General features: G+C 41.9%; 3 protein-coding genes across 10 annotated transcripts; 1 reads left to right on the plus strand and 2 right to left on the minus strand.

The window, feature by feature from the left end:
- Positions 1–13,259: 13,259 nt before the first annotated feature.
- Positions 13,260–30,299, minus strand: MAT1A (methionine adenosyltransferase 1A). 2 transcript variants are annotated; one of them, XM_020899049.2, is made up of 9 exons: positions 30,052–30,299; positions 26,296–26,373; positions 25,367–25,489; positions 22,442–22,554; positions 21,964–22,107; positions 17,724–17,942; positions 16,449–16,631; positions 15,978–16,111; positions 13,260–15,335 (listed from the first exon to the last, which is right to left on the minus strand). In XM_020899049.2, the coding sequence occupies exons 1-9, from the start codon at positions 30,143–30,145 to the stop codon at positions 15,233–15,235; spliced, it is 1,191 nt and encodes a 396-aa protein (XP_020754708.1). In that variant the 5' UTR covers positions 30,146–30,299; the 3' UTR covers positions 13,260–15,232. The 2 variants fall into 2 exon arrangements, with proteins under 2 accessions (XP_020754708.1, XP_070327033.1); XM_070470932.1 differs by lacking the exon at positions 30,052–30,299 and adding an exon at positions 26,955–27,458.
- Positions 30,299–87,953, minus strand: DYDC1 (DPY30 domain containing 1). 4 transcript variants are annotated; one of them, XM_020899053.2, is made up of 8 exons: positions 86,415–86,523; positions 84,382–84,519; positions 84,124–84,293; positions 82,040–82,141; positions 73,676–73,768; positions 70,488–70,544; positions 69,564–69,665; positions 30,299–30,389 (listed from the first exon to the last, which is right to left on the minus strand). In XM_020899053.2, the coding sequence occupies exons 3-8, from the start codon at positions 84,268–84,270 to the stop codon at positions 30,366–30,368; spliced, it is 525 nt and encodes a 174-aa protein (XP_020754712.1). In that variant the 5' UTR covers positions 84,271–84,293; positions 84,382–84,519; positions 86,415–86,523; the 3' UTR covers positions 30,299–30,365. The 4 variants fall into 4 exon arrangements, with proteins under 4 accessions (XP_020754712.1, XP_020754711.1, XP_020754710.1 ...); XM_020899052.2 differs by lacking the exon at positions 30,299–30,389 and adding an exon at positions 66,036–66,238 and having other exon boundaries at positions 86,415–86,522; XM_020899051.2 differs by lacking the exons at positions 30,299–30,389; positions 86,415–86,523 and adding exons at positions 67,116–67,240; positions 87,823–87,953.
- Positions 87,954–87,972: 19 nt separating this feature from the next.
- Positions 87,973–98,157, plus strand: DYDC2 (DPY30 domain containing 2). Of its 4 annotated transcripts, none has more exons than XM_070470937.1 (4): positions 87,973–88,128; positions 93,326–93,481; positions 93,833–94,003; positions 97,621–98,156. In XM_070470937.1, the coding sequence occupies exons 2-4, from the start codon at positions 93,335–93,337 to the stop codon at positions 97,837–97,839; spliced, it is 537 nt and encodes a 178-aa protein (XP_070327038.1). In that variant the 5' UTR covers positions 87,973–88,128; positions 93,326–93,334; the 3' UTR covers positions 97,840–98,156. The 4 variants fall into 4 exon arrangements, with proteins under 4 accessions (XP_070327038.1, XP_020754717.2, XP_020754714.2 ...); XM_020899058.2 differs by lacking the exon at positions 87,973–88,128 and adding an exon at positions 92,688–92,769; XM_020899055.2 differs by lacking the exon at positions 87,973–88,128 and adding an exon at positions 92,871–93,156 and having other exon boundaries at positions 93,288–93,481; positions 97,621–98,157.
- The last annotated feature ends 28,889 nt before the right edge of the window (positions 98,158–127,046 follow it).

Here is a 127,046-nt window from a genome sequence, read left to right on the forward strand (position 1 = left end):
CAGTAGTAGAACGAGTTGTGAGGACAATGGAAGAGATTCTCTCTTTAAGTCACTTAATTAGGAGGGAATCTCTAACGTAGGATGGTAACAATTGAGAACCAAGACCATACTTACCTGTGAGTGGTCTGAAAATCTTGAGATCCGCAGGGAGAGTGGAGCTTAGCTAATGGAACTCCTCTCCTGGGAGCAGGAGGCCTGTCAGAGCTGATCTGGAGCTCTGAGTGCTTCCAGCTGCCCTGCTGCCACCTGTCACATGCCTGTGACTCTGTCAGGCATGGGATGGGGAGCCAGGGCCAGCACTGGGCTGGGGCAAGCGGGGAGCAGTTCCAGCTTAAGGACCTCAACTTGGCTTGGAGGGAGTGTGGTTCTCGGAGTGAAGGAACAAGAACAGCATGGCTCTTCTTGGGCAGATTTTGAAGGGCCCTGGGGAAGGCAGCCTGGAGGTCAGAGCCATGTGGTTGGTGGGGGAGAGTGTGGACTTAGGAGTCAGAAATACTCAAGTTGTGATTTGGAACTGCCACTCATTATCCGTGTGGTTTTGATCAGGTTATATAACTTCTTGAGCCTTTTTAAATTTTGAATCAAAATTAAATTTCCTATCAAGCCTATAGGAAAAATGCAGGGGCAGTACAAATTTTTTTCTGAAACTATGATATTCCATCACCCTAGTACCTTAATTTATATTTTATACAAAGATATTTTTCTACATAGCCATCAAAATGAAGAAATTAGCACTGGTTCAGATATTATTTTCATTAAACAGTGACAGACTATCATGGGGTATTTTATTTAATCATTTAGGTCATCTGTTTAACAAGTTACTCATATATCTTAATGCCAATATATAAAAGTGTGTCATAAAAATTCTAATAAAATCACGAATTAATCATTTACCTGGCCTTACCTCTTTCTTCATCTCTTGTTCCATCAATTCTCCCTTCTGCAGCTTCTCAGAGGATAATGCTTCAAGTTCACAGAACTGAGTGCTGCTTTCCGTGTCTTTGATCATGATTCTTCTCTTGTCTGGAGTGTTCTGACTGCATTTTCTGCCACAAAAAAAGTAGATATCATACAAAATTTGTCTCTGACTTATCTCACTTGGCTTCCCTGGTGATTCAGATGGTAAAGAGTCTGCCTGCAGAACAGGAGATCTGGGTGCAATCCCTGGGTCAGGAAGATTCCCTGGAGAAGGAAATGGCAACCCACTCCAGTATTCTTGCCTGGAGAATCCCATGGACAGAGGAGCCTGGAAGGCTACAGTCCTTGGGGTCGCAAAGAGTTGGGCACAACTGAGCGACTAATACTTACCTCACTTAGCATAATGTCCTCAAGGTCTATCCATGTTGTTGCAAATGGCAGAATTCCCTTTTTCTCATGGCTGAATAATATTTCATGGTAAGTATACACCACATATTTATCCATTCATGTATCAATGGACATTTAGGTTATTTCATACTTGGCTATTGTGAGTAATGCTGCAATGAATACGAGAATACAGACATCTGTTGATAACTTGCTTTCATTTCCTTTGAATATATACTCAGATATATACTTTGAATATATACTGAGATGGTTGTAGTTCTATTTTAAAAATTTTGAGGAACTACCATACTGTTTCCCATAGTAACTAGACCTGTTTACCAGTTTACAATACCACCAACAGTGCACAAAGGAACAAATAATCTTTTTAGTGTAAGTATGCAATATTACTCATTGGTTATCTGAAGTTCAAATGTAGTTGGGCATCTTATATTTTATCTGGCAACCCTACCTGCAGGGACCTGGTCCTGCAGAGGTTGAACAGAGATCTCCTTTGGCTTTGGTGTCACCTCATGGGTCTATTTGGGACCCATGGTGGTCAAAGTGAATCATCTTGGGCTCTGACCTCTATGTGGCTGGTGAGCAGGAGAGTCTGTGGGTACAAATGAGGCTGCTATTTAAAACAAACTCCAGGACTTCCCCAGTGGACCAGTGGTTAAGACCCCATGCTTACAATGCAGGGAGCATGGGTTTGATCCCTGGTCAGGGAACTAAGATCCCACATGCTGTGCAGTGTGGCCAAAAAATAAAAGATAAAACAACCCCTAGTTCTCCTGAAGTGGCAGGGGATACCCAGAAGCCACGGGTGAGAATGCTCAGGGCTTGTTTCATGCCCTGCCGCCACCTGGACAAGAGTGACTCTCCTGAGGGAGTTCCCGTAGCGACATCGGGAGGGCGGGCAGGGAAGTAAGATACGGTAGGATAGAGAAAAGGAAAGGACCGAGTGTGGCCAGAGTGCCTGACCTATCTCGTGGGGGATGAGTGTCCATCAAAGCAGAGATATTGACCATGTGCAGAGGTTTCTCACCGAATCGAAGTGTCCCTTTCTCTGGGGCAGTGGACTTTAGACACCTTGCAAAGCACACATGCTCAGCCCAGAGAGGAGGCAGCAGTCAGGGCTCAGGCTCTGGTGCTTATTTACATGTGACTCCTGCTGGAGGCAAAGCTGAACACAGCCTACAGGGTAGGACAGGTGGACGGAGGGACTAGCAGCAAGCAGGCTGGGGTTCACCTCCCCGGGAAGGACGCAGGATGGGCTGCCCCTGGATCCCAGCCTCAGGGAGTTAGAGAGACTGTCTGCCACCTATTCTGTGACAGGGAGAGGACTTTCAACTGCCTGCAAGCTTCTTCACAGACAGCGCTTTAGTTTATCCCAGGATCAAGGAGGCCCTGGTCATCAGAATCAAACATGCACATTAGCCTGTGCTCTAAATGGTTACAGTGGTTCCGGGAGGAATCCCAAACTCAGGACAACATGGAGCTCTCTTTTCCCCCTGATTCGCGGAACCACCATCTTCTGATCTGGCTGATTCCAGCCTCATGTCTGTATTGGAGTCGAAGGGACTTTTCCCATCATGTATCTCCCCATGCCTCCCCCACATTCATTATGTTCATTTATCACATTCATCCAGGCACCCACTGTCCCTCAGAGAACCTCGGAGCCCACATCCTGATACACAAGTGAACCTCCTGTGTCAGCCTTGGCCTCCACCTGGGAGCCTGGCCCCAGAACACCATGGAGTCAGCAGTGTGAGTCTGTGAGTCTGCACAGAGCTCTCTAAAGAGGCTTGTTCTTTTGGGTCCTTCCACATGGTCTACTCTCCCACATGCAGTGCCCTTCTGTGAGCCCTCCTGTATTTAATTAACCTAAGATTATGGCAAGAATATCTCAGTACATTTCATCCCAGACTTTAGAAAACATTTCAGAAGAGCCCAAAGCCTCTGGGCACGAAGGTCCTGCAATGCTTGTCCCAGTGACCCAGGATGTGGGAACAATGTCTCCTCAGGCCAAGATGTGGGCCTAAGATTGGCTATGGTCTGGGTTTCATTTTCTAGAAGACTTGAATGTTCAAGAGGGGACATTCTCTGGGGCTTTCAACTTAAAGTAGCCCAAGAGTGGGGCTGAGAAGGAGGTCTCAGCACCTCCTACCCTGCTCTCTCACAACATCCGGGCAGGCAGTCAGACCACAGGCTACCCCACCTCACTGAGCTGAAGAGATGATGAGACAACCATTCAGGTAGTGGTCCTGGCAGGGGGACTGATGTGGGGAAAATCTGATCCTCAGTGGAGTGTCCCACATCTGTAGGGAGCAGGGACCAGCCCCTTACATACTAGCCCAGTGTCCACCCTCTGAGGGGCAAGCAGGGCTTCCCTGGCCTCTACATCACTCCTAAATCTACAATCTTCTGAAACTGCCCTCTGCTTTGTTGCTGCTGCCTCCGATCCCTCCATCCCACATACCGGAGGATCTGCTGGGTTGTTATTCACTGCCCCAGGAGAAGCTGACCAGGAACAAGTAAAGACTCCAGATTCCAATCAGTATATATCTGAAACAGCTTCAACCAAACACATTTTGGAGATGGTGTTAATAAGAAAATTATGACTACAAGCACAAATGTAAAAAACTGAATTTGTGCTTCATATATGACCTGAGCCAGAGGAACTCAGCCTGCTGCAAATCGAGCACAGCCCCATCCTCTGACAGAGCTGGGGCTCCCCTAAGCTACATGAAAGTGAAAGTGTTTCTATTAGTCACTCAGTTATGTCGGACTCTTTTGCGACCCCATGGACTGTAGCCCGTCTGTCTCCTCTGTCCATGGGATTCTCCAGGCAAGAATACTGGCATGGATAGAGTGGATAGCTACATGGCTATACCCCAACTCAAGACCAGAGGGCACACACTGGCCATGGCCCCCATACTGCCCAAGGCCAGGAGCCAGGTCTGCAGAGACATTCAGAGAGGCAGGGCCTTCAGGAATTCAACTACAGCAGGCCCCCGAAGGGCCACTGGCCACCAGCCACGTCTGCTTCCATAAAAGAGCCTTGTCTCGGCAGCCCAGCTGTCCTGTCCTGGGGCTGTGCCCTCTGCCATGGCTCTGTCTGCCCACAGCTCTACAGACATCCATAGGACACACAAAGATTCTGCATGAGATGCTAACTGGTCCAAAGACCAACAGGGAGGAGGAGAAAGAGCCTCCGCCCAAGAAGTGCGTAAGAGTAGGCTGAGGATAAGTGTCCAGGATAAACATGAACCAGGGAAGGGAACAGTGAACTAATTAGTGTCCCACAAGGATGCAAGCCACACCATGGATGTAGAAGAAACTGAATGACCAGCAGAGTGTTGTTCCACAGTCCCAGAGAATTGAGGAGAGTTGGCTGGATTGGGAGATACATATGAGAGGAATAGAGGGGCCCAAGGAGGGAAGGCAAAGAAGGCAATGGCAACCCACTCCAGAACTCTTGCCTGGAAAATCCCATGGACGGAGGAGCCTGGTAGGCTGCAGTCCATGGGGTCGCTAAGAGTCGGACACGACTGAGTGACTTCACTTTCACTTTTCACTTTCATGCATTGGAGAAGGAAATGGCAACCCACTCCAGTGTTCTTGCCTGGAGAATCCCAGGGGCGGCAGAGTCTGGTGGGCTGCTGTCTATGGGGTCACACAGAGTCGGGCATGACTGAAGCGATTTAGCAGCAGCAGCAAGGAGGAAAGGAGACCGAGGTTGGTGCATGAAATGAAAGGTCAGGGGGTGGCAGGACACAGTGCCACAAACTCTCCTGCGTGTGCCCGAGTCTTACAACCCTGGGGAGCTCCTGACTCAGGCAGCCCCCTGGTTCCCAGCTGTGCCCCTGAGGCCTGGCTTGCTGCAGGGTGGGGGATGACGGCGCCTGGGGCAGGGCCTTCAATGTCCTTGATCAGGCATTCCCTTTGCCTTCTAAGGTCCACTGAAGAGCAGACACGAAAGTTGGATGGCTTGTGTGTGCCATATGGTTTTCTGAGGAACCTAAGCGTCAGTCTCTCATGTGCATAATCCCTCCCCCTGGGGAAAAGGGTTTGCTCTAGAGATGGAATGTTAAGAAAAGGGTTCTGACTTCTCAGGACCTGTGAATGGTTTCTGTACCTACAGAGACCGGAGGTGATCCCTGAGCCTTAAGGCTCATCATCTTGTGAGTAGAACTCACAAGAGGGAGCCCACGGCTCAGTCGATGCTCAGTCATGTCTGACTGTCTGCGACCCCATGGACTGCAGCATGCCAGGCTTCCCTGTCCATCATCAACTCCCAGAGCTTACTACAACTCATGTCCATTGAGTCAGTGATGCCATCCAACCATCTCATCCTCTGTGGTCCCCTTCTCCTCCCACCTTCAATCTTTTCCAGCATCAGGGTCTTTTCTAATGAGTCAGTTCTTCCCACCAGGTGGCCAAGGTATTGGAGTTTCAGCTTCAGCATCAGTCCTTCCAATGAATATTCAGGACTGATCTCCTTTAGGATGGACTGGTTGGACCTCCTTGCTGTTCAAGGTACTCTCAAGAGTCTTCTCTAACACCATAGTTCAAAAGCATCAATTCTTCAGTGCTCGCCTTTCTCTATGATCCAACTCTCACATCCATACATGACCACTGGAAAAACCATAGCCTTGACTAGACAGACCTTTGTTGGCAAAGTAATGTCTCTGCTTTTTAATATTCTGTCTAGGTTGGTCATAACTTTTCTTCCAAGGAGTAAGCATCTTTTAATTTCATGGCTGCAATCACCATCTGCTGTGATTTTGGAGCCCCCAAAAATAGTCTCTCACTGTTTCCACTGTTTCCCCATCTATTTGCCATGAAGTGATGGGAACAGATGCCATAATCTTAGTTTTCTGAATGTTGAGTTTTAAGCCAACTTTTTCACTCTTCTCTTTCACTTTCATCAAGAAACTATTTCTTCTCTTTCTGCTGTACGTGTGTACCTGCATATCTGAGATTATTGATATTTCTCCTGCAGTCTTGATTCCAGCTTGTGCTTCATCCAGTCGTGCATTTCTCATGATGTACGCTGCATATAAGTTAAATAAGCAGGGTGACAGCATACAACCCACGGCTATCCCACAGGAAATGTATGGGTCAGCTCTGCCCTCTGGTGGTTGCAGGAAAAATTGCAGTCAAATGAGACGGTCTGAAAACAAACGTCACACATCACACTTTCCCTCTTCACTTGTTCCAACTTCATGGAGGGCTGTTTTATATCAGGGGCCTTGATAGGTCCTGACTTAATCCTCTCACTCTCCTGGCTCTACCATAAGGATCCTCCCTTCTTTCCCTCTGACCTAACCTGATAGTCTTCACCCTTGGACGTTCCATCGCTATTTCCACAGAGGCTGGCTCAATGCTGTGCCCTGGAGAAGGCAGATATGAACCAGTGTCCACTCCTGAGCACCTGTTAGGTTTCTTTACTTCCACCATATCCTTCCCAGGGCCCCTCTTTACTCCCTTGTATAATAGAGGAACCAAGGCTCAGTGAGGCTCTATAACTTACCAGAAGTAGCATGGTTTGCAGGTTCTAAAGTCAGGTTTGAACTTCTTCCCATTTGATCTGACAGAAAGTTGGGCAAAGCTTCCCTGAAGATCCAGTGCATCTTTTGCCTTGGCTTAGGCTCTGGATGGACTCCTCTTGGACAGTCACTCTGGTAGTGACTTGATCAGTTCAGTTTAACTTATATGCAGAGTACATCATGAGAAACGCTGGGCTGGAAAAAGCATAAGCTGGTATCAAGATTGCCGGGAGAAACATCAATAACCTCAGATATGCAGATGACACCACCCTTATGGCAGAGAGTGAAGAGGAACTAAAAAGCCTCTTGATGAAAGTGAAAGAGGAGAGTGAAAAAGTTGGCTTAAAGCTTAACATTCAGAAAACGAAGATCATGGCATCTGGTCCCATCACCTCATGGGAAATAGATTGAGAGACAGTGGAAACAGTGTAAGACTTTATTTGGGGGGGCTCCAAAATCACTGCGGATGGTGATTGCAGCCATGAAATTAAAAGACTCTTACTCCTTGGAAGGAAAGTTATGACCAACCTAGACAACATATTAAAAAGCAGAGACATTACTTTACCAACAAAGGTCCGTCTGGTCAAGGCTATGGTTTTTCCAGTGGTCATGTATGGATGTGAGAGTTGGACTGTGAAAAAAGCTGAGCGCCGAAAAATTGATGCTTTTGAACTTGTGGTGTTGGATAAGACTCTTGAGAGTCCCTTGGACTGCAAGGAGGTCCAACCAGTCCATCCTAAAGGAGATCAGTCCTGGGTGTTCATTGGAAGGACTGATGCTGAAGCTGAAACTCCAATACTTTGGCCACCTCATGTGAAGAGTTGACTCATTGGAAAAGACCCTGATGCTGGGAGGGATTGGGGGCAGGCGGAGAAGGTGACGACAGAGGATGAGATGGCTGGATGGCATCACTGACTCAATGGGCATGAGTTTGAGTAAACTCCAGGAGTTGGTGATGGACAGGGAGGCCTGGCATGCTGCGATTCATGGGGTCGCAAAGAGTTGGACACGACTGAACGACTGAACTGAACTTAACTGATCAAGTCACTACCAGAGTGACTTGGTAGATAGACCTTATCCAAGCCTCAGGTCCCAGGACTGCTTACTGTATCAGCCAGAAGCTCCGGCCTTGCTCTTTGCCTAGAATCCACATCCACCCCTGGGCATGTTTGATCCTGGATCAGCCAGACTACTGGGCACAGCAACTTATGCCCCAGCCTCCAGTCCCAGGGCTGCTGCTCCAGATCTTGACTCAGGCTGCCCCTAGACCTTCAGCAGGTACACAGCCAGTGGTGCCATCAAGGGAGGCTCTTCACTCTAGATGAAAAGCCTGAAGGCCTCCCTGGCCCAGAAGCCCTGGAGAGGTGAGAATCCCAACCTGTATGCACCTTGTGCAGCCCTAAATAACTGAACTCGGTCCAGCCCTGGTGACAACCGGAGGGCAGCAGCCCTGCCAGACCCAGACAGACCACCAGAAACCCCTGATGCCATGACATAACCTCCGCTGTTCTCTCACCACCCAGCAACACAGAAGCTTCACAGAGAAAAGTGTTCCGATATGTCTAATGTCTTTGGTGGTTGAACTTCTCCCAGATAATAGTTAAGAAATAGCAAATTACATCATCAACTTAAATTTAACTCGTCACATTTTCTAGATTTAAAATATAATGGGAATCATTTTAAAAACCACTACCTACTAAATACTATCCATAACTTTGTTTATAATACTACGGAGATGCAATATGAGGGAAAAAAATACCTTATGTAAAAAGAGTTCTTAAACTAAAAACAAATAGAGCCAATTCAAGAATACATTTGGACAAGGTGAGTTTTTACACTGGGATTTGGGGTAATTTGGGGATTTGGATTAGCAAGGCCAAGTGCAGGGTCACAAAGCCAAGAGGTAATCCATTTCTACTTTCTGCTTGAGGGTATGCAGGGAAGACCCAGCCCCCAAGGGAGGGCCCAGAGAACAATGACCCCTTGATGAGAAGCTAGCTCAAGGGCCCACCCTGGCTTCCTGGAGGAAAAGAAAAGAACATCCTGCTGCCTTGAACTCCACATGTGCATTCACGGGATGGCGTGGGGGAAGAGGAGGAGCAGAGAATGCCTGGCAGGCAAGGAGGGGAGAAATGAAGGGAGAAGAAACGGGTCCAGGGCTCAGTGAACATGTCCTCCCTGACAAACGCTCCATCTGGAGCATTAGATGCATGACCCAAATCTAGAATCTCTGTGGTTTTTTAAATTAAACTAGAGTTGATTTATAATATTATATCAGCTTCAGGTATTTAACAGTGATTCAATATTTTATAGATTATACTCCATTTAAAATTAATATAAATATTGGCTATATTCCCTGTGCTGTACTATATTCCCTTGTCACCTATTGAAACATAGTTTCTACCTCTTAATCTCTTGCCCCTCCCCACTTCCCTACTATGATAACCAACCACTAGTTTGTTCTCTATAAGTCTGTTTCCTTCTTGTTATACATTTTATTTGATATCAAATGTGAGTGACGACATACAGTATTTGTCTTTGTTTCATTAAGCTTAATACTCTTCAGGTCCATCCATGTTGTTGCAAATGGCAGAATTCCATTCTTTTTATGATTGAATAATCTCAGTCAGTAAAGAATCTGCCTGAAGTGCAGGAGACCCGGGTTCGATCCTTAGGTTGGAAAGATCCCCTGGAGAAGGAAATAGCTACCCACTCCAGTATTCTTACCTGGAAAATCCCATGGACAGAGGAGTCTGGTGGGCTGCAGTCCATGGGGTCACAAAGCGTCGGGCACAACTAACACTTCACATTTCATAAAATATATACATCTTCTTTGTCCATTCATCTGTTGATGGACACTTAGCTTGCCCCATATCTTCGCTATTGTAAATAATGCAGCTGTGAATGTGCATGCTAGCATGCTAAGTTGCTTAAGTCGTGTCTGACTTTTTTGTGACCCTATGGACTGTAGCCCACCAGGCTCCTCTGTCCATGGGATTCTCCCGGCAGGCATACTGGAGTGGGTTGCCATTTCCTCCTCCAAGGGGTCTTCCAGTCCCAGGGGTTGAACCCTCATCTTTTATGTCTCCTGCATTGGCAGGCGGGTTCTTTACCACTAGCACCACCTGGGAAGCCCCAGCTCTGAACCTTAAGGTGCATGTATCTTTTTGAATTAGTGTTTTTATTTTCTTCACGTAAATACCCAGGAGTGGAATTGCTGGATCATATGGTAGTTCTTTGGCACTGCCTTGCTTTGGGATTGGAATGAAAAGTGACCTTTTCTGGTTCTGTGGCCACTGCTGAGTTTTCCAAATTTGCTGACATATTGAGTGCTGCACTTTAACAACATCATCTTTTAGGATTTGAAATAGCTCAGCTGGAATTCTGTCACCTCCACTAGCTTTTTTCATAGTAATGCTTCCTAAGACCCACTTGTGTTCACATTCAAGGATGTCTGGCTCTAAGTGAGTGACCACACCATCATGGTTATCTGGGTCATTAAGACCTTTTTTGTATAGTCAGTTTTCATTCCGATGTCAAAGAATGTTGAAACTACCGTGCAATTGTGCTCATTTCACATGCCAGCAAGGTTATGCTCAAATCCTTCAAGCTAGGCTTCAGCAGCATGAACTGAGAACTCTAGACATACAAGCTGGTTTCCAAGAGGCAGAAGAACCAGAGATTAAATTGCCAACATGGATCATGGAGAAAACAAGGGAATTCCAGAAAAACATCTACTTCTGCTTCACTGACAATGCTAAAGACTTCGACTCTGTGGATCACAATAAATTATGGAAATTCTTAAGAGATGGGAATAATAGTCCTAACCACTAGACCACCAGGTAACTCCCTATTTATTCTCTTTTTGACAACAGCCATTATGACAGGTTTGAGGTAATATCTCATTGTGGTTATGATTTGCATCTCCTGATGTTCAGTGATGTTGAGCATCTTTTCATGTGACTGTTGGCCATCTGAATGTTTTCTTTAGAAAAAATATATATTCAGGTCTTCTGCCCATTTCTTAATTAGTTGTTGTATATATATAAAGTTACAAGAGCTCCCGTCTGGCCTGCAAACTTTCTGCAGAAAAATCGGCTGACAGTCTTATGAGGGTTTCCTTATATGTGAATTGGTTCTTCTCTCGCTGCCTTTAAAATTCTCTTTAACTTTTTAAATTTAAATATCTTGTTATATCTTGGTGTGAGTCTGTTTGGTTTCATCTTGTTTGAGATCCTCTGTGGATAGGAGGGAAGGAAGGGAAAAAAGATAGAAAAAAGGAGGGATGGTTAGGAGAGGGAGAGAGGGAGTGAGGCAGGAGGGAAGGAAGAGGAGAAGGGAAGGGAGGGAGGAAACTGTTTGCCATGCCTGAGGATTCAACACATTACTGTTCTCTCTTGTCTATAGTTTTCCCTAAGGAAAGCTTAAAATTATTGTCCATCGGAGTATCTGATTTACATAATTTAAAATATAAATGCATGTTGTATAATTTTAAACAACAAATTGAAATAGATGCAAATCTACATGCTAATGACATCAGGTGACCACATAAGATTAAAATTCACCATTTTGGACTACAACAAAAACCTCAAAATTTTTTGAAAAATACAAGTAACAGAGATTATTTTCTGCAATTGCCTGTCAGGGAAATTAGAAACAAGTGGAAAAGTTGAATCAGAAAACCATGTGGAAATTGTAGAACTGCCTCTGGGGTACATTTTGGATCTAGAAGCCACTGGAATCTATCTGTAGCTCAGAAAGTTAGAAATGGAAAATGAAACACAAGAAAAGCAGAGAAACAGAAATAAGAGAGAAACAAGTGAGATACCACAGAACTCATGACTTTGGAATAATTGGTGCCAAAATCAGAGCTAATTAAAGGTGATCATCCTCCTTTCCTTCTCGCCCCCCTGCACCACATTTGAGCTCCCATATTGTAAGGGGAGGTCCAAGGACACCTTTGATGCAGATTTCTGGGGTTGTAAACTCTCCTGGTTCCCTCTGGTTAGTTTCCTCTTACACGGAGTTATTTTCCTATCCACATTTTTCTGCATCTAAGGCTGATAGGAGGTGAACTCAGAGCACAGCCCCTCTTTCTTATTTCCCCAAAACCTCTTTCATGATGATGCCACGGTTAGAAGGTGGTAGACTTCAGAGCCCAGGAACCAGGCATCTGTCCCACTGCTCTTTTCCCCACAGACTTACTGAGATATAATTGACCTATTACATAGATATGTTTAAGGTGTACAAAGAGCTGACTTAATACAATTAATATACTGCAAAATGATTACCACCAGAGCATGAGTTAACACTTCCCTCATGTCATGTAATTATCATTTCTTTTCTGTGGAGTATTTAAGACCTACATGCTTAGCAATTTTTAAGTATATAGTACAGGGCTATTAGCTATAATCACTATTATACATCAGCTCCCCAGAACTTTTAACTGGAAGTGTGTACCCTTTAGCCAACATCTCCCCATTCCCCCATCTACCCACCATCCCACCCTCTCATAACCACCATTCTACTCAGTTGGATTTTGTAGATTTAACACATAAGTGACATCATACAGTTTGTCTTTCTTCGACTTATCTCACATAGCCTAATGCCCAAAGTTTCATCTATGTTGCTGCAAATGGCAGGATTTCCTTCTTGTTCACCAATGACACTCCACTGTACATATACAACACATCATCTTTATTCATCCATTGGCAGACTTAGGTTGTTTCCATATCTTGGCTGTTGTGTCATTGTTTCTGATACTGTGCCCCAGTCATATCAGCTCTGGGGAGCTTGTTCCAGGTGAAAATTTCTCTTAAAGTCCCCCATTCCAAGTCTTCCACCCCAGACATCCACTACTGGGTTGCTATTTCTTCCAGTCCCCTCTCATTCCCCAATTCTTCCACCCGCCACCACCTCCCAGACCAAACTCCCAACTCTGCTGACCACCCCCATGGCTCACTCACCTCACTTGACTTCAGTCACTGAACCGATCAACAAATACTGCCTGAACACTTGCTTCATGCCAAGCACATCGTAGACAACACGTAGGAAGGGGAAGCAGAAGAAACCAGGCGAGGATGAGGGACACACTCTGAAGGCTGGGGAAGCCACCTGTCAGCCACCCTGGGTGCTAACCCATTTCGGCTTGTCTCAAGGTCTCCACGACTCATGAGGGTTTCTTGGGTCTGCCTACCTCCATGCAGTGTGGTGCAGAATGAATATGGTGAGGCAGTGACAATACACAAGCTGGCGTGAAGCACCGTAACCCATGTGGACAGGATAGGAGGGACTTCAGCTGGGTAACCTGAGGGCAGGACACCCGCTTCGCCGGGGGATGGATGAGGTAATGCTACTTGGAGGTGAGGTCTCTAGGGAGGTTACAGACAAAAACTAAGCATAGAATAGTTGCTTCTTGAGTTTTTATTCACTGGCTTAGCAGGCACTATTAACAAATATAGACTCTAATTTCATACAAACAGTGTTGACCCAAGAAAACATTGTTTCTCCCAGGGGGTATAGAAAGTATAAAATTCTGAATTTTCACTTCAAATATGGCCCAAGTTAGAGGAACTCAACCACCTGAAAACCTAATCCTCCCTCTCTGAAAAGGAACTTGAGACTTCCCAGGTGACCAGAGCCCTGTGAGACTCCTGAACTTCCATATCACACACCAGCTCTAGGTTTTTACGGTCATTTGGGCTTCTTTTTCTGCCCTGAACAGCTGCCTTTCTCCTGATGGAAAGAGAAAGCCAAAGGTTTTTGTGCTTTAGGCCTACAGCTCACTGCAGGCTATCTGCCGCCCATATGAGGCTTCCTGAGCTGTGCATCTCAGCCATAGCTGGCACCAAGCGCCACAGAAAGAAGTCAGCCCCCAGTATTCTCCAGGGGCCTGTGGAGGCTCCTACCTGAACCTGTGGTCTGCAGAGCTGGGGATAAGGTAGAGGTGCAGCAGTCAGAGGCCCAGGTTAGGGAAGGAGTCCAGGGAGGTGCTGGCCACAGAAGAAAAGCAAGGGAATGTGTAGCTTCTAAGACCCTAATGTGCCAAGAATCACCCAAGATCTCAGGGGTAGCCCTGGCCCCACAGGCCACCTGGCAAAGGCAGAAATCTCCTCATGACATCTCAGCCAACTTAGCTCCCTCTAGGAGTCAAGACTTGCCACTTCAGTCACCATTTAACATTTAGCCTTTGGGCTGTCCTCTCTGGAAAGGGGATCTGAGAGGCTCACCCACTTATTCCAACAGCACTCAGACTGCAGGGGTTACAAAGGGGTCAGAGAAAGAGAGAGAAACATGCAGAGGACACAGGGTTCCATCCCTTGTTTAAGGGACAAGCTGCTGCTCCTGCTCTAGGAAGCCCTATATGGGACAGGACTGGCCTTGGACCCACATTGCAGGAGTCTATGGGCCCAATGCTGCATGTTCCTGAGTAGTCAGGGGCTGGGATAACATAGGTGCCTCTTAATTTCAAACTCCAGCCCAGCCCCATGGGCCAGGATATCCAGCACACCCTGATCTATCTTCTGAAATTACAGAGGCAAAGGAAACATCCCTTTGGTTCTGTCTTGGCTCTATAGATGACTGCTCAGGGGTCACCAAGGGGGTCGATCCCCTAACTCCCAGCAACCTCAGGTCTTCAGGACAGAGGTCACAGCCTCATCTCTTCACTCAGACCTGTTTCTACCATGAGATTGGGGTGGGAGGCGGTGCTGAGGGTGAGGGGTCAAGGTGTATGGGCTCACAATTCAAAGATCCCAGATGCACGTCTAGGCCCTGACCGATGCAGCTGTGGGCCCTGTGAAAGTTAACTCGGCCACCTCACCTTAAATGCAGGTAAAACAAGGTGTCACCTCATCATATTGCAGTGAAGAAGAAATGAGATCAGTGATGAGCTCAGTCTCTTTCACTCTAGCTGCTGTCATCCCTGCCACAAGTATGGCCTGGGAGGGCCTGCGGGAGGGCCTGGGCTCAGGACGTTGACCACATGGCTGCAGACATGAAGGGTGGCTAGGCACACCCAGAAAACCTTCACGGAGCCCTGAGATCTTCCCAGCACATACCAGGGAGGGAGGGACCGCTCAAGGTTCCGGCTGAGGGGGCAGGTGAGTGAGCAGGTTTTCTCCGGCAGGGGTGCTATTTCTACTAAATTCACATCACCTTGGTCTGGGCAAGAGGCAGGAAAACATAGTGACTGGCCTCATGAGGCGATCTGAGCCCCGGCACCGGAAGGACCCCTTTCTCATGCTAAGTCAGAGGGGCCTGGCTCTGCCCAGGAAGGAGGCAGTGGGTGATCTGAGAGTTGGGGTCCTGGAGCAGAGGAGCGTGGCTCTGTCCCACCTGAAGCCTCCAGGGCTCACCAGGCCTGTCCCCCACCAGCATTAAAACACAAGATTTTTGGGAACTTCCCAAGGGAACTCGCTTCTCCCAAAGTGGCCGTAGCACGCCGTCTTCTGGTAGATGGGCTTCTTCAAGTCCAAGTCCCTGCACATTCAGTAGAACAAAGGGTCAGTTTTAATAGAAAAGGAGTAGAGTTTCTTTCCCTGAATTTGGGGCACAGGAGTAATTAACAGACTATCAGTGTGTGGGGTATTAACCACTCAAGAGCAATTCTCCCTAAATTTCGTATCTCTGCCGTGCCACATCTTACAAGGTGACTGCCACTGGCGCTTAGGAAACAGTCTCAGAGTTCAGGGACAGCCTGATCAATCACACAGACAGATGCACCAGGAATCAGGATTTGAACTCTGGCCTACACTCTACTCCACTGACCTGGCACAGACCAACATCGACACCACAAGCTCCAGAAAGTAGGGGTGGCATTAGAAGCGAGAGCGGTTGGGGCCAGACTTGCTGACTCAATTCCCAGCCATCCGGTCTTGTAGTTATTTTCCTAAGATCCCTCACGTGCTCAAAGATGGGCCCCCTGAAGTCAGTGTCTGCTGGGCTCTTTCAATCTGAAAACTAGACATTCTGCATTTGGGGTTTGCAGTGTACTGGGCCAGGGGCTTGAAGCCCGTCCTGCTTCTGGGAGGCTGAACAGCCTTCCTTCTGATTCTCTTTCTGATAAGCAAGCACTGGGTGAGGAAAGAGGGTTTTGCCCAACTTCAGGGGCGGCTCTTTTACCTGACAATGACACCAGGCCGAAGGTCAAAGTTCTTATTGACCACATCCAGCAGCTCTCTCTCTGTCTTCTGGGAGGTTCCATAGGTGAAGATGGAAATAGACAGTGGCTCAGCCACACCAATGGCGTAGGACACCTGTCAGAAGAGCCCAGGGTCAGGGACAGGCCCCTCACGGAGACCTTGCTGTCCTCAGAGAGAGGCCGCTGAAACCACGCATGCCCTGCACAAAACACTCTCTCTACCCCCAGCCCCCATCTGCCTAGATACACCCTCCACTTCATAGTTGTGGTTTCCATACGTGCCCTGCTGCTTGAAGACTTCTGTTGTCCCACTCCAAGGTTTGCAGGACAGTGGCCACAAAACCCAGCGTGGCACAGAGTCATGTCCTCCGGCAGTGTGGGCCTTCAGCCAGGCCAGCACATCCCTACTGAGGGCGGATGTGGGGGTTCAAGCAGGGTGGGCTTTCACCCACCTGCACAAGCACCCTCCGGCAGAGCCCTGCCTTCACCAGGGACTTGGCCACCCAGCGGGCAGCGTACGCCGCCGAGCGGTCCACCTTGGTGTAGTCCTTCCCGGAGAAGGCGCCCCCGCCGTGTGCCCCCCAGCCGCCGTAGGTGTCCACGATGATCTTTCGGCCAGTGACACCAGCATCCCCCTGCGGAGGAAGAGGAAGACACGGAGCGGGGATGTGAGGGGAGGGGTGGCCGAAACACTGGGATGGCCACTAGACCACAACTTGGAGATAGTCTCTGCAGCTTCTAGGAGTGTGTGTTTCCAAAGACACCCTTGGCTGAGTGTCAGCCAGAAAGCCTGGGCTCTAATCCCAGTTCAGTCACTGAGTAGTAGTCACTGAAGTCAGGTCATCAGCTGGAACCCCATCAGAAAAAGGCAGAAGATGGGCCACTGGGGTCACAGCCCTCTCACCAAGCCTTTGTTGTAGGAGTCAATCATAATGGAGAAAAACGAGTTCAGAAGGAAACTGTGCTGGGACAAATATACCCTGGGCTGAGCCCCGGCTGGTGCCACCTGGCAAACTTTGTTCCCCGTTTGCTCAAGTGTCTACTCTGTGCAATGTCAGTCCACAAAAGATGTTTGAGGGGGCTCTATATTAAATGATGTGGGGAAAGTCTGCATACTATAACACCACAACACCCACCCCGCTTAGAAATCCACAGTTCGAAGCAGCATGCCAAGGCCCTCAGCATGCCAAGGCCCTGAGAAGTCCTGCAGGAAAACACAGGACTTCCATTCACCCTGGGCTTCTGTGCCACTCTGGCCTAGGACCCCATCTGAGAGCTCCATTATGTGGCAACATAACCACAGCAGAGGTGCCTGGTAGTGGTCAGCAGCCTCTGCAAGGGGCTAGGCCACCCTCTGCTTGCTCATGCCTGTGGCACAGGAGAAAGGGGCCACTCTGTGTCCCCACCTTGGAGCCTACAAGAGCTGCAGGTCACATGTGGCCAAGACCTGGGAAACACCACCAGGGCAAGCTCAGCACCTGTGATGGAAAGTTAGCTAGCCCCTTGGCTGGGTCAGGTGGCAGCTGGACCTATGCAGGATGTCTCAAGTGGGAATCTCCCGGGACATGGCCCCCATCCTCCTGTACTGAAGGGCACATAGCAGGCTGCACAGAGCGAGCTGACTTCACATCTCACTCCAGCCTGAGTCACACAAAGCCACCACCTCCTGCAGGCTTTGTGCTGGGGAGGTAAGCAAAATCAGGGCTCATTCGGTGACAGGGATGCACCTGGGGGCCTCCGATGACAAATCGCCCACTGGGCTGCAGGTGGTAGATGGTGTTCTCATCCAGGTACTGTGCTGGCACAACAGCCCTGATCACCTGCTCCTTCAGGGCTCTGCGCATGTCCTCCAGCGTTATGTCTTCATTGTGCTGCACGGAGATGACGACGGTGTGGACGCGCACAGGGATGACCGCGCCGTTCTCCTGTGTGTACTGCACCGTCACCTGGGAGTGGCAGGGTGGGAGGAAATGTGAGGTCCTGCCCCAACCTGAGGACGCTCCATTGCCAGGCACAGGTGCCCAGGAGGTGGATAGGGCTCCCAAGAGCCGGGGAGGGGCGGCAGCCTCCTGCCCTCAAAGGTCCTTCAGGGAAGTTCATCACATTCTTATAGCAAATAACTGCCTGGTGCCATGAGATGGTCAGGCATGAGGCAGAAGCTATTCCACGTGACCAGTCAGTACCACTTTGGAGACCCAAGCATTGCAGAGTTTTCTCTGTCTGTGACTCAGCAGTTGACTCCCTCTGTCTCACAGGGTCCTGTGTGCCAGCAAATGTCCCTCCACTAAAGCCCTGTCTTGACCCTCCATGGCCCTAGGCAAGACACCTAGGCTTCTGCTAAGGAACATGGGAGTCCACAGGCCACATGACCGCTGCCTCAGCTCCTCAATGGAGGGTCTCTGGAAACATATGTGCCCAGGGACCTTGCCTGGTAGAGGGACCTGAGCCAGGGTAATTGAGCTAAGACGAAGTAGCAAGGCCTGGGTTGCCAGCCTCCAGGTATTTGGGCAAAAGCAAGGAAAAGCCAAGGGCACAAGGAGAGCAGGATCCTGTCTGCAGCTCCCCTGCAGGGCTGGCCACAGGACAGAGCTGGGATTCTCTCCCCGCAGTGTAGGTCAGTTCTGTGCCTGTTTCATGCATTATTGATGAATAATGAAGCCATCCCAGCAAGATGAGCACTATTGTCACCATTTTACAAATGAGAAAAATCAGGCTCTGCGAAGAGTAACAATTTCCCTTAAGTCACAGGCCAGTCAGTGAAAAACCCAAGAGCCAACCGCTGTTCTGCCTGCTCCCACAGCTTGCATCACCGCCACAGCAGCACAGACAAACTGCTTCTGCACCCTGTCTTCTCCCAACACACCAGGGAGGGCGAGAGCCCGTGTCCCAGCCTGCGCACCTCCGGCTCACAGAGCAAGAGGGAAGGAGATGGTGAGGATGGCAGATGAGACTGGAAAAAGAAAAAAAAAGAAGCTGGCATTGACTGGGTGTGTACTGTATGCTACAAGGCACGCCAAATGCTGTGAGAGGTTGCTACCAGCCCCATTTCAAAGATGAGAGAAAATGGGCTTCCAGAATGTAAATACTTTGGTCAAGATAACACAGCCAGCAAAGGTGGGCTGTGACCTGGAACTGTGCAGCCTGGTAACTGGGCTCTGCCCAGCAGAAGGCTGTCACCCAAGACCCTCAGTACTGGAGCCCCAGTACTTCTACCCAAGGCAGTGTGGACCCACAAGAACAGTACCCAGAGGGGCTGTGGGGCCCTCAGGAGTGCAGCTATGCCAGATGGCCCTGGCAGGGACGTTGGCCAGCAGGCACGGCTGCTCCCACCCCAAGGGCCTTGATAGGACTACAGGCAGCAAACAGTGTCTCCCTGGGGCTCTACCTAAGGCAAAGACCCCTTTGATATCCATCAAACTCTATGTCCTGCCTGGCCCAAAGAACAACAGGGTGGGGTCCAGAAGAAGGAAGAGACAGAGCCCTGGCTGCACAATGCTTGATCCTAGGGCGATGGGCATATGCACACCAGCTGTGTACTGAGCACAGCACCTTTCTTGCTGGGCTGCGTGCACTCCCAGACCTGGGAGAGGAAGCTGGAGTTGGGGGGCTGGGAGCTCCAGAGTGGAGGCTCCGCAGCAGCTCTGGAATCAGACCTGCTACACCTGGCTTCTGGAGAAGGCTCGCTTCCTGAGATGCTGCTGAGGTCCATCTCCACTGCTCCTGGGCTCCCCGACTCTGCCGCAAATCCCAAGCAGAGCTGTGGCTGAGCAAAGAGCCCCAAGCATTGCGCTTATCTCATCATGTCAGCAAGATGTGGAGAAAAGTATACCGCGGAAAACACAACTCTGGCCAGGTACAAAAATAGCCATTTGTACTGCCACTCAGCTCTTAGTTATCAGAAGCAAGGATTTGTTCAGGTGGAAAGGCTCATTCTGTTCACAGTCAACAACACCATGGGCAGGTGATAAAAATTCTTTACCAATAGACGAGAAGACCCAGACATTGTTCCTGGCATAGCACCCCTCCCAGGGTAGCAGCCTCATTGAGGTCCGCGGAGGACATTTATAAGAGAATTCAGTGTCTCCTTGCAAGAAGGAAAAGCCTGGAAGGGCCCGTCCTCCCCTCCCTCTCTCACTGCCCTCTGGACTTGGAAACCTTCTATTACTAAGCAAACATAGGAGGCCTTTGCTATTTCAGTGATTCCAGTAGGTGAACCCTCTAGTGCTCACCCTCATGCAGGGAGAAGGAAATCTGAGCCACTCCACTTACTTCCTCTCATCTGTGATCTAGGATTTCTCCACCCTTCTTCCCCATCCCCACATAGCTCTGGCACAGTACAGAGCAGGCAGGGCAGGCTCCTTTCTTTTGATACCATCACAGCCTACATATTTCAGCTCTCCTGCCCACCACCTTGAAGATCACCTGAGTGATGCTCATGATCCCACTTCCCAGTTTGGGGGTCATGTGGATAACACCTGAAGTCCCAAGGACTTCCTTTAGGCCACAGAGACACTCCGTTGCTCCAGGTACAGCCAATATGCAACCTCTATCATTGGAGGCCTGACACTTGGGGAGTAATGTGACAGAGCCATGAGCACCATGCTGAACTACAAAACCACAGGAGCCAAATTCCAAGTTCAGGGTAAGAAGATGTCCCATTGAGAGTGATCAGAGGAGACCAGGAGGAGGCAGGAACCCGGCTGGCCACTGAAGGTCAGGTGGGGACCAGAGAAAGATTCCAAGGAAAGTGAGGGGTGAGAGCACAGGTGCAAAGCACTGAGAAATGAAGGGAATGTGAGTGAAGGCATGTGGATGAAGCAAAGACTGGGGGTGGGGACTGAGGAAGGTAAAGCTAGAAGACCACGCAAGGCTTTAAATGCCAGAATAACAAATGGGTACTCCTCTCGCCTCCAGTAGGAAGTAGAAAGCTGTAGATGGTTCTGAGCAGATATAAGAAAATTAAAAGTGAAGTCCAGAGTGAATTAACTGAAGTTTCCAGGCAGAGAGACCCTTTGGGAGGACACAGCCGAGCCTGGCCTGGGAAAGGGGGCCAGAGAAGAAGGGATGTTCTAGAGGGGCAAGAGTAACCCAGACAGGGTGGAGACAGAGAGGGCTAGGGAAAGGTGGGCTCCACTAAACCCCTTCAACTGAGGCGCACTCCTGGGGCCCACGTGTTTGCAGGATGAGTGAGAAATGGGGGCTGGCAATTCAGACAGACCTGGAAGATTTGGAAGTCAAGTGTGCAGACGCAAAAACAACCCACACGTGTGGGTAGGAGGAAAGAGAATGTAGAAGAGGAAGTGTCCAGACCCCACTGGAGTGTGGAAGAAGGGTTGGGAAAGGAGCTCCAAGGAAAGGGGCCATCAGGATGTGGAGAGTGAAGGTAGACAGGGGCCTCAGCATGTGCCAGCACTTGCATTACTGCCAGCTCTCAAATCCAGATTCAGTGCAGATTTCATCACTGCAGGACACAGGGATCAGGGCCACTGGCACCAGAGCATCAGACTCGGCAAAGGTAAATCCTTTCTATGGGAAACAAAGCAAGGGGGCTGCAGCGAGCTACAGACAGCACTTGTTCATGGGGTAGTCAAGCTTTGCTCGAGATAGGGAGACCTGACAGGCAGTGGCCAAAAGTCTGAAACCAGTTACGAAGGTTTGTGGCAGGAATTGGGGAATCATATTACTAGAATAAACATATGCTAAGAAGTCTGGCACCCCAAAAATCTAGAACTGTTCATTTTTCTGTATTTAAAATTTTTTCATACTAAAATATCGGGGGGTCAGGGGAGAAAAGAAAAGATTTATCAGGAGCCGAAGATTTTTCAAATAAATAGTTTTCAGATTCAACAATTCTCTGAGTGCCCAGACAGAACATTTTGATCTTAACATATGACAAGAATCAAGAGGAAGGGGTCTGTTTGAGGTGCATTTCTGGAGCCCTGCAGGGGGTCGAGAGCAGGGGCTCACCTGTGTCTTAGAGTCAGGGCGCAGCCAGGGGAGCTGCCCTGAGCGCCGCAGCTCTGCCATGCGGGCATTGAGTCTGTGCGCCAGCATGACGGTGAGGGGCATACACTCTTCCGTCTCGTCTGTGGCGTAGCCAAACATCAGGCCCTGTAGCAGACACCCATTTCAGACCACAGGTGACAACTCTTTTCAAATCTAAAGACCAGCTGGCCCCCACCCTCCTAGGCGTGTGACTTTTATACTGGGTACTTGTGGAGGGGAAGACACGGTCCCGAACCCAACACTTTAGGTAGGGACACAGGCCACACCGGGCATTCCTAAGCCATCCTGCCCTCCAGCCGGGCTGTGTGGCTCCAGACGTGAGGGCAGGGAAGCGCTACCCGACAGTGCACTGTCCATCACACATGAGCAGCTAGCCCTGTGATGCAGAGCACATTGCACTGCTGCTCTGATATGGTGCCCACGCTTAGCACTGAGTGACCTGATCTCCAGCACCGACATCCTCTTCATTTCTGTCCAGGTGGACGCACTGGGCGATATCCGGGGACTGCTGCTCCAGAGCCACCAGCACGTTGCAGGTCTTGAAGTCAAAGCCTGGACACAAGGAGAGCAGGCCTAAGCAGAGGGAGGCTGGAGCTCCTGGGGGCTGCTTGGAATCCAAGAGGGCATTTAGTGTTGGGGTGGGTGGTCTCTGCCATCAGTCTGGGCTCAGAGCTGAGGCCTAGGATGGGGAATGTCAGTATCCTTCTCATCCTATCACATGGAACTCTTTAGTAAAAAAAAAAAACCCTCTACGGTGTATTAAACCACACCTCAATTAAAAATACATACCCTACACAGAATGGCAGTATGAAAGCCAGATAACAGTTATGGCTGCTCTGGTAGAAGGGCAGTGGATGACCAAGGGCCTGCCCCCTTAGGCTCTCCCCGAGGCACCTCCTAGGACCCAGGTTGAAAATCACTGCACTTAAGTGAACATCAAGGGCCCTTCCAACACTGCCTGCCAGAGCCCAAGTATCAAAAATATACACCAAACCCAAGTATCAAATATACTGAGCAATAGGTGCATGTGGACCATCCAGAGACTCACCCAGAGTCAGAGTGCCCTGAGCCTGAGGTGTGCACAGGGCCTGGAGCAAAATGGAAAAACTACACCTCTGGAGGCTGAGGTCCCTGTCATCCTACACCCAAAGCTCAAGCACAGAGATGGAGGCGAGTCCCCTCCTCCTGCCTGGCCCAGGCTGGGGACAGGGGGCTGGGGCCTGGGACACAGACATCTTGGGTAGCAGCAGCTCAGGCCAAGAAGCCCCACAAGGGCGCCACTAGGCAGACTGCATACTCTTTCTAAATTGGTTTTCACCATCTTGCTGGGCGCAGCTACAGGATGGATATGAATGAGGAGCTAACATGCACAGAGGTTGCACCACAAAGTCAAGTATCAGTGATACACTGACTGTCCCCCTCTTCCAACCTGCTCTCTACCCCTGTGGCCAGAATGGGCTTACTAAAACAAATAAAATCACAAAAATACCCCTAGGTTCAACCTATTATTTACCTACAAGCTTCAAGTGAAGACCTACCACCAAAGGCAGTAAGCTGGAACCTGCTCAGCTCCAGCCAGGCTTTCCCAGCTGAGCCCTCAACCAAAGTGAACTCAGGTTTAGCTTAAACACAACCTCCTTTTCCACCTCCACGAGGACCCTCTGCCTAGAAAGCTCCTCCTCTGACCCCGCCCCCTCCACAAGTCCATCCAGCTCTCAGTAAACATCCCTGAATGGCCCCCAACCCAGCTCTTCAGTGCACACTCTGCCGCCAACTCGCTGCCAAGCATCTCGTACCACATCACACTTAATGCCAGGCAGTGGCTCTACTCAGGAGTACCAGGCCACCTTTGTCCTCTGCGGCCCCTATTCCTAGTGAAGGCTTCTGAATGCACAAGCCAGGGAACAACCTTCAACTGCCAAGGACTCACCAAATTCCCATTTTACCTCTCACTCCCTGCCTAAATAATAAATCTCAGTGCTGAGATGGACTGAAAGGCTCCAAGTCACTTGGGAAAACAGTTCAGGGCACTAAGGGGAGAGGAGGAGGGCTTAGAAAGGTCAACTCTGCAGCAAAGAGCAGTGGGAGCCTCTAGCCTGGGGGCCTTGTGACTGCAGCCCAGCCCGCAGCCTGCCGGTCCCCTTGGTGCAGGCGTGCTGACAAGAAGAGCTTCACCCACTCCTGCTTCTTTCTTCTAGGGGATGTGACACTCCTAGGGAAACTACTTTCCTGCTATCTAATGCAGAATAAAGTTTGTTCTTGAATAAGTAAATAATAAGTCAGCTATTCATGGTAGAACAGGGGGAAGGCTTGCAAGGTAACGTGGCAGGGAGCTTGCTGTTCTGGGACAATGTGGCTGCTCTGTGAACACCCTTTGTGCTGGCTGGGAGAAGCAACCTGTTCTCATTGGTTTCTTCTTCCCACAGGTTCTTGATATAGCCGCAAAATTACCATATGCTCAAGTGAGTCCTTTGGGCAAGCCAGCAGGAAGGTGGCCGCACACAGAGAGGGCCTCTCTCACGTAAAAGACGTGAGCATGTCACCGCAGCCTGCCCTGACCCACGAAGATGCCACATATCACCCCAGACAACCAACAAGTAGACCAGTGTACACCGGCCCCAGAATCGGGCCCTCGTGGCCTGTCTTTGACGCCCTCCAGGCTGGACTCCTTCCCAGCCTGCCTGTTCCTACCATGCAGGTGTCTGCTTCAGGGCTCTCTCACCCCCACCTCGTCACAGGGCTCCTCCTCAGCTCCACCCAGGGCCTGGGCCTCTTCGTGGGGTTGCAGGCTCCCACACTGCCGGGCACTGGAGCCACCCTGGACCAGCCTGTCTCCTCCACCTGCTGTCGGCACCTGTAATGGACTGAGTCACCTTCTCCTCTATGTGGGGAAGAGCAGCATAGCTTAGCAGAAAGCACAGGAGTCCCAACTGGGGATAGCCCCTTACTGACTGTGCCACCTTATATGAGTTATTGACATCTCTAAGTCTCAGTTTCCTCATTTACATCATAGGGAGTGGAGCAGAGTTCCTCCAACAACTAGGTAGAAAGACACACACACACACACACACACACACACACACACACACACGCACAGACCTGCCCCAGCGCCTGGCAGACAACACGGCCCCAAGAGAGAGTAGCACCTTGGACCCAGAGCTTCTTCCTCTTCCAAGAAGTTAGGACCGTAAACAAGACCAGAGTTAGCAACAGATGGACAAGGGCCAGTCTGCCTGGGCTGCCATACTGTTGCCAGAGCTTGAGAGCCCCGGACCCTGGCAAGTGGGCCTAGAAGTAGAGGTATTTGCTCTTCCAGAAGATGGAGAGCCTTAGGCGGGCTCCATCCTGGGGACCCTGGCCTCACCCTTGGCAGAGTCGTCGTAGCCGATGTGCTTGATGGTTTCCCGCACCACACGCTGGTAGTCCACCATGGCCACGGAGGTGATCTCTCCACACAGCAGCACCATGCCCGTCTTACACACCGTCTCTGAAGGCAAAGAGACAGGCTAGTGGCTGCATGCTGGCTAAGGGGGCTCTACACCTGGACCTCTCACAGTGCTGACAAAGACCCACACAAGAGACCACACAGGGAATGGACTCCAGAAGGACAATCATGGTGATAACAGACAGTACAGCCCAACATGAGTTCTGACCATCTTCACAGGCTGTTCAGAGAACTGCACTTTGGAAAGAATTGGTCACACAAATTCCAAGTTTTTATACCATGCACTTACTACTTGCCTGATCTTGAACGGCTTATTCAGCCTCGGCTGTTGGATGGAAATAATAAGACTGCTGTGTTCATTACAACAAGACAATGGCTGTATGTAGTCATAAAGAATGCAGCCAACATACATTCTTTTGCCCCCTACTGCTAAAGCTCCACTGTAGGCTTTAGGGTATGGGGTCCTGAGCACAGAATCAAGGCAAATTATTTATAAACATGTCAGGGTGAAGTCCACCCTTAGAGGGGCATGGGTCCCTACAGTGCTCAGTCTGAGGACTAGGGTGGCCCTGGAGAGGAAAGGGTGGGTCTGAGCATTAGACAAGACAAGGTGCTGACTGTGAGGAGAGTGGAGCTCTGGTCTCCACACCAGGACCCCTACCCCATGACCTTGGCCAAGGGATACCCAAGATCACCTCTGTAAAGTTGAAGAGGCTAGTCCTATCACCCCGGGGCCCTCTAGGCCCTGAAGTCCCCAGTTCTCTGCTGTGCCAAGGGCTTCAACATGGGCACAGGTTTCAAGTTGAGCCCACTCAGGTCTCCAGCAGGAGGGGTCAGGCATTTCTTACCACAGGCCACCTTGGCATTGGGGTCCTGCTTGAGATGGGCATCCAGCACTGCATCACTGATCTGGTCACAGATCTTATCTGGACAAGAATGAACATGTGTAAAATTCACAGACATGTTAAGCCTAAAAACTGAAATGTTAAAATAATTAGATATTTTGTCAATTTACATATCAAGTCTACCCAAGAGGACACTTTTAAAATATAAGAAATTATAAATTTTTGGAATTTTTATTTCTTCCCACTTTTGCCTTAATTTTGGATGGTGTATATTATATAAAGTCATAGAACTCCCTAAAAAAGAAGAATATTCCAAAGCCAGTTACAAGAGTCTAAAGTAAGTCACATATACACACACTTATATTCTTCCAATTAAAAAGTATCTCATTCATAGAAAACTAGATTTCTATGAATATCTAACTATATCTAAATAAATAATAGATATAGATGTGTAAAGAACTAAGATATACACACAGAAATATCTCATTCCTCAGCATATTTCCTTAAATTCTAACATCAAGAAAAGTCCTAGAAACAGAATTTAAAACACTAATGACATCAGTAAGATCAGGTGCCAACGGGTAGAAGAGGATAGAACAGATAGATGCATTGTACTGCTGGTTCCACAAGTTACAGTACACTGAGTGTAAAACCACACCCACTTCCATGTCTCCACCTGTAGAGTCCTGTAAGAGAACCTCTACACATCACTGCCATTGCTGTTTTGCTGAACACTTCCACAAGCAGCTCTGAGATCCTCCCCACCGTCATTCAGCCTCCTGAAGGCCAGATGTCCCAGCAGCTGGGTCTCATCTCCTCATCAAGGTGGGACTGACAAAAGTTCAACATGGGCTGGTACTCCATCTTATTCTTCTATGATTTGCCTTAAATATTCCCCATGGTTGATGGGATTTCCCTAGTGATCCAGTAGTTAAGAATCCGCTTGTCAATGCAGGGGACATAGGTTCAATCCCTGGTCCAGGAAGATCTCACATGCTGGAGCAACCCAGGTGTGGCAACTGCTGAGCCGCTGTGCCTACAGCCCGTACTCCACAACAAGAGAAACCACCACAATGAGAAGTCCACACATTGCAACTAGAGAGTAGCCCCCTCTCACTGCAACTACACAAAGCCCATGCACAGCAACGAAGACCCAGTGCAGCCAAAATAAATAATTTAAAAAAACTCCTCGTGGTCGAGCATGTAGACACTGTGGAGAAATCCACTCTTGCTTTGGAGTTATGTGTACTGCCAATGTTTACAAACTCAAATAAAAGTGACGTCTATTTGCACATATTACATCTTGTTTAGTGTTCAAAATACCCGCAGAGTCCACTCTTGGTAAGTTAATAAGTTTTTTCCCAGACTTACTGGAGTATAATTGGTATACAAAAATTTGCATATAATTAATATATAATTTAAGGAAATTAATTAAATTTACCAACGTAAATTTGGCAAGTTTGGTCATATGTACACACTTGTGTTACCATCACCACAATCAAGATTTAACAAACATCCATCACCTCTCAAATTTCCTTGTGTCCCTTTTGTCATTTTATACATTTTTAAATTAAGAATGCAGGCCCAGAATCAAGCATTTCAGATTTTGAAAGTGCATATGAAATTCTGTAGTTAAAATGTGAATCTGAGCGTTAATTTTCTAATCTTTCCTTCAGAAGCTGCTACTAAATATATATTTGAGTTTTTCCATCTCCCTGCTGATCCTGGTTATAAATCAAGGTTTGTCTGAGTTCATGCCCCTGCAACCGCCTATCAGTAAAGGCCTCCTGCTGCTCAAATATCACTTTAGACCCAGCCATCAGGGCTCCTAGGAGCCACTCACATGCTGACCATGGATGACTCTGCTCGCTCAGAGGACACAGGTCACATGTTTCCAGTGCACACAGGGAAATGGGATAGGGATATTAGGGATAAGCTGGAGTTGAGCAAGGGTACTAAGATAGCTGCGCAGACTAAGATAATGCCTTAGGAGGTCCTTTCTCAACTGTTTAAGGCTTCCAAATTTTCTATCAATATCACTTAGTAGCCTTAAGATAGCTAATAACTTTCTTGGAAGTTGAAAAGGAAGCATTAATTTTATCTTTCTGATGGAGAGGAATTCAGCACTGGAATGACAAAAAGAAAGCCACCAAGAAAACTGTTTTACATGGACAGCTAATGTACAGTGGTAAGCTAAATCAGACAATTTGAAGGGCTGCCATTAAGCAGACAGAATTGTCAACTAACCGGAATTTTCATTCTCTGTCCATTGAGCACATTGCTGTGTGTACAATGGGACCACTGGCTACTGCGTGAAAAAGCACCCACTTCTTCCACATGGAGCAAATTCTATATATGGCCATCTTTGGACCTGTAGATGGCCTTCATAAGTCATGGAGCTGTCCAAAATACATCAGACGTAGCAGTGAATCTGAGACTATGACTACAGTAAATCTAGAAACTTTATAAAGTCATGCAGAATGAAAGATGCTGTTTACGTTGAAATGAGCTAAGCTACAAACAACATTCAGTTTAAGCCAAGATTTCTCAACAGCACTATTGACATTTTGGGCTGGAAAGTTTCTTTGTTGTCGGGGATGGTCTTGTGTTTAGAAGCACACCCGGCCTCTCTCCACTAACCGCCAGTTTCAGGCCATGCCTTGACCCCCTGGAATAGCTGTAACAACCAAAAAATGTTTCCAGATAGTACAAAATGCCCTTAGGGGTAAAGGGTTGCAAAACTTTCCCCAGTTGAGAACCAGTGGCTAAAGCATATGGAAGGGGCAGTGCACTGAAATATACAAAGCTGAGTTAGAAGGTATGAAAATTAAAGCTGTTTGAGAAATAGCAAGGATGAGGAAGAAGAAAAAAAGTTAAACTTGATGATGATAAGTCACGAAAAAGTTCAAATACTCTGGTGAATTTTGAAGAGGTGCTTAAATACATAAATCAGTGTGTCTGGCCATCAGGGTTCTCCTAGATCAGTGGTTTGCAGAGTGTGGCTCCCACATCAGCAGTATCAGCATTGCCTGGGAACTTCTTCAAAACACAAATTCTTGAGCCTCACCCAAGATGTATTAAATCAGGAACTCTGGGGGTGGGGCCCAGCACTCTGTGTTCTAACAAGCCCACTGGGTGATGGTGATGCACCCTGAAGTCTGAGAACCACTGTCCCAGAAACTGGAGGCTCTCATCATGGTCTTCACGGAAGCCTCTCTCATTTCTCCACATCACACTTTTCAGAGATTTAAAAAAAAAAAAAATACTGGAATTTTCTTTCAGGACCTAGAGATCTGTCTCAGCCCCTATTAGAATGCACTGCTGTTCATTTCTAAACTCTACACACTTTACTTTCAAAACTTAATGACCTTGTTTGTGTGTTTTGTTTGTGGGAACATTCTCTGTTGACTTAAGCTGCTCATTGATAAAAAAGCTTTACCAAAAAAAAAAAAAAAACTCTGTATAAAGTGAATACCTGATGATACATTCTACACATACAATATGTTAATACAGCCAACCATATATCCTCTATTGTAGCCCCAAGGAAACGTTGGTGGTGGGCAGCAGCACAGACCCTTGGCTTCACTAACTTACAATCTATTATTTGCATAACAAGTGATTGCTTTACAAAACTGCAAATTAATTAATAAAAAAGATTGCATATTGTTCTTCTTGAGATCCTTTATAGTAATTTACATACATTGTTTTCCAGCCCCCTACCCCATATAGGTTGCCATCTGTCCAAGGCCATCTACTTACCCGGGTGCCCCTCTCCTACAGATTCCGATGTGAACATGAATGCTCCTTCCTCACTTAGAGAATGATCGCACAAGCCATCCACTGATCCATTCATCTCTTCACACTTCTCCACTCAGCTTCTTTGAGGTAACAATTTTAATGCTGGGATCTGGCCTAAGGATTTTTCTAGTTTTCCTCCTTTAAACCCAACAGGCTCGTCTTTGGCAGAGCCACGGAGCTCACTTCTGCGTAAGTGCCCACGAGCACGTGAGAGTAAAGGTGCGGATGGGTGAGGAGGAGGGACTGGAGAGGGATGTGTCACTCCCTCGGGCTGGTCAGAGCTTGCTCCTGACGGACTCCTATATATGGAAAAGTGAAAGAGAAAACTGGAGGAGTCCACTTTCTGGGAAAGGGGGTCTTCTTACCTTGAGGAGTTTCAGCCCTCAGCTCTCATCTCCCAAGCCCTAAGCGTGTGATCAATGTATGGCAAAGAAGGCTGCGCAGATTCTGCAGAACTGAAGCTCCTCTGGGACTCTGCTTTAGCTCTGCAGCTCATCTCCTCGGTGTTCCAAGGCTAACATCCCACGTAGGAGGTGGGGGTCTGTGGTTGCCCAGGGATACAAATAGGAAGTAAAAAACTCCTTCCCAGGGATATGGTTTAGGCTGAGATCACAGCACAGGGTGGCTGGCCATTGCTTCTGGGTTCCCTGCCTTCCCCCCACATACTTTGTCTGGATTGGGCTCTTCCCCTTCTTCTACCTTCTCAGAGCAGAACATGCACCTGTATTCTGAGTCAGTTTAGACATTCAACAATAGATTCATTTAGAGAAAAAGCTTTTGAGCCCACTTTTTTCTGCTAATAGAAATCACATAAACTGTCAACTTCTCTAAGATGCTGGCAGTCACATTAACAAGCAAGATGTTAAAAAAAATATCTGGATAGGCTATGGAGAACAATGACTTTTGGGGAAAAAATCCTGAGAGGCAGATGCATTATAGGGAAATTATCAGACTCCAGTTTCCCAAAGCTTCCATATGATAAACTAAGCATCTACACATTAGGTCCTATACACTTGATAAACACCCTTCTCGCAAGATGTCTGCATTATTTTTGCTTTGACCAAGAAAAGAAGTAGACAGGATTATATACTGAACCAATTCTTGCATTAAATGCCAGCATCTTTTACTTCACTCTCTCCGGCTCTCAGATATAGCTGCATCCTTTGGCCCAAGGAACAAAAGGGAATTGAAAGCAAAGAGACTGAGAATGGGTGGCGAAACTGGTTCCCACTAGAATGCAATAAAACGTAATCAACCAAAACCTCATGCATCAAACATTGCTCTGTGGGAAGCAAAAAGTAGAACACAATTGTATGAACTAATAATTCTGGCAATTGAATTCCCTCTTTACTTAGAAGATGAACATTAAAAAATTTAAAAATTTTTTTCCAGTGCTCCAAATGCTGAGTTTTCCAACTGGTCAACAGTGGCAGTACTATGCCTGCATATTAAAGTCACCTCTGCTGGGATAAAGTAAGAGATTTTATATATACACATTTAATCAGAGGCATTTCACAAAGAGGGAGCTGGAATGCTCAGTCACAAGATTGCAGAATGTCCAAAGAGGAAAAGGCCACTGGAAAGGAATGGAAAATTAGGAATCAAAATAGGGACTTTAGACAACATGGCCTTGTCCCTGTCAACACACAGGAATCCTGTTTGCACTTAAAATATTTCAACATCATTGTCCCTTTGTAAATTTCTTCTGGGTACATTGGTTTCAAACCTGGAGGCAATATGAGCTAATGTTTAATGTGAACTGTAGACCTGGATTACACTAGGAGTTAACAACTATAGTCATTATGTTCTAAATTTGCTTTAAGAAACAAGATGTGCATCCAGATTCCCAGAGCTAGCAAGAAGTCAGAAAACAAAGCAGTCTAACTGCCCTCTGAATTCCAAAATGAATAATAGCATCATGGGGTAAAGAGGCAGGGGGTGGGTGAGGGGGAGTGAATGGAAGTGGAAGGGACAATGTCCTGTCCAGAGAAGTAGCACTTCAGAAATGTATGCAGGGGGCTTCTGCAGCCTGGACATATATTCAGTGTGAGGCAGGGATCTGGAAGGCACCTAGTTGAGAATCCACTTTATATGAGTCTCGTGTGACATTCCTAAATGGCAATACTAGGCCACCATATGCTCTTTCAGCAGATGAATGTTAATAAAAAGTGCACAGAACACAGTGGTTGGGAGTGCAGGCTTCAGGGCTGGGGTTCTGTTTTGCCTTTTATCCTCTATGCACCCTGGGGTGGGCTTCCTACCCTCTTAAGGGTGCTGTTTCCTCATCTTTTAAAGGGGGTTAAATAATTACCTACCTCATAGCATTGTTGTCAGAACTATATAAGATCACATGGGTATGTTAAGTACTAAGCACAGTGCTAGCACATAATAAGGATTTAATAAAATATTACATAAGCACCTTATAGGGGCTTCCCAGGAGGCATTAGCAGGTTCAACCCCTGGGTCAGAAAGAACCCCCGGAGTAGGAAGTGGCAACCCACTTAGGGTTAGGGTTAGGGTTAGGGTTAGAGTATTCTAGTATTCTTGCCTGGGAAATCCCATGGACAGAGGAGCCTGGTAAACTGCAGTTCATGGGGCAGCAGAGTGACACGACTGAGTGAACAAAAGCACCTTATATGTTTACGTACATGATTTTCTCCTGGAAAAAAGTAGATATCTATATGTGCGTTATTTGCATCTTGTTTTTTTTTTCCTGACAATATACTTTTGTCCTCTTTTTACATCTAATTTTTAGCACTTGACTAGTATCCCACATGAGGATATAAAATACATTATTTAGCCAGTCAGATCCCAGTGGCTAGATATTTTCAACTTCTCTAATTATTTCATGTCACCATGATGCTGCAGAGAAAATACTAATCATTGGCATGCTTTTAAAAATAAGACAAAATGCAAGGCCCTGGTAATACTGAACTAGATCAAAAATTTCCCTTTTGTGATAAATTTTACCCAGTTAGAGAACAGAAACCAAGAGTCAAAGTAGCACCATCAATCTGTCCTTTTCAGATGGAACTGGCAGATATTAGCAACAAAGTAATTATCTAGAAAGCTGAACGGACAAGAACTATATAGCCCTAATCTACCGTCATAAACTCAAACTAAAGCCTCCCTTATGCTGTCCCATTCTCCCTTACACGTGAATTGTCCTAATGTCCCCACCCAGCTCCACTGATTACCTAAGTCCAACACAGTGTGTCAAAGGCCCAAAGTTGATCTCGTTTCCATGCAACAACCTTCAACTCTAAACCTCGGCTGACAAACCTCTGAAGAAACTTGGCTCTGAAAATACCACTTTCAGTTAGATTTACCCCTGAGGAATCTCTAAATGTCAAAATTAACAAGTGGAAGACCATGTTTATCATCTGTGGCTGAACTTCAGCCTTCTCAAAACAGGAAGTTAAGGATAAGGCAGAGTTGTAGATGCCCTAGCTAAGCACTAAAGAATGCACTAACACAGAGACACCCCGCAAAGACTGGGAGGATATTTCTTCTCTTTTCTAGGATCCAGGTATATAAGGAAACTCTGTCAAAACAATGGTCAGCTACTCAGCTAAGGAAACACAGACTCCATTGGCCACACAGGACAGAAAGACAGAATACAAAATAGTTCAGGAAAACATAAAAGAAACAGTGACCCAATTTTTCAGAGAACTAGAACAAATAATTTCACAATTTGTATAGAGATACAAAATACCTCGAATAGCCAAAGCAATCTTGAGAAATAAGAATGGAACTGGAGGAATCAACCTGCCTGACTTCAGGCTCTACTACAAAGCCACAGTCATCAAGACAGTGTGGTACTGGCACAAAGACAGAAATATAGATCAGTGGAACAGAGTAGAAAGCCCAGAGATAAGTCCATGCACCTATGGACACCGTATCTTTGACAAAGGAGGCAAGAATATACAATGGAAAAAAGACAATCTCTTTAACAAGTGGTGCTGGGAAAACTAGTCAACCACTTGTAATAGAATGAAACTAGAACACTTTCTAACACCATACACAAAAATAAACTCCAAATGGATTAAAGATCTAAATGTAAAACTCCTATAGGAGAATATAGGCAAAACACTTTCTGACATAAACCACAGCAGGATCCTCTAAGACCCACCTCCCAGAATATTGGAAATAAAAGCAAAAATAAACAAATGGGACCTAATTAAAATTAAAAGCTTCTTCACAACAAAGGAAACTATAAGCAAAGTGAAAAGACAACATTCAGAATGGGAGAAAATAATAGCAAATGAAGCAATGGACTAAGAATTAATCTCAAAAATATCCAAGCAACTCCTGCAGCTCAATTCCAGAAAAATAAAAGACCCAATCAAAAAATGGGCCAAAGAACTAAACAGACATTTCTCCAAAGACATACAGATGGCTAACAAACACATGAAAAGATGCTCAACATCACTCATTATCAGAAAAATGCAAATCAAAACCACAATGAGGTACCATTACACGCCAGTCAGAATGGCTGCTATCCAAAAGTCTACAAGAAATAAATGCTGGAGAGGGTGTGGAGAAAAGGGAACCCTCTTACACTATTGGTGGGAATGCAAACTAGTACAGCCACTATGGAGAAGAGTGTGGAGATTCCTTAAAAAACTGGAAATTAAAAAAAAAAAACTGGAAATAGAACTGCCATATGACCCAGCAATCCCACTTCTGGGCATACACACTGAGGAAACCAGATCTGAAAGAGACACGTGCACCCCAATGTTCATCGCAGCACTGTTTAAAATAGCCAGGACCTGGAAGCAACCTAGATGCCCGTAAGCAGACGAATGGATAAGAAAGCTGTGGTACATAAACACAATGGAATATTACTCAGCCATTAAAAAGAATACATTTGAATCAGTTCTAATGAGGTGGATGAAACTAGAGCCTATTATACAGAGTGAAGTAAGCCAGAAAGAAAAACACCAATACAGTATACTAAAGCATATATATGGAATTTAGAAAGATGGTAACGATAACCCTGTATGAGAAACAGCAAGAGAGACACAGATGTATTGAACAGTCTTTTGGACTCTGTGGGAGAGGGTGAGGGTGGGATGATATGGGAGAATGGCATTGAAACATGTAAATTATCATATGTCAAACAAATTGCCAGTCTAGGTTCAATGCATGAGACAGGGTGCTCAGGGCTGGTGCACTGGGATGACCTGGAGGGATGGGATGGGGAGGGAGTTAGGAGGGGGATACAGGATGGGGAACACATGTACATCCATGGCAGATTCAAGTCAATGTATGGCAAAACCAATACAATGTTGTAAAGTAAAATAAATAATTAAAAAAAAAAACAGTGACCCAACAAATGGCAACAGCAAATGCAGGGAGAGAATATCTTATTCCAGAGTTGCTACATTATAACATTAAAAAAATGTTCATTTTCCAACAAAAAGTTACCAGGCACACAAAGAAACACAAAAGTATAGCCCTTGTGCAACGGGGGAGGGAGGGGCGGCAGGGGGGGAGAAACTAATAGAAACTGCCTTTGAGGAAGCACATGCATTGTACTTACTCATACTTACTGGAACAAAGACTTAAAATCAACTGTCTTATATATTCTCAAAGATACAAAGAAACCATAGACAAAAAAATTAAAGGAAGTCAGCATAGTGTCTCACCAAATAGAGAATATCAATAAAGTGACAAATTTATAAAAATAAGCCAACTAGGAATTTTGGAACTTAAAAGTATAATAACAGAAATCAAAAATTCATTACAGGGGTTCAGCAGCACTTCTAAGCAGACAAAACAGTCAGTGAATATGAACATAAACCAATTCAGTTCAGTTCAGTTCAGTCACTCAGTTGTGTCTGACTCTGTGTGACCCCATGAACGGCAGAACACCAGGCCTCCCTGTCTATCACCAACTCCCAGAGTTCACCCAAACCCATGTCCATCAAGTCAGTGATGCCATCCAACCATCTCATCCTCTGTTGTCCCCTTCTCCTCCTGCCCTCAATCTTTCCCAATATCAGGGTCTTTTCAAATAAGTCAGCTCTTCACATCAGGTGGCCAAAGCACTGGGGTGTCAGCTTCAACATCAGTCCTTCCAATGAATGTTCAGGACTGATCTCCTTTAGGATGGACTGGTTGGATCTCCTTGCAGTCCAAGGGACTCTCAAGAGTCTTCTCCAATACCACAGTTCAAAAGCATCAATTTTATGGTGCTCAGCTTTCTTTATAGTCCAACTCTCACATCCATACATGACCACTGGAAGAACCATAACCTTGACTAGACAGACCTTTGTTGACAAGGTAATGTCTCTGCTTTTTAATATGTTGTCTAGGCTGTCATAACTTTCCTTCCAAAGAGTAAGCGTCTTTTAATTTCATGGCTGAAGTCACCATCTACAGTGATTTTGGAGCCCCCAAAAATAAAGTCTGACACTGTTTCCACTGTTTCCCCATCTATTTGCTATGAAGTGATGGGACCAGATGTCATGATCTTAGTTTTAGGAATGTTGAGCTTTAAACCAACTTTTTCACTCTCCTCTTTCACTTTCATCAAGAGGTTCTTTAGTTGTTCTTCACTTTCTGCCATAAGGGTGGTGTCATCTGCATATCTGAGATTATTGATATTTCTCCCAGCAATCTTGATTCCAGCTTGTGTTTCATCCAGCCCAGTGTTTCTCGTGATGTATTCTGCATGTAAGTTAAATAAGCAGGATGACAATATACAGCCTTGACGTACTCCTTTTCCTATTTGGAATCAGTTTGTTGTTCCATGTCCAGTTCTAACTGTTTGCTCCTTGACCTGCATACAGGTTTCTCAAGAGGCAGGTCAGGTGGTCTGGCATTCCCAGCTCTTCCAGAATTTTCCACAGTTTATTGTGATCCACACAATGAAAGGCTTTTGCATAGTCAATAAAGCAGAAATAGATGTTTTTCTCGAACTCTCTTGCTTTTTCTATGATCCAGCGTATGTTGGCAATTTGATCTCTGGTTCCTCTGCCTTTTCTAAAACCAGCTTGAACATCTGGAAGTTCTTGGTTCATGTATTGCTGAAGCCTGGCTTGGAGAATTTTGAACATTACTTTACTAGTGTGTGAGATGAGTGCAATTATGCGATAATTTGAGCATTCTTTGGCACTGCCTTTCTTAGGGATTGGAATAAAAGCTGACTTTTTCCAGTCCTGTGGCCACTGCTGAGTTTTCCAAATTTGCTAATTGAGATTATTCAATTTGAGGAGCAAAATTAGGAAAGAATAAAGAAAAATGAACAAAGAAGCATGTGGGATACCATCAAGTTTAACAACATGTGCATATATGGGAACCCCACAGGGATAGGAGAGAGTGGAAAGAATAGAAAGAATACTTGAAGAAATGATGCCTTAAAACTTCAAAAATTTGGCGAAATACACAAATTTACAGATTCAATATGTTCAACAAACTCTAAGCAGGATAAAATCAAAGACATCCACACTGACACACATTATAGCCAAAATATGAAAGACAGAGAGATTCTTGAAAGGAGCAAGAGAAAAGCATCTCATGACATAAATGGACTCCTTTATGACATTAAAAGCCAGTTTCTCTTCAGAAACTGTGGAAGCCAGAAAGCAGTAACATATTTAAAATACTGAATGAAAAAAAAAAAACCTGTCAACCAAGAATTCTACATTCAATAAAATTATACTTCAAAAATGAAGGGAAAATGAAGACATTTAGATAAATAAAAACTGAGGGAGTTTGCCACAGTAGATGTACTCTATACATAATGCTAAAGGGAAGGCTTCCAGGCTGAAATTAAAGGACACTAGATAGTAACTCAAAACCACACAAAGAAACAACAATGGTACACACACAGGTATAGACATAAATATAAAAAGTAGTATATTGCATTTTTCTTTCACAACTCCTTTTTAACTTAAAAGTATAAAACTTCTGTTAATGGCTACAGTAATTAGGGACAAAAAACATGGCAGGTGAGACTGAGCTATCAAGGAGCAGGGTCTTTGTATACTATTGAAACTATGTTGGTTTTAATTCAAACTCAATAGCTATAAATTTAAGATAACTGTAATTCACTAAGGAAAAAACCCAGTAAGGTAAGCACTAAGCAAAAAGTACAGAAAAGAAACAAGAATCAAAATGGTACAATAGGAAAAAAATCAATCACAAAAAAGACAAAACTGAAGAAGTAGAGAAACAAAAATGATGACATATAGAAAAGAGCAAAATGACAGAAGTCCTTTCTCATCCACAATTATTTTAAATATGAATGAATTAAACTCTCCAGTTAGGAGGAAGAATATATTAAAAATAAAATATGATCCAGCTATATACTGTTTACAATAGACTCACTTTATATCCAAATACACAAATATATTGAAAATGAAAGGATAGAAAAAGATACTATATACAAATAAAAGTCAAAAGAGAGCTAGGATAGCTAAGTTAATATCAGACAAAATAGAATTTAAGTAAAAAATTATTACAAAATACAAAGGATAACTTTATATTTTGATAAAAAGGAATAAATCATTTAAGAAGATATAAACAACATAAACATAAACACACCTAACAACAGAGTTCCAAAATATACAGAACAAAACTGACATAATTAAAGGTAGAAGGTAGAAATAGTTGGAGATTTCAACTATTTGAAGTATTCATTTTTAATAATGTGTAGAATAACTAAACAGAAGATCAATACAGAAAGAGAGGACTTGAAAAACACTATAGACCAATTAGACCTAACTAATGTATATAGAAAAATCCATTTGAAAATAGATTATTGATTATTCTCAAGTGCACATGGAATATTCTCCAAAGTAGACCATAAGTTAGGTGACAAAACTTTCCATGCATCTGAAAAGACTGAAATCATACAAGGTATCTTTTTTGACTACAATGGAATGAAGACAGACATCAATAACAGAAGGAAACCAGAAAATTCACAAAAACATGAAAATTAACCTGCACAATCTTGAATAAAAATGAATCAAAAAGAAATTACAAATGAAATTTAAAAATACTCTGATGTAAAGGAAAATTAACATGACAGAATTTGTTATGCAGCCAAAAGCAGTGCTCAGAGTGAAATGTATAATTGTAAATGCTTATATATATATTTTAATAGATCCCAAACCAATAACTTAATTTTACACCTTGAAAATCTAGGGGAAAAGAGCATGTTAGACCCAAATCTAGCAAAGGAATAACCTGACAGGGATTAGAACAGAGATAAATGAAATAGAGAACAGGAACACAAAATAGAATCAACAAAAAGTTGGTTCTTTTAAAAAAATCAAAATTGACAAACATTTAGCTCAATGGACCAAAAGACACCAAAGAGAGAAAACTGAAGTTATTAAAAGTAGAAATAAAGCTGGTGACATCAGTACAGACCTTATGAAAGTAAAAAGGACTATAAAACCAAACATGAACTGTAAGCAAATTAGATAACTGGAAGAAATGAGCAAATTTCTAGAAACACAAACAACAAAAAATTTACTTTAAAAGAAATAGAAAATCTGAAGGAAAAAAAAACTTGAGAGATTGGATTGCCAATCAAAAACCTTCCAATAAAGAAAACCCCAGATCTAGACGATTTCACTGGTGAAGTTCCCCAAATATTTAAAGGATAATTAACACCAATCCATCCCAAATTCTTCCAAAAAATAAAAGAGGAGGCAATACTTCCTAACTCATTCTATTTGACCAGCATTACACTGATTCCAAGGCAAACTAAGATATCAGAAAAGAAGAAAACCATAGACCAATGTTGCTTATGAATATGGATGAAAGAGTCTTAGCAAAATACTAGCAAACATGTTTCAGCAACATATTAAGAGAAATATACATCATTACCAAAGCTGATTTATCCTAGGAATGCAAGGGTGGTTAAATATGAAAATCAGTGTAATACACTATAGTGATAGAATGAAGGGGAAAGAAACCACATAATCATCTCATCTGATGCAGAAAAAGGATTTGAAAAATCAAAATGATAAAAACATTCAACAAACTTGGAGTATAAGGAACTTCCTCAACATAATAAATAGCATTTTTGGAAAACCTACAGCTCACATTATACTCAGTGGTAAATAACTGAAAGCTTTCCCCCACAAGATCAGAAACAAGAGAAGAATACCCATTTTCACCACTTCTATTCAACAATGTACTGGAAATTCTAGCCAGAGCAAATGGGCAAGAAAAAGAAATAAAAGGTATTGAAACTGCAGAGGAAGAAGTAAAACTATCTCTATTTACAGATAACATAATCTTGTATATAGAAAATCTTAAAGAATCCACACAAAAGTAAGCTATTAGAGCTTATAAACTAATTTAGCAAAACTTTGGGGTATACAATAAACACATAAAAATCAGTTATTTCTATATACTATCAGTGAATAACATGAAAAGGAAATTAAGAAAATGATTCCATTTACAATAGCATCAGAAAGAATAAAATAAAAATTTAACAGGGTTCAAGATTTTACAGTAGAATACTACTAAAAATTTCTGAAATAAATTTTTAAAAATCCTAAGTAAATGGAAAGACGTCCCATATTTATGAGTTCAAAAACAAACTGTTAAGATGGCAATAGAACCCAAAGCAATCTACAGATTCAATGCAATCTCTATCAAAATCACAGAGGCATCTATTGCAGAATTATAAAAGCTTATATTAAAATTAATATGGAATTGAAAAAGATCTCAAATAGCCAAACAATCTTGAAAAAGAAAAATGAGGTTAGAGGACACACACATTTTCTAATTTCAAATTTTACTACAAAAGCTATAGTAATCAAAACAGTGTCCAATACTGGCATAAACAAAATGTTTCCAAAACTAGAAAGCAATACATCATTCCCAAACCTCTGGGCTTTCTTAGGCTCGTTTCTCATAGAGAAATAAAAGCAAAATGTTTCAGATTAAATGGCGCTGTAGGGTTCTAATTATAGTACTCAACTGTAGTAGGCCTTCTAAAAAAAAAAGTTGAGTTTTATTCCGGTGTAATTTATGGTAGCTGTGGGAAATTTTCAGAAAATACAGAAAAGAAAAATAATATATTATATTCTTCCATTCATAAATTGATGAGCATGATTAATATGTTTGCATATTTCCTCCTGAAGGAACTATATCCATGTATCTCTGTGGTATAGTCCCCTATATGTGTTACTCAGATTAAAAATCTGAGAGTTAATTAAACCTTCTGAGTTCTAGTTCCAGATGAGATGGGGAAGGACAAAAAGCAGGCTCTACCCTGTCTCTCCCGCGAATGCAGCTATAACATCTTCACAGAACGCATGAAGTAGCTGTTGGAGGATTCTGCAAAGTAAACAGTAGTAGACAAATAGGGGAAGAGACCAAAATGCAAAGTATCACTGAAAAGGCAGGGAGGTTCCCCTTTTTTCCCCTCCTGTATCTTGGACCCAAGGCAGTGCAAAACTCAGGAGTGGGTGTCGGGGCGCACACAGAGAAAACTCTGGAAGATGCCATTTGATTGACACAAGAGCAGGAAAAGGGATTCCTAGGTTGAGACAGTGGAGGGAAATCATTTGTACTTCTTTTCCTTTTTCCGTTCTCTGGAGCCCCTGCCCCTAGACAATTCCGGGGTGACAAAATTGGCAGCTGGCCCTGTAGGCACCTAAAATCCTGGAGGGGAAATTTCTCTCCAAATGGAGGAGCTGTAATCCCAAGAAAGTGGAACCATTCCCTGTTGTTTTTTCTTAGGCACCTGGCCAAGTCTCAGGTGCAGGCTTAGCCATACAAAATATACAGCAGAGCAGGGTAACTAAAAGCCAGTTTTCTGGACAAAAGATAAAAAGGGCAGGCCCAGAGTGGGGAAAAAAAACTGGAAAGATCACAGAGGGAAGAGCTCGAGAAAGAGGTCCAATAACACTGTAAGATGCTAATGATAGGGGAAGTGGGGATTCAGTGAATACAGAAACTCTGTACTAACTCTGCAATAATTTTGTAAATCAAGAAGAGTTCTAAACTGTTTTAAAAATTGAAAATTTACCTCAGCTCCTTCACTCCTATATTCATTCACATGACTCACTGAATTATTTACTGAGCACCTACTATGTTATGCTCCAGATATTGCTCTAGTCTCTGGAAATACAAACAGCAAAACAAAACCCAGCATGACTCCTGACATCAAGGAGCTGACAGTGCAGCAGAAAACAAAAGAAATAACACTAAGGCATTGTCAAGTCACAGAAAAAAGTGTCACCACTTTTAAAATTAAAAATTATCTTCTTGAGAAAAAGCTTTGAGGGCTTCCCTGGTGGTCCAGTGGTGGAGTCCGCCTCACAATGCAGGGGATATAGGTTCAAGCCCTTGTCCAGGAAGATCTCCCATGCTTCGGGGCAGCTCAGGCCCATGTGCCACAACTATTGAGCCTGCACACTCTAGAGCCTTGCCCTGTAGCAAGAGAAGCCACCACAATGAGAAGCTTACGCACTACAGCTAGAGCATAGCCCCTGTGGCCACAGCTAGGGAGGACCCACGTACAGCAATGAAAACCCAGCACAGCCAAAAATAAATAACTAAATAGTTAATTTTTTTAAAAAAAAAACACAAGAGGAAGAAAAATCTTTGAGAAGTTAAAGGCCCAGACTGAAGACCATACAATTGACAGCCAAAGAGCAGGAATTCACAACAGAGGAAGAGGCCACTCTGGAGCTAAATCTCTAGCAGGAGGCCCAGCCCCTGGCCTTAGCAGGAACAATTCTTCTGAGTTTAAGTTTACACCAGAAGATCAGGCTAGCTGTCATCTCTCCATAAGCCACTCTGTGCTGAGGGACAAGACGTGGATAAGAAGCTGCATGCCCTGCTGGGGTGCCATCTCAGCAGTGGTAGGAAGGGAGCAGGGCAGCATGCCAGGACAGCCTCCCCCAGGCTGCCCAGGGACCCATGCATCTACCATCTTTCCCTGTTCACATATGAATGCTAGGCATTCATTCTGTGAATGTGAACTAAATGCCTAATGTATATCAGGAATAGAGCAAGCCCTCCTGAAAATTCCAGGCAACACTGCGAGAAAATGTTCCAGGCACTGGGAAGATCGTTTACAGAAACCCACAGCTAGAGAGAGTATGAGGCCTTTGTGATATTTCAAGTTATTTGGTGAGGCTGGGGTGTGGGCTGGGGAGCTGCCAGAGAGAAGACTAGACGTGGTGGCAGAGGCTAGATCACGAAGAGCTCTGTTGTTCCTGTAAGGAGTCTAGGCATCTTCCTCATTACAAAGGGAAGTTGATGAAGGGTTTCAAGCATGTGCCTGGAACTGAGAAAGTAACATTGAAACATATACATTATTACTACATGTAAATTAGATAGCCAGTGGAAATCTGCTATATGAAACAGGGAGCTCAACTCCGGTGCTCTGTGATAACCTACAGGGGTGGAATGGGGTAGAGGGTGGGAGGAGGTTCAGGAGGGAGTGGACATTCTTATACCTATGACAGATTCTTGTTGATATATGGCAGAAACCAACACAATATTGTAAAGCAATTATCTTCCAGTTAAAAATAAATAAATTTAAATTAAAAAAAAAAGATGTGCATGGATGGGACTTTTTAGGGAAACCATTTTGCCAGCTGCTGCCACTGTTTTATGCCCATCCAAAGGGACGACAGAGGATGAGATGGTTCGATGGCATCACCAACTCAATGGACATGAGTTTGGGTAAACTCCAGAAGTTGGTGATGGACAGGGAAGCCTGGCGTGCTGCGGTTCATGGGGTCGCAAACAGTTGGATATGACTGAGAGACTGAACTGAACTGAACTGAACTAGAGCTGTCTGTCTCAGAGGCAGAGAGATTACTTGGCATAGGTGGAAAGCAGCAGTGGGATTTGATACCTCACTGGATGCAGGAAGCAAAAAGGAGGATTTAGGGATCACTTCCAAGTGACGGACCTGGGTGAATACACGGGATGCCACAGTAAAGTAATAATGACAATAAATACTAACACCGTGTATTCTCAAGATGACTTAGACCCTGCCAGGAGGTGAGTGAGTACTGACGCTCTGGGGAGGGCTGGGTGCTCTCAGGGACTTGTGCCAGTCTCCTACCCTGCAAATACCAGCATTGCCTGTTACACGCATTCCCCATGTCTTACTCAACAGGTCAGGTTGTGTTAAATGAGCCTCCAGAAAATTGAAAGTCTTTACAGACATAAAGTATGAAAATAATCCCATACTCTAATCAATAAAGCCATTTCTACAAGAATTTCTATAAATATGTGATTCTATATTTAAAAACTAATATTCTGAAGGTTATTGTTATCATGAAATAAACACTACTCATTTTACATAAGCAAACACACTTGCCAAGGTAAATATATAACTGAAGTAACAATGGAGCCAGCATGGGTGTGTTTAATGTCAGCCAATAATTTTGGAGGAAAAAGCAGGAAGATGGGTGGGATGGAAGAGTAGCATATGATTGGCCCTCTGATCTCCCAATATAGTGACACCTTAGTGGAGGGAAGGAAGGGGTGGATTACAGAAACCCAGTTGTTAGACAAATCACAAATTCCATGTGTTCCTATGGAGTCCTCTACTCAGCTAAAAATAGCTTTGCTGTAGATGATTTAGCATTTTTAAAGTAGAAAAATGAGTCAAATCTATGAATCAATTCACAGCAATCAATATGAATGTTAAATATACTATACATGATTTCAAGAAATTAGGCATCGCCTTTCAACTCTAAACTGAGAAGTTAGCTAGGATGTAGCTAGACATCTGTCAGCTCAGGCTAAGGACCCTAAGGACTACATGTATGCATATAACTTCCATTTTGATTAAAATCAGCATGGCTGTAGTCAGTCATCATAAATAAGTTCTATTTTAAAAATTGAAGGTTATCCCAACTGACCTTAGAAATTTAAAATATCATGTCCTTCCCTCTAAACTTATCAATACTGGTAGGAAATCCAGAAAGTGTATGGATTGATGTGACCTGACCTCAGTCCACAATTTACTTAATGGGGTTAAATCGCTGACCTACAGTTTCACAATACAGCCAAAGGGTACAAGAGACTGAAGTTGTCACCTTTCCCCCAGAATACAGTTTCTTTGCTAAACAAATCTCCATCCCAAAAACCTAAACACTTTAGAGGCAAAAATTGTAGAAAAAGAAAATCACAGTCATTAAGTCATCTGGCTTTAGTTTCTCTTGATATTCTGTCTTTCCCTTATTTACTCTAAAGTGAAGTGTTAGTAGCTCAGTCGTGCCCAACTCTTTGTGACTCCATGAACTGCAGCCAGCCCACCAGGCTCCTCTGTCCATGGGATTTTCCAGGCAAGGATACTGGAGTGGTTGCCATTTCCTTCTCCAGGGGATCTTCCTGACCCAGGGATCGAACCTGGGTCTCCTGCACTGAGGCAGATTCTTTACTGACTGAGCTACAAGGAAAGCCCTTATTTACTCTAGAAAATATTTTTATATAACTGAATAGTGTTGTTGAGATCTAAATATTTTAAATGAAATAAGAAACTAAAATAATTATTTAGTTAATTTAGGCCTTCCATCCAAAAGTAAATAAAATTGGGTCAGAAGTATTTCATGTTTGGCAATGTCTACAAAACTGTCTCATTTGGGGGGCTGAGAACAGATTTTAAAAACCTATTTTGGAAAGCAACACACACCTAGTGGGAGCAGCCTCCCATTCCTACTGTCTCTGATGTTAATATTCCATATTAATAAATATATACAGAAAGTCTTATAGTTCACAAAGCACTCCTGTAAGCGTCAGCTCTCACAGTAACTGAGCAGGTTACCATCCCCATTTAACAGAGGAGGAAGTCCAGGGAGATTCCATGATTTAGTTTGGGCCACACAACTGGTAAGCGACATTATACTCAAACTCAGTCCTTCCAACTATAAGTATTCTCTCCTCTACCCACACTGTGTTGCCTATTAAAAGTGCTTCAACTTTTCCCTAATTCAAGATAATAAACAAGTAAGTACAGACCTAGTGTGGTTGCTTATTTATCTGCTGCCAGCTATTCTAATGCTTTCTGCTACCAGAGCTTAGGGGAGAAAAGCCTCTCATAGCCTCAGTTGCAGAAAGCTTGCCATTGAATGCTCCAGAATTATACCCAAAGGGTCCTTGGACGATGACGCAAACACATCTCTAATTCCACTGCTCAGCATGATTTGCTTTCACTGGCTCCTGAGCCATAAGGATCACCTGTACTGCAGCACCATGTCCAGTGACTCACCAGACACCATAATGGATGAGCGACACTGCTCAGCCTGGGCTCTGAACCTACAGCAGAAAGCCTACCACCCACCTCCCCATCACCACCACCCAGCCTCCACCACCTTCCTTAAAACTGCTCACTACTGCTCAGCCCTCAAACTCCTCCAGCCACCGTGTGCCTACCAATTTTTTTTCCTCTCCAGTCCATTACCCTCCACACACGCCTTCTGAGTATACCTTGGACCTTTGTTACTCAGTGTAGTTCCCTAATGAGCAGCCTCAGCATCACCTGCCCACTTGTTAGAAATCCAAAATGTTAGGACTCCACTCTAGACTCAGAAATTAGAATCTATGCTTTAACAAAATCCTGCCAGTGTGGCTGAGTCCCTTTCCTGTCCACCTAAGGCTATCACAACATTGTTAACTGGCTACACTCCAATAAAAAATTAGAAGTTCAAAAAAATAAAAAAATAAAATTTTTAAAAAGAAATTAAAATTTGAGAAGCACTACCCTAGGAAAAAGGTCAAAGGGTGTGAAACTCCTCTTGTCTAGTTGCCACCCCATGCAGTCTTTGGACACCAGTATTTCAGGCTCTCAGAAGGTGTCACAGCCAAGTTCAAACCCTCCAGCAACAGCCCACCTGTTCATGTATTCCCCTATTGTACCCAATTCAGCTAGTACATCCAATTCAGCTAGGTTTCACAGTTTAGCAAAATAACTTAATGTTTAGCAAAATAGTCTCACTAAAGTATTGATAGCTATTGATGTCTACAAACATTCCCTGATAGACTGTTACTGAGAGAACACAGTGGTAGCAAGAAAGTTCTAAAGTCAGGGAAATCTGGATTTATATCTCAGCTCTCTCAGTGATTAGCAGTGAGAGTCTCAGAATCTTAAAAAGCTCTCTGAACTTCCATTTCTGCCTCCATAAAACAAGGAAAATCCCTACCTTGCAGAGGGAGTACACATACCACTGCAAAGTATCTTGCACACCATGCCCAGCACATAGTAAGCACTCTCTTCCTTTGGAATGAATGAGCCAACAACATCAGAGATAATTGAATTTCAAAACAGTGTGGATGCAAATAAACATCTAGGAGGTGCTGCTCCAACCAATGGAGCCACATAGGAGACATCCTGGAGTAGGTCAGCATTTCTTATGACTTGAAAAATCCAGCAACCATTACTAGCCTGAAAGTCATACACCATCCACCTCCCACCTGGTAAACTCTCCTATGCCAAATTATACTTTGGAGTCATCTGATTCTAAAGCTCTTTTTCTTCTCTCCTTGAGGAAAGTGCCTAATCATCAAAGTAAAAGGCAAACAATATTAGCAGTGGTGGAAGTAGGCTGAGGTTTTTATACTACAATAGGCTCATTTTTAGCACTTATTCAGCAACATCATCAATGGACAAGTTATTAACTAAAAAAGGAGTACGTCAAGGCTGTATACTGTCACCCTGCTTATTTAACTTACATGCAGAGTACATCATGAGAAACACTGGGCTGTATGAAACACAAGCTGGAACCAAGATTGCTGGGAGAAATATCAATAACCTCAGATATGCAGATGACACCACCCTTATGGCAGAAAGTGAAGAACAACTAAAGAGCCTCTTGATGAAAGTGAAAGAGGAGAGTGGAAAAATTGGCTTAAAGCTCAACATTCAGAAAACTAAGATCATAGCATCCAGTCCCATCACTTCATGGCCAATAGATGGGGAAACAGTGGAAACAGTGGCTGACTTTATTTTTCTGGGCTCCAAAATCACTGCAGATGGAGACTGCAGCCATAAAATTAAAAGACGCTTACTCCTTGGAAGGAAAGTTATGACCTCCCTAGACAGCATATTAAAAAGCAGAGACATTGTTTTGTCAACAAAGGTCCATCTAGTCAAGTCTATAATTTTTCTAGTAGTCACATATGGATGTGAGAGTTGGACTATAAAGAAAGCTGAGCACCAAAGAATTGATGCTTTTGAACTATGGTGTTGGAGAAGACTCTTGAGAGCCCTTGGACTGCAAGGAGATGCAACCAGTCCATCCTAAAGGAAATCAGTCCTGGGTGTTCAACGGAAGGACTGATGCTGAAGCTGAAACTCCAATACTTTGGCCACCTGATGCGAAGAGCTGACTCATTTGAAAAGACCCTGATGCTGGGAAAGATTGAGGGCAGGAGAAGAAGGGGATGACAAAGAATGAGATGATTGCATGGCATCACTGACTCAATGGACATGAGTTTGAGTAAACTCTGGGAGTTGGCAATAGACAGGGAGGCCTGGTGTGCTGCGGTCCACGGTGTTGCAAAGAGTTGGACATGACTGAGCGACTGAACTGAACTGAAGAATCATTTTATTATTCGATATAACTGGTAAAATCATGCTTTAACCTGATTTTTAAATTGTCAATTTATTATACTTGAAGAAAATTAATTTGAAACATTTAAATTAAAATACATGGAAATAAAAAAATAAATAAAATAAAATAAAATACATGGAAATAATTTATAAAGATAACTGTTAAATCAGATTGGATAAAAATTTTTCATACTTAATAATGCTCCATTAATTTGTTAAAAAGACAAAATCATAAAATATGAATGGAAAAAAAGGTACAGTTAACTAAAATAAAACATTTCTACTAAACAAGAAACACTGTAAACCAAGTTAAAAGGCAACCCATCAACTGAGAGATTTCCCAATACATACAACTAAGAAAGTCAATAAGAATAAGAAACAAATCAATAATAAATATAAATAAATAATATGAACAAGCAATTCTCAGAAGAGCAAACCCATTGTTCGGTAAACATGAAAAGATTTGTAACCTCACTAAACATCAGGAAAAATTCAGATTAACAAAGAAGCTAGCACATTACAGTTCTGTCATGGGCAAAAATATTTAAGTGTGACATTACCAAGTATTGGAAGGGAATGACACACAAGGAACCCCACAGCCTGCCAGTAGGACTGTATAGAACACTCGCATGACTGCTATGGGACTCAATTTACCATCATATAGAAGCTTGAGAATAGGGACCAGGATCACACAAGGGGGTCTCATGTCTCCCAGAGTAGAGTTTTCCAACATGTGATTGCTGAGCTGGAGCAACTCCACACCTGGTAGCTTAATAGAAATGCAAATTCTCCATGCCTAACCCAGGCTTACTGCCTTACTAGGGGTGCATTCAAAGACTTCACAAATATTCTGATGCATGCTTGAGTTTCAGAATGACTGCACCAGAGAAGCTCTCACATATTAGTTTTCACTTGTTTCACAGGACATGGTGTCCTTCAGGACATAGTGTCAGAATACTAGGGACATGGTCTCTAGTTGATAGATTCTCTGGAAAGGGATGTAGGATAGAGTGTCACTAAGTGTCATGGGATGGTATGCAGACAATCAGATTTCCTCAAGTGCACACATTTTCACAGAGAGATACATACAAAGATGTATATTACAAATAAGGTATTTAAAACAGTCTGAATAGCTGCCAATAGAAGAATGGGTACAATGGTACATGGTACAACAGTTATAATAGATGAAGTATATTCATGAATTAGCAGAAATAAATCTTGAAAACATAACAGGAATGAAAAAAGCAATGTGCAGAATGACACCTATTATAGTTTGATTCCATTTAACATTCAGTTTCAATCTCACCCCAAAATATCGATGCTACTTTTGAATAAATCAATAAGCATTTACATGAAAACATCAGGGATGTATGCCTGGGTAGTACATCTACTAATCTCAAGGGAATGGTTATCTGTGGGCAAGAAATGAGAGAAATGTCAAACATATGATGAAAAGTTAATATTTGTTAGATCTGGGTAGGGGTAAAAGATATTGCTTGTATTATTCTGTATGCTATGAGTGCTAAGTCATTTCAGTCTTGTCCGAATCTTTGCGACCCCATGAACTGTAGCCCACCAGGGTTCTCTGTCCATGGGATTTTCCCATCAAGAATAATGGAGTGGGTTGCAATTTCCTTCTCCAATTATTCTGTGTACTCTTGTGTATATTTGGGGTATTTCATAACAATTAAAAATTTTTAAAGTAGTATTTCATTATACCTGTTAATACTAGAAACTCTTATTTCTGTACAAAAAAGGAATGTTTCAAAGCCACAGCCACAAGAGGTGTAGGACCTTTAAAAACTGAATCTGTGTGACATCTAGTGGTAGTAGTAATAGTTACAATTTAAGGGAAGCCTGGCAGGCTACAGTCCATGGGGTTGCAAAGAGCTGGATAAATACACAATTAGAAACAAATTTGATTCAATGTATTATTAATACCCGATTTCTGGGTTTAAATAAATTTCACAAACTTTTAAAATTTGTGCTTTTTATTTCTGTTTTCAGTGGTCTATTGTTGTTGTTCAGTTGATAAGTTGTGTTCGCCTCTTTGCAACCCCATGGACTGCAGCATGCCAGGCCTCCCTGTCCCTTACTATCTCCCGGAGTTTGCCCAAATGGTCTATACTTGAATATTTTTTATGGGGATGGCACTTTGGAACAAGGTTATCACCTCATATTTATTAATTATATGTCTCAGTCACTGATCTTGTGAAAAATGTATCAGTAATGTTAGTTCCAGTATCCCCAAACAAGGGGACCCCTGCCATCCCATTCTCTGGGTCAGTGAGGGCTGCAGCAGAGAGGCTTTGAGCTTCTCCCTTACACCCTGCTACACATCCAGCTGCCAGGCATCCCTTCTTGCCCCTGATCTGCTTCTCCTGCATAATCCCTCTAAGTCCTCAATGGCTCCACCATTATTCTAGGCCAGGGTTCTTCCTAAAGTCAACTTCCAAGTTTGCTTATGGAATTTGTCATAGCTAACACTTGGTTTTTTTTTACATTCCCCCACTAAAATGTGAGTGACTTGAGAGAAGGAATCACATCTGACACATGCCTTTCCCTTGAGAATCTAGAACAGTTCTTAGCACATAGTGCATGCATGTATGCTGTCACTTCAGTCGCGTCCAATTCTTCATGACCCCTTGGACTGTAGCCCGCTGAGCTCCTCTGTCAGTGGGATTCTCCAGGCAATAATAGTAGAGTGGGTTGCCATGCCTTCCTCCAGGGATCTTCCTGATCCAGGAATTGAACCCACATCTCTTAAGTTTCCTACACTGGCAGGGGGTTCTTTACCAAAGAATGTTCACTGATGAATTTCTACTACCACAACCCAGATTCCAGCCTTCACTACCTGAAGCCTAGACTAAGACAACAGTATTCTAAGCCAAAATCATGCTAACTACATCTTAAATTAAGCATCTCAAAAACATCTCTTTGCAAAATAGCACCACTTTCTCATCCCCCATTCCCAATAAAGTTTTCAATGTACATATCTCATATCCATTCCCACTCTCACCCTAAATGTCTTAGCTTTGACTTTAATAAGCTTCACAAACTGGTCCAGATCAACTTTCCCGAACTTCCCTCCTACTTCATCACTGAATAGATCTACTATTTCTCAGGCATACTGCAGGCATTCTCACCTTTATTTCTCCGCTCACATTTCTACTGTTCATCCACAATCCATTCTATACCTTTTTCTTTGTTTTTTATGTATGTCTTGTTTTGTTTTGACCTCTCAATTCCATGAATCTCTAAGTGACTTCTATCCACGTAAACAGTTCATAGCACTAACTACCCAACTGGTTGTCTGCAGTTCCATCATTATTTACTTTCTTGTCCATGTTCTTTCTCACCATGTGCAGAGCATTTTGCAAGGCTCTGAGCACCTCTCACAAAAGTCTATGGTGGGATTTGTGAAGTCCTCAGAGGGGAGCCAACAAGAGGAACTTGTTGAAATAAGGAAAGTTAGGTAAAGGGAGGGAGGCCATTGACCACAGTTGGGATAAGCTCCTACCATTTTTTATCTGAAGGGAGCTGGCACGTGATTCTGAATACTGTGTTAAACAAGCAATGCTTTATAATTTGATGAAGGACTGATGACAGTGACACCAGGAAGGTGACAAGCTATGAAACCTATCACATGGCTTTGGAACATGAGAGAAAGAGGAGTATCAGGCTCCCTGTACTGGATGAAAGATAACCACAAGAAGGTCAAGGAGGACTCTTCCATCATAAATTTGGCACCTGAACAGTAAGGAAGCCATTTATGATACTGCAGAGGTTAATGTGGAGAGTCATGTATGGATGTGAGAATTGGACCATAAAGAAGGCTGAGCACCAAAGAACTGATGCTTTTGAACTGTGGTATTCGAGAAGACTCTTGAAAGTCCCTTGGACTGAAAGGAGATCAAACCGATCAATCCTAAAGGAAATAAATCCTGAATATTCATTGGAGGGACTGATGCTGAGGCTGAAGCTCTAATATTTTGGCCACCTGATGCAAAGAGCTGACTCATTAGAAAAGACCCTGATGCTGGGAAAGATTGAAGGCAGGAGGAGAAGCGGACAACAGGGGATAAGATGGTTGGATGGCATTCCTGACTTAATGGACATGAGTTTGAGCAAGCTCCAGGGGATGGTGAAGGACAGGGAAGCCTGGCGTGTTGCATTTCATGCAGTCACAAAGAGTCAGACATGACTGAGTGACTGCATAACAACAAAAGGTGAGGAGGAGGATGAGCTTCTAGGAAAATAAAGTCAAGTCTGTTTCAGATGTAGCTTTTTGTAATTCCCTCAGCATATATAAGTATATTCAGTAATTTAAACATATCACACAGAACTGGGCAACAAGGCCAGCTCCAACACATTAGGTAAACAGCCCTGAACTTACTTTCTGAAACTTCCTTTCAACCACTGGCTCACATCAGCAATCCCGTAAACTCACAGTAGAGCCTTCAACATTAAGAAGCACTCAGTCCACTTCTCTCCTTCACTAACTTCGTGCCTTACCCCTTACCACCCACTCACAAACCCACTTCTGTCTTGCCCCCATCCTTAGAGTGTGTGTTTAGGCTGGACAGTGGGCACTGGTCCTGCTTCTTGGGCACTGGTCAAGCTCCTTGGTAGGGTCAGAATCCTTCCTTAACAATGACTCCTTGGCTGGGCAAAATCTTTGCAAAATCCTCTACCATGAGCTATGCTATTTGCTCTTGTCTCCCCATCCCTCTTCTATCATTGTTCTGTGCCTGCCCAGGAATCTGCTTGAACAAGGCTACTCACCTCCTCCCCTAGAGCCACAAGGCTACTCACCTCTACCCAGCTGACAGTGAGCCTAGGAGCCACGCTTTCCACTGCTGCTCTTGTTGGACTCTAGACCCCACGGTCTTGTTATATCTACCAACTGTCACCTCTAGGGCACCTCCATTATCCACTGACTGCCCTACCTCTGAGTTTGTAACAGGCTATTGGAGAATATGATTTAAGAATGCTGATGAGGTCTCTACTTACCTAGCAGAGTACCTAGCATAAAATAACATGGTAGTGGTAACAACTTCACTACTTGAGTGCCTACTAAATGCTAGGTAGTGCTACAAAAGCTTTATATGAATTAAGTCATTTAATCTTTACAACTGTGAGAGGCAGGCATCATTACTCATTACACAGATAAGGAAAGTGAGGCAGAGTAGGTATCCATAAAGTGTTTTCAGGATGAATATATTTAAAGTGGGTGCACAGTCATAAAAACAATCATTTTATTCATCCATTCCCCCAGCAGATATTTTAAAATTCATCCTCACTCAAGTATGTAACCAAACTCTGTCCTCCTTTCCTTCTTTACCAAGAGGACTAGAAGTCCATACTGCAAATTCTAGAATGCACCACTATCCCAGATGTTCTTCGCCTTCACTCAGAACATCTACTTCCCACCCATGGACGAGAGAAAAAGAGTAATTCCCAAAGTGGTTTCTTTCCTCTGTAATCTTGTTCCACACCTAATTCTCCTTCTCCAGGAACCCTGTTCTAAGTCTCCTGAACCACATTTCCAGCCTTTGCCTCTCAACTTGCCAACAAGTTGACTCAACTGCCTCTTGCCTACTGCCAAAAACATGAAACTTTTTTCTACCCAAATGAGAATCCCTTCTCAATCTTGCAAAATTCTCAAGCACTTTCTCTTCATCACAAAATTTCTCCAAAGCATAGTTTTACAGTATCTTTCCCTTCTCTACCAAAATTCATGCCTTAACCATATGATCTGAATGTCACATCCACATACTTCATGAAAACTGTAAAAAGCCCTCAAGAACCATCATGAGTCTTTCCATACATCACTCCAGTATCTCAAGTCCAGACCATGGAGGCTGACATCCATGGCCTCCATGATCTGGCTCCTAATAGTCCCTCTAGCCCTCTCTTTGGCTAGTTCCTTCACATCCCCATGGGCTTCCCTTGTGGATCAGTTGGTAAAGAATCCACCTGCAATGCAGGAGACCTGGGTTCAATCCCTGGGTTGGGAGGATACCCTGGAGAAGGGAAAGGCTAACGAATCCTGTATTCTGACCTGGAGAATTCCATGGACTGTACAGTTCATGGGGTTGCAAAGAGTCAGACACGACTGAGTGACTTTCACTTCACTTCACATCCCCATGGGTTTCACATGCTCAAAACTTACCTTTCCCTTAAGGTTCTTTCCAAGGTTCTCCCTTTCATAAAGCTTGCTCAAATAACTCCCTCCTCAGGTTCAAGAGGGAGGGGACATATGTATACCTATGGCTGATTCACGTTGAGATTTGACAGAGAACAACAAAGTTCTGTAAAGCAATTATCCTTTAATTAAAAAAAATAAATTAAAAAAATAACTCCCTCCTCTAATTTCTTTGATCCTATTTGTGCCAATTAATTGCTTCAAACACACTGCCCCAAATATGTACACACAGTTATGCTTTTCAATGACACAAAAGCTCCATCAGGGAAAAAGTAATACTTTATTTTTATTTCCTACAGTAACTAGCAGGGGCAGGATGAGGGCGCAAAATTTAAGAGTCAAGCATTCTAAGGTTCCTGTAATCACAGAGTTTGCACTTAAACTTTTATCACATTTGCCTCACCCTGGCCCTGCCCTGTAACTAGTGATGTCTTTTTTATATAGATTGAGAATAAAAGAATCTAAACCGATGAATCAATGAATGAATCAATGGTGTGTAAGTACTTTGGGTGATAACTACTCATCTTTGTTGCAAATGAGATTGGAGATGATATATATATATGCAATCACATGAGACAGTAAAAGAAGTTTGCTAAACAGTTTCTAGGAATATAATAACACCCAGGAAGATGGAGTCCCCCTAATTCTTACACAAGATGCTGCTGTGTCTGAATATAACACCTGGATTGATTTACTGCAGTCAAGCTGGGAGAAATCTGAGGAGGAAGCCAATAGAAGAGAATAACAGAGCCAAGACAGGGTCTTGGCTGATCCGTCATGCTTGGGGCCTGCCATCCTCTGCACTTCTTGTGGAGATGACTAGCTATCTGACCCTTAAAGCCAGTTGAATTGGGGTTTTAAGTTATTTCAGTGAACACAAGACTAATAGGGTATCATTTCCCAGGTGGAATGTTGTGGCAGAATAGCCAGGTTACCTCTGCAACATCCTCCTCTCTTGCTTATTCCAAGCGAAGGATGAGTGGGTCTGGTGTAAAGGCCCCAGGCCCACCTGGGACTTAAGAGCTCTTGCTCCTGAATGCCTCAGCCATGAAACCAACCAAAGACCCTATGTGCTTCCGTCTCCCCTCTGAGAAGCCAATAGACCAGACTCTCCACCTGACACAGACAAAACTGCAGCTCCCCGACTGCTTTTCTTGAGACTAACCAGTAGGAATGAAACACTGTTTTGGCCCAGTGTCCAAAGGGCACTGTCTGATGAAATTAACATCTGTGAAGTCGATTCTTTGACTCATAAGGGGCATTTGGCCCCTTATGCCTGATTTCAAACAGGATAAGAGATATTAAGTCATTAGGTACATTCAGGACCCCTAAAGTTCCCAGAAAATAATCACACTAAACTTCATGAAATTAAGAAAGATGAGTATAGCAAAGGAACAGTTTTTCATGAGAAAAAGTCTATAGAGTTTGATCTTTGGCTTCAAGCCAGAATGGTGTAAAAGGGACAGGTCCTGCACATGAAACAAAACCAGGACAAAATACCTGAAACAATCCATTTCAAGACAGTGATCGCTGAGCAACAAGGCACAGTAATCACTGAGGAATGAGGAAAAAAGTATTCTCTACTACAGTGAGGGGGGGTGGGGGATGTATATGAAGCCTGGTGTCTCCTTGACTGAAGGAAAAGGAACTGAAAGTACAGAGAAACTTACAGAGGATCCTTTTCGAGTCTTCAGCTGAGTAATAAATGCCTGTGTATGAGGAAATGACACAAAAAGAAAGGACCCCCTGAAATGATTAGAGAGCATGGCTCAAAAAGACTCAGGAAAAATTTCTCTTCCTGTCAATCACACATCAATAAAGTGGTTTTACTATATGTGAAAAGAATCTGAAAAAGAATGAATATGTGTATATATAAAACCGAACCACCTGACTGTACAGCTAAAACTAACACAAATTGTAAATCAACTATACTCCAATAAAATTTAAAAATAAAATAAATAATTTTTAAAAATAATAGATTTTCACTAGAAAAAATAAAGTGATTTCAAAAATGCAATAAAATAATTTATCTTCCCACAGCCAAAGTGGGAATCCTCATAACTCACTAGCATTGGGTAGCATACATTCGAGACTATTGCCTTAGTTGCAGGGCAAAATTAGCCCAAGACTGAATGCTCCCTTGGTCCCACTTCACAAAGCTTCTTAAAAAAAACTAAGACCTGAAAAGATATCAAACTATTTCCAAGTAACTTAATTGCACCTAGGAAAAAAGCTAGAAAATATTTACTGTAGGAATAAAAATGCTCAGCATTCAAGAAGACAAAATTCACATAAAAAATTACCAAAGAAGAAAAATAACCAATAATAAGGAAAAAATAAATCAAAATTGCCCCAATGCAATGACAGAATTAGTAACCAGAAACATTAATGCAATATTCTAATTGTCTCCTGTACATTTTAGAAGCTAGAGGAAAGAATGAACATATTAAGTAGAGGATGGATGATATTTTAAAAATAATAAATATAAATGCTAAATATACCAGACAGGATTAACCGTAGATATCACCGAGAGAAAAAAAAATCTTTAGCAACAGAAACTTTCAAAAATGAAACATGGAAAGGCAAAAAAACAAAAAGAAAGGAATTACATCAGTGAGCTCAGTTCACCCTAGAGAGAAGATAGTGAAAAAATCCTTAAGAAATAAAGACAAATTTTTTTTCAAATTTAATAAAAACCTAAGCCAAGAAACTCAAATAAACCTAAGGTATACAAAACATGAAGGAAAGTATACCAAGGCACATCAAAATCAAATTGTTCAAATGGCAATAAAGATAAAATATCAAAATCAGAGAAAATAGACATATTACATAAGAACAGCTAAGGGTGATATTAGATCTCTTATCAAAAACAAAGCAAATGAGAAGAGAGTAAGAAATCATCCTTAAAATACTGAAAGAGAAAAAACTATCAACTTACAATTTTATAAGCAGTGGAAAACTGCTTCAAAGACAAATGTTAAAATCCAGAAAACATTTATATACAAAATTCAAAGGCTTACATCTCATATCATTTACATGATAGATGATTATAGATTTCAAGCATGGGACTTATTAGACAAAACCTTAAATCAGCTATTTTAAATATGCTCAAAGAGCTAAAATAAACCATAAAAACTAAAGAAAACAGAAATTCTGGAGTTGAAAAATAGTGACTAGAATGAAAAATTCCTATGAGGAATGCAATAGCAGAGTTGAGCTGGCAGAAGAATAAATCAATATTATGGAGATAGGTCAATTGACATTATTCACTCTGAGATAAAGAAAGAAAAAAAATGTAAAATAACAAAGCCTGAAAGACAAATAGAACACCTTCAATTATACCAACATGTGCATAAAGAAGTCACAGAAAGAAAAAGAAGCTAAAATAATATTTGAAGAAATAATGGTCCCAAACTTCCCAAATTTTATAGAAAATATTAAACCACAAACCCAAGAAGCCCCAATGTACTCCAGGTAGGATAAACTCAAAGAGATGCATATTGAGGGAAATCATAATCAATCTATCCAAAGATAAGGACTGAATCTTGGGAGCAGCAACAGAGAAGCAACTTATCACATATAAGGGATGCTCAATGAAATTAACAGCTAATTCCTCATCAGAAACCTTGGAAGCTAGAAGGCAGTGGGATTATGTAGTCAAAGTGCTGAAAGAAAACACTGATAATAACTCTATATCCAACAAATCCATCCTTCAGAAATCAATGAGAAATTAAAACAAAGCTAACAGAATTCATTGCTAGCAGATTTGCTCTGCAAGAAATACTAAAGAGAACTCTTTAGGCAGAAATGAAACTGGACAGTAATCTGAATTCCCATGAAGAAATAAAGAACACTGATACCCATAATTATATATTTTTTGTTTGCAACTTTTTCTTCTATATTATTTAAAAGCAACAATTAAAAATCTGTGTTAATGGGCATATAAATTTGAATGTTATTTCTATAACAATAATAGCACAAAAGAGGAGGGAGAAAATAGAGCTATGTAGAAGCAGTTTCTGTATATAAATAAAATTAAGTAGGCATTATTTTTAATCAGAGTATTATTCATTAACATATTTCTTTGAAAGGACAGTGTCTTCAATAAACAGTGTTGGAAAAACTAGATAGCCACATGCAAAAGAATGAAACCACTATCTTACAACACTCACAAAAATTAACTCAAAATTATTAAAGACCCTAAATCATAAAACTCCTTCTAGGAGAACATAGGTGGTAAGCTCTTTGACATCATTCTTGGTGATTATTTTTTAAATTTGACATCAAACCAAAGGCAACAAGACCAGAAATAAACAAATGAGACTATGTCAAACTGAAAAGCCTCTGCCCGGCAAAAGATACCACCAACAAAATGAAAAGGCAACCTACCAAATGGGAACGAATACTTGAAAAGTCATATATCTGCTAAGGATTCGTACAATTCAATATCAAAAAAAAACTTTAAAAATAGGCAGAGGATCCAAATGTCCTTGACATTTCTCAAGGACGCACAGATGGCTAACATGAAAAGGTGCTCAGCATTACTAACCATCATGGAATGCAAATAAAAACCACAGAGAGACAGCACTTCATATCCACTAGAATGCCTTTTATCAAAAAACACAAGAAATAGCAAGTATTGGTGAGGATGTAAAGAAAATGAGTCCCTAGTACACTCTTTTGGGAACTGTAAATGGGTGTAGCCGCTATGAAAAATAGTACAGGGTTCCTCAAAACAATAAAGTAAAACTATATGATCCAGCAATTCCACTTTGGGGTATTTATCAAAGAAAATTAATACACTAACTCAAAAAGATATATGAACCTCATAAAGGATTATAAGGATTTTATGTTAACTCTATGCCAAATTAGATAACTTAGGTGAAATGAACAGACTCCTAGAAAGACATAAACTATAAAAACTGACTCAAAAAGAAACAAATACTGGAAGTAAAGAGAATGAATTAATAATCAATAGTTTCCAACAAAGAAAAGTATAGGTCTAGAAGGTTTTATGAGTGAATTCTATCAATTAAAAAAATTCTACCAATTAAAGAATAATACCAATCCTTCATAAAGTCTTCCAAGAACAAAAGAGAAAGGAATGCTTCCTTACTTATTCTATGGAACCAGTATTAAGCTGATACCAAAGCTAAAGACAACACAAGATAACTATAGACCAGTATCTGTTTTGAATATGGTTACAAATATCCTTAACAAATTCCTAGTAAATTGGCCCTAGAAAAACATAAAAAGGATCATACCATGATAAAAAACATTTAGCACATCATGAATACAAGGAATTTCCTCAATTGATTAAAAAAAAAGAACTATAAAACACCCCAGTCACATAATACTTACTTGTGAAAGATGGAAAGCTTTTCCCCTAAAATCAGGAACATAATAAGGATGCCTGCTTTCAACACTTCTATTCAATATTATACTGAAAGTTCTGGCCAGAGCAATTGAGGGAACAGAAAAAGAATAAAAAGGTACACAAATTGGAAAGGAAGAAGTAAAATTCTCTCTCTTTGTAAATGACATAATCTTGTGTATAAAAAATTCTAAGCAATCACAAAAAGAAAAAACTACTAGAGCTAGTAAATAAATTCAACAAAGTTTCAGGATATAAGACCAATAAACAAAACCAATTGTGTTTCGATACATAAGTAATGAACAATGTAAAAGGGAGATTAATAAAATAATTCCATTTATAATAGCATTAATAATACTTAGGAATAAATATAACCAAGAAAGGAGCAAGACCTGTGTGCTGAAAAATATAAAACATTTTTGACAGAAATGAAGAAAACTTAAATAGAAAAACGTCTTGTGTTTATGAATTGGAAGACTTAACACTGTTAAGATGGCCATATATCCCAAACCTGTCTAAGGATTCAATGAAATCCCCATCAAAATCCCAATGTCCTCCCTTACAAAAATGAAAAAGACAATCCTAAAATTCATATGCAATTTCAAGGGGGCATAATAGCCAAACATTGAAAAAGAACAAAGTTGGAGGGCTCACACTTTTCAATTTCAAAACTCGTAAAAATTACTAAGCTACAATAGTCAAAAGAGGGTATTACTGGGATGAAAACAGTAACATGGATTGATTGAATAGCATGGAGAGACCACAACGTATGTAAACCCATACATATACATTATCTTAATTGATTTCAACAGAGTGCCAAGACATTTCAGCAGAGAAAGAACAGTCTCTTCAACAAACGGTGCTGGGATAACGGAATAGGCAAATGTAAAAGAAGGAAGTTGGACTTTTACTTCATATTATATATAAAATTAATTTGAAATGGATTAAAGACCCAAATTAAAGTTAAAATTATGAAACTTTTCAAAGAAACCATAGGTGTAAACCTTTATGACCTTGGATTTGGCAATAATTTCTTAGATATGACATCAAAAGCACAAGTAGCAAAAGAAAAAATAGATGAACTGGACTTTTTGAAAATGAAATCTTTGGAGGATTAAAAGACACTATCAGGAAAGTGAGAGAATGAGAGAAAATATTTGCAAATTATACAACCAATAAGGGTCTAGAATCCAGAAAATATATTTTTCTGAAGAAAGAAAAAACTTAAAACTCAATTTAAAAAAAAACAAAAACAGGCAAAGGACTTGAATGAACATCTCTCCAAAGATGTAAATATGACCAACAAGCACATGTAAAGATGCTTAGTTATTAAGTAATTAGGGAAATACAAACCAAACCACAATGACATACGACTTCACACCCATTAGGATAGCCACACACAAGAAAAGAAAATGGTAAATATCAAGTGTAAGTGGGAATGATATATTGTTGGTAGGAATGTAAAATGGTGTGGCTAAAGTGGAAAGTAGCTTGGAGGTTCCTCAAAAACTTCAACATAGAATTACTGTATGACTCATTCCGAGGTATATACTCAAAAGAACTGAAAACACATGTCCACATAAAAGTTTGAATACACAGGTTGATAGCAACATTATTCACAATAGCCCAAAGGCAGAAACCACCCTAGTGTCCATGAATTGACAAATGGATGAGTGTGGTATATATCAATACAGTAAGTTATTATTCAGTGACAAACAATGTACTGATATATGGTACAACGTAGATGAACTTTGAAAACATTATGGAGGTGACAGAAGCCAGGCCATATATTCCATTTATTTGAAGTTTCCAGAACTGGTAAATTCATAGAAACCTACTTAGTGGTTGGTATGGGTTGGGAGGAGGGAGGAATGAGGATTGATTACTTAATGGGTGTGTAGTCTCCAGCTTTGATAAAGACATCCTGGAACCAGACAGTGAGGATGACTGCATGATATCAAGTACAGTGATGGCTGACTTTATTTACTGCCACTGAACTGTACACTTTAAAATGGTAAAATGGTAAATTTTATGTTATGTGCATCTTACCACAATAAAAAGTAAAACATATACTTAAAAAGTCTAATTCTTTATGAACATTGAGCTATACAAACAATTGTCTCAGATCTTTTTAAAAAAAATTATTTTCAATTTTCTTGTCCCTATCCAGAATCCAAATAGTAAATTGACAGAAAATACTGACTTTGATGGAGAAGGAAATAGCAACCCACTGCAGTATTCTTGCCTAGAAAATTCCATGGACAGAGGAACCTGGCAGGTTACAGTCCATGGGGTCGCAAAGAGTTGGCCACGACTGAGCACATCAGCAGCACTGACTTTGAGGCCCAACAAAGGCCCAGTCCAGGTCAGCTCTGTCACTTACCAACTGTTTAAAATGAGGCAAAACCCCTCTCTTAGTGCCTCAGTTTCTTCATCTGCAGACTAGTGAATAATATAAATTATGCAGGGCCTGAGTAGTGGCAATACCATACATAAGGAATAAAGGAGCACTTACCAAGGTGATGATAATAAAAAATAACTGTAATGGATTGAAAGACACTACTAAATCAAATAAATACCATGAGTCCATAATGATAATCAATTAAAAGAAATTTAGGAAAAAGTGTCACTATTCATAGCTACTTGAATTCCTTACTTTCAAGGCTAGTAATTAAGGGAAAAGAAACATTTATCTCTTTTTAGGAAGAATTACATTTGGGGGTAACCCAATGATTTTCAATGATTATGAAAAACTTTTCAGAAGATAGACATAAATGTAAAAGGAAAATAGAATTAACAATGAATTTCACAAACTCCAATGCAAAGTTTGATTTGGATAAAAATTAGCAACTAGTATTAAAATGATTAGGACTGGATGGTCATATTGTAACCATACAAATTACTTCAGAGTTGCAAGAGGGGACACAGAAGACTGGAAGCACAGACTATCATCACCCTAACCCAACGGTTATTCTTAACTGTACTGATGGTGGGTCAGATGCTGTGCTTTCTGATGTTATACATAAAAATTAGATTAGTAGTTGCCTAGAGTTGAGGGGGAAGGATCTAGGTGTCATGACCACTAAACCAGACAGTTTCTTCTTGGGGTGATGAAAATGTTCTAAAACTGATTGTGGTGATGGTTGTACAAACCAGTGAATGTACTAAGAACCAATGCATTATAAATTTTAAATGGGTGATTGCTTGTGAATTTTATCTCAATAAAGCTGTTATGTCCCAAAAATATATACAGCTATATCCAGGATAAATCATCTTCAATCCAAACAAAATTAAAAATATAGCATCTACAGAGCAGAAAACTGAATTGGAGAAAAATTAGGTATCCAGAACTATCAAACACAAATAAATAATTGAGAGCTTAAAGAAAAAAACACATTAGGGGGAAAAAGTACTGAAAAGTATCTTCTTTCTCTATTTTAGCTGAAAATAAACATTTACACAGTACTACAATTGTGTGGCACAGTGACCACAAAAGTTGCAAGCATTTAAAAATGCTGAAGAATCACTGCTCCAGCATCATAATATTAAACCAAAATTTTAATAAAAGTGATGTTTTAAAAATTGCTATGTCTCAGAAGTTAACCTATAGCTTCAGCTGAACAGTGAACTTAATATTTGGCTATTCAAGATTCAGCCAAAACGTCTATTTAACTTCATGATGCCACTTACATGTGGAATCTAAAAAACTACAACTGGTAAGTAAAACAAAAAGAAGCAGAAACCTATAGTTTACTTATGTTTAGATCCTTTATGTCTCTCCATTCTTTCACTTCTTCCTCCTCTTTGCCTCCCACTAAGAACCAGATCAGTAGGAAAATCTAGAATACTTCAACCAAAACAGGATCTCATCTAGCTACTTAAAAGTATGCCAGAACAGGAGCCATCTCCACCCCATCCTTTGTTGTCACTGTTTAGTCTTTAGTACCCCATGGACTGTGTAGCCCACCAGGCTTCTCTGTCAATGCAGGAGATGCGGGCTTCATTCCTGGGTTGGGAAGATCCCCTGGAGAAGGAAATGACAACCCACTCCAGTATTCTTGCTGGGAAATCTAATGGACAGAGGACCCCATCCTTTGGGTGGGTCTAAAATAAGTCTTGCTGCCATTAGCAAGAAACTCTGAGACTCAGATTCAAACTCAGCCTAAGTGTCTGCCTGAAGACGACAGCCTTGCCCTAGTCCCAGTGGGCATCTGCTGTATCTGTGAGTCATCTCCTAGTGGAGATGGGAGACTCTTCCCTTATACCCTGATCACCAGCTGAGTCCTCTTGAAGGCTCTCTTCCCAGACAAAGGTTGAACACCTTTCATCTCCTTTCTTATCCCATTCCACCTTCTTTCTCTTATACCAAGTTTTGGCTGGGGACCCTTCACACAAGAACATCCCCTATCGCAGAGCCACAAAGCTTCACCTTGTGACTAACGCTCTTGAGTGTTGAGTAGCACTCAGAAACTCTTGCTGCCAAATCCCAGGGCCAGACTGCACTCTTTGGGGAGTGGCATGGGCTGACTGAGTTCAAGATTGCCCTCTGAGCCTGTCTTTTCACACCTAGCCCTCCTTGATGGTGCCACACTGGTTGAGGCCGAGGCCTTGAAGGACATTCTCCTGCTGCCTTCAACACTTCTGCCTGGGTGCAGTGAACACAGGTCATCCATATGGGGGGGCAGAATGCCTGGCAGCCTGATTGACACAGAAGTTATCTATGGCTCCAGGGCACCTGGAACTTTTTTCTAAAAAAAAAAAAATGTACAGAACTGGACTTCCCTAGTGGTACAATGGTTGAGAATTCACTTGCAAATGCAAAGGACCCAGGTTTGATCTATGGTCCAGGAGGATTCCACATGCTACCAGGCAGCTAAGCCCCTGGACCACAACTACTGCACCCACATGCTTCAGCTACCGAAGCCCATTCCCTTAGAACCTGCGCTCCTCCACGAGAGAAACCACAGCAATGAGAAGCCTGCGCACCACAGTGAAAAGTGGCCCCCGCTTACTACAACTAGAGAAAACCACCCATGGGCAGCAGGGAAGAGCCAGCGCAGCCCCAAATTCTTTAAGTTTTTTAAAAAGTATAGAACGGATATAACATTTCTCTTCAATGAAATCTGTATTCTTTCCCATAATTTTTCCCCCTTTTTCTTTTCCCATTTATGCAATTAGGTTGTTCTCTTCTCACTGCGTCAGGAAAGGTATATTATAACCAAAACCAGAATTTTTTTTTAGAAGAAGCCTCTTCTTGGCATTTATGCTTCCATGCCTATACCACTCCTTAAGGAACAGAAAGGACTCATACATAAACAGATCTGGAAAAATTTTTTATAAAAGCAAATCTCTCCCTAAAGTTCAAAGCTAGCCCTGAAACTTCCAAGAGGCCAAGAGTGCAGTCAAGGTCCACAGACCACCCAGCATCCACTGAAGGAAGAGAGATCTTCCTTTCAACAGCAGCACATCATCCCTCTGCCCAAAGATTGCTGCAAAACAAACAAAGCTTCCCTACCCCAGCCGCATTAATAAGCATGGATTAGGTGGAACTACAAAGCATCATTTCCCAGCAAACTGGGGAGGGCTTTGCAGTGCACACCCGGGAGGAAACCATCATGTCTGAAGCATGTTGAATGTTCCTGAGCCCTACACAGTGGCAGCCTCTTTCACTTCTCACAGACCAGTAACTTTCACCTCAGGCCATCTTATTCTCATACAGATGCACACAATTCTTTTCAGCTGGTGCTCCTTTTGGTTGCTTTGGGAAAATTTCTCTTCTGTTCTCTCAATGACATCATACACATAACCAGTTACATTAAGAAAACAATATTTTAAGGCCACACTTGAAACTCATTTATAAAGCTGTGGTTAGAGGGAGGATAAACAGAGTACAAGTTTGGAGGTAAAAAAAATACAACCGGGGACCTCCTATTTTGAAACTTGAAGCAAGAAGAAAAATTTATTGTTCTTAGGTTGGTTGATCCTACAAATCTTGATCAATGTTTAATGCAACCTAAAAACAAAATGAAAAGTAAATATTCTTTAATATAATTATAAACTTTAACTAATACAATTAATTGTATGCTTTTGTATTAAATCAATTGTAGCATATTATATTAAAATGTGCTTTAATACAATTAGAAATTTTAATTAGTACAATTAGAAATATAATTTTCCTTGGAAGAAAAGCTATGACCAACCTAGACAGCATATTGAAAAACAGAGACATTATTTTCCAACAAAGGTCTATCTAGTCAAAGCTATGGTTTTTCCAGTAGTCATGTATGGATGTGAGAGTTGGACTATAAAGAAAGCTGAGTGCCGAAGAATTAATGCTTTTGAAATGTGGTGTTGGAGAAGACTCTTAAGAGTCCCTTGGACTGCAAGGAGATCCAACTAGTCAATCCTAAAGGAAATCAGGCCTGAATATTCATTGGAAGGACTGATGCTGAAGCTGAAACTCCAATACTCTGGCCACCTGATGCGAAGAATTGACTCATTAGAAAAGACCCTGAAGCTGGGAAAGATTGAAGGCGAGAAGAGAAGGGGACGACAGAGGATGAGATGGTTGGATGGCATCACTGACTCGATGGACGTGAGTTTGAGCAAACTCTGGGAGTTGGTGATAGACACAGAAGCCTGGCATGCTGCTGTCCATGGGGTCACAAAGAGTCAGACACAACTGAGTGACTGAACTTACTAAATACAATTAGAACTGTGAAATGTACAAGCTACACAAAATTAGAGCTTAGGTAACTTCTATGTGACTATGTAAATGAAGCTTTTTGATAGTTTCAGATTATTTCACATAAAATCCAAGTTCAACATAATAATAATTTAATTGTATCCTCAGTGTATTTATTAACCCATCCTTTCTTCTACTTCTCTGGCTATTCTCTCTTATAGTTGTCTGTATCGTTCTTGTAGGTTCCTGTACCCATCCCTTAGATGTTGAAATTTCTCATGGTTTCACCCTGAGAGGGTTTCCCAGGTGGTTCAGTGGTAAAGAATCCACCTGCCAATGCAAGAGATATAAGTTTGATCCCTGGGTTGGGAAGACACCTTGGAGAAGGAAATGGCAACCCACTTCAGTATTTTTGCTCGGGAAATCCCCCGGACAGAGGCACCTGGTGGGTTACAGTCCATGAAGTCAAAAAAGAATTGGACATGACTTAGCAACTAAACACACACACATACATACACACACACACACACACACACACACACACACACAAACACTTCACCCTGAGACCCCTCCTTCACATTCTACATTCTCTCTTGAGCATCTGACTCACTCTCCTAGCTTCGCTTAGTATATATGACTGAATTCCTCTTTCCTGCCTGGACCTCTCTCCTGTCCTCCAGACCCACCTGCATATCTCAGTGACCTGAAACTCAGCATGTCTGCAACTGAAGCCATCATTTTCACAAAACCTACTTTCTATTCATATGTTCCTCAATTCAACCAATGGTAAAGTTCAAAAAATGGTGACGAGTCCAGTTGCCCAAGGCAGAAATCTGGGCTTCATCCTTGATTTCTTTCTCCCCCTTATCCTCCCAGCTAATAGCAAATCCACTCAACTGTCCTCATCTGTGCTGTGTGCATCCTGATCCTATTCACCTTGCACTTGAATGACTATGATAATTTCCTAAGTTGTCCACTGTTTCCACTCCCACCCACTCAGATCTTCCCTGCACCTTCTAAAAACACTTATCTAATCCTCACATAAACCCTTTTGATGACTTCTACTGCACCTAAGTCCAAAATCCCTAACATGACACACAGAGCCCAGTATGATCTGGCCTATATCCACCTCTCCAACCTTCAGATCACTTCCTTCCCCTCACTCCATGCAACTCAAACCAAAATATTGGACTATTCCAGTTCCTTGAAAGCATCTTGCTGTCTCTATCTGCTAGACTTATCTCAGGCTAATTCTTTAAATGTCATTCCTGCATCAGACTCACCGAGGCTAGATCAGGTTTCCCTGCTCTGTCCTCTCAGAGAACTTTCCCCCAGCAGCCCGAGGATCCCAAAGGGCAGAAACCCAATCTGTTTTGCTCTCTGGTATTTTCTAGCTCCCTGCATAGTACTCAACCACAGCAGCCATTTAATAAAAATATATCCACTGACTGATTAGAACCAAATCCACCCAGCTCCACTTTCTGAACAGCTCTTAAAACACCATTTACTATTTTCGGTCATCAATGCTATCTCTCCGTAGATTACAATAGCCCGCCTGGTGGGTCTTCTCAAATCTATCACTCCATTTTCTTCTACACACTATAGCCAGATGGCCTTCCTAAGACGCAGCTCTGATCACATTGACCTCCACTGCCTTTAGGATAAAATACATATGTCTGAGCACAAATTCAGGTCCTTTAGTGGCCTGGCCCCTGATTTCTCCACTGTCCCAGCTCTGATCTCTCCCTGCCTCCCATTCCCTCTCTCTTCACCCTCAGCTGGGTCTTGATACTTTCTGTGCTCCCAGACTCCCACCCCCCTCAATGAGTGACAAGGCTGACTTTCTCCATGAAGCTTTCCCTGATCAAGGGTCTTCAGCCAGGCAGCTGTTCTACTTTGTCAGTGCCCACTGATGCAGGTGACTCAATGCAACCTCTTTCAGGGCAGTCCTGGGTCATAGCTGCTGATGGCATCAGATATCAACAGCTCCTCCTCTCGCTCTCAAAGCATACTGCTTTGGACGACCAATTACCTGGCCACTCTAACACTGACAATTACTTGCTTGTCCAGTTGTTTGTTTCTTTCCCAGACAAGGTCAGAACGACCTGTTTTGGCCATAAAAACAGTGGGCACAGTATGTGTGCACAGGAAACACTGTATGATTATTAAATAAACTAACGTACATAAATACTGTAAAACATGCACTCTCATTAGGTTATTTACATGGCTCCATGGTTTATTACTGAGAACCAAAATATCGGCCCCCAAAATTTAAAGATTATGTATTTTTCCACATGATTTTTAATATACATTTTGAAGAGATTTTGAAATTTTCAAAGCCTCACTTCCGATCAACCACATCACCCCCTGCACAGGAGGGCACACTGCTCACCCCACATTAACACCCAGCTACCTCCCCATCAGAACCCACACTTCTGTGTGGAGCCAGACAAGTGCCTGCCCTCACTCTCGGGGCCAGCAGCACACTGCATAGAACATCAGTTAGAAACAAGTTGGCACCCAGAAAGCTGATTTCTTTCTGTGAAGCAAAAGACCGATTTTGCTATCCAACCCTGGCCTGAGAGACACTAGGCTTTCCCAAGAAAAACAAGAAACTCTGTTTTTCACAAAACACTTTCCTAAGGATACTTACATCAGAGAGCATTGGTTCGTCGAGTTCTTCCACTCTGCTCAAGTTTGGTGCCCCGTATCGATCACTAATTTCAGCTAGTGTTTTGCCTGAGTCGGCTCCATCCTATAGTCATACGATCATAAATGAATCATATAATTCATTTTCACTTTCAAATGACTTTGAGATTAATACATTAATTTGCTTTCAGTTCTGCTAAGAAATTTCTGAGTTATAACATCAAAATTCAACATTGTCAGTTAATGGAATGAACCAATACCTGTTAATGACAAGAGAATTCTAAAAACAAATGCCAAAATGTGTTTTTAAAAAAATACATCAGAAATTTAAAACATATCACTGCATGTAATCATATGGTCAATAATCTCATAATATTCTGGTTTTTAAAAATACAAAAACGAACTGAATATCCCAGTTTTACCCACTTTGAGGACTGGCTTTAGAGTATACCCTATTTGTGACTTGTTATTACTAGATTATGTATTTGAACTATCAGTTTTGATGATCTCCATATTAAAACTTTAGCTACTGGGCTTCCCTGGTGGCTCAGTGTTAAAGAATTTGCCTACCAATGCAAGAGACATGGGTTCGGGAGGATCCAACATGCTGCGGGAGCAGCCTGTGTGCCACAACTATTGAGCCGGTGCTCTAGAGTCTGGGAGCTGCAACTACTGAGCCCATGTGCCCTAGAGCTTGTGCTCCTCAACAAGAGAAGCCACCACAATGAGAAGCCCGAGTAGCTCAACTAGAGAATAGCAGCCACTCACTGCAACTAGAGAAAAGCCTTGTGCAGCAAGACGACCCAACACAGCCAAACATAGATAAATAAAATTGTTTTTAAAACATATCTACTAATGCATCAAAATTAAGCATCACACTCCAGGATACTTATTCATATCCCATAACAGAGTAACTTTTTCTTCTCACCTCTCCATGTACAGTATCCTCACCCTTAGCCATATTTTCCATGCTCATTCTCAACTCCTATAACATATAAAAATGGAGAAAAATACTTTGAATATGCTTTTCATTTTTATTCCATGTTTAATTTCTAAGCATTTTATTTTTACATTATGACCCATTTAACAGCAAAAATGCTGTCTTTCTTAAAGGAGAAATATGAATACAAAACTACAGATACAGTCTCATTTAATACTCTATTAATAGGTGACTAATACATTTTGTTTATAATTAAATAGAACGTTTTAAAACATGAAATAGGCTGAAACACTAAACCTGAAGCCAAATTACTAACAAAAGTGAAAAGTGACAAAATAAAAAGTTTAATAAACTCTTAGAATAAGAGATTTTGAAATAACTTTCAGTTAAGTAGAATTTCATACATAGTAAAAAAGAAGCAAATATTTCTAAAGTAATTAGTCTGGCCCAAGGCACTACCTAATACATGTGACCTCTCCACAGTACCTGGGCAATGCCCTCTATAAAGCACTCTGAATACATAGGAGACTGCTTTCTGAATGTGAAAACACAGAATCTTCTAATCAAACCAAACCTTGCTGTGGCCTCTATCTTTTCATTCTAAGGCAGCAAGCTGACTTAACTGCTCTTGAGCTGATTCACTTCAGCTGCCCAAAGGTGAGTCATCTCGTGACTTTTTATATAATGGCCCTGATGATTAGGGACACATATGGTACATGAGAGTCCCTTGGACTGCAAGGAGATCCAAGTAGTCAATCCTAAGGGAAATCAGGCCTGAATATTCATTGGAAGGACTGATGCTGAAGTTGAAACTCCACTACTTTGGCCACCTGATGCGAAGAACTGACTCGCTGGAAAAGACCCTGATGCTGGGAAAGATTGAAGGCGAGAAGAGAAGGGGACGACAGAGGATGAGATGGTTGGATGGCATCACCAACTCGATGGACATGAGTTTGAGCAAGCTCTGGGAGTTGGTGATGGACATGGAAGCCTGGCATGCTGCAGTCCATGGGGTTGCAAAGAGTTGGACAAGACTGAGCAACTGAACTAAACTGGTACATATGGGCTTCCCAGGTGGCACTAGTGGTAAAAAACCCAACCTGCTAATGCAGGAGATGTAAGAGACATGTGTTTGATCCCTGGGTTGGGAAGATCCCCTGGAAGAAGGCATAGAAACCCACTTCAGTATTCTTGCTGGGATAATCCCACGGACAGAGAAGCCTTATGGGCTATAGTCCATAGGGTCGCAAAGAGTCAGACACACTGAAGCAACTTAGCACTGTAAGCTTTTCTCCAGATCACTCCCTTCTCCTGTACACATCTTATCCCACAGCTTCGTGGTTCTGATGGAAAAATCCATGTTCTCACAGGACTCTGTTACCCAACCAAGGGATGGATACTTGACACAAACTTATCCAGTCAGAATCCTTCCCAAAATTCTTTTCTTAATCGAAACCCAAAAGAAAGGAATCTATTCCTTTCAGATGGTAGGAGCCACAGCATTATAAGACCTAGGAACCATTAAGGACCATGATGATCCTCATCCATGTGCAGCAAACCAGGCCACAGTGAGACAATAGCAGAGGTGTGAGCCCTGGCAGCACTGATTCTCTTGCTCCCAGAGGTCTAGAAGACCCAACTCAACCAAAGACCTTCACAGTTTAGTTGTAAAACCTTGCTTCAACCCAGGAGCCTTCCAATAAATTTCCTTTTGCAAATGATAGTTAAAGTCATGTCTCTGAAGCCACAAGAAAGCCAATATGAAAAGACCTGGATGAATTTGCCTCTGAGCAAGGCAGTATATTGCAGGAAAGAAAGGGGTGATAAGCCAGTAGGAATATGGATTATTAATGTTACTGCAGCTCTGGACACTCAGTCTGATAATGCCCAGAAAGTAAGTAACACGAACAGGGACCCTTTGGAGCCAATCCCTCCTATAAATCACAGACTTTCTATATCACTCAGATATAAGTATCAGGGCATCTCAATAAAACACATTTTCAATTCTTTTATCATTTTGATAACTATCTTCTTGATGTATTCTGAGTTTTCTTCTTTTATTTGCAATCACTGAATCTTAACTGAAGTGGAAGGGTGTGTGCATTTACGTGTGTGTGCATGCATGGATATCCATGTGCCCTATGCTCATTCAGACAAAGATAACATCAGCATCTGTGTTTTTTAAAACTCTGTATAGGTATTTGATTTTATCCTTTTAAAAGCTCATCTTTTTGACTCACAAAAGTAGTCTTCCAACACTTAGACTACAATAGGGCTAAATGATTTCACTTTGTAAAGAACAATTCTTATTCATCTCTTATAGAATGATAAGCATTGTAAATTGATGGGAAAAAATAGTAAATTAATTAAATCTCATTTTTTAAAAAATTTAATTTACCCTTTAACTTATTTTTCAAATCGCTTTAAACAATGATGCTCTCATCTAAGTCATTAATAAATATGCTCTGCAAAACCTGCTTCTAGTTTAAATTTTTTAAATTTTAACCATGGACTAAGTAGAGGAATAACATTTGAGTAACAATTGATAATTCTAAGTATATGATAAGAAATATCCAGTTGAAAAGTATAACTCAGTCATGCAAAAGTTTGGTCTATACAACATATACTTTTTGGACACAAGGAAACATTGACCAAGCAGGAGGCTTGACATAAAACAGACACAGTCAAGGGAGATGGACTTTTTTGACATAAGTTACTCAAAAATTTAAAGACATGAAAAATCCAAATAAGAACATATTTTAAAATGTAAGTTATTGCTGATAATACATCCAGTGTGAAGAAAAGAGTCAAACTACGGTCTCAGAGATCAGAATACCTCCAATACTACAAAGAATTTTGCCTTCAGTATCAGCTATCATAATTAGGAACCATATCAATGTTAGAGAGCGCCACTGCTCACAGAGCAGTTTCACATACACAAACTTATTTGATCCTTACAACAGCCCAGTGAGATATTGCCAATAACATTATACTGTTATCCCTATTTTTCTAAAAGGTAAACTGAAACTGGAAAGGGTTATAGGACTTGCTTAAGTCACACAAATAATATGTGGCAGGTCTTTAGACTGTGAATCCCCTGCTATAACAACTGGAAGTAACAGTGAGGATTCTAAGAGGTTTTCAATAAAACAAACATTTATAAAACTTTAATTTACCTTCTCAAATTGTTCTTGAGCTCTCTGCAGTTCTTCTATTCTCTGTCTCTCTTTTTCTTGCTCTTCCAACTCCAGTTGGAATTCCAGCTGTTGCTGAATATTCAGATATAAATAAGTCATATTAGAGTTTATTGCAAGGAATTCACTAGATTACTCTGAAGTATCCCAGGATAATTAAGGTTGCACTCACCTAAATTTCAGAAACTTAAGAGAAAAAATGGTCACAGTGTCCCAGTACTTTAGCTTTTACAAATATTTCGTGAAGTAAAAAATTTAAAAGGAAGCTTCCTTAGTTGCTAATTTTAGAAAAGCAGTATTTGTACAAAATTAAATCATTTTCCCTATTCTTCTAGAAGCTACAAATGAGACTGCAGTGATTTGTCTCAGATAAAATTTCTTTAAGAACTGATAGATCTTCAAATAGTCAAACTCTGGTTGTAAAACAGTAGATGAGAACATTTTTAAGTATATTACCTGAACCCAGAGACAATCAACAACATACTTGGCCCCATCTCAACATATATCCTAGCTCCAGGAGAATAGAAGTCCACAGACTAAATTCCTCTGGCCAAGCCTGACCCAACTCCTGTTTTTCTATAGTCCACAAGTGAAGAAAGGTTTTTATACATTTTTATGGTTGAATAATACCAAATGAATAATATTTTATTTCACATGAAAATTATGTGAAGTCCAAATGTCAGTGTCTATAAATAAAACTCTCTTGAAACACTGCCTGGCTCATGCTCACTCACTCATTTACTGTGACTGCTTCTGCCCCATGACAGCAGAGTCAAGTATTTGCAACAGAGGCAGCAGGTGGTGCTCTCACTGCCCTGCACTTCTGCTCAGCATAGTACATGCAAGTTCACTGATACCATCAGAACTCACAGTGTTTGGAGTGCCATAGTATCACTACACCGGGATATTTTTTTAACCAGTGCCTTATCCATCAAGAAAAGAAGTGAATTTTGAATGCTGCTCTTTTAAGACAAAGCAGACTGTGGGTTATTTTATTATCAAATTATTCAACAGCAAAGGATGGTGTTTCTCATTCAATGACACTGTACTAAAAGAATACAGTAGATGTCAATATTATCAGAGTAAGCACTCATCACAATGGTCTCAACTCGCATGAACACAAAGGTCGGAAATATTAGATAATTTAAAACAAAATTATTTCACCAGAACAGAATTTCTTCACAAAAATTAAAAGTGAAAAGAAGGCTGCAATGAAAGTAAGTTCCCAAGTGGCTCATCTGTTAGCCAACCAAAGAAACACACTTATCGATGGTTATTTAATTAAAACAAGTTTGATTTCAGTGTCTAAAAAAAATTAAGATTATTAGCCTTTTGGTGAGAACAATTGCTCAGAGTGGATGACATGAGGAACAACTTCAATGGCCAATTAAAGACAAGGGAAATACTGATCTTCCTTGCCCTCGATGAGTAGAAAAATCCTCTCAGCACTGCTTAGCTGTTGTTTATCAAAGAAGTTGATGCTGAGTTTGCAGTGACTGAAAAATCAACCACCATGAACACTCTTCATGGAATAAGTACTATAGGCAAGAACATCTTCAGACATTGAGGAACATTAATTCAGTACAACCAGATATGAAATCTGCTAAGATGTGTAACAACCTGCCAAAAAAGTGTGTGTGGAACAGAAAAAGCCCTAATTGGACAAATTTACAAAGTTTGTGAAAACATAGTGTTTAAAGTCTATGAGTTTTCACTGTATGATTCAATAGCAGCTACTCTGCAGGAAATATTTGACTCTATCATGTGTTAGAGTTCGAAATGAACTTCCAGATGTTCAAGCTGGATTTAGAAAAGGCAGAAGAACCAAACTGCGAGATCTGTTGGATCATCAAAAAAACAAGAGAGTTCCAGAAAAACATCTACTTCTGCTTTATTGACTATGTCAAAGCCTTTGACTGTGTGTATCACAACAAACTATGGAAAATTCTTAAAGAGCATCAAAGAATTGATGCTTTTGAAATGTGGTGTTGGAGAAGACGCTTGAGAGTCCCTTGGACAGCAAGGAGATCAAACTAGTCAATCTTAAAGGAATCAGTGCTGAATATTCATTGGAAGGACTGATGCTGAAGCTGAAACTCCAATACTTTGGCCACCTGATGCGAAGAACTGACTCGCTGGAAAAGACCCTGATGTTGGGAAAGATTGAAGGCAGGAGGAGAAGGGGATGACAGAGGATGAGATGGTTGGATGGCATCACCAACTTGATGGACATGAGTCTTAGTAAGCTCTGGGAGTTGGTGATGGACAGGGAAGCCTGACGTGCTGCAGTCCATGGGGTCGCAAACAGTCAGACACGGCTGAGCAACTGAACTGAACTGATCATGTGTTACTGAGCCAGCAGTGTTGAAACTGAGACCCCCTCAAGTTGAGTTCCCATACCGAGTTTATGATTAATCTCTCTATCCAAAACTCTATTCCCTTTGTTGTCCTCTCTGACCTCAATTCTGTGCTAACTGAACACTATGATCAACCAGAGTCAGATGACTAAAACTGCTATTGTCGGTAACATTGTTAATGCACTAAAATTGCTATTTTATCATTAATGTACAAATTCAGATCATTTCTCTAGGACAAGATGAGCTAACGGACCCAATGGGCCATGGACCACCTGGCCAGAGAACTGTAAATGGACGACACCCTGACTTTCAAAGGAGTCAATGCTGAGTTCAAAATGACTGAAACATCAATTGCTGACTGAAAAAAAGCAATCAATTGCTGACTGAAAAAAAGCAATGATTAAGAAATATCACAGAAGTATTGAAGCAACATGGATAGTTGTAGAGATTATCATACTAAGTATAAGTCAGACAGAGGAAGACAAATATCATATATCACACTTGTACATGGAAGCTGAAAAATAGTATAAATGAACTTAACATAAAAAACAGAAACAAACTCACGGAGATAGAAAACAAACTTATCATTAACAAAGGTAGGGGGAATTGGAGTAGGGGTTAACAGATGCACACTGCCATATGTAAAATAAAAAGGATACTGTACACCACAGAGAACTATATTTAATACCTTGTAATAAACTATAATGAAACAGAAAAAAGTATCTATTGATATATATATATAAAACACCAAATCACTTTGTTATACACATGAAACTAACACAGTATTGTAAATCAACTATACTTCAATTTAAAAAATAGAAAATGTTACAGAAATGTCACAAACTTAATCCCAGCCTCTTTCCTTTTCCCCTTTAAGAAAACCGCTCATTCAAACACTAAGTTTGAGTGGATATGCAGTTTGTCTCCTGCTCCCTTGCTTGTTACTCTGCAGTAAACTCTGTACTTGCCTTCACCACAACCCAGCGTCAACAGATTTGGCTTTACTGTGCACTGGATGAACAGACTTGAGTTTGGTTCAGTAACAGTGTCAACAGCGACCTTCATTTACCCTTATGAATTTAACCATCATCTGCTCTATGAATTTTCATAAGAAATAGAAGCTGAGGACTTCCCTGGTGGTTCAGTGGCTAAGATTCCATGCTCCCAATACAGGGCCTGGGTTCAATTCCTGGTCAGGGAAGTCCAGGTCACATGCCACAACTAATAGAATTCACAAACCTCAGCTAAAGATCCTGCATGCCACAACATAGAAAATCCTGCACACCACAATTAAGACCCAGCACAGCCAAATAAATAAATAAATAATTTTACAAAGACCATATATTAAAAAAAAAAGAAAAGAAATAGAAGCTGAATATATCTTGACGTGCTCTACCACTTGATAGTTTCATGCCTAACAGTTTTGTTGTGAATTTTTGAGTTCAGGGACAAGACTGGGGTATTTCTGAATGAGAAGACTATTTTCAACCACAATTATCAAACATTAAATAACTTCAGAAATTAGCTTCTGCTGTAGACTAAACAATTTTTAATCAATTCAATCTAAAAGTATAAGGCAAAACAGCACTTATATGTAAACCTTAACACGTCAGTAAAATCATTTCAACAACAGCTAATACCATCTAAATCACATCAAACTGCTATATACACTCCCAGTGCTGTCAGAAACCAGATTTCTTTTTTTTTCTTTCCATTTATTTTTATTCAGTGGAGGCTAATTACTTTACAATATTGTATTGGTTTTTGTCATACATTGACATGAGTCAGCCTTGGATTTACATGTGTTCCCTATCCCGATCCCCCCTCCCACCTCCCTCTCCATCCCATCCCTTTGGGTCTTCCCAGTGCACCAGCCCTGAGCACTTGTCTCATGCATCCAGCCTGGGCTGGTGATCTGTTTCACCCTTGATAGTATACTTGTTTCAGTGCTGTTCTCTCAAAACATCCCACCCTCGCCTTCTCCCACAGAGTCCAAAAGTCTGTTCCGTACATCTGTGTCTCTTTTTCTGTTTTGCATATAAGGTTATCATTACCATCTTTTTAAATTCCATATATATGTATTAGTATACTGTATTGGTCTTTATCTTTCTGGCTTACTTCACTCTGTATAATGGGCTCCAGTTTCATCCATCTCATTAGAACTGATCCAAATGAATTCTTTTTAATGGCTGAGTAATATTCCATAGTGTATATGTACCACAGCTTTCTTATCCATTCATCTGCTGATGGACATCTAGGTTGCTTCCATGTCCTGGCTATTATAAACAGTGCTATGATGAACACTGGGGTACACATGTCTCTTTCAGATCTGGTTTCCTTGGTGTGTATGCCCAGGAGTGGGATTGCTGGGTCATATGGCAGTTCTATTTCCGGTTTTTTAAGGAATCTCCACACTGTTCTCCATAGTGGCTGTACTAGTTTGCATTCCCACCAACAGTGTTGGGTTCCCTTTTCTCCACACCCTTTCCAGCATTGATTGCTTGTAGACTTTTGGATAGCAGCCATCCTGACTGGTGTGTGATGGTACCTCATTGTGGTTTTGATTTTCATTTCTCTGATAATGAGTGATGTTGAGCATCTTTTTGTGTCTTTGTTAGCCATCTGTATGTCTTCTTTGGAGAAGTGTCTGTTTAGATCTTTGGTCCATTTTTTGATTGGGTCATTTATTTTTCTGGAATTGAGCTGCAGGAGTTGCTTGTATATTTTTGAGATTAATCCTTTGTCTGAGAAAACAGATTTCTATTCCCATACAAATTTGTGCCAGATACATTTTCCAAGTTCAAACTATAGTTTCAGAGTGTGTTTAGGCCTGATGTTAGTGCAAAGGAAATTCCCACATTTCAAAATCCATTTACAATGGATTTCAAAACTGTGTAACTGAGAAGCTTTCACCAGCCATCAACTGGAAGGGATTAATCTATCAGGTGGAGACACGGTAAAAGACAAATATCAAGAGAAAAATTGAGTAGTCTTCTACAAGTGCCTTCCAAGAGATCAATACACTGAATATTGTAGGCACAGGGACTAATTATCAACAGTTGGTAGGACCTATGAGTGAGAAAACATTTCACAGATGAAATACATAAAATCTCATTACAGATCAGCATTAACAGAAACATTTCTATCCATTTTGATGAGAGGGAACATTATCTTTGAAGTCCAACTAAGTGAACTTTTAGCTTTAAAGGGGGAGTGTAATTCTTCTCAATAGTAAGCCTACATTACAGAAAGAAATTGTAGTTTTTTTAATTTTTTATTTCATCGATAAAACATCTATAGAAATTTCTCTCTTGCTATGGCTACATAATATACCGTAATCCCCACACAATATCCTCAGTTTTGCCTCTTGGCCTGAAAACCACAAAATATCCACCTTTACAGGAAGAGTTGGTTAACCTCACCTGAAAATAATTTCTTACCATCAGTCCAGTGCCACCCCATAAACAGGATAATAGAAGCTCATTCCATTAACAGCATTTTAAAACTATATGAAGGCATTTTTAAAAATACATTTTTTTACTAAGAGATAATAAACAGTGATTAATAGTTATTCACAAAGGGCTGTTAATTTCTTTGTATTCTTATGTCATCCCCACTAAAATAAAAGTGATGGGCTAGCTAGCTGAAATGCAGGAATGTTATCATTCAATCATTTCAGAAATCAGTAAAGAAAGTGAAATAACTCTAATCAGTCAATAATAATGCAAAACGCAGTTGTTAAATACCAACCACACTGGTCAACATAACCAGTTTCTTAACATTTTCAGGAAGTGTTTGAAACTCAACTGCTTTCTTCACATGTGACCAATACCATTAGAAAAACATTCAAACAAATATAAAACTATTACTTCCAAAATGAGCTCCTAAGTAAAAAACACCAATAAAAATGTTTCCCTGTTCACAACGACCTGGGCTTGCTGAAGAGTTTTTAAAATTTCAAAGAATTTCAAGTCAGCTATACTATGAAGACACTTGCTTTTGCAACCAAAAGGCAGGTGATCAGAGTCCTGATCTCCAGTTCATTTGACTCAAAGCACACAGAAAGCCTCTCTGATTTTTCTTCATCTTAGCCTCACTCTGTTTTAAGTTCTTCTCTGCTGGTCCATCTTTACACACATCCCTTCTCCTCTCATCTCTCTCTGCCCACCAATCCACTTCTTTAACCAGCCACCATGCCTTCTGCAGGATATTACTGTATCTTCCACCTGCCCAATACACAGTAGGTGGCTTCATACTGATACAGCTAGAGAAAAGTTTCTAGTATTGTCAAACTTTATTGAAGTAATGTAAAGAAGATAAGTCAACAAAAGTTAGGGTACCTCCACAGCTGTGATTTAATTGTCTTGGGGAAGGAGAACTGCTAAGAAGTTCCCTTTATTCAGAGAGACAGGGGACAGATGCAGCTCCAGGAGCTGGAAGAGGCAGGGCAGATCCTCACTCAAAGTTGCAGCAGACACTTACCCAATTGGATGGGCATTTGACATCCAACACTTTGCAACCTCTCCACAAAAGTAAGCCCAATGACTGAAAAATGAAGACTCAGAAGCAGTAAAGGCCTCTACAGCCATATCCATCTAAGGTGCCTAGAATGTTTTACCAAGTATTGAGGATGGGAGACAAGATAGGCTATTTTCCATGTCTACATTTTCCTTTTTATCCACACACCCAAATAATCCCTTCTTAAAATATCTAAACTAGAGTTGAGTCTCTAGAGTTAGGTATTATATGGTAGAAGTATAAGGGTGACTCAAATTTGGTTTAGAAGTGCTCCATAAATTAAATTAGTCCAGAAGTCACTCTAGGACTTTCCCCTATCTGGTTTATAGTCCACGACACACCTCTTCAACCATTCTCATACCAACATCCTTAGCTCCCCAATCCTGCTAACCCAAACTCACTTCAGTCTGTCTGTCTCCTCACATCTTTACCAGTATACCTAGGTCTAAGTGGAGAAAAATCACATAATAACAAAATCAAACCAAAAGGCCCCATTATGACTGCTTGGACTCAGGGAATTCAGTGCTACCAAGGGATGCTAAGTTTCCTTGGTCAACTCTAATTCTCCAAAGTCACCATTTCAAACCTTCACCACTCTCCAGTCACCTCCTACCTTATCACCTCATTCTGGGTAGATGATCACAGTCCCTGCTTTATAAAAAAGACAGTCACACAGAAACTGCTTTCATCTTTGCTCAACAAAACCTACACACCACATGTATTTAATGCCATTTTCTCCTCTTCCCTTGAATCAAAGGATATTTTCACCTGCTTAATTTTCATTCCAGAGACAGTTTCCTCTGGTCTCCAAGAAAAGCTGACCCTAGTAACGATCCCCTTCATTTCTTTAAATCAACCACTCCCCTTCCACTCTGTTCCTTAAAACAAACAAAAGAAAACTCCTTCCCTGAAAATCTCCTTGAAAGCATTACATCTACTCACCATCTCCATCTCCTCTGCTTTACCCCACCCCACACAGCTGCGCCCACCTAGGTCACCAGTGGCCTTAAGTGAGCACTTGACAATTCTGTTCTCACCTGACCAACCACAGACATGATTGACCACTCAGGTCTCACTAAGATGCTGTGCCCTTGGCTTCTGTGATAGCAAACTCTCTGGGTTTTCCTCCTACTTCACACTGCTTCTTCCCCAGTAAGGAAGCCACATACAGGGACTTCCCTGGTGGTCCAGTAGCTGAGACTCCATGCTCCCTATATAAGAACTAGATCTTGCATGTCTCCAATGAAGATCCCCCATGCCAGCAACTAAGACCTGGTGCAGCCAAGTAGGATAAATAAATAAAAATAAGTATTAAACAAAAGAAACCACATAACAGACATAACATTGAAGATACAAGGAAGCCACATCTAAGCAACCAGAGGTGAGGAGTTTTCTGCACCTTGGTGTGGGGGTACCGTACCAAGGGTGCCACCCCTGGGGCTCCAGGCACCACTGAACTCTCTGGTCTCACCTGCTGGAAGAGAAGCTGCTCTGCTTTAAGTCTCTCCATCATCTCCTGCTCCATCAAAGCTACTTCTCTTTCATGCTCCAGTTGGACCATTTCCTCTTGTCTCTCGTATGATTTAAAGAAAAACATCACATTACTAATTACAGATAAAACAATTTGTAAATCACAATCTTGAAAGCATCTTAACCACCACCAATAGGGAAAGAAAAGCAAATTACAAGCTATCCATTAGGAAACTATATCATAATTGGGGAAAATGCGTGTATTATTTCAACAAAGAGCATAAAATTAAAATTACACATTGAATGTGGTCACAATTGTGTAAAAAAAAACAAAACTCCAGACAAGTACATACGAAAAAGATTATAGACTAACTAAAAATACCTAAAAATCTAAATAGAGGTCTTTGTTTTCTTTGCTTTTTCATGTTGTCCAAGTTTTGTATTTTTATAATAGAAAGAAATGATAATATTGAACTTCTTTCAAAAAGCAAAGACACTGGGCCAATTATTTCACTCATATAATTTTATAACAGAAGATCCAAAATGGAACAAGATAAAAAACCCAGAAATAAACCCAAGCATCTTTGGTCAATTAATCTATGACAAAAGAGGAAAGAATATACAATGGAGAAAAGAGAGTCTCTTCAATAAATAATGCTGTGAAAACTGGACAATTACATGTAAAAGGATGAAATCAGAACATTCTCCTGTACCCTACACAAAAATAAACCCCAAAGGGATTAAAAGCCCTAAATGTAAGACTGGATACTATAAAACTCCTAGAACAAAACATAGGCAGGACACTCTTTGACCTAAATTGCAGTGATATCTTTTTTGACCCATGTCCTAGAGTAATGGAAATAGAAATAAACAAATGGGACCTAATTAAACTTAAAAGCTTTTGTACAGCAAAGGAAACCATAAACAAAATTAAAAGACAACCTGCGGAATGGGAAAAAATATTTGCAAATGATGCAGCCAACAAGGAAATTAATCTCCAAAATATACAAGCAGCTCATATAGCTGAATATCAAAACAAACAAACACAACGTATGGCAAAAACCACTACAATATTGTAAAGTAATTAGCTTCCAACTAATAAAAATAAATGAAAAGAAAAAACAAATAATCAAAAAATGGGCAGAAATTCTAAATAGACTTATCTTCAAAGAAGACCCACAGATGGCCAAAAGACACATGAAAAGATGCTAAGTTAAACATCACTGTTAGAGAAATGCAAAATAAAACTACAATGAGGTATCACCTCACACCAGTTAGAATGGCCAGCATCAAAAAGTCTACAAATAATAAATGTTGGAGGTGGTATGGAGTAAAAGGAACCCTTCCCTACACTGTTGGGAATGTAAATTGGTACAATCACCATGGAGAAAAGTATGGAGGTTCCTTAAAACATGAAAAATAGAACCCACATGATCCTTCAATTCCACTCCTGGGCATATATCTGGAGAAAACTCTAATTCAAAAGATACATGCATCTCAGTGTTCACTTAAGCACTGTTTACAATAGTTAAGACATGGAAACAGCCTAAAAGTCCAGTGATAGTTAAATGGATAGAGAAAATGTGGTGCATATATGCAAAGGCATACTCTTCAGAACAAGAAAGAAGGCTGTTTGCAGCAACATGGATGGACCTAGAGATTATAATGCTAAGTGAAGTAAGTCACACAAAGATTAATGTTATACAATATCACTTATATGTGAAATCTGAAAAATGATATACACAAACTTCTTTATAAAACGGGAACAGACTCAAAGACATAGAAAACAAAGCTATGGTTACCAAAAGGGAAAGGTTCGGGGAGAGGGGAGGGATAAATTAGGAATTTGGAAGAAATATATACACCCTACTATATATTAGTAAAAAAAGGACCTACTGTACAGCACAGAGAACTATACTGACTATTTTGTAATAATCTATATGGAAAAAGAATCTAAAAAATATATATGTATGTAATATATACATGGATCTGAGTCACTTTACTGTACACCTAAAACTAATATAATATTGTAAAGCAAATATTCTTTGATAAATAATAAATTTTTAAAACTATATCCATATTTACCTGTTTCTCCATGGTCACATTTTTCTTATACTTGTAAATCCACAGTGCTAAATATTCTATTGGATCCACTGGACGCATCCTTGCCACTTCCGCAAGACCTTCAGTTAGACATGTCCCAAGAATCTTTTGAAGATATGCTGACTCCATTTCTAATTGCTAAATAAAAACTTCTAAAAGATAAATGTTTTGCATTAGTGCAGGAAATTTTCAATGAAGGTACAGTCAAAGCAGAGTCTAGTGAGTCCAACAAAGCATTACCTTCTGTCACCACTCATGGGCACCTGCCATCAGCACATCAGGGCACTAGCAAGCTGGCTCCAGGATGCTTCTAGCAGTTTCCAAAATGGCTCCACAAAAGTTGCCGTGACTAGAGTAGTTTCCAAATCCTGAAGGACCCTGGAGTCCAAGAGTCAGAGAAGGGTTACTTTCATTACTGTCCATATGACATATGGATGTCCATATGACGAGATGCATGTCTTACTAAATCCTCACAGCATACCTGAACACAGTATCCTTAGCCCCACTGTGCAGATGAGGATGACCAGACACAAAGAGTGTAAGCAAACAGCCCAGGATCACACAGGTTGTGCATGATGGAGAGGGAATCATACCCAACTCTTGATTCCAGAGCTGCTACCCTACATGACTTATTAAGATGTTCGTTGCAACTCATGAGAGTTATTTCTTGAAAATATCACCATCATCCACCTCAAATTTTTTAAAACTCCAAATATCTCAAGGCCAAAGAATAAAAAAAAAAAAATCCAACCTTTCAAGAATAGCATATCAAGTTCCTCATGCTTTGGCTCCACTTTTCTCTCCAGGCTCACTTCCAGATATCCCTTCTGGCTCCTGGGCTTTAACTACACAGAAGATCTTGCCATCCTTCTGCTCACACCTTGCATGTTTCCATCTCCATGACTTTTGCATATGACAGCCCACTCACTCTCCCTCAGCTTGGAAAATACTTCCTCACCTGCAAGGCATCACTCCTCTCTCATTTCTCCCTGCTGTGGGTCATACAACTGTCTCCCAGGCAATGCAAAGATGGTCCTCCTTCCCCAAGCAGCTCACACAGCATGTGTCACACTACCTGAGCACTGTGTATGCATATGTCTGTCCTCCCACAAGAAGACAAGTTTCTCTAGCTCCTCAAAAAGTATGGCTCATTCACAGTGTGGACACAGCTGGCCCTCCATGGGCAAGTGAATGAGTTTCTCCACTCTCTCAGTAATGTCCCAATTTACTAATGAATCTGGACAAGAATAATCTTAGACAAGAAAGGAAGGGAGAATAAAAGAAAGAAAGAGGGAGGGAGGGAGGAATGCAATAACCACTCTATCTCAGGTGTTTTGAAAACAGTGATCACCTTTGAATTACCCGTATGGAATTCAGATTCCTCTGATAATCTGATGAAATGTATTCATTATTCAACAAATATATACTGAGTATCTGTTATATTCAGACATGAGCAATTTCAGGGGACAGAATTCCAGTGTCTAGACCTGTCCCTAAACAATTGCACCTAACATTCTGCACAAAATTGTAGAAACAATGACCCCTAACAACGATCCATAGATCTCAAACCTACTTTCTCTCTCATGATAGGAGTACAAATGGCATAACACCATGGAGAAGGATTTGTAAATATCTTGAAAATTACATATGTATTTACCATTGTATTTTACCATTGTATTTTACATATGTATGTACATATGTATTTATCATCAGTTTCACATCTGGGATCCTATCTTACAAAAATATGAAGTGATATTATTACTGAAATGCAAGTCCATATGCCTGTCACACAGTGAGGCCAAAACAATACCAAAGCGTCAGAGTTTGGAACAGAGAAAGGTTTATTGCAGGGCCATGCAAGGAACTGGGTGGCTCATGCTTTAAAAACTCCAAACTCCAAAGCTCTCAGTCAAGCCCTTTTCTAGGAAAGATGAGAGAGGGGTGGAGTTAGTTGTTACAAACTTCTTTGTATCAGATCATGGTCAGGTAATGGTGCTCCTGTAAATTCCATCAAATGTTATTCTCTGTTCTGCCCAAAAAGTTGCGGGGTGTGGGGAGGAACAGGTTCCACAGACAGCCACTGCTAGTGGGAATGGGGGAGAGGTTCACCGCTGCCTCAAGCCCCGGGCTAAGGCCAATGGGTGGCCCTGGCAAGGGCTCTGAAATTCTGCAGGACAGAGCCCCCAGCCTGTTCCCTGGGCCCTCCAGCCCACCCACTGGCCCGAGTCCAGGTGAACTGGAGGACTCCATGGAGGTCTGGATCCGCCTCTTACCTCACTCTGCACCCGAGGACTACCACTCCACAGACCACTACTCCACCAACAGACCCTCGGCTGTGTTCCTGAGTAACGGTTGCTGACAGTTGGTTGCTTGTGGGCGGAGCCCACTGCAGCAGCAACCAATGGTTAAGCAGGACCATTAACGGTCACTCACTGATGGTTGGTTGGTTGCTTATGGGCGGGCCCACTGCCTGTACTGACTAATGGCTGAGCCGGACCCTTGCCTGCTAAGGGGTGTCCAGAGTAACCCGCAGAGCAACTGCTGTGTTCTAAGGGCTGAGCTCCCCACGCTCTGTTACAATAGATACACAGGGTTGTTTTGTACTATCACTAACAATAACCAAATTGCGAATCCATCGTTAAGGTACAGCCACACAGTGGATTATTGTGCAAATAAAGAGAATGAGGAAGGTCTCCAAAACCAGGAGTGCGCTCTAAGACATACTGTGAAGGCGGGGAGTGGGGGAAGCAAGATGCTGAAATTGCATCTAGTATGCCCTCTTTGGTATTAACAACCGCTATGGGGAAAGAAATGTGTACTTGTGTATGCATAAACATTGTCATAACACAAACCAAAACCCGGCACAAACCTAATGCCCTACCTAGCTGGCGCTGGCATTTTACCCACACAGAGAAAAGAAAGATTATAACTGAGTATGGAACACAGTATCCTCATTGTACTTCTTCAATGGGATAATACTCTAAGGACAAAAATAACTACATTGACATCTCAATTCCATTTGAAACACACTAGCAATTTAAAGGACTTTTTCCTGGTGGCTCGGGCAGGAAAGAATATGCCTGCAGTGCAGGAAATCTGGAACAAATTTCTGCTGCAGCTCCAGAAAGCTAACACAAGAGAAGACGACCATGGTCTCCGTAAGAAGAAACCGCCCAAGGAAGACTGGTCTCCAATCGAAGCCGGCTGCATCGTCTCATCAACGGAACCCAGGTGAAACTCATTACTTCGTTTGGCTTGCTTCCTCTCCACGAAACAGCAAAAATACCCAGCCTGTTGTAAGGCATAGTTTTCATACATACCAACAGGCATCTTGGGTCAACAGAAGAAAGCCCATTCCCACAGAAACAACTGCCTTAAACCTGGCGAAGCTGTCCGAAGAAACAGAGGTTCATAGCTTATGCTTGGGAGAAAGCCGGCCGAGTGGAAGAGGAAGAGATCGGATGCGGTGGCCAGTTAAATTTAAAATTTCAGATAAACAAGAAACGATTTTGTATTATACACTCTACTATACTTGTGCTAAACAGTGATTTCTTATTTCTCTGAAATTCAAATTTAACTGGGTACCCCGAATTTTACCTGACCTGGATTCCGAGAGCTTCGATAGCTTTTCTATCCCAGACCCGCCTCTCCTGCCCCTCCAAAAGGGGCGGCGCTGCTCACCAGGGAGGAGGAGAGGACTCAGCCACAGAGATGCCGCCTGGCGCTGAACTATTCCTCTCTCGCACCACTGGCAAGGTCTAAGAGCCAAAGCTGCCTCTGCCCGCTGGAACCCAGCCCAGCACCGGGAGCTGTTCTTCCCCAAAGGCGCCTGCATTCTAGAGGCTGGCGCCTGACGCATGCGCCTACCTACCTGCAGGTAGCGTCCCGTTGCTAGGCAACGATCCCGCGCGCCCCCGGGCTGGAGACCGCCTGGGGCAGAGAGAGAAGAGTGCTTGCTGAGAGCTGAGCTGACAACGCTGGGCAGAGGTCAGACGAGGGGGCGCGCGGGCCGGGGCGTGAGGGATGAGGGGGGGGGGGGGGGGGGAGAGTACGGAGGAGTAGATGCTGCAGAGAGGAGAGGCTGGAGGAGTGGGGCGGGGTAGGATGCGCAGCTGAGAGGAGGCTGCGCCTGAGGTGTGCCGGGTGCTGGATGGAGAGCCGGGAGCACCAGGGTAGATGAGCAGAGACAGGATGTGCAACCTAGAGGCTGTGAGGAGGGGCCAGCCAAAAAGGGGACTCGACCAAGCGAGACTGGCAAGCGCAGTGCACACGGAGAGAGCAAGGACAGAGGCTGACCGGGGCGGGGCGGGGGAGGGAGTGGATGTGCGCAAAGGCTACCTGTAGGTGAAGCCCGCACTGCCTAAGGCCAGAGAAGAGTGTAGCAATCTAACATCCTGGTATTTTCTCAACCTAGCACTTTTGCACCTGCTGGTGACTTCTGCTTGAAGCCTGTCCACTGGAGAGGGGAGGGGGGGAGAATAGCACATCTAAGAACTGTAAATTCAGTTTTATTTGGGGACTTAACTGAGGATTATAGCCCTGCAGACAGCCTCTCAGACAACTCTGAGAAACTGCTTCAGCATGGAAGAGGTGAGGGCAGAGGTCAGCGTATAGCAGATTCGGAGAACGGGTACCTGCAGTCAAACACATATCTAGGTAAAAGTTTACTGCTAGTTATCAAGCACACACAGTTTAATTATTTTATTGCTTTTCTAAATATGTAAGATGCAAGAAATTTGGGTTTATAAAATTTTCTCCTGAAAATTTCTAGCTGAAGGTCTATTCTGTGAGTTTTCCCAGAGAGTAGAGTATCTCATTCCTGATTTCCACCCTGAACTCTTTTCAGGCTGTGTTAGTGACTCAATTAACAACTGCTAATGACTCAGTCCTTGTGGAGCCAGCTGGCTGGAGACATTCTTTAGTTGGCATTCATTTCAGAACTAGCACAGGTGCCCCCACCTCCAGGAAGTCTTCCAACCTTTTTCATTTCCCCAACCATCTGCAGCCATCCCTGGGCTAGTTGTTTTGCACAGTTCTTGGCTAACATTTCCCATGTTTTGTTTCAGTTTATGTGGGGCAGTGCTGGGCACGAGATGCTTCACTAAATGTTGGTTGAGATAAGTTCCAGCATGGGCACTGACAGACGGAAATGAGCATGAGCTCTTGCCTGGGTCCACATGCATCCGAGCTCTCATTGCTTAAGTCAGGAAATATTTGTTGAGCACCTACTGTGTACCCAGCACTAAAAATATAGTGTGAACAAAGACAATCCCTATACTTAGTGCCTGGTTCACTGAATGCAAGGCTATGAGCAAGGAGGTCTAGTATAAGCAGACCCTTAGAGGAGCTCTGGGAAACTTTGAAAAATAGCCCTCTTGTCACTGGTGAGTGTGGCCTAATTTGGTGCGGAATGGGCAGCAAAATGCATTCCTTTGGCCCCTCCCTTTCCAGGATTTGCATGGAGGCTCTCTTTTTCAGATCGACTGTTTTCACATCAAGTCTTAATAATGGTCAGGTCAACATATTTTGTTGAGACCATTGTTGAAAATGTGTAGTTTGGAGCAGATGGTTTATCCAGTTTGCCACACTTAATGCAGTGTGGCAGCTACTGAGGACCAAATGTTACATTTGCAGACTTGGAATTCTGCAAGGGATGCAGACTTGGTGATTCTGCCCCCTGGAAAGGGCAGTTGTACTGAGATTAAAGCAAAGGAGAGCTGTAACTGTGTGTCGCCTGGGGATTTTGTTAAAATGCAGACTCTCAATCTCTAAGTCTAAGGTGGGACCTGAGAATCTGCATTTCAACAACTCCCAGGTGATGTAATGCTGCTGATTATGGACTACACTTTGATGAGAAGGGGTGTAGAAAGTAGTTTATTTGGGTGCATTGATTCAGGTGCATTGATCACAGATTGGCAGAAGGAGCCACCACATATTCCCATCCCCTCCCTTCACCACCACCCCAAAAGTAGTGACTTTAAACACACATGTATTATCTTACAGTTTTTGAAGTTTGAGATCCAAGGTGAATCTTACAGAGTTAACATCAAAGTGTTTCAGCAAGGCTGGTTCTTTCTGGATGCCCCAGGAGAGATCCCTTTCCTTGACTTTTCCAGCTTCTAGAGGCCACCCACCCTCCTTGGCTCATGGTCCTGAATCACATCACCTTTTCTCCCTCTGCTGCTATCACCACACCTTCTTCTACCCTGTCCGACTTCACTGTGTCCCTCTTATAAAGGCGCTTGTGATTACATTGTGCCTACCTATATTTGTTGTTATTTTAGTTGCTAAATTGTGTCTGACTCTTTACGACCCCATGTTCTATAACCCGTCAGGCTCCTCTGTCCATGGGATTTCCCAGGCAAGAATACTGAGGTGGGTTGCCGTTTCCTTCTCCAGGTGATCTTCTGGACCCAGGGATTGAAGTCACGTCTCCTGAGCTGACAGGCAGATTTTTACCACTGAGCCACCTGGAAAGACTGCATACCTGGATAATCCAGTATAATTTCCCCAAAACAAAAATGCTTAATTTAATCACATCTGCAAAGTCCCCTTTGTCATATAAAGTAACGTAGTTCATAGATTCTAGGTATTACTTTGTGAACACCTTTGGGAGCCATTGTTCTCCCCTGACATGCTGTGTATTTCCTAGGGACAAGGACATTTTCTTACTCATATTTCAATTACCACAACCAAGAAGTTTAACCTTGATATAATTCTATTATGGAACTTACAGCTCACATTCAGTTTTCCCAACAATGTCCTTTACAGAATTCTGTCTTCTGTTCTACACCCAACTAAGGATCATATATTGCTTGAGTTGGGATGGCTGTTTAGGCTCCTTTGATCTGGACCAGTGCCTCATCTTTTTTGTCTTTCATGATATTGACATTTTAAGAGACTTTCTCTCAACTTGGCTTTGTTTGATGTCTTATTCCAGTTTTACATTTGGGGCAAGAATTCACAGAAATGTATTGTGTCCCAGGACAAAGTGCATCACATCAGGAGACACATAATGTTATTTTGTCCCTTTGTTGGTGATGTTTGCTTTGATCAGTTGATTAACTTTGTGCCTGTCAGGTTTTACCACTGTTAAGTTTCTGTATTTCTTTTTGGAGTTAATCCATAACTTGTGGATTCCATAAATTGTGGAGATAAACTTTGAGACTATATGAATATCCTACTCCTTGTCTTGTCCTTTTTCCTTGATATTCATCAAGTTTTAGTGTTCACTGATGATTGCTTCAGGCATACTATGATCATTACAAAATATTTTTAAATTCCACATTTATTAGTTGGCATTCTTCTTTGTGAAAGAATTTGTCTGCTCTCCCATTCAATAATTTATTCTTATGTGGACTCATGGATTCTTACATTATTCAATTGATTGTAATCCATTACAGTTATTATTGCTGAAGCTGAAACTCCAATACTTTGGCCACTTGATGCGAAGAGCCAACTCATTGGAAAAGACCCTGATGCTTGGAAAGATTGAGGGCAAGTGGAGAAGGGGGCGACAGAGGATGAGATGGTTGGACAGCATCACCAGCTCAATAGACATAAGTTTGAGCAAACTCTGGGAGCTAGTGAAGGACAGAGAAGCCTGTTGTGCTGCAGTCCATGGGGTTGCAAAGAGTCAGACATGACTTAGCAACTGAAAAATAACAACAGTCATTACTAATTTTGGTGGCCAAATTACTTCAGATTTGGCTAGTAATAGCCCCTTCAAGCTGACTCCTCTGTCCCCAACCATTTTATTTTTTAGCATTTTCTTATTTTGGGGGAACAGCAAAATATTCCAGGTGTATTAGACTTTTCCTGCCTGGATATTGGTCCTTTCTCCAAGGAACCCTGATTCTTTTTAAATTGTTAAGGCTATTTAAAAGCAAGTTCTATCTGAGGCTAGGTGGGTGGGGTGGGTGGAAATGAACTGGGAGTTTGGGGTTAGCAGATGCAAGCTATTATATATATAATGGATAACAACAAGTCCTATTGTATAGCACAGGGAACTATATCCAATATTCTGTGGTAAACCATAATGGAAAAGAATATAAAAAGAATGCATATATTAATGTATATGTATAACTGAATCATTTTGCTGTATAGCAGAAATTAAAACATTACTAATCAACTATACTTCAACTTTCAAAAAGCAGATTCTGTGTGTCCATTGCTACTGAGGTGTTTTTGCTTCTAGGCCTTTGCAGTGGAAAGAGCTAGGAATTTTTTTCCATATTCATATCTATCAATCTACTTATCTTTCCCTCTTTAAACTGAAAAGCGCCTCCAGGAAATGTTAGGACTTGATCTAAGGCTAGTATTCACTTTATTATTAGATCTTTTGGAGTTAAAATATGTCAGCTTCAGAAATATGAAGATGGTCAAGAAGAGGCTGGGTGCCAGGTGATTTCATATCACGATCTTCCACTGTAATAGTTAATATTAAACATTTATTACTCACCAAGCTATGTGCTTCACGTGTATTTATTATCTCTTCTAATCCTCACAATTATGAAATACATATCTTTGTTATTCTGTTCCTAGATCAGAAAGCTGAGGCTCGGAGAGACTTGGTAACTTGCTGAAGATCACACAGCTAATAAACAGGAGACCCAGGACTGGAACTTGGTCTGTCTGATCCTGGAGTCTGTGTTCCCCTGCTGCATACACCTCTGCTCACGTAGCCCTGGGCAGTAGCTACAGTGCCAGGCATTTTCCCTCCCTCTCTGCCTCAGGGCTTCTCAGAGGTCCCTAGTGAAATATATAAGCCTGTCTTATGTATGTCATAGATGACTGTAGCTTTTAAGCTCACAATAGTGTGCTTGCTAGGCACCCAGAGACCCTCTTACACCCTCCTGCCTGCTCAGCTATTTTTCAAGAGTAGAGATGTGTGGATAAGTGGAGGCCTCAGCCACTCTTAAATACCCATCCACCAAGCTCCTGGCCAGATGAACCCCAGGACCTATTTTGTGACCTAGGACAGCTGGAAAGCTTTAGAAAAAAGTTCAATCAAATGTAAGAGCTATTGGCAAGTACATATACATTTATTGGTAATTTGGGGGAAGGATGGGCTCCCAGAAACATCTCGTTTTTGTCCCAAAATGAATCTCCACTGGTTAGAATGTGTCTATTTTTTTCTTTTTAAGTCCAATTAGATTGTGACCCTGTTTTGGTGTTTCCCAAGCCCGCCAGGATGGAAACCAATTACCTGAAGAGGTGCTTTGGAAATCACCTGGCCCAGGCTCTGGCAGAAGTGGCGATGGTTCAGCCCAGTGACCCCATAGAGTACCTGGCTCACTGGCTTTATCATTACAGGAAAACGGCGAAAGCAAAAGAAAAGGTGTGTACATGAGAGTTAAGTCAGTTTGGGGAGGCCTCTCAGCTTTCTCATAGTAATCTGAAACCCAAAGCAGGACTCTGGAGACACCCTGGGGAGTATCATGTTTCATTTCATCTGTAAGGATGGCTTCCGCCCACATATTCTTGAAGTATAGGGATTCTGGGGGCTGAAGAGAGAAACCAGCTCAGTGGAGTTGTGGAATTGATGGGTTTGGAGATACTACCAGGTTGAAGCTAGTCAGTTACAGGAGCAAATTCAGGAGGCCCAAAGTGCCTGGGGCCTGTGGTCTATCCCAGGGAGGGTCCATGCCTCTGGGGACTGACCAGACTCTACTCTGTCATATCACCCCAGGATAGACAAGAGAAGATCCAGCTGCAGAGAGAATATGAAAATAGCCTCAAAGAAACCAGAATGGCGGAAATGCTGAAGCAAGAAGAACATGAGATTCAACAGCAGTGTGAAAAGTATCATCACCAGCTGGGGAGGAGAAACTCGGCGGTGGGCACAAACCCACATCCCATGGTGGGTACCAGGAAATGCATGGAGTGTACTGAGGCTCCCCAAACCTACTTTCCCTCCATAGTCATATGTTTGCATGTAAATCAATCTTACTGACAATCCTTGTCAATGAACAAAATGCTTAAAGGCATTTTAGATTTCAGGAAATACCTTACATGTGACTGGTTTAAAAAACCAGACTTTAGAAAAATCTAAAGCATCACTTGGAACAAGCATATTTTCGTACAAGATTCTTTGAATTCTTTTAAAAGATTACTCAATATTTTTCAGAAACCAAATATGGTTTCCAGTATATACTTCAGATATATTATTTTATGTTATATACTATTTATTTAACTAATTTAATATAGGCTATTTATGTATCAAGCCACAAGATGTCTCCTGTGATGCTCTAATAGTGGTCATGAATTATTAGAATAGTTAGCAACAACTCTGTATTTGTTAGTCTGACAAGCGTATCTTTTATCTCCCACAATTTTTGCCGCAGTCTTCTGAAAAACACCATGTGCCATTTTGTGCTTTCTACAAAGTACATGACACCTGGGGAGCAAATTGACTTCTTGAACTTGATATCTGACATCTTTGTAATGATCACTGTATTCCTGTGCATGAAAATCTTTAATGTAGTCTTATATAATTTATTAGCTTTTGTTAGTTTCCAAAACCAATTTTGATGAAGACATGAAAATATTAAAAGGATATTTTAATATTAAAAGGATATTTTATATGTGGTTTTCTACTACAGTCTGAAATCAGTAATTGAAGGAACCCTCCCTCAGGAACAGTTCACCACTTAAGCAGTTGTTGGGAGATGCTAGAGGTGAGATCATTATCAAAAGTGTCATCACCTCGGTTGCCCACGCTAATCCTTTTCTAACACCTGGCTTCACTGTTAATAGAATTGTAAATATACAAGGCAAGGAAAGACTCCCAAAACTGTACCCGGGTTTTATGATGGAAAACTTCGCTCACTTCAGTATTTTGAGTTGTCCCTTTGTGTGGCCCTCAGGAGGTTTCACACCCTGTAGCGTATTCCTTAGCAAGATTTGGATGAACAAAAGGTTTGCTGTTCTTTTGCCAAGTGTGAGACAATTGGCAATTGTCAGGGAAATGAGAGCCAGCCTGATGCCTGGATTGTGAGCAAGTTCTCAGTTTTAGGAAAGAGTTCACGTGCAAATTCTAAGTATGGACATTTATTCCCTTTGTTAGAAGGAAGCAAAGGGAACCCAACAGGGTCTAAAAGAAAGCTTATTGCTTACAGGGCAAGGGAGAGCCACATCCTGGCACAAATTGAAAGAGCTAGATAAAGGGTGAGGAGGTGGTGAGTTGAAAGTCACTCAGTCATGTCCAACTCTTTGTGACACCATGGACTATACAGTCCATGGAATTCTCCAGGCCAGAATACCAGAGTGGGTAGCCTTTCCCTTCTCCAGGGGATCTTCCCAATCCAGGGATCAAACTGTTAGGTAGTTAGAATAGGGAAAAGGAGTCCAAAATGGTGGTGGCTAAGACAAGGAGGGGGAAAGCCCAGGAAAATAGAACAGAGGAAGGTCAAAGGAAGGTCTGAGGACCGGAGTGAGGACTTCCGGTAGGACAGCACTCCCGACTAAGCCCAATTTGCATAGGACAGGCCCAGGGGGAAGAAAAAAAAACATATAAAAAGAGGAGCCAAAGGCCTTTCTGTCTCTCTCTCTCCCACGAGTGCGTGCACTCGCTCGCTCTTTCTCTCTCTTTCTCTCTCTCCCATGAGTGCGTGCACGCTCTCTCTCTCTTTCTCTCTCTCTCTCCCACGTGCGCATGCACGCTTTCTCTCTCTCCCAGCCCCAGCCCCCACAAACCATGGGGCGCTCTTCTCTTCGCATCTTTGGATCCACGTGCCCTCACACCTCAAAGATGGATTTTCCTGCTATCTTCTAATTAAAATAGAGCTGTAACACTGATTTCTCTAAGAGCTGTAACACGGTCCATTCGAGACCTGAGAGCTATAACACGGTCTGTCCAAGATCCGAGAGCTGTGACACGCGGAGGGCCTTAATGTCTGTCACTCCAAATCTTTGTTGTGACGAGACAAAAACTGCGGAGCATACACTCATCTGACATCTAAGCATACACTCGCCTGACAAAACCAAGGTCTCCCACATTGCAGATGGATTCTTTGCCAGCTGACCCACAAGGGAAGCTGTGGAGGTACATCAAATAGAATAAGAGTCTAAGTTCTGGTTTCTTGTTGGCTCCAAGTGAATTGCAAACTATTCCTTGCTGCTGTCACCTTTAAATTTCATCACTAGAGCTGTAAAACTTATCTGAAATAGCCCCAGAATGGGTTGCATTGGGTTTCAGAAAGCCTGCTGATTTAAAACTGATGGATTTTAACACCAGTACTCAAAGTTTTGCAAGATTTTCCTAAATATCTTAAAACCATCATTGCTTTTAGTACCCCAGATTGAATACTGTTGGTCTAGTGCATGGGTCAAAAGAGAAGTAGAAACAGAGCACTTTTTGTGTGGTAGAGATCACATCAAATTATGGGAATCAAGAAGAGACTCACAGAGAAGATAGCATTTGAGTCAGACCTGGAGGAAAACTGGCAAAAGTTGTCCTTGTACTGGTTTCTCTTCATTAAGCAGAGGCATTTTTTTAGTTAAGTAAATCATTATTCTGTTTCTAAGTCTGAAAATCCCATTGTTATAAAGATCTGAGCCATACAAATGTTTCAGGAATACGTTTTTATGGAAACAATATGTAGATTTGCCGCACAGATTCATTTGTAGCACTTTGGAGTTAGGAGGGTCTTGGAGATCATGTGGGCAAGTACTTCACAGACCTCTCTGCAGTGCCTCACGGGGTCCACTGTTGATTGGACAATGGGCGAAGCTGGGGGTAGAACTTGAGCTCCAAGTTTTCCTATCTCACCAGGGACTGCAGTTACGTGGATGCTTGATGTCTCCTTTAGTCTCACAGGTCACTGAGACTGTATTCATTTTTTCCATCTTTTTTCTCTCTGTGCTTCAATTTGGATAATTTCTATTGATCTGTCTTCAGGTTTACTGATCCTTTCTCCTGCAATGTCCAATATCCCATTTAAGAATTTAATGAATTTTTTTTTTTTCATTTTGGATAGTTTATTTTTCAGTTCTGGAATTCCATTCTGGCTCCTATCTTCTCTGCTGATATACCCTATCTTTTCACTCATTATGACCATTTTTCTCCTTTAAACCTGTAATCACTTTTAAGTTCTTGTCTGTCAATCTCATCATCTTTGTCATTTTGAGGTCTCTTTCTAGTATATATTTTTTTCTCCACATTATGGTTCACATTTTCCTACTTTTTCACATGTCTAATAATTATTTACCTGTGTTCTGAACTTTGTATGTGATACTGTATAGGTCATCTAGATTGTGTAGTTTTTCTTTAAAAGGTGTTGAATTTTTCTCTTTCTGGCAGTTACATTATTGGTGAATTATCTTGAACCTGTCAGATTTGTTTTATGCTTTTCTGGATAATGTCTTTTTCAGTTTTGTTCAGGCCTGAGCATGAAAATGTCAATATTGTATTCCTGCTATGCCAAGAATGTTTAGTCTCTGTTAATGCCTTTTTTTGCTCTTCTGCTTTTTGTTTAGCCACTTATATCTGTAGCAGGTTCCTTGGAGAAGACTAAATTCATGCAGGAGAATAGAGAACCCCTTGAGAAGGAAGCCTTGAAGCAGGAATCCCTGCCAGTAACTTCCAATATGATTCCAGGAATGCCTCAACAGAGCCCTTCTTCAGAGCCACCTGTCTCCAGCCAGGTTTACATGAACACTGGAACCCCACAAGAAATAAATTACCAGGCTGTTTAGCATGAAATTGCTCTTGAAATTCATCCTGGCTCCGAATCGCCTCCTTAGGTTATAGAAGGTGGATGATTCTAATGATGCTTCTCTCAAAGCTGCTGCAAGCTGAGAAAGTGGCCAACTCAAAGAGCTCTTGCTTGAAGATGATTAGCTATGTGGATTAAACCAAGATATGAGAGACTGTGGAAGGAGGTGTCTACAGGGACTCTCCAACCCAAGTCTTGTCCTGATAACCATGAAAACCCCTTAATTATGTGAAGATTTAAACTATGTATAGGGTAAAATAAACTCATAATAAAGATTTAAAATGAGTAACTAAACTGATGAGAATTTTTTTTTCCTCTTGCTTTATCATTTTTTGGAGACTAGACCGTGAAGACACATCTGTTTCATATATTTGTACCACAGCTTTAGCTGAATTTTACAATTAGGCCCTTCAGGGTGTTTACATGTCCTTATTTTTGAAACAACTCCAGTGACAGTAAAACTCAAAGGTTTGAAATTTTTTCCCTCATTTTCCATCTGTATTCATTCAGATATCTATATGCTGATGATCTGATATTTATATTTTTAATCAAGATTTCCATGAACATGACTCCCAGTTTGCTACCTCCACTTGGATAAACAATGGATATCTCCAACCTAACCATGGTTGACTCTTGAATAATGCAGGGATTTATCTGCATATGATTTACATTGAGTTGGCTTTCCATATCTGAGGTTCCTCCACATCCTTGGATTCAACAGACCACTGACTGTGAAGTACAGTAGTATTTACTCTTGGAAAATAACCACATGTAAGTGAACCTGTGCAGTTCAAACCCATGTTGTTCAAGGAACAACTGTAATCCAAATGGAATCCCTGATATTCTCCCTGAATTGGTTTCTACTATTTTCTTTTTTTTTTTTTAATTTGCTCAGGTCAGAACTCTTGGTGTCACCCTTAGCTCTACTATTTTTATGTTAGCCCTAAATCTTGTCTGTTGACTTTCCATTTAAAATAAAGACAGCGGGATGGGGAACACATGTAAATCCATGGCTGATTCATGTCAATGTATGGCAAAAACCACTACAATATTGTAGAGTAATTAGCCTCCAACTAATAAAAATAAATGAAAAAAATAAAATAAAGACAGAATTTAACCACCTAAATGCATAAGTCACCATCATTTTTGCCTTGATTGTTATAATAGACTGTTAACTGATCTCCCTTCTTTTGCCCTTGACCTTCTCTAGTCTATCCTCAACATTAAAGTAGGATGATGTTGGTAAAACATTAAATCTGATCATGTCTAACAAGTAGCTTCCCATCTCAGTCACAGAAACATGTAAGGCCCGTACCATGACCTGCCGACTCTATAAGAGTGATTCTGCATCACCTTTTTTATTCTCCATTTTGTTCTTTCCACGCCAGCCATGCCAAATTTCTGTTCTTCAAACAGGACTAGCATGGTTTAGTCTCAGAAGTTTTACATTCTCTTCCCCTCCCCTTGGAAAGCTCTCACCTCCCCACACCCCTGGATTTCTGCAGATTCTCTTACAGAATTAAAGAAAAAAACCTCAGCCAAAGTTGGAGTTGGGACAGGCTGGTAGGGAGAACTCATGCTCCTCCACACATCATCAGTTGCTCCAAATAAGAAAATAGGAGATGCCTATATCTCCACCTGAAGGTGCCTCTACTTTAGCATCCAGCACAGAGAATAAAGGGCTTCCCAGGTGGCACAGTGGTAAAGCATTCGCATGCCAATGCAGGAGGTGCAAGGGATGCAGGTTTGATCCCTGAGTCGGGAAGATCCTCTGGAAGAGGAAAGGGCAACCCACTCCATGGACAAAAATTTCCATGGACAGAGGATCCTTGCCAGCTACAGTCCATGGGATTGCGAAGAGTTAAGACATGACTGAACGCACACACACACAGAATAAAACTTCCCTCCACCCCTGGTTCCAGCCAGTAAGAGAATGTAGTAGAACAACCAATAAGAAGCCTCTATAGTTGGGACTCCCCGCTTCTTCCAGTAAGCTCTTTGATTACTGCAGCCCCTTGCAATTCCCCCCTTTCTCTATAAAAGCAAGTTCCTTTTCCTCTCCTCTGGATTTGCTTATGGTCTGAATTGAAATTCCTCTGCTTTTTCCTAATAAACACTGTAGCTGGTAAAATAACTGGCTATTCTGTTATTAAAGCGGACACTCTCTTCCTTTACATCTTCATTCAAAAGTTGTCTTTGCAATGAGGTCTTTTCAGCCATCCCATCAATGCTTCCTGTGTGTGCGCCTGTGTGCGTGCTCAGTCTCTTCAGTTGTGTCCAACTCTGTGCGACGCTATAGACTAGAGCCTGCCAGGCTCCTCTGTCCATGGGATTCTCCAGGCAAGAATACTGGAGTGGATTGACATGCCCTCCTTCAGGAGATCTTCCCAACCCAAGGACTGAAATCATGGTCTCCTGCATCTCCTGCATTGCAGGCAGATTCTTTATCACCGGTCCACCAGGGAAATCCATGCTTCCTATAGATACACCCTATTTATACTGCCACCCACAACATCTCACATTGGCTACATAATATGCAGGGCCTAGTGCAAAAGGAAAATAAGGGCTGCCTTGATCAAAGTAATGTGCTTCAAGATGACAACAGCAGAGCATTAAACCAAGAGTGCACCCTTTCCAGATTTGGTCCTGTGTAACTGTACAGGTTACACTCTCATGAAGTCAGCCCTGCTGTAGCCAGAGCTGCCACCTACATTGAACATCTATGATGAGGCCTTTTTTTCCTACAGTGAACATCTGTGATGAAGTCTTGTCTCCCTCAGCCATGAGGTCAGACCTTAGGATGGGCAGATTAAGTATATCCAAGGTCACACTACTATTTTTTTAAGGGTGAGAGCTCCCACTGGCCTTCCCCAACACTCACACAACATAAATCAGTCCATGACTGCCACACACAGGACCACATGTGCCTAGCTTGAGGGAAATGCTCAGAACCTTGGAACACATTGCTATTGGGGTTTGTCTCATGGGTGTGGATGGCTAGCCCAGGTCTGAGATGGAAATGTACTCTCCTTAGAAACTAGTGCTTAGGGACTTTCCAAGTGGTTAAGACTCCACATTTCCAATGTAGGGGGCACAGGTTCCATCCCTGGTCAAGGAACTAAGATCCCCCATGTTCCACAGTACAGCTTCAAAACAAAACAAAACAAAAATTATTTCTAAGGGGTGGGCAAAACACCTAAGCCATCCCTCTGGCCTGTCCCCTGGACACACCCCTATCCTCTCCTCATGTAAGGAACAAGCTCACCACTCCACTTAGGGAGTGAGAAAGCAAGGGATCCTGTCGTTTGCTCTTGCTTCCCCCTGCAGTAGCAGGGACCCCAATAAAGTCTTTCCTTTAAAAAAAGAAAGGACTCATGCTTACAATTAATCAGAATTCTTGGAGCCTCTGGAAAACAATACTTTCACACTGACAATCAGAAAGAATAAACAATAAGTGTAAAAGCAACATGTTTAAAGCTTTAATGTGCTTATAAGTCACCTGGAGATCTTGTTAAATGTTGCTTGTTAAAATATCTTGATTTTCTAGATTTCCAGTGGGATATGAGATTCCCAACAATTTTCTCCACCGTGCCCAAGCTGCCGGCCCAAAAACCACATTCTGAGTAGTCAAATGCTAGACCCGACTCTCTCAGTCTTAGCACCACAGGCATTTGGGGCGTTCTTTGTTGTAATGAGCTGTCTTATATACTGTAAAATGTTAGTAACATTCATGGCTTTTACTCAATAGACGTAGAGAAATGCAAATCAAAACTACAATGAGGTATCACTTCACACTAGTCAGAATGGCCATCATAAAAAAATCTACAAATAATAAATGCTGGAGAGGGTGTGGAAAACAGGGAACCCTCCTACACTGTTGGTTGGAATGTAAACTGGTGCAGCCACTATGGAGAACTGTATGAATTTTCCTTAAGAAACTAAAAATAGAGTTACCATATGATCCAGCAATTCCACTCCTAGACATACATCTGGAAAAGATGACAACTCTAATTTGAAAAGATACATATATCTCAGTGTTCATTCCAGCACTATTTATAATAGCCAAGACATGGAAGCAACCTAAATGTCCATAGACAGAGGAATGGATAAAGAAGATGTGGTACATATATACAATGGAATATTACTCAGTCATAAAAAAGAATGAAATAATGACATCTGCGACCACATGGATGGATCTAGAAATTATCAAACTAAGTGAAGTCAGTCAGATAGAGAAAAACAACTATCATACAGTATTAGTTAAATGTGGAATCTAGAAAATGATACAAATGAGCTTATTTACAAAACAGAAATAGACTCACAGACATAGAAAACAAACATATGGTTACCAAAGGGGAAAGGTGAGGAGAGGGATAAATTAGGAGCTTGGGATTAACAGATACACACTACTATATATAAAACAGACAAATAATAAGGTCCTACTGTATAGCACAGGGAACTATATTCAATGTTGTGTAGTAATCTAAAATGAAGAAGATTCAGATATATGTCTATATCTGAATCACTTTGCTATGCATCAGAAATTTAACACAAGATTGTAAATCAACTATACTTCAATAAAGAAAATAGATGTCAGTAGTACATACCCATATACCCTAGTTTAAAAATAAAAAATGTTTCCAGATATCAAACGTCTGTTATACACTGTCAAATGTCCCCTGGGGGAAGGGTGACCCATGGTCCTAGTTTACTTTGGTCTGAAAAGCTACCTAGGACACAGAATTTCAGTGCTAAAATCAGGAAATATGTATGTGTGTGCTCAGTCATGTCCAGTCAGGTCATTCTTTGTGACCCCATGGACTATAGACACCAGGGTCCTCTGTCCATGGAATTTTCCAGGCAAGAATACTGGAGTAGAGTACCATTTCCTACTCCAGAGGATCTTCCTGACCCAGGGATCGAACCCATGTCTCTTGCATCTCCTGAACTGGCAGGTGGATTCTTTACCATTGTGCCACCTGGGAAGCTCAAAATCAGGAAAGACCTGGGCAAATTTGGACTACTGGTCACCCCACCAGGGAAACAAAATTGCCTCTGTTTGAGAAGCACTATTCTAGATAAAAGTGAAATTTTTCTAACACAGGTTAAGGTGGCCATTTTCTTTTATAGAAAGTGGTGGGGTGGGGTTGGGAGAAACAAACCATTTGTGGGCAAAGAAATGTAAAATATTGTGATTTGTATAATCAGTTCCTCGTTTACTTCAGGTAGTCCCCATGGTAATGGAAAGGCAACTTGTTTTGTTTTCTACCCGAGAAGCAAGAAGATTTTGTTTAAGAAAAAATTTTTTTAAAGATTGGACATATTGGTTCCTAATGAAAAAGTATTAAGTCCTAGGTCAAGGATGGGCTATAGGAATAGATCTCAGTTATGGGTTATAGGAAAAGGGCCTCAGGCATGGACTTAGATCTTCAGGGTGCTGTGGCCACATAGCAAGGAGGAATGAAAAGATTTATTACTCACACAATGAAGCTTTCAGGCTTTCCAAGCTGGTTTGAAAATGGCTTAACGCTGGTGGGAATGTAGAGTGGTACAGTTACTCTGCAAAACAGTTTAGTAGTTTCTTATGAAACAAAGCATATAATTAACTACCATACAACCCAGCAATTGTACTCTTGGGCACATATTCCAGAAAAATTAACACTTATGTTCACACACAAACTTTATGTGAATGTTTATAAAAGTTTTATTCATAATAAGCAAAAATTGGAAATAACCCAGTTACTTATTCTTCAGTGGGTGAATAAACTGTGGTAGAATGTCATAGAATGTTACTCAGCAACAAAAAGAAATGAACAGTTGATACACGAACACTTAGATGAATCTGAAGGAAATTAGGCCAATTATATAAATCAGCCCACTTATATAACATTCTTGAAATGACAAAATTACAGAGATGCAGACTAGATTAGTGATTGGCTTATGTCAGGGGTTAGGAAAAGTGGGAGGTGGATGTGTTTATAAAAGGGCAAGAAGAGGAATTCTTGTGGTGATAGAACTGTTTCATATTTCAATTGTTGTGGTGGATACACAAAGCCACACTTTTGAAAGAAATTGCTTAGAATTAAACACACACATGCACCCATACTCATATACAAAAAAGTACAAGTAAACTGAAGAAATCGGAACCAGATTGGTAGATTGTACCAATGTCAATATTATACTGTGTGCATGCCAAGTTGCCTCAGTTGTGTTCAGTTCTATGAGACCCTATGGACTGTAGCCCTCCAGGTTCCTCTGTCCATGGGATCCTCCAGGCAAGAATACTGGAATGGGTTGCCATGTCCTCCCCAAGGTGATCTTCCCAACCCAGGGATCGAACTTGTGTTCCTTATGTCTCCTATACTTGCAAGTGGGTTCTATACTATACTTAGTGCCACATGGGAAGCCCATGGTTTTGCAAAATGTTACCATTTGCACATAGGATCTTTCTATATTATTTCATAGAACTGCATGTAAATATATAACTATCTCAAAATTAATTATTAAAAGATTTAAAATTTTAAAGTTGAAAAATTCTTACCTTATCTATAGTCCATTTTAAACCTCCTCAGTGTCCTCATAATATATTTTAACTTTTGTTTATTTATTATTTATTTAAAAATAAACATTTATTTTTAATTGCAATCAATTTTGCCAATCTGTCACCTGAAAAATATAGACTAATTTACACTCCTATGTGAAAATGGTCATTTGTTTATACTCTTGCTACACTGAATTATTTTACTTTTATTTTCTTCCAATCATGCATGAAAAATAGTAAAGTTCCTTATGTAGATGTGCATGCTAAGTCGCTTCAGTTGTGTCCAACTATGTGACCCTACAGACTGTAGCCCACCAGGCTCCTCTGTCCATGAGATTCTCCAGGCAAGAATACCAGAGTGGGTTGCCATACCTTTGCCGAGGGGACCTTCCAGAACCAAGGATCAAACGTGTGTCTCTTATGTCTTCTGCATCAACAGGTGGGTTCTTTACCACTAGCACCACCTGGGAAACCCCTTTATGTATGGATACTAAACCCTCAGATATATGTTTTGCAAATACATACTATTTTTCCGCCACTTTAGCAGTGAAGAAACTGAGACACAAGGACATTAGGAAGCCTGCCTGAGCCCATGGAGCTAGAAGAGGGAAAGCCAGCGCTCAAATCCCAATCAAATCAATGGGAGGGCTTGAACTTACTCACCAGCACTGTCCTCAGAGGGGCAGCCTTGGAAGCATAGGGTTAAGGGCACTCAGCTCAGAAATCCTGTCCCTCTCCCAGCTGAAAAGGCTTTATGCTGCAGTCCAGGACAGACCAAGCTGTGACTGGTTCCCATATGCACAAGCTTTTCTGCAGCTAGCCTTGGCCAGTGATTGAAGATGGATGGCTAAGTGAAATGTCTTCTCCCACTGAGGGTAGTGCTTGGAAGTTACAGACAGTGTTCATGCTGACCCCGTTCAGATGGACACATTCTTTCTAAAGGGAGCTGAATTCCTTCACTCAGGTTATAGTCTTTATCACCTCTCTAAGATTGTGTGTCTCACCTGTGACCAGGCTTGATTTGCTCTTACTGAACAGCTGACAAGCAACTGAAGAGAGACTCTTATTTTGCTCACCCTTTGGTTCTTGTGGTTGGCAGGTCTCTTCACCTGTCTTGTTTACTGATAAAGGGCTCCTTGTTGGACAAGAGCAGGAAGGGATTCAGCATTGAGTGCACAGGAGGTGTTCAATGACCACAGAAGGGTCCAGTGCAGGAAGAGATGTCAATATAAACAAAGGCAGGTGAACAACACAAAAGAGAGCATTTCAGAGCACAGGGGCATGTGCAAAGGCATGGAGACAGGAGTGGAACTCTGAAACACAAGCAGATGTGTGTGAGATGCTGCGAGAAGGGCTCAGGGTGCAGGGGAAGGGCTAGATCTGAGAGGAAGCCACAGTGAATGGGACAGAGAAATCTAAAATGGCTTCCAACTTTTATTTGTTCATGAGAAATGAAGAGGTTGAGTAAATTCACCCCAAAATATTATGCCTACTTTTGAAGGAACTTTAAAATCAGGACCTCCCCCAAAGAGCTAAGATCTAGGATGGAGCATGTGTATGCATGCTAAGTTGTTTCAGTGGGTCCGACTCTTTGTGACCCCATGGACTGTAGCACATCAGTCTTCCCTGTCCATCACCAACTCCCAGAGCTTACTCAGACTCAAAGGGTGTATGTTCATCAGGTTTCTCATACCTTTCAAACGGGAATATGGAAATTCCTGCTTCCCACTTGATTTCATTCCTCCACACAAGTTTAAAAGGACATAGTTTTAAAGCATGACCATCACTGTCAATAATAATATCTGACTTCTATTGTTGGATGTTGACTGTGAGCCAGGCATTATGCTAAGTGCTTAACTGCATTATCTCGTTTAATTCTTACAATGCTCCATGAGATGGAGATTTGAATAATCGCCATATTGTGGATAAGAAAATGACTAAAGTTCAGAAGCTGATGACTGTCCCAAGGTCAAAGGGCCAGGAGGTGGCACTCAAGTCTGTCTGTCAGGAACCCACATGCCTGCCAGGCAGCGCTGCCTGATGCTGTCTAATAAAGACAGTTCGGTTCCCCTCTCTGTGGATCAGTTCAGTTCAGTTCAGTTCAGTTCAGTCACTTAGTCATGTCTGACTCTTTGTGACCCCATGGTCTGCAGCACTCCAGGCTTTCCTGTCCATCACTAACTCCTGGAGCTTGCTTAAACTCATGTCCATCGAACGGGTGATGCCATCCAACCATCTCACCCTCTGTTACCCCCTTCTCCTCCCGCCTTCAATCTTTCCCAGCATCAGGGTCTTTTCCAGTGAGTCAGTTCTTTGCATTAGGTGGCTGAAGATTGGAGCTTTAGCTTCAGCATCAGTCCTTCCAATGAATATTCAGGGCTGATTTCCTTTAGGATGGACTGGTTGGATCTCCTTGCACTCCAAGGGACTCTCAAGAGTCCTCTCCAACACCACAGTTCAAAGGCATCAATTCTTCAGTCCTCAGCTTTCTTTACGGTCCAACTCTCACATTAATACATGACTACTGTAAAAACCGTAGCTGTGACTAGACGGATCTTTGTTGGCAAAGTAACATATCTGCCTTTTAATATGCTGTCTAGATGTGTCATAGCTTTTCTTCCAAGGAGCAAGTGTCTTTTAATTTCATGGCTGCAGTCACCATATGCACTGATTTTGAAGCCCAAGAAAATAAAGTCTGTCACTGTTTCCATTGTTTCCCCATCTATTTGCCATGAAGTGACGGGACTGGATACCATGATCTTACTTATTTGAATGTTGAGTTTTAAGCCAACTTTCTCACTCTCCTTTTTCACTTTCATCAAGAGGCTCTTTAGTTCTTCTTCAATTTCTGCCATTAGGGTGATGTCATCTGCATATCTGAGGTTATCGATATTTCTCCCAGCAATCTTGATTCCAGCTTGTGTTTCATCCAGCCTGGCATTTTGTATGATATACCCTGCACATCTTTCCTTTTATTCTTTGCCTTTTACTTCTTTTCTTTTCTCAGCTATTTGTAAGGCCTCCTCAGACAACCATTTTGCTTTTTTGCATTTCTTTTCTTGGGGATGGTCTTCATCACTGCCTCCTGTACAATGTCACAAGCCTCTAACCATAGTTCTTCAGGCACTCTGTCTATCAGATCTAATCCCTTGAATCTATTTGTCACTTCCACTGTACAATTGTAGGGGATTTGATTTAGGTCGTACCTGAATGGTCTAGTGGCTTTCCCTACTTTCTTCAATTTAAGTCTGAATTTGGCAATAAGGAGTTTGTGACCTGAGCCACAATCCGCTCCTGGTCTTGTTTTTGCTAACTATAGAGTTTCTCTATCTTTGGCTGCAAAGAATATAATCAATCTGATTTTGATATTGACCACCTGGTGATGTCCACATGTAGGGTCTTCTCTTGTGGTGTTGGAAGAAGGAGTTTGCTATGACCAGTGAGTTCTCTTGGCAAAACTCTGTTAGCCTTTGACCTGCTTTGTTTTGTACTTCAAGGCCAAATTTGCCTGTTACTCCAGGTATCTCTTGACTTCCTACTTTCGCATTCCAGTCCCCTATAATGAAAAGGACATATTTTTTGAGTGTTAGTTCTAGAAGGTCTTGTAGGTCTTCATAGAACTGTTCAACTTCAGCTTCTTCAGCATTACTGGTCGGGGCGTAGACTTGGATTACTGTGATATTGAATAGTTTTCTTTGGAAACGAATAGAGATCATTCTGTCATTTTTGAGATTGCATCCAAGTACTGCATTTCATAACTGTATATTGTCACCCTGCTTATTTAACTTATATGCAGAGCACATCATGAGAAACACTAGGCTGGAGGAAGCACAAGCTGGAATCAAGATTGCCGAGAGAAATATCAATAACCTCAGATATGCAGATGACACCAACCTAATGGGAGAAAGTGAAGGAGAGCTAAGGAGTCTCTTGATGAAAGTGAAAGAGGAGAGTGAAAATGTTGGCTTAAAATTCAACATTCAGAAAGCTAAGATCATGGCATCTGGTCCCATCGATTCATGGCAAATAGATGGGGAAACAATGGAAACAGTGAGACTTTATTTTGGGGGGCTCCAAAATCACTGCAGATTTTGACTGCAGCCATGAAATTAAAAGACACTTGCTCCTTGGAAGAAAAGTTATGACCAACATAGACAGCATATTAAAAAGCAGAGGTGTTACTTGCCAACAAAGGTCCGTCTAGTCAAAGCTATGGTTTTTCCAGTAGTCATGTATGGATTTGAGAGTTGGACTATAAAGAAAGCTGAGGACTGAAGAATTGATACTTTTGAAACTGTGGTGTTGGAGAAGACTCTTGAGAGTCCCTTGGAGTGCAAGGAGATCCAACCAGTCTATCCCAAAGGAAATCAGCCCTGAATATTCATTGGAAGGACTTCAATGAATATTGCTGAAACTGCAATTCCAATACTTTGGCCACCTAATGCAAAGAACTGACTCATTGGAAAAGGTCTTTATCCTGGGAAAGATTGAAGACAGGAGAAGGGGACAACAGAGGATGAGATGGTTGGATGGCATTACCGACTCAATGGACATGAATTTGAGTAAACTGCAGGAGTTGGTGATGGACAGGAAGGCCTGGTGTGCTGCAGTCCATGGGGTCACAAAGAGTCAGACACAACTGATCGAATGAACTGAACTGAACTGAACTGCATTTTGGACTCTGTTGTTGACTATGATGGCTATTCCATTTCTTCTAAGGGATTCTTTCCCATAGTAGTAGATATAATGGTCATCTGAGTTAAATTTACCCATTTCAGTCCATTTCACATGATGTACTTTGCATATAAGTTAAATAAGCAGGGTGACAATATATAATCTTGATGTACTCCTTTCCCGACTTGGAACCAGTCTGTCGTTCCACGTCCAGTTTTAACTGTTGCTTCTTGACCTGCATACAGATGTCTCGGGAGGCAGGTAAGGCAATCTGGTATTCCCATCTCTGGAAGAATTTTCCACAGTTTGTTGTGATCCACACAGTCAAAGGCTTTTGTTAATAGTCAATAAAGCAGAAGTAGATGTTTTTCTGAAACTCTCTCGCTTTTTCTATGATCCAACAGATGTTGGCAATTTGATCTCCGGTTCCTCTGCCTTTTCTAAATCCAGCTTGAACATCTGGAAGTTCATGGTTCACGTACTGTTGAAGCCTGGCTTGAGAATTTTGAGCATTACTTAGCTAGCGTGTGAGATGAGTGCAATTGTGCGGTACTTTAAGCATTCTTTGGCATTGCCTTTCTTTAGGATTGGAGTGAAAACTGACCTTTTCCAGTCCTGTGGCCATTGCTGAGTTTTCCAAATTTTCTGGCATATTGAGTGCAGTACTTTCACAGAATCATCTTTTAGGATTTGAAATAGCTCAGCTGGAATTTCATCACCTCCACTAGCTTGGTTCACAGTGATGCTTCCTAAGGCTCACTTGACTTCACACTACAGGATGTCTGGCTCTAGGTGAGTGATCATACCATCGTGGTTATCTGGGTCATTAATAGCTTTTTTGCATAGTTCTTCAGTGTATTCTTGCCACCTCTTCTTAATATCTTCTGCTTCTGTTAGGTCCATACCATTTCTGTCCTTAATTGTGCCTATCTTTGCAAGAAGTGCTCCCTTGGTATCTCTAATTTTCTTGAAGAGATCTTTAGTCTTTGGATACTTTGCTCCAAATCAATTGCAGTCTTCAAATCAATTGCAGTCTTTTTCCTATCTCTCAGATAGGAAATGAAATCTTCAAAGATCTTTCCAGTGATCATTGTTATTCAGAAGCATTTATGCTCACTCATGCATATTTTATTGTCTTGATTATCAACCAAAACTAATAGACACTCTAGGCATTTACAATACAAATGGGATATTTCAAAAATTCATGTTAGATCCTTTAGAGACACTGTTATAAGTGATATAAGTGATAAAGTCCATCACTAAAGCTCTTCCTAGTGACAGAGTAACATGTTCCAGTGAAAATATTCTTTTGAATAATCAGTACCTAGTAACATCATTGTTATATTTTTATGTAGATTGTAAATATTTTTCAAAAGGTTGAATAGCATTCTGTAGGGTAGAATACGTCCCCCTTTTCTATCTTTGGAAAGACAACATGAAGAATGACTTTGGGGGAACAAATGCAACAGCTGTGACATCACAACCACATATTTTCAGAATATGAGAATGAAATGGCTTAAATCAACTAATAATGTGGCTGTAAGAAGACGCCTGTCAGCAAAGGAAAACCAGTAAGTGACTTTTCTGGGCAGGATTAAAGTTTATGATTTGTATGAAGAGAGTTCAATGAGTGTGCCAACAGTTCCCCAAGGATGGCTTATAGATGAGCCCTGTTGCATGTCTCATGTTTGCACAGGGGAGGGTCTCTGGGTCTTTCTATGTCCGTGTTCAAGTTCTAGTTGTCAAGAAGAAACTCCTTCTGATAACGTTCAACAAAAGGCAAGTCTGGATGTCACAGATGGAAGAAAGTCCTATTAAGTGTTCCCAGAAAACAGACTTTTGGAAGCCATGGTCAGAAGTTATCCTGACACTGGATGGAATTTCTTGCATCTTTCCTCCTCAAATAAATTATTAGAAAAGAAAAAAATTTTTTTTTCTGGTTGCCATCATCAAAAAGGATAACCTCAATGACTAAAATGATAATGTATAAAAAATATTACATTTGTAGATAAGTTTAGCCAAAGTGAAATGGAATACTCAAATAATTCATGAGGAAATACAGTTCCCAGATACCAGTTATTGGGGCAAAAACTGCCCCACAAGAGGTATCGTAAAAGCAAAGTCTGCATACATAATGCCAAGAAGGGAGAAGCTGATCAGAAATCATTGCCCCTATAATGAAACACATGTCTGTTTTCAATCAGACTGCAATCATTCCTACTACCCCAAAAAAGCCACCACTGAGGACATATTCCAAGACCATAATGGGCCAGAATGAATTACCTCCAGGTCATTTATCTGAAAAACAAACTACATGGATGCAACTAGCTGAGGAGAGACCTTGCAAGAATTATCACTAAGGGAGATAAATTCTGCAGATAAGCCTGGCTAGGGAAAATGTTCATGAATAATGGCCAGTAGAAAGCAATTTCATGAGAAAAGTTAGCCAGGGGAAAAAAATTCCTCAATATTCATCACTGTCACAATCAGTGCATAAAACTGGTGTTTATGAGATGCCTCAAAAATTGGTTGCTGACTTGAAAGATTCTGTGAATAAAATTAGCCACAAAATAATTAGGCCAAGAGCGCTGAGATCCTTGGATAAGGGTATTTATGAAATAGGTCTTCAAAAAGCAATGCTTGAAATATGTGCATATATTTAATTTAATTAATATATATAATTTTATAAAGGATAATTAAGGCACATTTCCTCAAGTGATATCAACAGATATTTCACCAACAGACAAATGTAAATGGGACCCAATTTCCCAGGCAGCTCCTTCAGGGGGATTACCACATAGAAAACAGGTTGACCAAGACATTATTCCACACGTTATTCCACGTCTATTAATGAGCACTGGAGTCAAATTGACAGAAATCAAGAGATAAAATTCCCCAATAGTTTTGGTCTGAAAGAAGCACTTCCAGTGATACACTTAGAGTATACTAATAGTTACCAAGAGAAGGCCTTAGAAAGAGACACTTCCATCAATAGGATTGACCAGAGAAGAGGTGTTCAGAGAGTTCATTTAGAAAAATAATGCCCAAAGGTCAAGATGTTTAGAGTAAAACTTCCAAAAAAGGCAGGATCCAAAGAGTGGTTGGTTGACTCAATGAGAAATGAAAAAACTAAGAAAATCTGGAAATCTGGAAAATATAACCATTGCATAAGGGCAAGTTCTAGGGCAGAGGTTGTAAGGCGTACTTCTCACAAGTAGTCAGGTTTACTGAAGAGGTTCTGCAGGGTAGTATTCCTGAGAACATGCCTTGGGGTACATTAGCATTTGTCACTAGATTCCTTCAAAATAATAGTATACCAAAAGTAACTGTCATTGTCATGGCTAAAGCTGCCGAACCAAATAAGGAACTTTAAACAAAGAACAAATTTCTCAGCAAATGTCATCGCAAATAATAGTAGGTAAGTCTAGTTAAATAAAGCCATCTGGAGATAAAAAGTTTCAAGCATTCGATTAGTCAGGATAAAAGTCTTGCAAACAGTTCTTTAGGAGAGGAACAAGTAATGCATACTCTGAGCCAGGAAATTCTACCCAGTAATTGCTGTCAGGAAATCTACGGAGAGGACCCAGCTCAGCGTGGCTCCGTGGCAAATACTATTCAAAGAAGAACATCTTTAGAAAAAGTTAGCTAGAACAAAAGGTCTTAGGCATCATGAGCCATTTGGAGCAAACCTAACATGGCACTAGCTCTTGATGTCGTATATCTGTAGCGCATCAGAAAGACGTGTTCTGCACATTCTTGGCTGCAGAAGTGAACTTTCCTGAGGTAAACTCCATTATCTCAACTCATTTCTTTTCAGGAAAAACAGATAGCCACCGTAAACTAAATCCAGGCCAAGTAGTTCCACAGATGTCTTCTTGTGGTACAAGCCCTGTAGTCGGTGTCACCCAAACTAAACTTTAGGTCTTCTTTCTTTTTTTTTTTTTTTTCATTTATTTTTATTAGTTGGAGGCTAATTACTTTACAACATTGCAGTGGTTTTTGTCATACGTTGAAATGAATTAGCCATGGATTTACATGTATTCCCCATCCCGGTCCCCCCTCCCACCTCCCTCTCCACCCGATCCCTCTCGGTCTTCCCAGTGCACCAGGCCCGAGCACTTGTCTCATGCATCCAACCTGGGTTGGTGATCTGTTTCTGTATTCTATGACCCACATTTAGTTAGCCGCGAAAGCATGAAGATTTTCTCCAAGTTTAATTTGCTTGCCTTCAGTGATTCAGAGAAAATCTTTTCAGGGGCTTCCCTGGTGGTCCAGTGTTTGAGACCCTGCACTTCCAATGCAGAGGAAATGGGTTCAATCCCTGGTCTAGGAGCTAGGATCCCACATGCTACTTGGCTAAAAAAATAAAAGAATCTTTTCAGAAGTTTTCATGAGCGATAACTCCAGACTAAAGTTAACAAAGATGATAGATCTCAGCAAACAGAATCGAAAGCCACAGCATCAGAGAATGAGTTCAGTCAGGATGAAGTTACCCAAGGAATAATTTCCAAAGACTTTCCTTGAAAAACTGGTCAAGTTCCCCAGTGTTTCTTCCTTCAGAGACAAGACAGCAGCTAAGAGGAGGTGTTTACCAAACTGCCACTACAGAGAGGTGGATATTGGAGGAAACACTGGTGAACAGACACCATGGAGAAGAGAGAAGAGAATCCAGCTATACTTCACGAGGAAGTTTCATCACAAGAGATGAGTACCCTGGAGGCTGTTCATCAGAACTGAATTTCTCCTGATAGCCACCAATCTGAGACAAATTTCTTCTTGAAAGTGGTTATTTTATGGGTAATTGTAACTTTCCCACTATGGTTCAATGTTATTCCTTAGAGATGAAAGATGATGGTGAAATTATCTAAGAAGCTATTTCTTAAGAGATTATTAACTAAAAATATAACAAAATATCAGGTCTAAAGATGCATCAAATATTGCAGAAATTCCAGAGGAAAAAGCAAATGAATATATGGGTACCTAATGTATAAATGAGAAGAGTATAGCCCCTTCATTCAAGGAATAATAGAGATAAAACAAACAAACAAAAAAAACTGATGATAAAATTGATCCATTTCAACTTGATTTTCACCTCAAGTGAATTGCTATTTAACTGGAAAGCAAGCAGTATAACCTAAAGATAAGAACAAGAATTTTGACCTCCACAAGACTGGTTGCAAATTCACACCCTGGCATTTATTACCTTTTTGGCTATGAACAGGTTACTTAACTGCTCCATGCCCCACATGCCTGCCCTCCCTAAGATTAGAATACTAAGATGCTTCACTATGGAAAATTGTTTTTGGGTTTCCATGAGGCAGTATATACAATAAACAATAGCTATGGGCCATGTTTCTGCAGCTAAACCCTGGCTTCTGAAAACCATTACATTAAAAGTGATTATGCATATTTTATTTCAGTGGTGGATGGTAAGGAGATCAAACAAGTCAATTCCAAAAGAAACCAACCCTGAATGTTCACTGGAAGGACTGATGCTGAAGCTGAAGCTCCAGCACTTTGACCCCCTGATGCAAAGACCTAACTCATTGGAATAGACCCTGATGCTGGGAAAGATTGAGGACAAGAGGAGAAGGGGGTGGCAGAGGATAAGAGAGTTAGATAGTATGATTGATTCAATGGACATGAGTTTGAGCAAACTCCAGGAGATCGTGAAGGACAGGGAAGCTTGGCATGCTGCAATCCATGGGGTTGCAAAGAGCTTGACGTGCCTTAGCGACGTGATTCAGACTCTTCCCTGGATTATTTCTGGCATCCCTAGTGGACCCACCACAAGAGCTCTCACACAGCACCATATAATGTGCCTCCCACTCAGTGAGTGTGCTCCCCTGGCCTCTGCTCTCTGAGCAGTGTTTTGAAGGTTTCAGCCACCAAGCAGGTGCTACTGTCTCTCAGCGCCATGGCCACTGCCACCACACTGCTCACCTTCAAAGGGCTGAAGGGGCACCAGGTCCCCAGAGGCAGAGCCCTGGGCTGTGGGCATTCTGGCAGGAGTGAACTTTTGGCCACATTGTGCCACCCTGTTTTCACCTAGTCATGAAAGCAGGGTATGGTTGCCCTCAGTCTGGAAGAATTCTCTTTGGGAATAGCTCTTCCAGCTTCTAATAGCAGCCTCTCTGCTCTCAACAAAGTAAAAAAGAGCTTTTTAATTTATCAAGCTATATAAAGATATACATACAGAGTTGTTCGTCAAAAGAAGTGTATAAAAATGAAAAACTCGGAGCAATCAGAATATCACCAATAGGGAGAATGTGCTACAGCTAATGATATGATTTTGGTATGTATGTGTGAATGCGTGTGTGTGTGTGTGTGAGAGTGTGTGGGCGGGGCGTGGGGAGAGAGAGACATGGGAAAAAGAAGAGGGCTTTGAAAGGATGCTGTAAACAGGGTTTCTTCTCCTTATTAAAAGCCATTTTATTAGACTAAGAATCTACATGACTAAAAAGAAGGCTTCTCTCCCGTTTAATATTTCTTCCTCCTGTTTAAGTAGTGCCCTTCAAGAACCCAAGGGAAGGGGAAAAGTGAGAAAAGACAGACAAGACTACAGGTGGCAGGGTGAGACTTTGACAGCTCACCACCACCAGAGGGCAGCATCAGAGAGACAAGCGCCGGTGGGCAGAGGAGCAGCTCCGGGTTTCCGAACTTGATTTCAAGTCCCTATGCCTACCTTCCATTTATTTACTTAAGTGGCCAAATGAATTCGAAAATCTTGTGTTATTCTACCCCACGTTCCAATCTGCTTAGCATCTAATCTTTCCTTAAAACAAAAGAGTTGAACATTTCTGAAAGAACTTCACAGTACAAAAGCAATAACACACAAGCATAGGCTGACAACAATTTGAAGAGCCGACTACAAAAAGGGTACTTTGATCTAGTATTTAATTTCTTGAATACTTCAGAGATAGATAGATAGATACACAGGACAAAAGACATTTCTGGAATTCACTGTGAAAACTTTCCCCTATGACTACTGCTGCACGTGTGTGTGTTCAGTCACTTCAGTCATGTCTCTTTGCAATCCTATGGAATATAGTTTCCTAGCTCCAGGCAAGAATACTGGAATGGTTTGCCATGGCTTCCTTCAGGGGACTGAATCCGTATCTCCTGTGGCTCCTGAATTGCAGGTGGATTCTTTACTGCTGAGGCATCAGGGAAACCCCTTATCACTGTTCAGCTCAGTTCAGTTCAGTCGCTCAGTTGCGTCCAACTCTTTGCGACCCCATGGACTGCAGCATGCCAGGTTTCCCTGTCAATTACCAACTCCCGGAGCCTACTCAAACTCATGTCCATTGAGTTGGTGATGTCATCCAACCATCTCATCCTCTGTCGTCCCCTTCTCCTCCCACCTTCAATCTTTCCCAGCATCAGGGTCTTTTCAAATGAGTCAGCTCTTTGCATCAGGTGGCCAAAGTATTGGAGTTTCAGCTTCAGCATCAGTCCTTCCCATGAATATTCAGGACTGACTTCCTTTGGGATGGACTGGTTGGATCTCCTTGCAGTCCAAGGGACTCTCAAGAGTCTTCTCCAACACCACAGTTCAAAAGCATCAATTCTTTGATGCTCAGCCTTCTTTATAGTTCAACTCTCACATCCATACATGACTACCATAAAAACCATAGCTATGATTAGATGGATCATCATTGGTAAAGTGATGTCTCTGCTTTTTAATATACTGTCCAGATTTGTCATAGCTTTTCTTCCAAGAGGCAAGTGTCTTTTAATTTCATGGCTGCAATCACCATTCGCAGTGATTTTGGAGCCCCCAAAAATAAAGTCTGTCACTGTTTCCATTGTTTCCCCATCTATTTGCCATAAAGTGATGGGAGTGGATGCCATGGTCTTAGCTTTCTGAATTGAGTTTTAAGCCAACTTTTTCACTCTCCTTTTTCACTTTCATCAAGAGACTCTTTAGTTCTTCTTCGCTTTCTGCCATTAGGGTGGTGTCATCTGCATATCTGAGGTTATCAATATTTCTCCCAGCAATCTTGATTCCAGTTTATGGCTATGACTATTAGACAGCCACTAAAAGCAATAATGTAGAAAGATATGTGTTAGCACAATAAATGTATTTTCTTAAACTATGCGTGTATGTGTATGCATAGAGAAATACATAGAATGATGGTCGAGTGACAGGAATACTGCTGAATTTATATTTTGTATTACTTTTCTACACTTAAACTTCTTTATAATGATCATAACTCTTTTATAAAATTAAAATGAAATAAAGCTATTCTCTCCATTGGAGAAATAAATGTTATTTTTTTTAAGTAAAATTTATCAATATGGACCCGAGAAGCTCAGCTTTTAAAAATATGAACTGCACACTTAAACATAATCTTTCTCTGTGAGATGGGATGCTTACTTCCCAGTCTTTGTGTTGCCACAGAATTCTTCTAGATTAGCCTCCAGATGGGCCAGAATGGAGTGAGCTCTAGTTACTTGCTCTACCAGTCCCCTCTCTAGTGGAAAACTGACCTCTCTATTTGTTGAGGTTGTTAGGGTCTGCTAGTCATGGTTTTGCATTTCTCTGCTAGGCTGAGGCAATGTATTAATGTCACACTACTTGGGATTTTTCTTTCTCCCTGGATTGTTGAACCTGTTTGGTACTTATCAGGGGCTCAGCACATCTTCACACTCTTGGTTTCAGCTTGTTTACCTACAATTTGGTGGGAACGTTAGGCTTGTGGAGGGAGATGTGAGACACTGCCACAACTTCACTTAGCTACTTACCTGTCTCTCTGAACACAATCTTAAGGAATCTATTGCTCCACTGAAATGCAAGGAGAACCCACTGAAACTCTTCTCTTGTCATAATGCTGCCCTTCAGATTATCATTATTATTATGACCTTAGCAGTTGCTATTATTCATTGCTCACGGCTAGTATAAAGATCACTAATATAACTATTATTAGCTAAATGCTTCTAACTCTTTCCTACCAGGCATAGTTCTTCAGAGTCTCATGTTCAAGAAGTCAGTCTCTGCAAAATCGACATTTTTCCAAAGAAGATATGAAGATGGCCACGAGGCACATGAGAAATGCTCAACATTGCTAATTATTTCTGCTGCTACTGCTGCTAAGTCACTTCAGTTGTGTCCAACTCTGTGCGACCCCATAGATGGCAGCCCACCAGGCTCCTCCGTCCCTGGGATTCTCCGGGCAAGAACAATGGAGTGGGTTGCCATTTCCTTCTCCAATGCGTGAAAGTGAAGTTGCTCAGTCATGTCCGACTCTTAGCGACCCCATGGACTGCAGCCTACCAGGCTCCTCCGTCCATGGGATTTTCCAGGCAAGAGGACTGGAGTGGGTTGTGCTAATTATTAGAGAAATGCAAATCAAAATGACAATGAGATATCGCCTCACGTTGGTCAAAATGGCCTTCATTAGAAGGTCTACAGATAACAAATGCTGGAGAGGGTATGGAGAAAAGGGAACTCCTCTACACAGTTGGTGGGAAAGTAAATTGGTGCGGCCACTGTGGAAAACAGTATGGAGGTTCCTTAAGAAAAATTAAAAATGGAGTTGCCGTAAGATCCAGAAATCCCATTTCTGGGCATATATACAGAGAAAACTCCAATTTGAAAAGATACAGACACCCCAATGATCATAGCAGCACTGTTAACAATAATCAAGCCACGGAAGCACCCTAACTGTCCATCCACAGATGAATAGATACAGCTGATGTGGTATATATATCAATATATATCCATAGATAATGGAGTACTACTCGGTCATAAGAAAGAATAAAACAATGCGATTTGCCAGCAACATGGATGGAACTAGAGAAGATTATAATACTAAATGAAGTCAGACAAAGACAAATACCATAAGATATCACTTATATGTGGAATCTAAAATACAACACAAACAAACATATCTATGAAGCAGAAATAGACTCACAGACATAGAGAACAGACTTGTGGTTGCAAGAGAGAGAAGCACTGGGGGAGGGATACCCTGGGATTTGAGTGTTAGCAAACACAAACCAATACATACAGGATGGATAAACAGCAAAGTCCTACTGCATAGCAGTAAACTGTATCCAATACCCTGTAATAAACCATAATGGAAACGAATATGAAAAAGGATAAATATATGTATATACATATATATATATAACCGAATCATTTTGCTGTATACCAGAAACTAACACAACATTGTAAATCAACTGTAATTCAACGAAATGCATTTTAAAAAAAAAAGTCAGCCTCTGGTTATTCCACCTGTGAACATCCACCTCTGACTCTGTATCCCCTGTGACTCTTAAATGAGTTCCTAGAGTAGTTTGCCTGGAACACAGCAAATCCTCAATAACATCAGTTGGTGATGTTGTTAGCACTATGGTTGTGGTTGTGCTAGAACCACATAATTCTAAACCTGCAGTTGTGTTACTGTTGATGGTTTCCCCCACCTCCCCACCTCCTCCACAATTTCTTTTCTACCTTGACAAAAGCCCAGACTGTTTCATCTCACAGCCACATGGTGTCACCAGCAGTTCACAAACATTCATTTGAAGTGACTGGTTGTTAATTTCAGAAGAATTACAATCATGCATCTGCTGATACATAGTTGTTGCTCAGTCCTTAGTCAGGTCTGACTCTGCAACTCCATGGATTGCAGCATGCCAGGCTTCCCTGTCCTTCACCTTCTCCCAGAGCTTGTCAAACTCATGTCCATTGAGTCAGCGATACCATCCAGCCATCTCATCCTCTGTCAACCCCTTCTCCTGCTTTCAGTCGTCCCCAGCATCAGGGTCTTTCCTAATGAGTCAGATCTTCACATCAGGTGACCAAAGTATTGGACTTTCAGCTTCATTATCAGTCCTTCCAATGAATATTCAGGATTGATTTCCTTTAGGATTGACTGGTTTGAGCCACCATCTAAGGGACTCTCAAGAGTCTTTTCCAACACTACAGTTCAAAGGCATCAATTCTTAGGCGCTCAGCTTTCTTCATGGTCCAACTTTCACTTCTGTACATGACTACTGGAAAAGCCATAACTTTGACTATATGGACCTTTGTGGGCAAACTGATGTCTCTGCTTTTTAATATGCTGTCTAGGTTGGTCATAACTTTTCTTCCAAGGAGCAAGTGTCTTTTAATTTCATGGCTGCAGTCACCATATGCAGTGATTTTGAAGCCCAGGAAAATAAAGTCTGTCACTGTTTCCACTGTTTCCTCGTCTACTTGCCATGAAGTGATGGGACTGGATGCCATGGTCTTAGTTTTCGAAATGTTGAGTTTTAAGCCAACTTTTTCACTCTTCTCTTTCACTTTCATCAAAAGGCTCTTTAGTTCTTCTTCACTTTCTGCTATAAGGGTGATGTCATCTGCAAATCTGAGATTATTGGTGTTTCTCCCGGCAGTCTTGATTCCAGCTTGTGCTTCATCCAGCCTGGCATTTCACATGATGTACTCTGCCTATATGCTTATACATAGAGCCAAGCCTAATCAGATGGATCTTTCTATGTGTTGCAGAAATATTTCCTTTTTGTGTTTGTTTCTGTGGAGATTTATTTAGCTCTGAATTTTGTGCAGAGTCTCCATATTTCTTGCTAATGATGCTAGGAAAAGCATCACCAAGCACACCAAGGAGCAGATTGAGCATAATAATGGTAATTTATTGAGCACCTGTCAGGTTCACGCATGGGTCTGAGAGAGACAAAGTCCCTGCCCTCCTGGAGCTTAGGGAGCAAGCTGAGCCAATGAGGAAGATGAAGCTAGAGGAAGGACAGAAGCCCCCCTTCAGATCACCCTGTATAGCTCAGGATCTTATAAATGTGGCCAGCTCCAATCTGGGTCTGAACCAATGGAGGCTCCAAACAAGCAGTCCACGTCATGATGCTGGGTCAAGTTGTCTAGGAGGAGTCAAATGTTCTAAGGTTTGTGTGACTGGTTTCAGGTGTGAGGTGAAATTTTTGAAAAGGAGATGATGTGTTTGTATGTGTGTTTTGCTTGGCCATCCATGCATCTATCCAGTCAAGTAGAGATGAATTAAAATCCCAGCTCTACCTTTTCTTTGCTCTATGACCTTGGCCAAGTCACTCATCCTCTCTAAGCTCCCAGTGCTCATCTTTAAGTGAAGGAGAGCAAAGTTCTCTTTACAGAACAGACATGAGAATTACTTGACATAATGTATGTAAAGCACTTAGGACTGGGCCAGACAGATCATGCAAAATGGTAATTGGTGGTTATTAGCTTCACTATTATAACAATTAAGTTAACACAAACTACTAGGTGCCAAGCACAGCTAGGTACCATGCTTGGCTCCGCACAGAACAGAGAAATCAATCTAGTATAATCCTTGCACTGAACAAATTTCTAGTCCAGTGGATGAGCAAATTCTAGACCAAACAATAATCACACAAGACTGACTGGAATCGTGTCCCAAGAGAGGAATGACAAGGCATAAGAGAATCCAAGGCAGAAGTTGCTATGAGTGTAAGAAAGGAGAATTACCCTAGACCTTTGGATCTGAACACAAGTAGGGGAGGGAGGGGCAAATATCAGGCCTATGGACCCAAGATGGTGCAGAGGGAGCCAATCCCACCACCCAGGGTTGCTTTTACTAGGAAAAACAGAACACAGCTGGCAGCCTAGAAGGAGCACCCAGGCAATATCCTTGAGACAGCTCCCTTCTTCTCCAAGGCTTGCAGTAGCTGACAAACTAGGTCATATAGGTGCCCCCCTTGAGGTCTCATGGATTCCTCAGGAATTCCTCATGAAGAGAGGAAACATAGATCAGCTAAGAGAAGTTTCCAAAGTGCCAGAGAAAGACTAAGCCCCAATCTCAAGTCCTAGAGCCTCCTGCATTCCATGATCACCTGAGGACACATTCAGCCACTCCCAACTGTAACACTGTCTTTACAGCTAGCCCAGGCCTCATAGATCAACCTCTAGCAAAGATACATTCCTGCTGGGAGCATGGATGAAATTTTCAAGAAGGAGATGGCTTCGACCTGGGCCTCAGTGGGATTTGCTGAAGAGGCTCTAGGAAGGGAGAAGAGAGAAGTAAGACAGAGACAGAGGCTGGAATGCACAGACTATCATAGCTTTCCTTCCAAGGAGCAAGTGTCTTTTAATTTCATGACTGCAGTTACCATCCACAGTGATTTTGGAGCCCAAGGAAATAAAATCTGCCACTGCTTCCACTTTTCCCCCTTTTATTTGCCATGAAGTGATGGGACCAGATGCCATGCTCTTCATTTTGGGGATGTTAAAATTTAAGCCAACTTTTCCACTCTCCTCTTTCACCCTTATCAAGAGGCTTTTTAGTTCCTCTTCACTTTCTGCCATTAGAGTGGTATGACCTGCATATCTGAGGTTGTTGATATTTCTCCTGGCAATCTTGATTCCTGCTTATGATTCATCCAGCCCAGCATTTTGCATGATGTGCTCTGCATAGAAGTTAAATAAACACAGTGACAATACACCTTTGTCATACTCCTCTCCCAATTTTGAACCAGTCAGTTGTTCCGTATAAGGTTCTAACTGTTGCTACCTGACCCACATACAGGTTTCTCAGCAGACAGGTAAGGTGGTCTGGTATTCCCATCTCTTTAAGAATTTTCCAAAGTTTGTTGTGATCCACACACTCAAAGATTTTTATGTAGTCAATGAAACAGAAGTAGATGCTTTTCTGGAATTCCCTTGCTTTCTCTATGATCCAGCAGATGTTGGAAATTTGATCTCTGGTTCCTCTGCCTTTTCTAAATCCCGCTTGTACATCTAGAAGTTCTGGAAGTTCTCAGTTCACTTATTGCTGAAGTCTAGCTTGAAGGATTTTGAGCATAACCTTACTAGCATGTGAAATGAATGCAATTGTCCAGTAGTTTGAACATTCTTTGGCATTCCCCTTCTTTGGAATTGGAATGAAAACGGGCTTCTTCCAATCCTCTGGCCACTGCTGAGCTTTCTAAATTTCCTGACACATTGAGTGCTCCACTTTAACAGCATCGTCTTTTAGGATTTGAAATAGCTCAGCTGGAATTCCGTTATATCCACTAGTTTTGTTTGTAGTAATGCTTCCTAAGGCCCACTTGACTTCACACTCCAGGATGTCTGGCTCTAAGTGAGTGACCAGACCACCATGGTTATCTTAGTCATTAAGACCATTTTTGTATAGTTCTTCTGTGTATTCTTCCCACTTCTTCTTCTTGCTTCTGAATACCAGACCACCTTACCTGCCTCCTGAGAAACCTATATGCAGGTCAAGAAGCAACAGTTAGAACTGAACATGGAAAAACAGACTGGTTCAAAATTGGGAAAGGAGTACCTCAAGGCTGTATATTGTCACCCTGTTTATTTAACTTATATGCAGAGTATATTATGCAAAATGCCAGGCTGGATGTATCACAAGCTGGAATCAAGATTTCTGGGAGAAATATCAATAACCTCAGATATGCAAAAGATACCACACTTATGGTAGAAAGTGAAGACGTACTAAGAAGCCTCTTGATGAAGCTGAAAGATAAGAGTGAAAAAGCTGGCTTAAAACTCAATATTCAAAAAACGAAGATCATGGCATCCAGTCCCATCACTTCTTGGCAAATAGATGGGGAAACAATGGAAACAGTGACTGACTTTATGTTTTTGGGCTCCAAAATCACTGCAGATGGTGACTGCAGCCATGAAATTAAAAGATACTTGCTCCTTGGAAGAAAAGCTATGACCAACCTAGACAGCATATTAAAAAGCAGAGACATTACTTTGCTGACAAAGGTCTGTCTAGTCAAGGCTATGGTTTTTCCAGTAGTCATGTACAGATGTAAGAGATGGACCATAAAAAAAGCTGAGTGCCAAAGATTTGATGCTTTTGAACTGTGGTGCTGGAGAAGACTCTTGAGAGTCCCTTGGACAGCAAGGAGATCAAACCAGTCAATCTTTTTTTTTTTTTCCATTTATTTTTATTAGTTGGAGGCTAATTACTTTACATCATTACAGTAGTTTTTGTCATACATTGAAATGAATTAGCCATGGATTTACATGTATTCCCCATCCCGGTCCCCCCTCCCACCTCCCTCTCCACCCGATCCCTCTGGGTCTTCCCAGTGCACCAGGCCCGAGCACTTTTCTCATGCACCCAACCTGGGCTGGTGATCTGTTTCACCCTAGATAATATACATGTTTCAATGCTGTTCTCTTGAAACATCCCACCCTCGCCTTCTCCCAGAGTCCACAAGTCAGTTCTATACATCTGAGTCTCTTTTTCTGTTTTGCATATAGGGTTATCGTTACTATCTTTCTAAATTCCATATATATGTGTTAGTATACTGTAATGGTCTTTATCTTTCTGGCTTACTTCGCTCCAAACCAGTCAATCTTAAAGGAAATTAAATATTCATTGGAAGGACTGATGCTGAAGCTGAATCTCTAGTACTTTGGCCACCTGACGCAAAGAGCCGACTCATTAGAAAAGACCCTGATGCTGAGAAAGACAGAAGGCAGAAGGAGAAGGGGATGACAGAGGATGAGATGGTTGGATGGCATCACTGACTCAGTGGGACATGAGTTTGAGCAAGCTCCAAGAGATAGTAAAGGACATGGGAGCCTGGAGTGCTGCAGTCCATGGGGTTGCAAAGAGTCAGACATGACTGAACGATTGAACAAGAAGAAGAAGAAGAAGATACGGCCTTGAATAGCTAACAAAGAATATTGCATTTAGGGAAGCTCAAGTTCTGAAGTGAGAACACTTTGGAAATATCCAAGGTTGTAGTGAAATCTCCTTAAGCCTGAGCAGAGAGGTATATGCAGACCCAAGCCAACACTCAACCCAACCTGGGGAGCAGAAGAACTCTGATTTGAGATAGGGTAGTGTCTGCTGGGAGTGTGACGCCGTATCCAGGGCACAGGGAACATCTTCCAGGTACAGTGCCATTCCTTAGCAACAGTCTAGGCTTCTGTTATCTTTAGAAGCCAAAGACCACTCACTTGTTTCCATGGGTATACATATTGGTGCCCAGCAAAAAATGAGCTACCCAGGAGGCTGATGAAGAGAAGAGAGTGGAACCGATGAGAATTTAGTGCCTTGAAGGGCCTCTCCCCCTGCCCTGACTCTGCTTGGGACCACCACTGACTTGGCCTTCTCCTTTCCCCAATGAAGGAGGAGGGGAAACTCACCAGAGCTGATGGAGAGGCAGGTTGCTCGAATAAGGAAAGCATCCAGCCGTGAGTCAGGTCACCCCAAATGTGAATGATGACCTTAGGCAAATCTTTGGGCCATTTGTAAAATAGAAGGACAAACCCAGTGATCCTGAAGAACCTTTGCTTTGTTTTATTGTTATTGTTGCTTTGTGGTTTAAAAAAATGGCCAACATAAAGTTTACTGCCTTCATCATTTTCAAGTACATGGTTCAGTAGTATAAAGTATATTTACACTGTTGTGCAACAGATCTCTAGAACTTTTTCCTTTTGGGAAAAAGTTCTTGTTTAACTCCATTAAACCACCAAGCCACTTTGTCTTTCTGTGAATTAGACGACTCTAGATACATCACATAAGTGGAATCATACGTTTGTCTTTTGAGGCTGGCTTACTTCATTTAGTATGATGTTTTCAGGGTTCATCCATCTTGTAGCATGTGACAAGATTTCCTGCCTTTTAAGGCTGAAGAATATTCTATTGCATATATATGCCACATTTTGTTTATCCAGTCACCACCTGATAGATGTTTGGTTGCACCCACCTCTTGGCTATTGTGAATAATGCTGTTATGAACATAGGTATGCAAATATCTTTTCAAGGTGATGCTGAAAACTCCTGTTCTCTATATACCAGTGCCGAATCAAACCTTGGAGACAGTTTTGAGTGAAGTAGAAAAGGATAGCTTTATTACTTTGCCAGACAAAGGGGGACACAGTGGGATCCTGCCTCAAAAAATTATTTATTTCAACTTGGAGAAGATAGTAAGAAGTTTCATGATTCAAAGAGGGTGTGATCAATTTGTGAACATTCTTCTGATGGGTTGGTGGTGAGGTATGTAGGAGTCAGCATCATCAACCTTCAGGTTCCAACTGGTCTGAAATTAGGGTTAGGGTTAAAGTATGCTTGTGGGGCAGCATGCCATCATTGATCTTAACTTCTCCTACCTGGAGGGGGCTTCAGTACTTACAAAGTAGTTCAAAGATATTATCGAGGGTATCACTTGATGGGCTTCCCTGGTGGCTCAGGCAGTAAAGAATCCTCCTGCAGTGCAGAAGACCTGAGTTTCATCTCTGGGTTGGGAAGATGCCCTGGAGGAGGGCATGGCAACCCACTCCGGCATTCTTGCCTGGAGAATCCCCATGGACAGAGGAGCCTGTCGGGCTACAGTCCATGGGGTTGCAAAGAGTTGGACACCACTGAGCGACTAAGCACAGCACATCCCTTGATAGAGAACCAGGACCTTGCCCCAAGACTGCACTATTTCTCTTGCTTGAATCTGCCCATTGGACCTTAGGGAAGGTCATGGAGGCTGAATGAAGGCTATTTCTTCTAATCAAAGAAATGGAGAACATAGAAAGTCTTTGTGCCCAGGAACCACACAGGACCCTACTTAGTATCAAAGATCCAGCTTGACTCTTGGGTTTAACATACAATCAATTTGGTTGCATGTTTTATTAGTACTTTCTTTAAATGAACAAATAAATAAACATGGAGCCTTTTGCAGAGTGAACTAACTGAAATTAACATTTCAGAGACTGCTGGGTGACAATAATTTGGGAAGTTTGGACACTCAAAGCTAAGATTTTGGTATTCAATAGAGTACCAAAGCTGCACCCCCGGAAGGTACAGAACAGCCTTAAATTGTACTGAATAGCCTTAAATTGTACCCCTAGAACAGTTCTAAATTGGGGTCTTGCAGAGAAAGTCCTGGAATCCTTATGAACTTTAGTCACAATATTATCTAAGAAACCCTTTCAGCAAAGATGAATATCTATTAATATAAACCATTTGCTAGATGAAGCTATGCATTTACTT

The sequence above is a fragment of the Odocoileus virginianus genome, chromosome 7, assembly GCF_023699985.2.
Source record: "Odocoileus virginianus isolate 20LAN1187 ecotype Illinois chromosome 7, Ovbor_1.2, whole genome shotgun sequence".
Taxonomy (NCBI): domain Eukaryota; kingdom Metazoa; phylum Chordata; class Mammalia; order Artiodactyla; family Cervidae; genus Odocoileus; species Odocoileus virginianus.

Bases quoted from the DNA above. Each gene is read 5' to 3' on its own strand.
- DYDC2 (XM_070470937.1), top strand. From the start codon at position 93,335: ATGGAAACCAATTACCTGAAGAGGTGCTTTGGAAATCACCTGGCCCAG. The intron at 93,482-93,832 runs GTGTGTACATGA...ATATCACCCCAG, and splicing joins CGGCGAAAGCAAAAGAAAAG to GATAGACAAGAGAAGATCCA. The intron at 94,004-97,620 runs GTGGGTACCAGG...CTTTTTGTTTAG, and splicing joins GCACAAACCCACATCCCATG to CCACTTATATCTGTAGCAGG.
- DYDC1 (XM_020899051.2), bottom strand. From the start codon at position 84,270: ATGGAGTCAGCATATCTTCAAAAGATTCTTGGGACATGTCTAACTGAA. The intron at 73,769-82,039 runs GTGAGACCAGAG...CTGAATATTCAG, and splicing joins AGCAGCTTCTCTTCCAGCAG to CAACAGCTGGAATTCCAACT. The intron at 69,666-70,487 runs GTGAGAAGAAAA...GTATGACTATAG, and splicing joins AGGATACTGTACATGGAGAG to GATGGAGCCGACTCAGGCAA.
- MAT1A (XM_070470932.1), bottom strand. From the start codon at position 27,063: ATGACGGTGGGGAGGATCTCAGAGCTGCTTGTGGAAGTGTTCAGCAAA. The intron at 25,490-26,295 runs GTAAGAAATGCC...CTTTGCCTTCAG, and splicing joins CAATGCCAAGGTGGCCTGTG to AGACGGTGTGTAAGACGGGC. The intron at 16,632-17,723 runs GTGCATCCCTGT...CTTCCTCCGCAG, and splicing joins TTGTCATCGGAGGCCCCCAG to GGGGATGCTGGTGTCACTGG.